General features: G+C 45.3%; 1 protein-coding gene across 1 annotated transcript; it reads right to left on the reverse strand.

Moving 5' to 3' along the window:
* Positions 1–1,126: 1,126 nt before the first annotated feature.
* Positions 1,127–105,809, reverse strand: LOC101938795 (butyrophilin-like protein 9). The gene is made up of 27 exons (XM_065571464.1): positions 105,705–105,809; positions 103,918–104,031; positions 101,462–101,575; positions 95,935–96,013; positions 94,033–94,136; positions 87,899–88,240; positions 84,225–84,509; positions 79,030–79,458; positions 74,546–74,614; positions 67,736–67,756; positions 65,544–65,564; positions 54,646–54,666; positions 48,568–48,633; positions 45,351–45,371; positions 40,546–40,566; positions 39,770–39,790; positions 38,997–39,017; positions 20,595–20,615; positions 20,273–20,293; positions 17,954–17,974; positions 12,935–12,955; positions 11,651–11,671; positions 10,904–10,924; positions 10,237–10,257; positions 5,642–5,662; positions 3,753–3,779; positions 1,127–1,985 (listed from the first exon to the last, which is right to left on the reverse strand). Exons 5-27 carry the CDS (start codon positions 94,100–94,102, stop codon positions 1,468–1,470), a joined length of 2,121 nt encoding a protein of 706 aa, XP_065427536.1. The 5' UTR covers positions 94,103–94,136; positions 95,935–96,013; positions 101,462–101,575; positions 103,918–104,031; positions 105,705–105,809; the 3' UTR covers positions 1,127–1,467.
* Positions 105,810–144,179: the final 38,370 nt, after the last annotated feature.

The following is a 144,179-nucleotide window of genomic DNA, read 5'->3' on the forward strand; positions in this document are numbered from 1 at the left end:
TGCAGTTTTGGGAGGTGTTTTATGGGAGCCCTTTACATCGTTGAGCTGTGTTTGGGCTCTTTTAAGAAGTTAGTTTCTTTATAACTTGCTTGTGAAAAGAAACCCACTACTTTAGACCAGCTTCTTTCAAGTATGCAACCCCATTAAACCCAATGGGTTTGTACAAAAGGCACTAAGGGCTGGTCTACACTGCGAATTTACATTGGCATAGCTGGGTGTCTCAAAATCCATAGCCCTGGGAGATGTGGCTATACTGACCTAACCACCCTCAGTGTAGCCAGTACTAAGTCAATGGAAGAATTCTTCCATCAACCTAGCTACCACCTCTTGGGAAGGTGCATTATTTACTATGCCAATGGGAGAACCCCTCCTGCCAGCAAGGTAGAGTCTACACTGTAGCACTACTGCATCACCGCTCCAGGCCTGCAGCTGCACTGTTTCAAAATGTAGACATGCCTTAAAGCTGTGAATTAGCTAAACTACATTAAACCCCTGTGTGGACACTCTCGTTAAGGGTACGTCAACATTTAAAACACTGACAGGTGGGAGCTATGTCAGCAGGAGAAGCTCTCCCATCGACATAGCACTATCTAAAAAGGGATGTTAAGGTCATTATAACTACCTGGCTCCAGTGTATGGAATTTTCACACCCATGTGAGATAGTTGGATAGACATAGGTCTGTTGTGTAGACCAGACCTCAGAGTTAAATCAGTTTAGCTTAATTCACTTTGAGTGAATTCCCAGAAGAATTCTATCTTAGTGGGAAGTGTCAGAAAGATTGGATAATTTTATGGGGGTGGTGGGTGTGTAAAAATTGTGTCTATAGTGGAAATCTATCTTCAGTCTAAATTTTGTTCCAGCCACTGCAACTTAATACAGCACAATATCATCCCAACATAAGGTTATTAGTGAGATATTCATGTTCTCTCTCTTTTATTATAGAGGAAAATGCTGAAATTAGCAATGAGATCCTTGTTATTTTGCCTCTGAGGTGAAGCTGTCAATAAGGAAAGTGTTAGAGTGGATGGATGGTGTTTTCTTGTTTTTAACATCTGCATCAAATTCCCTCGAAAGACTGTGCTAGTCAAATATTGTATTGGACAAAAGTCAGAAGCAAAAAACAAATAAGAAATGAAAACAATTTATTGCAAAACATGTAAGGAAGACAGCATGACAATGTACATTATAAAACATTTTTTCATCAAAATACATTCATGAAAACCTTGATTTCAGTTACAGCAGTATAAAATCAGCACCAGTGTCATCTTATATTTATTCCCCTTTAGTTTGGGGGAGGGATAGCTCAGTGGTTTGAGCCTTGGCCTGCTAAAGTCAGGGTTGTGAGTTCAATCCTTAAAGGGGCCACTTAGGGATCTGGGGCAAAAATCAGTATTTGGGCCTGCTAATGAAGACAGGGGGCTGGACTCAATGACCTTCCAGTTCTGAGATAGGTATATCGCTATATATTATATTAAACAAATTCTCATTGTTGTTCCTTTGTGGGAATTTTTAAAGAATGGATAAACCTCTCCTGAGAATGAACAATCATTAAATATGAACAACACAGACATGTCAGTTACATTTAAAAAAGTCACCTGCCCATCTTGGTAACTAAGGTAAACTCCAATTTTCTTGGGTTTATTCTGCACTGTGACCCGGGTCCATGGATCTGTTTTTGCCCAATAATCTCTCCCACTCAGACCCAGAACCCAGAATCCCTCTTTAGGGGACAGGGAAAGTTTTCCTTTTTTCTGTATTGACTTTCTGGCCACCCCCACGTCCCAGTCAGTGCTGCTCCCAACATCCACCTCCCAGTAGTGCTTTCCAGAGGAGAATCCTTCAGAGCCCAACACACAGACGGTCGAATCAAACCTCTCTGGATTTGATGGAACTTTTTGAGGTTGGGCTTCATGTGTAAAACTCTTCTTATCCCCAGAAATGGAGAGGTTGGGGTGGGCCGTGACTCCATGAAGAGTGATGTCATCTACAGGAAGAGAGTTTTCTTTTTGAGAACCACTCCTATAATGCCAGTATTAATTGGACTAGGAGGGATATATACACTATGAGCCTTCTCCTGCCACCTCTTTTCATGCAAAGCTCCCACTGATTTCAATGGGAGTTTTGCCTGAGTAAAGACTGCAGGACTTGACCAGTGCTGCACACTTGCCAATTCAATGTTGCATTGAACTCTGTCAGAAATGAGACTTGTGTGATATTTGCACAAAAATAAAGAAGTGATCCAGAATTGTTTCACATTAGTACTCAAATAAGGCCAGATTCTGAGCTCAGTTATACAAGTGTGAATCCAGAGTAACTTCACTTAAACTAATGGCCAGCAAAGTACACCATCGCCATCATAACTGAGAGCTGAATCAGGCCCACTATGTGTCTATTATTATGGGATGTTGTGTGGGACAAATGGCAAAAATATGTTTCCTGTGACAGCTAACTATGATGAGAAGTTCATCATGAAACAGAGAATTGGATTACGAAGAACTCAAACACTGGTCATGTCAACATACCCCTATTACCATCATTGTAAATAAATACAATACACAAATAATAAAACAATTCATTAAAATAAATTTTACCTAATAATTAGACCTGGAATCAGGACCCCTAGGTTCTGTTTCCAGCTCTGCTGCTGACACACCTTGGTCAGGTCACATAAGCTCTCTGTTAGTTGGTTTACTCCTCAGTAAGCTCAATATAGTGCCAACCTAATCAGGTGTTTTATAATTGCTTGTAAAGAGCTCTGAGATGGTCAGCGGAAAACTGCTGTAACAAGCAAATTATTATCTGCACTATCTTCACTGTCAGATAACCATCACCGTGTCCTTCCTCGCCTCAGCATTTTCTTTCATTATAATTATTATAATCAGCAACATCCCAGTCAGTCTCAGTTATCACCAGAGCCAATGATCCCACCACTGTCTTCATCATGGTGCCCTCATAAACCGCATTGACTCGCTCCTGACCATGCCTGTCACCACTGCAGTCCCCGTCATGGTCCCACCACCACTGCATTATGATTCTCGTTGCAGTCCCCATTCCTGCCACCACATCATCTGTGCCTTCACTGTGGCCCAAATCCCAAAGTTCCTCCTTGGGCACTTTTGAAAACCCTGCTCCAAGTAAACACTGAAGCCCAGCTCCTCGAAGGTATTTAGGTGCCTAACTCCCATTGAGATCATTATCTTGAAGGAGTTGGGCCAAAGTGACTGGGGAGCGCAGGTCTGTCAGAGGGTAGCTGGCCCTCTGAAGGGGTCAGGGGCCCAGCCTTCCACTGATGAGCTTCCTCATGCCCCCTTGTGGAGCCTAAGTTCACCTGGGAGTAGTTACCTCACTGAGTAACTGAGGGAAGGGAATTACGCAGGGAAGCACCGGGTATTGATAAAAGGGTGTTTTGGAATATCACACCATCAGTTCTCACTCAGGGAAATCTCTCACTGGGGGCTGATTCTGAACTGACTGTTGTAATTCAGGAGTAATTCCATGCAAGTCAGTGGAGTTACAATGATGTGAAATTGATGTAAATAATGTTAGAATCAGACCTTGAAATTAGTTTAGAAGCCAGGAAGGACCTTAGGAGCTGTGTCTCTGATAAGAACAGGCTGTGTTTCTAGTCTGATTATAGTATCAAACCTGCTGATTTCTTTAATAATGGAATAGATTCTAATATATTGAGGTTCTCACGCTGCATCTATCACCGTAGTATTAGCACCTCTATCCATGTGGTGTGTTCTCTTACCTGAATTGTTCCGAACCCTTCTCCATTCTGAAACAAAAGAAAGAAAACAACTGACATTGAATTAAGAGAGGCATTGACTGCAAATTTCCTCCCTCCAGCAGCAGGGAAGGTCCAGACTGAGGGCAAGTGAGGATGCCAGAAGCATTAGGAGGTGATTCCTTTTACTGGAGTTAATATAGACAAAAATGGCATTTGAATGGTCATTCAATCTCTCTCTCTCTGCACACACATGTGGGCTGTTCTGAGCTAAGATTAGAAACCAGGGCAGGAGTCCTGCTCTGACTGATATCTGTTCTGTCTGTCTTGAACCTCCAGTCAATGAGTCACCTCCCCATGTTACCTGTTCCCATTGGCTGATCTAACTCCCTCATACACATTCCCCTCTCATTCAAACAAAAAATGAACCTTCCCATCCACATACACAGTGTTTCCAACCACCAGAGGCTGTATTCACAGCAACCCAGCTCCTACTACGCAGGACATAGAAAGACAATTCCCTCTAATGTGTGTCTACATTGCAGCTGGGAGGTGTAATACCCAGCATGGGTAGACATATATGTGCCAGCTAGGGTGACCAGATGTCCCAATTTTATAGGGACAGTCCCAATTTTGGGGGCTTTTTCTAATATAGGCACCTATTACCCCCCACCCACATCCCAATTTTTTTTTACTATCTGGTCACCCTAGTGCTAGCGCTGCTTGAGTTGATGCACTAACAATAGCAGAGTGACCACACTGGCTCGGGTTAGCTGCATAAGTACAATTCCACCTGACCCCTGGGTACTATAGAGGTGCGTGGACTCACCCCTGCAACGCCTCCTGCTGGTCTTCTGGGAATTAGCTCATTTCAGCTCTGGAGCACCCTCTGCAGGCTGGTGATCTGCCTGTTCTCTGGCCCCCATGTCCCTCCCTGGACCCCAGTGCCCCTTTAACTGGGGTGCTGCCCCCTGGGGCAGACTGCAGTGTATCAGCCACTCATCACAGGCAAAGGGGTTGGACCAGCTGCCTCAGCCTACCCGTGGCTACCCCTCTGTAGCCCCAGTACCTGTCTGGCCTTACACTAGGCCGCAGTCTGGGGGTTTTACCAGGTGGAACCCTACAGCTCCCTTGCCCTATTCCCCAGCCCTGCTTCCCTCAGGTACACACTCTCTCTCTCTCAGCTTCCAGCAGCCAGGCCCTTCTCTCTCTGAATGCAGAGAGAGAGTGAGACTGTTTCAGCCCAGCAGTCCCTTTATAGGGCCAGCTGAGTCCGTTTGGGGCATGGCCACAGCTGCAGCTGTTTCCCCACTCAGCCTGGGCTTGCGCCCGCCCACCTCCCATTTGTTTCCGATAAGGCCCAGGGCTGGTTCCAACCCTGTCAGGGCTGGAGTGGGTCGCCACCCTACTACAGTACGTATTCAGGCAGCTAGTCTGAGCTGCTACTTGTCTCACTGCACTTACACTGATATTTTTAGCATGCTTGCTCGAGCAGAGCTGACATGTGTCTATCTACTTACACTGGGAATTACACACCCCAGCTGCTGTGCAGATGGACACTAAATCAGTGACACTACAACTGTGTCTACTGAGGTATTTTGGACCCCATATGTGTCTGTCAAGAAGACAGTGGGTCTGTCCCACCCCCACAGGCTGAGACAGACAACAGGGATCAGGCCACATCTCCCATGCTGCCTGGTATGTGTTAGTGGTGCGGGGATCTGCAATGTGTCTGCCTGGAGCGGCTTTATTCCCTTATATAGATGGGGAAGAAAATGAACTGTCAGGATCTTCTTCTCCATCAGAAGCAGCCAGGGAGATGGAGGAGAGATAGGAGAAATGGCCCCTCTCTCCAAATATCCAAGCAATGGGAATGGGGACACCAGCAAGGGTGTACACAGGTCTTCACTCACCTAATTCCTTCTTCATTTCATCTGGAAAACAAAACAAAACAATTATTACAGCCTTTAAAACTCTTGTTAGTGTTTTCCTTGGTACCATGCATCCAAGATTACCCAGTAAATGAATTAAATTGTTCAAAATCCATGATGACTTAAATTTAAAAAGAGAGAGAGAAATTGATAGCCAGACAGCTGGAAGAATTTACTGTGATGATGGTTTATGGTTTGGATGATTAATCTCACAGATATTTATGTGGAATGGGGAAAAGTGTGGAGTTCAAGGGGCTTTGAGATCCAGGTAAGGGACTGCAGGTCTGCAGAGCTATCTGAGCCCTTCTTCCACATAGAGGGAGAGGAATCTCAGATGCGCTACAGAGGATATGGGTGCCCCATTTAGGGGGCGGGGGCACTGTCCTCTCCCAATCCCTGTGCTGAAGATATTGTCTGTTTCATCACCAGTACCAAGGATGTTGATGGCCTCCATGTTGGCCCCAATGCTGAAGAAGTTGAAGGGCTTGGAATAGCAAATGGTATCAATAGTCCTGCTGACTCCTGAGATAGTGCTGAGGTTGGCATGACAAACAAAAAAAGTCCATTGCTGCCACACCTGTGTCTATAGGTGCTGGATTTGACAGCCATCCCCCAGATGCATCCAGAGTCAACAGTATGGTACAGGAAAACTCCTGTCCCAGTACAACCCTGGTTACCATCTGGACATCTCAAGGCTGTCTTTGAGGAGGAAGATGATGAATCCTTCCTTTCCCCAATCTGTCTCATGGGTTCTCTTTCAAGGTAGTTCCCGAGACATAGAGCAACTTCCCTCTTTGAGCGAGAATCAGAGTCCCAGGGTCTGTCCTCTGCCACTTCAGGGGTGGAAGGCAGCTGAGGGTGGTTAGATCCACAGGCGGTGGAGGGTATTGATACCAATACAGGCCTTATGGCTTGCTCCACCAACTGCTGTTTCAGATAAAGTTTACTTGACATCTGTGTTCTCTTTTTAAAAGAACAACAACTCTCTGAAATGTGACCCACTCCTGGGCGGAGCAAAAAGCAAGTGTGTGAGTCACTGATGTGGACAGAGACCCCACATGACGGGCAATGCTGAAGCCCAGAGAACACTGCATAACCCTTGTTGCTGGGCAACACAAAACATGACTAACTATAAAAACTACACTAAATCTAAACTAGACTGTAGGTTCTACCACGAACAACAATTAAAAACTATTTTGAAAGTGAAAAACTCAGCAAAACAGCCTGATGCAGAGCGAAAAAAACCAAAGAGAAAATGTGCACGGGGAGCTCCAACTAAGGCCCCTGGCATCAAGAAGGAACTGAGGGGGTTCGAGGCAGTGCCACCCTTATATAGCCTCTGGAGGGACCAAAAGGAGGTGTTGAGCACATGTGTTGCCCTGATAGGTACTGCTAGGGGAACAATCTCCAGCCCCAGTGCACTGAACACAAACACACCTGAGTGGAATACACGTCTGCAACCACCCCAAACAGAACTAATAGCTACAAAACTAAAGATTCTGTGAACAGGATTGTGTTTTATGGGGACTCTCTCTTTTGGTGAAGGAGAAAATGTGCATTATCCTCACACATACCCAACCCAGCCCCTGGCTCACTCTTTCTCTACATAAAAATCCATGGATCTGAAGAAGGAGCTTTGAATACCAAAAAGGCCTCGTAATGACAGTTCACTTAAAATTTGTATTGATTTCAATGGAAAGTTAGAGTTATGGAAACAGACATCACACACTGAGGTACAGATAAAAAAAATGGTCCTATAAGAAAGAGGCTGAGAACATGGTTTAGTTAGAGCTGGGCAGAAACCAGAATTTCCATTTCATGGAAAATTCCATTATTGTAAAATTAGTTTTTTTCTTCTAAAAAGAACGAAAACAAAGAATTTTGAAATTTCCTCCAAAATGTTCAGGTCAACCAAAATATTCTGTTTTGATAAAATTGAAACATTTTGTTCCCTTTTTGAAATGAAAAAGATCAAAAAATCCATTTCAATGCAGTCAAAAAGGAAAGTTTTGACCTTACTGAAATGCTTCGTTTTTATTTTTCCCCAATTTTCTTTTTTTTGAAACACACATGTTCCGATGAAAAGTTTTTAACAGCTCTTGGTCTAGTAGTGAATACACTGAGCTGGAAGCCAGAATATCTGGGTTGTATTTCCTACTCTAGCAAACATTCCTGTGTGACTATCAGCACTTCTCTCACAGGAGAATTTTCAAGAATCTCCTCTGGGTGCTCTGCATAGGGCATGGATTTCCAGTTGGGGGGTAGCTCCTTTGGAAAGACTATTCTCCTCCCAAACCTGCTTCTTGCTTTTGATGTACTTGAGTTTTCTTTGTTTAGTTTTTAAACCTTCAGCTAGTTGCTCTTCAAAATATTTTTTTGGCCTATCTAATTGTACTTTAATGCTTAACTTGTCAGAGTTTATGCTCCTTTCTATGTTCCTCAGTAGGATTTCACTTCTAATTTTTAATGGATGCCTTTTTGCCTCTAACTGCTGCTTTTACTTTATTGTTTAGCCTTGGTGGCACTTTCTTGGTCTTCCTAATGTGATTTTTTTTTTATTTGGGGTATACATTTTACTTGAGCTTATATTATGGTGTTTTTTAAAAGTTTCTACAGCTTGCAGACATAACACTTTTGGGACTGTACCTTTTAATTTCTGTTTAAATAGTCCAATGATTAACTCATCTTTATCAGTCTTAAGCAACAAAGAGTCCTGTGGCACCTTATAGACTAAAAGAGGTATTGGAGCATAAGGTTTCGTGGGTGAATACCCACTTTGTCAGATGCATGTAATGGAAATTTCCAGAGGCAGGTATAAATATGCAGGCAGGAATCAGTCTAGAGATAATGAGGTTAGTTCAATCAGGGAGGATGAGGCCCTCCTCTAGCAGTTGAGGTGTGAACACAAAGGGAGGAGAAACTGCTTTTGTAGTTGGCTAGCCATTCACAGTCTTTGTTTAATCCTGAGCTGATGGTGTCAAATTTGCAAATGAACTGAAACTCAGCAGTTTCTCTTTGAAGTCTGGTCCTGAAGTTTTTTTGGTGCAGGATGGCTACCTTTAAATCTGCTATTGTGTGGCCAGGGAGGTAGAAGTGTTCTCCTACAGGTTTTTGTATATTGACATTCCTAACGTGTGTCCATTTATCCTTTTACATAGGGACTGTCCAGTTTGGCTGATGTACATAGCAAAGGGGCATTGCTGGCACATGATGGTGTATATAAAATTGGTGGATGTGAAGGTGAATGAACCGGTAATGTTGTAGCTGATCTCGTTAGGTCCTGTGATAGTGTCGCTGATGTAGATATGTGGGCAGAGTTTCCAGCAGAAGTTTCCCATCCAGGCAATGGTCTGCTCTTTCAATATCAAGAGTTACCCCTCGGGGCACTGTATGAAACCACACAGAGATGTTTAAGACTTACCATGATTTGCTGGGTGAAATCTAAAGCAGGACTGGAGCACGCATATAAAAAAGAGTGGGTGCTCAGCACTCATCGGCAGCCCAGCCAATCAACTCCTCCCCTTCAACCCCAGGGCCTCCTTCGCGCCACTTATCAGCTCTTCTGCAGAGTGCAGGAGGTGCTGCGGGGGAGGAGCAGGGGAGAAAAGAGGCAAAACAAACGTCAGGTGCTCTTGGGAGAGGGGGTGCAATGGGGCGGGGAGAAGCAGAGTGGGAGTGGAAAGAGGTGGGGCAGGGATGGGGCCTTGAGGGAAGGGGTATAGTAGGGGCAGGGACTGGAGCAGAGACGAGATCAAGTACTCCCGAGGAAATCAAAAAGTGGGTGCCTCTGCCTACACTGCCCCCACATGATTGGGTAACTGAATCAAACTTCATTCTGAAGTGAAAAAATCAGATTGTTTCTTTTTAAAAAGGAGGAAATAGAAACTTTTGCCTCTACAGAGATTTTTTTGCTTCTTTCTTGGTCCTTTTTCATCCAAAAAGTTTATTTCCACCTGAAATAGACACATTCCCATGGAAAGTTTCTGCCAACACCTTGGTCTCATGGTGAATACACTGTACCGGAAGACAGAATATCTAGGTTCTATTTCCTGCTCTAGGAAACATTCTTGTGTGATTATCAGCATTTCTTTGCAGGGGGATTGTCAAAGAGCCTACACTGGGTGCTCTGCACAGGATGTGAGTCCCCAGTTTGGGGGAAGTTCTATGGGGAAGACATTTCTCCCTCCATCCCTGAGGAACAGGGTGCAGTGTCTGCATGGCCCCGCTACTACAAGGTCAGGCACAGTACTAGAAAGTCGGTCCTGCCACACTCTCCATCCAGAGCTTTTTCATTAAATGGATATGTTCCATTCCTGTAGCGCATGGATATTTTTTTCTCATATGCCCGACTGCCCTTGAACCCCTGCCCCTCTGACTTTTTTTGCAAAGCACTGGTGAGGTCTCAGCTCGATGACATACCACGATTGCAGAGCAATCTACACAGACCTTCCACTTCCCAGATCCACGGGTCACGCAATTATACCGTCCCTTCTGCAGTTGAAATTGTTGGAAGCAATACAGGGCAAACAAAGTTTGGTCAGTGAACTGTAAGTATTGAGTAAAGTAGGCAAACTCACCCATTTGCTCCTGGAGTTCCTCTGCAAAAGAAAAATGGGGAGGAGAAGAAAACAGTTCACTTTATGTCCATGACTTATGAATTGAAGAGGGTGAATGAGATCCTTTCTTTGTTGATTAGCATAAATATTGGCCATGTGTAGTGAGCTAGCTATTATATCCATGGGCTAGCCCCATTCCTATCCCGCTACATAGTAGATAGAGAAGATTATACTCTTGCTTTAATCAATTTAAGAAATAGCTCTATGGCCACAATTAATTAGCAAAAGGTGAGTATGACACACTACGCTTCTCTGCAAATATGGGTTCTGTTATGAAAGGAGCAGTAACACCATTTACGTCATGAGCTGCATTCCATTTGCTGTTTTAATGCAGAGAACTTTGAATGTGTACATTGCCTTTCATACTGTGTCTCTCCAATAGTGTTATGGTTCTTGGAGACTACAGACCAATAGTGGGTGAGTATATTTAAATTTCAACAATGTATGAGCAGCACAGCTCTGAACCAGCAAGTGCTCATATATGTTATTGAAAAAATTAGTCGAGGAATCTGCTCTATCTAAAACTGGAAAGTGGGGTGACATCTAATAAATCAGTGATTTTTCTTTTCATTCTACAAGATTCCAACAAAGCAGTAGAGCACACGGAAGAAAAAGGACACAGACTTACTTATTCTGTTTTCCAAATCTCCTACAAAAGAAAAAATATTTTTAAAGATAACAATAGCAATAACCTTTTGTAATAATACGACCAAGAACAAAGGTAACTAATAGTTAAAATATCAAAAGCTGTATTTATTGGAGAATAGCTGTGAGGGAGCAAGTGATATAATGAAGATCGTAGTGTCTAAGGACTCTCATCATCGTTAATATCGAGGTTCTATTTCCTGCTCTAGCAAACATTCCTGTGTGACTATCAGCACTCCCTTTGCAGGGGGATTGTCAAAGAGCCTGCACTGGGTGGTCTGCACAGGATGTGGGTTCCCAGTTTGGAGGAAGCTCTTTGGGGAAGACATTTCTCCCTCCATCCCTGAGGCACAGGGTGGAGTGTCTGCATGGCCTCAGCTACTACAAGGTCAGGCACAGCAATAGCAACTCCATCCTGCCACACTCCCCATCCAGAGATTTTTCATTCAATGGATATGTTCAGTTCAGTTCAGTTCCTGTAGTGCATGGATGTTTTTTCTCACATATCTGACTGTCCTGGAACCCCTACCCTCTGACTTTCTTTGCAAAGTGATTTCTCGGCTCGATGACATACCACGATTCAAGGGTAATCTACACAGACCCTCCACTACCCAGATGCATGGGGCATGCAATGATAGCTTCCCTTCTGAAGCTGAAGTTGTTGGAACCAAGACAAGGCACACAAAGTTTGGTCAAGGACTTAACTATTGAGTAAAGTAGGCAAACTCACCCATTTGCTTCTGGAGTTGCTCTGCAAAATAAAAATGGGGAGGAGAAGAGAAAAGTTCAGAATATGTCCATTGTCTTATGAACTGAAGAGGGTGAATGAGATCCATTCTTTCTTGATTAGCATAAATATTGGCCCTGCGTAAGTAGCCCTGCTCTGAACCACAAAGTGCTCATATATGTTATTGACAAAATTAGCCGAGGAATCTGCTCTATCGAAAACAGGAAACTGGGGTGACATCTAATAAATCAGTGATTTTTCTTTTCATTCTACAAGACTCCTACAAAGCAGTAGAGCACACGGAAGAAAAAAGACACTTATTCTGTTTTCCAAGTCCCCTAAGGGGTGCAATGGGACTGTGAGAAGCGGAGTGGACGCGGGAAGAGGTGGGGCAGGGGTGGGGTCTTGAGGGAAGGGGTACAGTAGGGGCAGGGCCTGGGGCAGAGAGGTGGTCAAGCACCCCAGAGGAAATCAAAAAGGTGTTGCCTGTGCCTACTCTGCCCCCACATGACTGGGTAACAGAATCGAACCTTAACAGTGTCTCCTTCCTTTTGAAGTGAAAAATCAGAGTGTTCCTTTTTAATACGGAGGAACTAGAAACTTATGACTCTACTGAGGTAGTTCTTTCTTGTTCTTTTTTACATCCAAAACCTTTCTTTCCCCTCATGAAATAGACACATTCCCATAGACAGTTTCTGCCATCACCTTGTTCTCATAGTGAATGCACGGGACCAGAAGACAGAATATCGAGGTTCCATTTCCTGCTCTAGCAAACATTCCTGTGTGACTATCAGCACTCCCTTTGCAGGGGGATTGTCAAAGAGCCTGCACTGGGTGGTCTGCACAGGTTGTGGGTTCCCAGTTTGGGGGAAGCTCTTTGGGGAAGACATTTCTCCCTCCATCCCTGAGGCACAGGGTGGAGTGTCTGCATGGCCTCAGCTACTACAAGGTAAGGCAGAGCACTAGCAACTCCATCCTGCCACACTCCCCATCCAGAGCTTTTCATTCAATGGATATGTTCAGTTCCTATGGGCATGGATGTATTTTCTCACGTGCCCCATTTCCCTTGAACCCCTATCCCTCTGACTTCTTTGCAAAGCGCTGGTGAGATCTCAGCTCGATGACATACCTCAATTCCAGAGTAATCTACACAGACCCTCCACTTCTCAGATACATGGGGCATGCAATGATAGCATCCCTTCTGAAGTTGAAATTGTTAGAACTAATACAGGGCACACAAAGTTTGGTCAGTGGTCAGTAAGAATTGCGTAAAGTAGGCAAACTCACCCATTTGCTGCTGGGGTTGCTCTGCAAAATAAAAATGGGGAGGAGAAGAGAACAGTTCAGAATATGTCCATTGTCTTATGAACTGAAGAGGGTGAATGAGATCCTTTATTTATTGATTAGCATAAATATTGGCTCTGGGTAAGTAGCACTGCTCTGAACCAGCAAGTGCTCATATATGTTATTGACAAAATTAGCCGAGGAATCTGCTCTATCAAAAACTGGAAAGTGGGGTAACATCTAATAAATCATTCTACAAGACTCCTACAAAGCTGTAGAGCACACGGAAGAAAAAAGACACTTATTCAAAGGTAACTAATAGTTAAAATAGTTAAAATATCAAAAGCTGTATTTATTGGAGAATAGCTGTGAGGGAGCAAGTGATACAATGAAGATCGTAGTGTCTAAGGACTCATTAGCATGGGCCAGAGAAGTTGCACAAACAATTCATGTTTACGTTAGAGCAGATCCTTTAGAGAAAGCATTCCAAATTGATGTCAAATTTTACAGTGATGGAGGATGCACCACAACCCCTGATAAATTGTTACAACGCCTAATCACCCTCACTCTTAAAAAAATGTACGGCTTATTTCTAGTCTGATTTTCCTAGTCTCAATTTCCAGCCATTGGATTTTGCTAGACCATTCCCTGCTAGACTAAAGAGCGCATTATCAACTATTTGTTCTCGGTCTACATACATATGGAGTGTAATCAAGTCACTCCTTCTCCTTGGTAAGCTAAATAGACTGAGTTCTTTGAGTCTATCATTATCATACATGTTATCTAATCCTTTAATGATTCTGGTTCTCTTATCAGAACCCTCTCCAGTTTGACAACTTCTTTCTTTAGTTGGGGACATCAGAACTGCACAGCGTATTCCAGCAATAGAGCCAAATACAGAACTAATAAAGCCCACAGGTAAGTGGGGAACATGGAGACCTGGGAGATGGGTCAGAAACGAGAGGGAGTGTGGGCTATATTGGCAGAGAGAAAGGAGGGTCAGGACAAAACTGGGAGGAAAGATCAAACCAGTATCTGAGATGCCTATATACAAATGCGAGAACTATGGGTAATAAGCAGGAAGAACTGGAAGTGCTAATAAATAAATACAACTATGACATTGTTGGCATGACTGAAACTTGGTGGGATAATACACATGATTGGAATGTTGGTGTGGATGGATACAGCTTGCTCAGGAAGGATAGACAGGGGAAAAGGAGAGGAGGTGTTGCTTTATATATTGGACTGAGGTAGAGATGGACATAGGAGACGGAAGTGTTGAGCGTCTCTGGGTTAGGCTAAAAGGGGTAAAAAACAAGGGTGATGTCATGCTAGGAGTCTACTACAGGCCACCTAACCAGGTGGAAGAGATGGATGAGGCTTTTTTAAACAACTAACAAAATCATCCAAAGCCCAAGATTTGGTGGTGATGGGGGACTTCAACTCTCCAGAGATATGTTGGGAAAATAACACAGCGAGGCACAGACTATCCAACAAATTCTTGGACTGCATTGCAGACAACTTTTTATTTCAGAAGGTTGAAAAAGCTACTGGGGGGAAGCTGTTCTAGACTTGATTTTAACAAATAGGGAGGAACTCATTGAGAATTTGAAAGTAGAAGACAGCTTGGGTGAATGTGATCATGAAATCATAGAGTTTGCAATACTAAGGAAGGCAGATTTTGGTAAGCTCTGAGAGCTGATAGGTAAGGTCCCGTGGAAATCAAGACTGAGAGGAAAAACAACTGAGGAGAGTTGGCAGTTTTTCAAGGGGCCACTATTAAGGGCCCAAAAGCAAGCTATTCCGCTGGTTAGGAAAGATAGAAAATGTGGCAAAAGACCACCTTGGCTTAACCATGAGATCTTGCATGATCTAAAAAATACAAAGGAGTCATATAAAAAATGGAAACTAGGAGAGATTACAAAGGATGAATATAGGCATTCAACACAGGAATGCAGGGGCAAGATTAGAAAGGCAAAGGCACAAAATGAGCTCAAACTAGCTACAGGAATAAAGGGAAACAAGAAGACTTTTATTAATACATTAGAAGCAAGAGGAAGACCAAAGACAGGGTAGGCCCACTGCTTAGTGAAGAGGGAAAAACAGTAACAGGAAACTTGGAAATGGCAGAGATCCTTAATGACTTCTTTGTTTCGGTCTTCACCGAGAAGTCTGAAGGAATGCCTATCATAGTGAATGCTAATGGGAAGGGGGTAGGTTTAGCAGCTAAAATAAAAAAAGAACAAGTTAAAAATCACTTAGAAAAGTTAGATGCCTGCAAGTCACCAGGGCCTGATGAAATGCATCCTAGAATACTCAAGGAGCTAAGAGAGGAGGTATCTGAGCCTCTAGCTATTATCTCTGGAAAATCATGGGAGACGAGAGAGATTCCAGAAGACAGGAAAAGGGCAAATATAGTGCCCATCTATAAAAAGGAAACTACTGACCAGTTAGTTTAACTTCTGTGCCAGGGAAGGTAATGGAGCAAGTAATTAAGGAAATCATCTGCAAACACTTGGAAGGTGGTAAGGTGATAGGGAACAGCCAGCATGGATTTGTAAAAAACAAATCATGTCAAACCAATCTGATAGCTTTCTTCGATCAGATAACGAGTCTTGTGGATAAGGGAGAAGCTGTGGATGTGGTATACCTAGACTTTAGTAAGGCATTTGATACGGTCTCGCATGATATTCTTGTCGATAAACTAGGCAAATACAATTTAGATGGAGCTACTATAAGGTGGGTGCATAACTGGCTGGATAATCATACTCAGAGAGTTGTTATTAATAGTTCCCAATCCTGCTGGAAAGGCATAACGAGTGGGGTTCCACAGGGGTCTGTTTTGGGACCGGCTCTGTTCAATATCTTCATTAACGACTTAGATATTGCCATAGAAAGTACGCTTAAGTTTGCGGATGATACCAAACTGGGAGGGATTGCAACTGCTTAGGAGGACAGGCTCATAATTCAAAATGATCTGGACAAATTGGAGAAATGGTCTGAGGTAAACAAGATGAAGTTTAACAAAGACAAATGCAAAGTGCTCCACTTAGGAAGAAAAAATCAGTTTCACACATACAGAATGGGAAGAGACTGTCTAGGAAGGAGTACGGCAGAAAGGGATCTAGGGGTTACAGTGGACCACAAGCTAAATATGAGTCAACAGTGTTATGCTGTTGCAAAAAAATGCAAACATGATTCTGGGATGTATTAACAGGTGTGTTGTGAGCAAGACAGGAGAAGTCATTCTTCCGCTCTACTCTGCTCTGGTTAGGCCTCAGCTGGAGTATTGTGCTCCAGTTCTGGGCACCGCATTTCAAGAAAGATGTGGAGAAATTGGAAAGGGTCCAGCGAAGAGCAACAAGAATGATTAAAGGTCTTGAGAACATGACCTATGAAGGAAGGCTGAAAGAATTGGGTTTGTTTAGTTTGGAAAAGAGAAGACTGAGAGGGGACATGATAGCAGTTTTCAGGTATCTAAAAGGGTGTCATAAGGAGGAGGGAGAAAACTTGTTCACCTTAGCCTCTAAGGATAGAACAAGAAGCAATGGGCTTAAACTGCAGCAAGGGAGGTCTAAGCTGGACATTAGGAAAAAGTTCCTAACTGTCAGGGTGGTTAAATACTGGAATAAATGGCCTAGGGAGGTTGTGGAATCGCCATCTCTGGAGATATTTAAGAGTAGGTTAGATAAATGTCTATCAGGGATGGTCTGGACAGTATTTGGTCCTGATATGCGGGCAGGGGACTGGACTCGATGACGTCTCGAGGTCCCTTCCAGTCCTAGAATCTATGAATCTATGAATCTATAGTCCTCATTAAGATCACCATCATGCCCTCTGACCTTGGGCCCAGCGAAAACTTTCCTATTGAAGGGCTTGTGTGAGCTCCGGTGAAAGGGGAACAGGTTTGCCGAGACAGAAATTGCACTCACCACGAGGCCCCGCCAATGAGCCCCTCCCACTCCAACGAACCGCCTGCTGCCCGCCACTCATCAGCTCTTCTGCAGAGGGCAGGAGGCGCTGTGGGGGAGGAGCGGGGGAAAGAAGAGGCAGAACGAAGGCCTGGCACTCTTGGGAGAGGGGGTGCATTGGGCGGGGAGAAGCAGAGTGGAAGCGGGAAGAGGTGTGGCAGGGGTGGGTTCTTGAGGGAAGGGGTACAGTAGGGGCAGGGCCTGGGGCAGAGAGGTGGTCAAGCACCCCAGAGGAAATCAAAAAGGTGTTGCCTGTGCCTACTCTGCCCCCACATGATTGGGTAACAGAATCGAACCTTAACAGTGTCTCCTTCGTTTTGAAGTGAAAAATCAGTGTTGCTTTTTAATACGGAGGAACTAGAAACTTCTGACTCTACTGAGACAGTTCTTTCTTGTTCTTTTTACATCCAAAACCATTTTTGCCCCTCATGAAATAGACACATTCCCATAGACAGTTTCTCCCATCACCTTGTTCTCATAGTGAATGCACGGGACCAGAAGACAGAATATCGAGGTTTTATTTCCTGCTCTAGCAAACATTCCTGTGTGACTATCAGCACTCCCTTTGCGGGGGGATTGTCAAAGAGCCTGCACTGGGTGGTCTGCACAGGTTGTGGGTTCCCATTTTGGGGGAAGCTCTTTGGGGAAGACATTTCTCCCTCCATCCCTGAGGCACAGGGTGGAGTGTCTGCATGGCCTCAGCTACTACAAGGTCAGGCACAGCACTAGCAACTCCATCCTGCCACACTCCCCATCCAGAGCTTTTCATTCAATGGATACGTTCAGTACCTATGGACATGGATGTATTTTCTCACGTGCCCCATTGCCCTTGAACCCCAATCCCTCTGACTTTCTTTGCAAAGCGCTCGTGAGGTCTCAGCTCGATGACATATCTCGATTCCAGAGTAATCTACACAGGCCCTCCACTTCTCAGATACATGGGGCATGCAATGATAGCATCCCTTCTGAAGTTGAAATTGTTAGAACTAATACAGGGCACACAAAGTTTGGTCAGTGGTCAGTAAGAATTGCGTAAAGTAGGCAAACTCACCCATTTGCTGCTGGGGTTGCTCTGCAAAATAAAAATGGGGAGGAGAAGAGAACAGTTCAGAATATGTCCATTGTCTTATGAACTGAAGATGGTGAATGAGATCCCTTCTTTCTTGATTAGCATAAATATTGGCCCTGCGTAAGTAGCACTGCTCTGAACCAGCAAGTGCTCATACATATTATTGACAAAATTAGCCGAGGAATCTGCTCTATCGAAAACAGGAAAGTGGGGTGACATCTAATAAATCAGTGAATTTTCTTTTCGTTCTACAAGACTCCTACAAAGCAGTAGAGCACACACATGGCCTCAGCTATACAAGGTCAGACACAGGATGTGGGTTTCCAGTTTGGAGGAAGCTCTTTGGGGAAGACATTTCTCCCTCCATCCCTGAGGAACAGGGTGGAGTGTCTGCATGGCCTCAGCTACTACAAGGTCAGGCATAGCACTAGCAACTCCATCCTGCCACACTCCCATCCAGAGCTTTTCATTCAATGGATACGTTCAGTACCTATGGACACGGATGTATTTTCTCACGTGCCCCCTTGCCCTTGAACCCCAATCCCTCTGACTTTCTTTGCAAACCGCTGGTGAGGTCTCAGCTCGATGACATACCTTGATTCCAGAGTAATCTACACAGACCCTCCACTTCTCAGATACATGGGGCATGCAATGATAGCATCCCTTCTGAAGTTGAAACTGTTAGAACTAATACAGGGCACACAAAGTTTGGTCAGTGGTCAGTAAGAATTGCGTAAAGTAGGCAAACTCACCCATTTGCCGCTGGGGTTGCTCTGCAAAATAAAAATGGGGAGAAGAGAACAGTTCAGAATATGTCCATTGTCTCATGAACTGAAGATGGTGAACGAGATCCCTTCTTTCTTGATTAGCATAAATATTGGCCTTGCGTAAGTAGCCCTGCTCAGAACCAGCAAGTGCTCAGATATGTTATTGACAAAATTAGCCGAGGAATCTGCTCTATCGAAAACAGGAAAGTGGGGTGACATCTAATAAATCAGTGAATTTTTTTTTCATTCTACAAGACTCCTACAAAGCAGTAGAACACACACATGGCCTCAGCTATACAAGGTCAGGCACAGGATGTGGGTTCCCAGTTTGGAGGAAGCTCTTTGGGGAAGACATTTCTCCCTCCATCCCTGAGGCACAGGGCGGAGTGTCTGCATGGCCTCAGCTACTACAAGGTCAGGCACAGCACTAGCAACTCCATCCTGCCACATTTCCCATCCAGAGATTTTTCATTCAATGGATATGTTCAGTTCAGATCAGTTCCTGTAGTGCCTGCATGTTTTTTCTCACATGTCTGACTGTCCTGGAACCCCTACCCCTCCGACTTTCTTTGCAAAGTGATTTCTCGGCTCGAAGACATACCACGATTGGAGGGTAATCTGCACAGACCCTCCATTTCCCAGATGCACGGGGCATGCAATGATAGCTTCCCTTCTGAAGCTGAAGTTGTTGGAACCAAGACAAGTCACACAAAGTTTGGTGAGTGAACTTAACTATTGAGTAAAGTAGGCAAACTCACCCATTTGCTTCTGGAGTTGCTCTGCAAAATAAAAATGGGGAGGAGAAGAGAACAGTTCAGAATATGTCCATCGTCTTATGAACTGAAGAGGGTGAATGAGATCCTTTCTTTCTTGATTAGCATAAATATTGGCCCTGCGTAAGTAGCCCTGCTCAGAACCAGCAAGTGCTCATATATGTTATTGACAAAATTAGCTGAGGAATCTGCTCTATCGAAAACTGGAAAGTGGGGTGACATCTAATAAGTCAGTGATTTTTCTTTTCATTCTACAAGACTCCTACAAAGCAGTAGAGCACACACATGGCCTCAGCTATACAAGGTCAGGCACAGGATGTGGGTTCCCAGTTTGGAGGAAGCTCTTTGGGGAAGACATTTCTCCCTCCATCCCTGAGGCACAGGGTGGAGTGTCTGCATGGCCTCAGCTACTACAACGTCAGGCACAGCACTAGCAACTCCATCCTGCCACATTCCCCATCCAGAGATTTTTCATTCAATGGATATGTTCAGTTCAGTTCAGTTCCTGTAGTGCGTGCATGTTTTTTCTCACATGTCTGACTGTCCTGGAACCCCTACCCCTCCGACTTTCTTTGCAAAGTGATTTCTCGGCTCGAAGACATCCCACGATTCGAGGGTAATCTGCACAGACCCTCCATTTCCCAGATGCACGGGGCATGCAATGATAGCTTCCCTTCTGAAGCTGAAGTTGTTGGAACCAAGACATGTCACACAAAGTTTGGTCAGTGGACTTAACTATTGAGTAAAGTAGGCAAACTCACCCATTTGCTTCTGGAGTTGCTCTGCAAAATAAAAATGGGGAGGAGAAGAGAACAGTTCAGAATATGTCCATTGTCTTACGAACTGAAGAGGGTGAATGAGATCCTTTCTTTCTTGATTAGCATAAATATTGGCCCTGCGTAAGTAGCCCTGCTCAGAACCAGCAAGTGCTCATATAAGTTATTGACAAAATTATCCGACGAATCTGCTCTATCCAAAACTGGAAAGTGGGGTGACATCTAATGAATCAGTGATTTTTCTTTTCATTCTACAAGACTCCTACAAAGCAGTAGAGCACACGGAAGAAAAAGGACACAGACTTACTTATTCTGTTTTCCAAGTCCCCTAAAAAAGAAAAAATATTTTTAAAGATAGCAATAGCAATAACCTTTTGTAATAATACGACCAAGAACAAAGGTAACTGATAGTTAAAATATCAAAAGCTGTATTTATTGGAGAATAGCTGTGAGGGAGCAAGTGATACAATGAAGATCGTAGTGTCTAAGGACTCGGTAGCATGGGCCAGAGAAGTTGCACAAACAATTCATGTTTACATTAGAGCAGATCCTTTAGAGAAAGCATTCCAAATTGATGTCAAATTTTACAGTGATGGAGGATCCACCACAACCCCTGATAAATTGTTACAACGGCTAATCACCCTCACTCTTAAAAAAATGTACGGCTTATTTCTAGTCTGATTTTCCTAGTCTCAATTTCCAGCCATTGGATTTTGCTAGACCGTTCTCTGCCAGACTAAAGAGCCCATTATCAACTATTTGTTCTCGGTCTACATACATATGGAGTGTAATCAAGTCACTCCTTCTCCTTGGTAAGCTAAATAGACTGAGTTCTTTGAGTCTATCATTATCATACATGATATCTAATCCTTTAATGATTCTGGTTCTCTTATCAGAACCCTCTCCAGTTTGACAACTTCTTTCTTTAGTTGGGGACATCAGAACTGCACACCGTATTCCAGCAATAGAGCCAAATACAGAACTAATAAAGCCCACAGGTAAGTGGGGAACATGGAGACCTGGGAGATGGGTCGGAAACGAGAGGGAGTGTGGGCTATATTGGCAGAGAGAAAGGAGGGTCAGGACAAAACTGGGAGGAAAGATCAAACCAATATCTGAGATGCCTATATACAAATGCGAGAAGTATGGGTAATAAGCAGGAAGAACTGGAAGTGCTAATAAATAAATACAACTATGACATTGTTGGCATGACTGAAACTTGGTGGGATAATACACATGATTGGAATGTTGGTGTGGATGGATACAGCTTGCTCAGGAAGGATAGACAGAGGAAAAGGGGAGGAGGTGTTGCCTTATATATTAAAAATGTACACACTTGGACTGAGGTAGAGATGGACATAGGAGACGGAAGTGTTGAGAGTCTCTGGGTTAGGCTAAAAGGGGTAAAAAACAAGGGTGATGTCATGCTAGGAGTCTACTACAGGCCACCTAACCAGGTGGAAGAGGTGGATGAGGCTTTTTTTAAACAACTAACAAAATCATCCAAAGCCCAAGATTTGGTGGTGATGGGGGACTTCAACTCTCCAGATATATGTTGGGAAAATAACACAGCGGGGCACAGACTATCCAACAAATTCTTGGACTGCATTGCAGACAACTTTTTATTTCAGAAGGTTGAAAAAGCTACTAGGGGGGAAGCTGTTCTAGACTTGATTTTAACAAATAGGGAGGAACTCATTGAGAATTTGAAAGTAGAAGACAGCTTGGGTGAAAGTGATCATGAAAGCAAGAGGAAGACCAAAGACAGGGTAGGCCCACTGCTTAGTGAAGAGGGAGAAACAGTAACAGGAAACTTGGAAATGGCAGAGATCCTTAATGACTTCTTTGTTTCGGTCTTCACCGAGAAGTCTGAAGGAATGCCTATCATAGTGAATGCTAATGGGAAGGGGGTAGGTTTAGCAGCTAAAATAAAAAAAGAACAAGTTAAAAATCACTTAGAAAAGTTAGATGCCTGCAAGTCACCAGGGCCTGATGAAATGCATCCTAGAATACTCCAGGAGCTAAGAGAGGAGGTATCTGAGCCTCTAGCTATTATCTTTGGAAAATCATGGGAGACGAGAGAGATTCCAGAAGACTGGAAAAGGGCAAATATAGTGCCCATCTGTGGTGGGGCGATTACCCCACACCTAGAGAGACTGGGCTGCAGCAGGCCTAGGCGCCTGCGTAGACGCGCGGCCAATCAGGAGAGGGCTTACTGGGAGCCAATAAGAAGGCAGATTGGAGCCAGCCAATCAGGGTCCGGCTTAGCCATATAAAAGGCTGCCCAGAGCAGGAGCAGTCAGTCTGTCCCAGGCCTTCAGAGGGGAAGGTCTGTCTCCAGAGCTGGGAGGCCAGCACCACGGACAGCGCAGTGCAGGCCAGCCTGAGTGAGTGGGAGAAGGCCCTACTCCATAGCCTGCTAGGCGGCAGGTCTGAGAGGAGAAGGCCTAGCGTAGAGAAGGGCTATTGGGGAAGTGGTCCAGAGGGATAGTCAGAGGAGAAAGGAGAAAGAAGACAGTGAGACTGTCACCCGAGGGCCTCTGGACCGGGACTCAGAGTAGTGGGCGGGCCTGAGTCCCCCCCCCCCTTTTTTCCCCCTTTGTTTGCTGTGCTACCCCACGCACAGCCACGGGCCGCAGGGAGCGGCCGGTCAGAACCACACCAGATCCTAGACTGTGAGGACTGGACTTGAAGGTGTGGGGCTGTTGTTTACCCCCCCCCCCCCGGAAGGGGGTGTGATTGGACAAAGGGACACTGTCGGAGGGCAGTGCTCCGGAAGAGGACGCCGACGTCGGGAGCAACGCAAGTCCGTGCACCCCACAGAGGCGAGACGACAGGCGGAACGCCACCCAAAGAGGGCGCTCTACTGGCGCAAAACTAATTCCCCGAAGCGGCCAGGAGGAGGCGCCACAACGGTGAGCTACCGACCCTGTCACACGTGGTGGAGAATGCGGGCATAGCGGTCCGCCCCTGATACGAGGGGCCAGCGCCAAGACTGCGGACTATTGCCCAGAACAGTGTCTTGCACAGACAGACGGTCGACCCAGATTGTGGGTACAGACCCGGACCCACCAAAGGGGTCCAGAGTGAGGGGATTGAACCGGGAGTAACCCGCTGAACCCCAACATGGAGGCTGAGAAGTTATTAAAATGGCTGCTAGAGAAGCAGCAAGAGCAGTCGGCCCAGCAGCACCAGCAGCAGATGCAAATGCTGCAGCAGATGACCACTCAGCAGCAGCTGCTGATGACTCAGCACCAAGAGAATCAGCAGCAGCTCCTCCGAGAGTTGGCCACCCAGCAGCGGGTGCAGCAGGAGCATTTGGTGCAACAGATGGCCGCACTGTTACGGCCGGCAGGAGGCACCCCTGCCGCCCCCATGGGAACCGGACTGGGGGATACCCCAGGGGCCCTACCGATACGCCTCACCAAGATGGGCCCGAGGATGACCCAGAGGCCTATCTGGTCACATTTGAGCGGGTGGCGACTGCTGCCCGGTGGCCCTCAGAACATTGGGCCACGTTACTAGCCCCTTATTTGACGGGGCAGGCTCAGGCCGCATATCGGAGCCTCGACCCCCGGGAAGCACTCGAGTACGCCCGAGTCAAGGCGGCCATCCTAGACCATACCGGCATTAGCCCAGAGACCTACCGACAGCGTCTCCGTAAAGAACAATATCCTCCGGGGGCCCGACCCCGCGCCGTGGCCCAACGCATCCGGGACCACTGCTGGAGATGGTTGGACCCAGAGGGCCTGACGGGACCCCAGGTGGCGGAGCTGGTAGCCTTAGAGCAGTTCACCCAGATCCTACCCCCGGGAGGGAGGGCCTGGGTGCGACGGCATCGACCGGCCACCCTCTCCGCAGCAGTGGCCTTAATGGAGGATTACTTGTCGGCAGAGGGGGCGGAGGTGCCACCCCGAGCGGCTGGAAGCCTTGGTCGCAAGGGCGGCGCAGAGAAGGTAAACTCTCGTGGGGCGGGAGCCTCCGAACCACTGGCAGGCCACAGCCATGGGCGTCCGAGGCCTCCCAACCCTGAACCCCATCCCAAGTTACTACCGGGGACGACTCGGAGGGAGCGACAGCCCCCGGAGCGAACAGGCCCCCCCGGAGGAGGCACAAGCATGGCCGAGACCCGAGAGAGGTGCTGGGACTGCGGTCAAGAAGGACATTTCCGGCGAGATTGCCCTTTTATGGACTGCAGCTACGGGCAGGCCTGGATGGCCAGACAACGGGCCCGGAAGAGAGGGGCAGGAAAGTTGATAGTCCCGGTCCGGGTGGAAGGGAACCCCACCAATGCCCTCGTAGATTCGGGGTGTAGTCAGACCCTCATACGAGAGGGGCTTGTCCCAAATCTCAATCTTTCGGGGCCCCCGATCTACCTACAGTGTGTGCATGGGGACATCTGCCAGTATCCCACAGCCTGGGTCAAGATGGAAGTAGGCTGCCGAGAGGAGGGTCTCCGGGTAGGAGTGGCCCCCAGGCTAGCCTACCCGGTGGTGTTGGGACGAGATTGGCCCGGCTTCGGAGAGGTCCTCCTGAGATATCAGCCACCCAAGCCCCGACCAGACAGGACTATAGCACCGGGAACGGGGCTGCTTGGGAGCAGGCTAAGGGATGACCCCGGCGAGGGGACCTCCTCGACGGCGGAGACCCCTGCGAGTTGTCCGGTAGACAGACCCCATTCGGTGGAGGACGCCCGGGTAGAGTTAGAGCGCGACGGGGACTTCTTACGTGAGCAACGGGAAGACCCAACCCTAAGCCGAGCCTGGGAACAAGCCACCAACCCTGCTGTTGAGGGGGACGGAACGGTACCGACTCCGCAGGGCCCCCGCTTTGAGGTATGGCAGGACCGCCTGTACCGAATAGCGCAGGAACCCCAGACCCGAGAGACGTTCCGCCAGCTGTTGGTCCCCCGGAGACTGCGAGCCGGCCTCCTCCACTTAGCCCACTCAAACCCTTGGGCCGGACACCTGGGACGCGAGAAGACCCTACAGAGGGTGGCCCGCCGGTTTTTCTGGCCAGGCATCCACCGGGAAGTGGCAGACTTTTGCGCCTCGTGCCCAGAATGCCAGCGAGCCGGACCGAAAGGGGTAGCTCCTGCACCCCTGGTACCCATGCCAGTCGTGGGGGTACCCTTTGAACGGATCGGGATGGACCTCGTCGGCCCCCTTGAGCGAAGCAAGACAGGGAACCGCTTTATACTAGTAGTCGTGGACTACGCCACACGCTATCCCGAAGCCGTTCCTCTAAAGACAGCGACGGCACCGACCATTGCGGGTGAACTGGTAAAGATTTTCGCCCGGGTTGGGATACCCGGTGAAATATTGACGGACCAGGGCACCAATGTGTCCTCCAAGTTAATAGCTGAGCTATGTCGCCTCCTCCACATCCGGACCCTCCGGACATCGGTGTACCACCCGCAGACCGATGGCTTGGTAGAGCGGTTCAATGGTACACTAAAAGCCATGTTGTGGAAGTTTGTGGAGGAGGACCCCTCACATTGGGATACCTTGTTGCCGGCCCTGCTGTTTGCAATAAGAGAGGTACCACAGGCCTCGACGGGGTTCTCGCCCTTCGAGCTCCTATACGGCAGGCAGCCCAGAGGAATACTGGACCTCCTGAAAGAGGAGTGGGAAGCACAGGAAACACGGGTCCTTGGGACCACACAATACGTGCTACAGCTCCGGGAGCGACTCCAAACGTTAGGGGCCTTCGCCCGTGAAAACCTGGAACAGGCCAAGGCAGGTCAGGAGCGCCTCTATAACCGAAGGGCCAGAGGGAGGAAGTTCGCCCCAGGCGATAGGGTGTTGCTGCTGCTGCCCTCGTCCGAGTCGAAACTCCTGGCCAAATGGCAGGGTCCCTACGAAGTGATCCGACGAGTGGGACCAGTCGATTACGAGGTCAGACTACCTGGTCGACGCAAAGAGACCCGTATTTACCATATTAATCTCCTAAAGGCCTGGAAGACCCGGGAAGCCATGTTCATCGGCCCGTCCACCCCAGAGTCGGAACTTGGACCCCTAGCAGGAGATCTTCCCGACCCCGGACCGGCTGTGGTGGGGTCAGGCCTCGACCCCAGACAGAGAGGACAACTGCAACAGATGGTGGAGAAGTTTTCAGATGTCTTATCGGCCCGCCCGGGCCGGACGACCCTAATGAGTCATCATATTGCCACAGACCCCGGGAAGAGAGTGACGGACAACCATCGACCGTTACCCAAGAAAATGTGGGACACCGTCCGGAGGGAGGTGGAGACGATGTTGGAGATGGGAGTGGTAGAAGAATCGACGAGTGAGTGGCGAAGCCCTATCGTCTTAGTACCGAAACCAGATGGGGCGACCCGGTTTTGCATCGACTTCAGAAAGGTCAACGCTATCTCTCGTTTTGATGCTTATCCAATGCCAAGAGTGGATGAACTGTTAGAGCGCCTCGGAGGAGCCAAGTACTTGTCAACTTTAGATTTGACTAAAGGATATTGGCAGATCCCACTGACGCCAAACTCCCGAGCGAAGACGGCCTTCCCTACACCTTTCGGCCTCTTCCAGTTCGTAACCATGCCGTTCGGCTTGCACGGAGCAGCAGCCACATTTCAGCGCCTGATGAACAAGGTCCTCCAACCCCACGACCAATACGCGGCGGCGTACATAGATGATATCGTGGTTTATAGCCTTGACTGGGAGAGTCATTTACACCACCTGGCAGCAGTACTACAAGCCCTCAGAGCGGCCGGCCTAACAGCTAACCCGGCGAAATGTCATTTAGGCCAAGAAGAAGTGACCTACCTGGGATACACGGTAGGAGGGGGGAAACTAACATCCCTGATTAGCAAGGTACAAACCCTCAGAGATGTACCCACCCCTACGACGAAGAAGCAAGTGCGTCAGTTTTTGGGATTAGCTGGGTACTATCGTCATTTTGTACCGGACTTCGCATCTATAGCTGCCCCCCTGTCAGACCTAACGAAGAACTCCCAACCTCGACAGGTACAGTGGACTACGCAATGCGAGCGAGCCTTTAACACACTCAAGGAACGGCTCACTCAAGAACCAGTACTACGACATCCCGACTTCACGAAGGAGTTTATACTACAAACCGACGCTTCGGAAGTCGGCCTAAGCGCAGTACTCTCCCAGGAAGTAGACGGGGAGGAACACCCAGTACTGTATTTAAGTCGGAAGCTGTTCCCCCGAGAAAGACACTTCTCAACAATAGAGAAAGAGGCCCTGGCGGTACGGTGGGCTATCGACGCCCTCCGTTACTATTTGCTAGGGAATAGTTTTAAATTAATCACAGATCACGCCCCTTTGCGATGGATCCACAGCATGAAAGACACGAACGCGAGAATTATGCGGTGGTACCTTGCCCTCCAGCCTTACGACTTCCAGGTGCTCCACCGACCGGGTAAGGCCCATACTAACGCCGATTTCTTCTCTAGGCTAGGGGAGGAGGGTGAAGAATCGGGTCAAGGAGGGGGATCCTTAGCGCAGGGGGTGGTCTGCAAGGGGGCAGTCAAGCTCCCATCCAACTGACGAGGCCCTGAACAGTTAGCCCTGACGGCAGAGGATTCGCCACGCTTGTACGGGGTGTGTCCCAAATGCACAGAGAGTGCGAGAGGAGGGAGCATACCCCAGCCTAGACAGACGGCCGTGGGAGGAGAACCCTTGCGGGAAGCCCCGGCGGAGGACCAGCCCACACTCCTGGGACCGCCGAGGATTGCGATTTCTCCAGGTCGAGAGGGAGCCTCACGGTGGGAGGGACCAGCCGAGGCGGTGGACCACGAGACCCGTGGAGAATCAGGAGACCCGTGGGACACTCTGGCAGCGGAACCGATAGGAGGCAGCTTAAGGGAAGAGACGGACTGGTACGTCGGACCCGGTAAGCCTCAGCGTGTTTCGGTGGGACCCCCCCGCTGAGACGGTGGATAAGCCGGGTTGCCCGTTGGCAAAGACTAATTTCCGGGACTTTGGGGCCAGTAGGCCATAAGGCCCAGTGACAAGGGCTAAGTCTCTAGACTTTGAGCCGGTAAGCCGAGCCGCTGCGGGACAAAGGTCGCTTTCCGTGCTCTAGGCCATTAGGCCGGTTAGGATACCCCCCCCCCCCGGGAGGGTTCTTAAGGGGGAGGGTGTGTGGTGGGGCGATTACCCCACACCTAGAGAGACTGGGCTGCGGCAGGCCTAGGCGCCTGCGTAGACGCGCGGCCAATCAGGAGAGGGCTTACTGGGAGCCAATAAGAAGGCAGATTGGAGCCAGCCAATCAGGGTCCGGCTTAGCCATATAAAAGGCTGCCCAGAGCAGGAGCAGTCAGTCTGTCCCAGGCCTTCAGAGGGGAAGGTCTGTCTCCAGAGCTGGGAGGCCAGCACCACGGACAGCGCAGTGCAGGCCAGCCTGAGTGAGTGGGAGAAGGCCCTACTCCATAGCCTGCTAGGCGGCAGGTCTGAGAGGAGAAGGCCTAGCGTAGAGAAGGGCTATTGGGGAAGTGGTCCAGAGGGATAGTCAGAGGAGAAAGGAGAAAGAAGACAGTGAGACTGTCACCCGAGGGCCTCTGGACCGGGACTCAGAGTAGTGGGCGGGCCTGAGTCCCCCCCCCCTTTTTTCCCCCTTTGTTTGCTGTGCTACCCCACGCACAGCCACGGGCCGCAGGGAGCGGCCGGTCAGAACCACACCAGATCCTAGACTGTGAGAACTGGACTTGAAGGTGTGGGGCTGTTGTTTACCCCCCCCCCCCCGGAAGGGGGTGTGATTGGACAAAGGGACACTGTCGGAGGGCAGTGCTCCGGAAAAGGACGCCGACGTCGGGAGCAACGCAAGTCCGTGCACCCCACAGAGGCGAGACGACAGGCGGAACGCCACCCAAAGAGGGCGCTCTACTGGCGCAAAACTAATTCCCCGAAGCGGCCAGGAGGAGGCGCCACAACGGTGAGCTACCGACCCTGTCACACCATCTATAAAAAGGGAAATAAAAACAAGCCAGGAAACTACAGACGAGTTAGTTTAACTTCTGGAGTTGCTCTGCAAAATAAAAATGGGGAGGAGAAGAGAACAGTTCAGAATATGTCCATTGTCTTACGAACTGAAGAGGGTGAATGAGATCCTTTCTTTCTTGATTAGCATAAATATTGGCCCTGCGTAAGTAGCCCTGCTCAGAACCAGCAAGTGCTCATATAAGTTATTGACAAAATTATCCGACGAATCTGCTCTATCCAAAACTGGAAAGTGGGGTGACATCTAATAAATCAGTGATTTTTCTTTTCATTCTACAAGACTCCTACAAAGCAGTAGAGCACACGGAAGAAAAAGGACACAGACTTACTTATTCTGTTTTCCAAGTCCCCTAAAAAAGAAAAAATATTTTTAAAGATAGCAATAGCAATAACCTTTTGTAATAATACGACCAAGAACAAAGGTAACTGATAGTTAAAATATCAAAAGCTGTATTTATTGGAGAATAGCTGTGAGGGAGCAAGTGATACAATGAAGATCGTAGTGTCTAAGGACTCGGTAGCATGGGCCAGAGAAGTTGCACAAACAATTCATGTTTACATTAGAGCAGATCCTTTAGAGAAAGCATTCCAAATTGATGTCAAATTTTACAGTGATGGAGGATCCACCACAACCCCTGATAAATTGTTACAACGGCTAATCACCCTCACTCTTAAAAAAATGTACGGCTTATTTCTAGTCTGATTTTCCTAGTCTCAATTTCCAGCCATTGGATTTTGCTAGACCGTTCTTTGCCAGACTAAAGAGCCCATTATCAACTATTTGTTTTCGGTCTACATACATATGGAGTGTAATCAAGTCACTCCTTCTCCTTGGTAAGCTAAATAGACTGAGTTCTTTGAGTCTATCATTATCATACATGATATCTAATCCTTTAATGATTCTGGTTCTCTTATCAGAACCCTCTCCAGTTTGACAACTTCTTTCTTTAGTTGGGGACATCAGAACTGCACACCGTATTCCAGCAATAGAGCCAAATACAGAACTAATAAAGCCCACAGGTAAGTGGGGAACATGGAGACCTGGGAGATGGGTCGGAAACGAGAGGGAGTGTGGGCTATATTGGCAGAGAGAAAGGAGGGTCAGGACAAAACTGGGAGGAAAGATCAAACCAATATCTGAGATGCCTATATACAAATGCGAGAAGTATGGGTAATAAGCAGGAAGAACTGGAAGTGCTAATAAATAAATACAACTATGACATTGTTGGCATGACTGAAACTTGGTGGGATAATACACATGATTGGAATGTTGGTGTGGATGGATACAGCTTGCTCAGGAAGGATAGACAGAGGAAAAGGGGAGGAGGTGTTGCCTTATATATTAAAAATGTACACACTTGGACTGAGGTAGAGATGGACATAGGAGACGGAAGTGTTGAGAGTCTCTGGGTTAGGCTAAAAGGGGTAAAAAACAAGGGTGATGTCATGCTAGGAGTCTACTACAGGCCACCTAACCAGGTGGAAGAGGTGGATGAGGCTTTTTTTAAACAACTAACAAAATCATCCAAAGCCCAAGATTTGGTGGTGATGGGGGACTTCAACTCTCCAGATATATGTTGGGAAAATAACACAGCGGGGCACAGACTATCCAACAAATTCTTGGACTGCATTGCAGACAACTTTTTATTTCAGAAGGTTGAAAAAGCTACTAGGGGGGAAGCTGTTCTAGACTTGATTTTAACAAATAGGGAGGAACTCATTGAGAATTTGAAAGTAGAAGACAGCTTGGGTGAAAGTGATCATGAAAGCAAGAGGAAGACCAAAGACAGGGTAGGCCCACTGCTTAGTGAAGAGGGAGAAACAGTAACAGGAAACTTGGAAATGGCAGAGATCCTTAATGACTTCTTTGTTTCGGTCTTCACCGAGAAGTCTGAAGGAATGCCTATCATAGTGAATGCTAATGGGAAGGGGGTAGGTTTAGCAGCTAAAATAAAAAAAGAACAAGTTAAAAATCACTTAGAAAAGTTAGATGCCTGCAAGTCACCAGGGCCTGATGAAATGCATCCTAGAATACTCAAGGAGCTAAGAGAGGAGGTATCTGAGCCTCTAGCTATTATCTTTGGAAAATCATGGGAGACGAGAGAGATTCCAGAAGACTGGAAAAGGGCAAATATAGTGCCCATCTATAAAAAGGGAAATAAAAACAAGCCAGGAAACTACAGACCAGTTAGTTTAACTTCTGTGCCAGGGAAGATAATGGAGCAAGTAATTAAGGAAATCATCTGCAAACACTTGGAAGGTGGTAAGGTGATGGGGAACAGCCAGCATGGATTTGTAAAAAACAAATCATGTCAAACCAATCTGATAGCTTTCTTCGATCAGATAACGAGTCTTGTGGATAAGGGAGAAGCTGTGGATGTGGTATACCTAGACTTTAGTAAGGCATTTGATACGGTCTCGCATGATATTCTTGTCGATAAACTAGGCAAATACAATTTAGATGGGGCTACTATAAGGTGGGTGCATAACTGGCTGGATAACCATACTCAGAGAGTTGTTATTAATAGTTCCCAATCCTGCTGGAAAGGCATAACGAGTGGGGTTCCGCAGGGGTCTGTTTTGGGACCGGCTCTGTTCAATATCTTCATTAACGACTTAGATATTGGCATAGAAAGTAAGCTTATTAAGTTTGCGGATGATACCAAACTGGGAGGGATTGCAACAAAGACAAATGCAAAGTGCTCCACTTAGGAAGAAAAAATCAGTTTCACACATACAGAATGGGAAGAGACTGTCTAGGAAGGAGTATGGCAGAAAGGGATCTAGGGGTTACAGTGGACCACAAGCTAAATATGAGTCAACAGTGTGATGCTGTTGCAAAAAAATGCAAACATGATTCTGGGATGTATTAACAGGTGTGTTGTGAGCAAGACAGGAGAAGTCATTCTTCCGCTCTACTCTGCTCTGGTTAGGCCTCAGCTGGAGTATTGTGCTCCAATTCTGGGCACCGCATTTCAAGAAAGATGTGGAGAAATTGGAAAGGGTCCAGCGAAGAGCAACAAGAATGATTAAAGGTCTTGAGAACATGACCTATGAAGGAAGGCTGAAAGTATTGGGTTTGTTTAGTTTGGAAAAGAGAAGACTGAGGCCTTGGCTACACTTACCCGCAAGTTCGACGGCTGGAAATCGAACTTCTGGGTTCGACTTATCGCGTCTAGTCTGGACGCGATAAGTCGAACCCGGAAGTGCTCGCCGTCGACTGCGGTACTCCAGCTCGCCGAGAGGAGTACCGCGGAGTCGACGGGGGAGCCTGCCTGCCGAGTGTGGACCAAGGTAAGTTTGAACTAATTCGAACTAAGGTACTTCGAACTTCAGCTACGTTATTCACGTAGCTGAAGTTGCGTACCTTAGTTCGAATTAGGGGGGGTAGTGTAGACCAAGCCTGAGAGGGGACATGATAGCAGTTTTCAGGTATCTAAAAGGGTGTCATAAGGAGGAGGGAGAAAACTTGTTCACTTTAGCCTCTAAGGATAGAACAAGAAGCAATGGGCTTAAACTGCAGCAAGGGAGGTCTAAGCTGGACATTAGGAAAAAGTTCCTAACTGTCAGGGTGGTTAAATACTGGAATAAATGGCCTAGGGAGGTTGTGGAATCGCCATCTCTGGAGATATTTAAGAGTAGGTTAGATAAATGTCTATCAGGGATGGTCTGGACAGTATTTGGTCCTGATATGCGGGCAGGGGACTGGACTCGATGATGTCTCGAGGTCCCTTCCAGTCCTAGAATCTATGAATCTATAGTCCTCATTAAGATCACCATCATGCCCTCTGACCTTGGGCCCAGCGAAAACTTTCCTATTGAAGGGCTTGTGTGAGCTCCGGTGAAAGGGGAACAGGTTTGCCGAGACAGAAATTGCACTCACCACGAGGCCCCGCCAATGAGCCCCTCCCACTCCAACGAACCGCCTGCTGCCCGCCACTCATCAGCTCTTCTGCAGAGGGCAGGAGGCGCTGTGGGGGAGGAGCGGGGGAACGAAGAGGCAGAACGAAGGCCTGGCACTCTTGGGAGAGGGGGTGCATTGGGCGGGGAGAAGCAGAGTGGAAGCGGGAAGAGGTGCGGCAGGGGTGGGGTCTTGAGGGAAGGGGTACAGTAGGGGCAGGGCCTGGGGCAGAGAGGTGGTCAAGCACCCCAGAGGAAATCAAAAAGGTGTTGCCTGTGCCTACTCTGCCCCCACATGATTGGGTAACAGAATCGAACCTTAACAGTGTCTCCTTCGTTTTGAAGTGAAAAATCAGAGTGTTGCTTTTTAATACGGAGGAACTAGAAACTTCTGACTCTACTGAGACAGTTCTTTCTTGTTCTTTTTACATCCAAAACCATTTTTGCCCCTCATGAAATAGACACATTCCCATAGACAGTTTCTCCCATCACCTTGTTCTCATAGTGAATGCACGGGACCAGAAGACAGAATATCGAGGTTCTATTTCCTGCTCTAGCAAACATTCCTGTGTGACTATCAGCACTCCCTTTGCGGGGGGATTGTCAAAGAGCCTGCACTGGGTGGTCTGCACAGGTTGTGGGTTCCCAGTTTGGGGGAAGCTCTTTGCGGAAGACATTTCTCCCTCCATCCCTGAGGCACAGGGTGGAGTGTCTGCATGGCCTCAGCTACTACAAGGTCAGGCACAGCACTAGCAACTCCATCCTGCCACACTCCCCATCCAGAGCTTTTCATTCAATGGATACATTCAGTACCTATGGGCACGGATGTATTTTCTCACGTGCCCCATTGCCCTTGAACCCCAATCCCTCTGACTTTCTTTGCAAACCGCTGGTGAGGTCTCAGCTCGATGACATACCTTGATTCCAGAGTAACCTACACAGACCCTCCACTTCTCAGATACATGGGGCATGCAATGATAGCATCCCTTCTGAAGTTGAAACTGTTAGAACTAATACAGGGCACACAAAGTTTGGTCAGTGGTCAGTAAGAATTGCGTAAAGTAGGCAAACTCACCCATTTGCTGCTGGGGATGCTCTGCAAAATAAAAATGGGGAGAAGAGAACAGTTCAGAATATGTCCATTGTCTTATGAAGTGAAGATGGTGAACGAGATCCCTTCTTTCTTGATTAGCATAAATATTGGCCCTGCGTAAGTAGCCCTGCTCAGAACCAGCAAGTGCTCATATATGTTATTGACAAAATTAGCCGAGGAATCTGCTCTATCGAAAACAGGAAAGTGGGGTGACATCTAATAAATCAGTGATTTTTCTTTTCATTCTACAAGACTCCTACAAAGCAGTAGAGCACATGGAAGAAAAAGGACACAGACTTACTTATTCTGTTTTCCAAGTCCCCTAAAAAAGAAAAAATATTTTTAAAGATAGCAATAGCAATAACCTTTTGTAATAATACGACCAAGAACAAAGGTAACTGATAGTTAAAATATCAAAAGCTGTATTTATTGGAGAATAGCTGTGAGGGAGCAAGTGATACAATGAAGATCGTAGTGTCTAAGGACTCGGTAGCATGGGCCAGAGAAGTTGCACAAACAATTCATGTTTACGTTAGAGCAGATCCTTTATAGAAAGCATTCCAAATTGATGTCAAATTTTACAGTGATGGAGGATCCACCACAACCCCTGATAAATTGTTACAACGGCTAATCACCCTCACTCTTAAAAAAATGTACGGCTTATTTCTAGTCTGATTTTCCTAGTCTCAATTTCCAGCCATTGGATTTTGCTAGACCGTTCTCTGCCAGACTAAAGAGCCCATTATCAACTATTTGTTCTCGGTCTACATACATATGGAGTGTAATCAAGTCACTCCTTCTCCTTGGTAAGCTAAATAGACTGAGTTCTTTGAGTCTATCATTATCATACATGATATCTAATCCTTTAATGATTCTGGTTCTCTTATCAGAACCCTCTCCAGTTTGACAACTTCTTTCTTTAGTTGGGGACATCAGAACTGCACACCGTATTCCAGCAATAGAGCCAAATACAGAACTAATAAAGCCCACAGGTAAGTGGGGAACATGGAGACCTGGGAGATGGGTCGGAAACGAGAGGTGAGTGTGGGCTATATTGGCAGAGAGAAAGGAGGGTCAGGACAAAACTGGGAGGAAAGATCAAACCAATATCTGAGATGCCTATATACAAATGCGAGAAGTATGGGTAATAAGCAGGAAGAACTGGAAGTGCTAATAAATAAATACAACTATGACATTGTTGGCATGACTGAAACTTGGTGGGATAATACACATGATTGGAATGTTGGTGTGGATGGATACAGCTTGCTCAGGAAGGATAGACAGAGGAAAAGGGGAGGAGGTGTTGCCTTATATATTAAAAATGTACACACTTGGACTGAGGTAGAGATGGACATAGGAGACGGAAGTGTTGAGAGTCTCTGGGTTAGGCTAAAAGGGGTAAAAAACAAGGGTGATGTCATGCTAGGAGTCTACTACAGGCCACCTAACCAGGTGGAAGAGGTGGATGAGGCTTTTTTTAAACAACTAACAAAATCATCCAAAGCCCAAGATTTGGTGGTGATGGGGGACTTCAACTCTCCAGATATATGTTGGGAAAATAACACAGCGGGGCACAGACTATCCAACAAATTCTTGGACTGCATTGCAGACAACTTTTTATTTCAGAAGGTTGAAAAAGCTACTAGGGGGGAAGCTGTTCTAGACTTGATTTTAACAAATAGGGAGGAACTCATTGAGAATTTGAAAGTAGAAGACAGCTTGGGTGAAAGTGATCATGAAAGCAAGAGGAAGACCAAAGACAGGGTAGGCCCACTGCTTAGTGAAGAGGGAGAAACAGTAACAGGAAACTTGGAAATGGCAGAGATCCTTAATGACTTCTTTGTTTCGGTCTTCACCGAGAAGTCTGAAGGAATGCCTATCATAGTGAATGCTAATGGGAAGGGGGTAGGTTTAGCAGCTAAAATAAAAAAAGAACAAGTTAAAAATCACTTAGAAAAGTTAGATGCCTGCAAGTCACCAGGGCCTGATGAAATGCATCCTAGAATACTCAAGGAGCTAAGAGAGGAGGTATCTGAGCCTCTAGCTATTATCTTTGGAAAATCATGGGAGACGAGAGAGATTCCAGAAGACTGGAAAAGGGCAAATATAGTGCCCATCTATAAAAAGGGAAATAAAAACAAGCCAGGAAACTACAGACCAGTTAGTTTAACTTCTGTGCCAGGGAAGATAATGGAGCAAGTAATTAAGGAAATCATCTGCAAACACTTGGAAGGTGGTAAGGTGATAGGGAACAGCCAGCATGGATTTGTAAAAAACAAATCATGTCAAACCAATCTGATAGCTTTCTTCGATCAGATAACGAGTCTTGTGGATAAGGGAGAAGCTGTGGATGTGGTATACCTAGACTTTAGTAAGGCATTTGATACGGTCTCGCATGATATTCTTGTCGATAAACTAGGCAAATACAATTTAGATGGGGCTACTATAAGGTGGGTGCATAACTGGCTGGATAACCATACTCAGAGAGTTGTTATTAATAGTTCCCAATCCTGCTGGAAAGGCATAACGAGTGGGGTTCCGCAGGGGTCTGTTTTGGGACCGGCTCTGTTCAATATCTTCATTAACGACTTAGATATTGGCATAGAAAGTAAGCTTATTAAGTTTGCGGATGATACCAAACTGGGAGGGATTGCAACTGCTTAGGAGGACAGGCTCATAATTCAAAATGATCTGGACAAATTGGAGAAATGGTCTGAGTTAAACAGGATGAAGTTTAACAAAGACAAATGCAAAGTGCTCCACTTAGGAAGGAACAATCAGTTTCACACATACAGAATGGGAAGAGACTGTCTAGGAAGGAGTACGGCAGAAAGTGATCTAGGGGTTACAGTGGACCACAAGCTAAATATGAGTCAACAGTGTGATGCTGTTGCAAAAAAAAGCAAACATGATTCTGGGATGTATTAACAGGTGTGTTGTGAGCAAGACAGGAGAAGTCATTCTTCCGCTCTACTCTGCTCTGGTTAGGCCTCAGCTGGAGTATTGTGCTCCAGTTCTGGGCACCGCATTTCAAGAAAGATGTGGAGAAATTGGAAAGGGTCCAGCGAAGAGCAACAAGAATGATTAAAGGTCTTGAGAACATGACCTATGAAGGAAGGCTGAAAGAATTGGGTTTGTTTAGTTTGGAAAAGAGAAGACTGAGAGGGGACATGATAGCAGTTTTCAGGTATCTAAAAGGGTGTCATAAGGAGGAGGGAGAAAACTTGTTCACCTTAGCCTCTAAGGATAGAACAAGAAGCAATGGGCTTAAACTGCAGCAAGGGAGGTCTAAGCTGGACATTAGGAAAAAGTTCCTAACTGTCAGGGTGGTTAAATACTGGAATAAATGGCCTAGGGAGGTTGTGGAATCGCCATCTCTGGAGATATTTAAGAGTAGGTTAGATAAATGTCTATCAGGGATGGTCTGGACAGTATTTGGTCCTGATATGCGGGCAGGGGACTGGACTCGATGACGTCTCGAGGTCCCTTCCAGTCCTAGAATCTATGAATCTATGAATCTATAGTCCTCATTAAGATCACCATCATGCCCTCTGACCTTGGGCCCAGCGAAAACTTTCCTATTGAAGGGCTTGTGTGAGCTCCGGTGAAAGGGGAACAGGTTTGCCGAGACAGAAATTGCACTCACCACGAGGCCCCGCCAATGAGCCCCTCCCACTCCAACGAACCGCCTGCTGCCCGCCACTCATCAGCTCTTCTGCAGAGGGCAGGAGGCGCTGTGGGGGAGGAGCGGGGGAAAGAAGAGGCAGAACGAAGGCCTGGCACTCTTGGGAGAGGGGGTGCATTGGGCGGGGAGAAGCAGAGTGGAAGCGGGAAGAGGTGCGGCAGGGGTGGGGTCTTGAGGGAAGGGGTACAGTAGGGGCAGGGCCTGGGGCAGAGAGGTGGTCAAGCACCCCAGAGGAAATCAAAAAGGTGTTGCCTGTGCCTACTCTGCCCCCACATGATTGGGTAACAGAATCGAACCTTAACAGTGTCTCCTTCGTTTTGAAGTGAAAAATCAGAGTGTTGCTTTTTAATACGGAGGAACTAGAAACTTCTGACTCTACTGAGACAGTTCTTTCTTGTTCTTTTTACATCCAAAACCATTTTTGCCCCTCATGAAATAGACACATTCCCATAGACAGTTTCTCCCATCACCTTGTTCTCATAGTGAATGCACGGGACCAGAAGACAGAATATCGAGGTTCTATTTCCTGCTCTAGCAAACATTCCTGTGTGACTATCAGCACTCCCTTTGCGGGGGGATTGTCAAAGAGCCTGCACTGGGTGGTCTGCACAGGTTGTGGGTTCCCAGTTTGGGGGAAGCTCTTTGGGGAAGACATTTCTCCCTCCATCCCTGAGGCACAGGGTGGAGTGTCTGCATGGCCTCAGCTACTACAAGGTCAGGCACAGCACTAGCAACTTCATCCTGCCACACTCCCGATCCAGAGCTTTTCATTCAATGGATACGTTCAGTACCTATGGGCACGGATGTATTTTCTCACGTGCCCCATTGCCCTTGAACCCCAATCCCTCTGACTTTCTTTGCAAACCGCTGGTGAGGTCTCAGCTCGATGACATACCTTGATTCCAGAGTAACCTACACAGACCCTCCACTTCTCAGATACATGGGGCATGCAATGATAGCATCCCTTCTGAAGTTGAAACTGTTAGAACTAATACAGGGCACACAAAGTTTGGTCAGTGGTCAGTAAGAATTGCGTAAAGTAGGCAAACTCACCCATTTGCTGCTGGGGTTGCTCTGCAAAATAAAAATGGGGAGAAGAGAACAGTTCAGAATATGTCCATTGTCTTATGAAGTGAAGATGGTGAACGAGATCCCTTCTTTCTTGATTAGCATAAATATTGGCCCTGCGTAAGTAGCCCTGCTCAGAACCAGCAAGTGCTCATATATGTTATTGACAAAATTAGCCGAGGAATCTGCTCTATCGAAAACAGGAAAGTGGGGTGACATCTAATAAATCAGTGAATTTTTTTTTCATTCTACAAGACTCCTACAAAGCAGTAGAACACACACATGGCCTCAGCTATACAAGGTCAGGCACAGGATGTGGGTTCCCAGTTTGGAGGAAGCTCTTTGGGGAAGACATTTCTCCCTCCATCCCTGAGGCACAGGGCGGAGTGTCTGCATGGCCTCAGCTACTACAAGGTCAGGCACAGCACTAGCAACTCCATCCTGCCACATTCACCATCCAGAGATTTTTCATTCAATGGATATGTTCAGTTCAGTTCAGTTCCTGTAGTGCGTGCATGTTTTTTCTCACATGTCTGACTGTCCTGGAACCCCTACCCCTCCGACTTTCTTTGCAAAGTGATTTCTCGGCTCGAAGACATACCACGATTTGAGGGTAATCTGCACAGACCCTCCATTTCCCAGATGCACGGGGCATGCAATGATAGCTTCCCTTCTGAAGCTGAAGTTGTTGGAACCAAGACAAGTCACACAAAGTTTGGTCAGTGAACTTAACTATTGAGTAAAGTAGGCAAACTCACCCATTTGCTTCTGGAGTTGCTCTGCAAAATAAAAATGGGGAGGAGAAGAGAACAGTTCAGAATATGTCCATTGTCTTATGAACTGAAGAGGGTGAATGAGATCCTTTCTTTCTTGATTAGCATAAATATTGGCCCTGCGTAAGTAGCCCTGCTCAGAACCAGCAAGTGCTCATATATGTTATTGACAAAATTAGCCGAGGAATCTGCTCTATCTAAAACTGGAAAGTGGGGTGACATCTAATAAATCAGTGATTTTTCTTTTCATTCTACAAGACTCTTACAAAGCAGTAGAGCACACACATGGCCTCAGCTATACAAGGTCAGGCACAGGATGTGGGTTCCCAGTTTGGAGGAAGCTCTTTGGGGAAGACATTTCTCCCTCCATCCCTGAGGCACAGGGTGGAGTGTCTGCATGGCCTCAGCTACTACAAGGTCAGGCACAGCACTAGCAACTCCATCCTGCCACATTCCCCATCCAGAGGTTTTTCATTCAATGGATATGTTCAGTTCAGTTCAGTTCCTGTAGTGCGTGCATGTTTTTTCTCACATGTCTGACTGTCCTGGAACCCCTACCCCTCCGACTTTCTTTGCAAAGTGATTTCTCGGCTCGAAGACATCCCACGATTCGAGGGTAATCTGCACAGACGCTCCATTTCCCAGATGCACGGGGCATGCAATGATAGCTTCCCTTCTGAAGCTGAAGTTGTTGGAACCAAGACAAGTCACACAAAGTTTGGTCAGTGGACTTAACTATTGAGTAAAGTAGGCAAACTCACCCATTTGCTTCTGGAGTTGCTCTGCAAAATAAAAATGGGGAGGAGAAGAGAACAGTTCAGAATATGTCCATTGTCTTACGAACTGAAGAGGGTGAATGAGATCCTTTCTTTCTTGATTAGCATAAATATTGGCCCTGCGTAAGTAGCCCTGCTCAGAACCAGCAAGTGCTCATATAAGTTATTGACAAAATTATCCGACGAATCTGCTCTATCCAAAACTGGAAAGTGGGGTGACATCTAATGAATCAGTGATTTTTCTTTTCATTCTACAAGACTCCTACAAAGCAGTAGAGCACACGGAAGAAAAAGGACACAGACTTACTTATTCTGTTTTCCAAGTCCACTAAAAAAGAAAAAATATTTTTAAAGATAGCAATAGCAATAACCTTTTGTAATAATACGACCAAGAACAAAGGTAACTGATAGTTAAAATATCAAAAGCTGTATTTATTGGAGAATAGCTGTGAGGGAGCAAGTGATACAATGAAGATCGTAGTGTCTAAGGACTCGGTAGCATGGGCCAGAGAAGTTGCACAAACAATTCATGTTTACGTTAGAGCAGATCCTTTAGAGAAAGCATTCCAAATTGATGTCAAATTTTACAGTGATGGAGGATCCACCACAACCCCTGATAAATTGTTACAACGGCTAATCACCCTCACTCTTAAAAAAATGTACGGTTTATTTCTAGTCTGATTTTCCTACTCTCAATTTCCAGCCATTGGATTTTGCTAGACCGTTCTCTGCCAGACTAAAGAGCCCATTATCAACTATTTGTTCTCGGTCTACATACATATGGAGTGTAATCAAGTCACTCCTTCTCCTTGGTAAGCTAAATAGACTGAGTTCTTTGAGTCTATCATTATCATACATGATATCTAATCCTTTAATGATTCTGGTTCTCTTATCAGAACCCTCTCCAGTTTGACAACTTCTTTCTTTAGTTGGGGACATCAGAACTGCACACCGTATTCCAGCAATAGAGCCAAATACAGAACTAATAAAGCCCACAGGTAAGTGGGAAACATGGAGACCTGGGAGATGGGTCGGAAACGAGAGGGAGTGTGGGCTATATTGGCAGAGAGAAAGGAGGGTCGGGACAAAACTGGGAGGAAAGATCAAACCAATATCTGAGATGCCTATATACAAATGCGAGAAGTATGGGTAATAAGCAGGAAGAACTGGAAGTGCTAATAAATAAATACAACTATGACATTGTTGGCATGACTGAAACTTGGTGGGATAATACACATGATTGGAATGTTGGTGTGGATGGATACAGCTTGCTCAGGAAGGATAGACAGAGGAAAAGGGGAGGAGGTGTTGCCTTATATATTAAAAATGTACACACTTGGACTGAGGTAGAGATGGACATAGGAGACGGAAGTGTTGAGAGTCTCTGGGTTAGGCTAAAAGGGGTAAAAAACAAGGGTGATGTCATGCTAGGAGTCTACTACAGGCCACCTAACCAGGTGGAAGAGGTGGATGAGGCTTTTTTTAAACAACTAACAAAATCATCCAAAGCCCAAGATTTGGTGGTGATGGGGGACTTCAACTCTCGAGATATATGTTGGGAAAATAACACAGCGGGGCACAGACTATCCAACAAATTCTTGGACTGCATTGCAGACAACTTTTTACAAAGGAGTCATACAAAAAATGGAAACTAGGACAGATTACAAAGGATGAATATAGGCAAACAACACAGGAATGCAGGGGCAAGATTAGAAAGGCAAAGGCACAAAATGAGCTCAAACTAGCTACAGGAATAAAGGGAAACAAGAAGACTTTTATCAATACATTAGACGCAAGAGGAAGACCAAAGACAGGGTAGGCCCACTGCTTAGTGAAGAGGGAGAAACAGTAACAGGAAACTTGGAAATGGCAGAGATCCTTAATGACTTCTTTGTTTCGGTCTTCACCGAGAAGTCTGAAGGAATGCCTATCATAGTGAATGCTAATGGGAAGGGGGTAGGTTTAGCAGCTAAAATAAAAAAAGAACAAGTTAAAAATCACTTAGAAAAGTTAGATGCCTGCAAGTCACCAGGGCCTGATGAAATGCATCCTAGAATACTCAAGGAGCTAAGAGAGGAGGTATCTGAGCCTCTAGCTATTATCTTTGGAAAATCATGGGAGACGAGAGAGATTCCAGAAGACTGGAAAAGGGCAAATATAGTGCCCATCTATAAAAAGGGAAATAAAAACAAGCCAGGAAACTACTGACCAGTTAGTTTAACTTCTGTGCCAGGGAAGATAATGGAGCAAGTAATTAAGGAAATCATCTGCAAAACACTTGGAAGGTGGTAAGGTGATAGGGAACAGCCAGCATGGATTTGTAAAAAACAAATCATGTCAAACCAATCTGATAGCTTTCTTCGATCAGCTAACGAGTCTTGTGGATAAGGGAGAAGCTGTGGATGTGGTATACCTAGACTTTAGTAAGGCATTTGATACGGTCTCGCATGATATTCTTGTCGATAAACTAGGCAAATACAATTTAGATGGGGCTACTATAAGGTGGGTGCATAACTGGCTGGATAACCATACTCAGAGAGTTGTTATTAATAGTTCCCAATCCTGCTGGAAAGGCATAACGAGTGGGGTTCTGCAGGGGTCTGTTTTGGGACCGGCTCTGTTCAATATCTTCATTAACGACTTAGATATTGGCATAGAAAGTACGCTTATTAAGTTTGCGGATGATACCAAACTGGGAGGAATTGCAACTGCTTAGGAGGACAGGCTCATAATTCAAAATGATCTGGACAAATTGGAGAAATGGTCTGAGGTAAACAGGATGAAGTTTAACAAAGACAAATGCAAAGTGCTCCACTTAGGAAGAAAAAATCAGTTTCACACATACAGAATGGGAAGAGACTGTCTAGGAAGGAGTACGGCAGAAAGGGATCTAGGGGTTACAGTGGACCACAAGCTAAATATGAGTCAACAGTGTGATGCTGTTGCAAAAAAAAGCAAACATGATTCTGGGATGTATTAACAGGTGTGTTGTGAGCAAGACAGGAGAAGTCATTCTTCCGCTCTACTCTGCTCTGGTTAGGCCTCAGCTGGAGTATTGTGTTCCAGTTCTGGGCACCGCATTTCAAGAAAGATGTGGAGAAATTGGAAAGGGTCCAGCGAAGAGCAACAAGAATGATTAAAGGTCTTGAGAACATGACCTATGAAGGAAGGCTGAAAGAATTGGGTTTGTTTAGTTTGGAAAAGAGAAGACTGAGAGGGGACATGATAGCAGTTTTCAGGTATCTAAAAGGGTGTCATAAGGAGGAGGGAGAAAACTTGTTCACCTTAGCCTCTAAGGATAGAACAAGAAGCAATGGGCTTAAACTGCAGCAAGGGAGGTCTAAGCTGGACATTAGGAAAAAGTTCCTAACTGTCAGGGTGGTTAAATACTGGAATAAATGGCCTAGGGAGGTTGTGGAATCGCCATCTCTGGAGATATTTAAGAGTAGGTTAGATAAATGTCTATCAGGGATGGTCTGGACAGTATTTGGTCCTGCCATGCGGGCAGGGGACTGGACTCGATGACGTCTCGAGGTCCCTTCCAGTCCTAGAATCTATGAATCTATGAATCTATAGTCCTCATTAAGATCACCATCATGCCCTCTGACCTTGGGCCCAGCGAAAACTTTCCTATTGAAGGGCTTGTGTGAGCTCCGGTGAAAGGGGAACAGGTTTGCCGAGACAGAAATTGCACTCACCACGAGGCACCGCCAATGAGCCCCTCCCACTCCAACGAACCGCCTGCTGCCCGCCACTCATCAGCTCTTCTGCAGAGGGCAGGAGGCGCTGTGGGGGAGGAGCGGGGGAAAGAAGAGGCAGAACGAAGGCCTGGCACTCTTGGGAGAGGGGGTGCATTGGGCGGGGAGAAGCAGAGTGGAAGCGGGAAGAGGTGCGGCAGGGGTGGGGTCTTGAGGGAAGGGGTACAGTAGGGGCAGGGCCTGGGGCAGAGAGGTGGTCAAGCACCCCAGAGGAAATCAAAAAGGTGTTGCCTGTGCCTACTCTGCCCCCACATGATTGGGTAACAGAATCGAACCTTAACAGTGTCTCCTTCGTTTTGAAGTGAAAAATCAGAGTGTTGCTTTTTAATACGGAGGAACTAGAAACATCTGACTCTACTGAGACAATTCTTTCTTGTTCTTTTTACATCCAAAACCATTTTTGCCCCTCATGAAATAGACACATTCCCATAGACAGTTTCTGCCATCACCTGGTTCTCATGGTGAATGCACGGGACCAGAAGACAGAATATCGAGGTTCTATTTCCTGCTCTAGCAAACATTCCTGTGTGACTATCAGCACTCCCTTTGCGGGGGGATTGTCAAAGAGTCTGCACTGGGTGGTCTGCACAGGTTGTGGGTTCCCAGTTTGGGGGAAGCTCTTTGGGGAAGACATTTCTCCCTCCATCCCTGAGGCACAGGGTGGAGTGTCTGCATGGCCTCAGCTACTACAAGGTCAGGCACAGCACTAGCAACTCCATCCTGCCACACTCCCCATCCAGAGCTTTTCATTCAATGGATACGTTCAGTACCTATGGACATGGATGTATTTTCTCACGTGCCCCATTGCCCTTGAACCCCAATCCCTCTGACTTTCTTTGCAAAGCGCTGGTGAGGTCTCAGCTCGATGACATACCTCGATTCCAGAGTAATCTACACAGACCCTCCACTTCTCAGATACATGGGGCATGCAATGATAGCATCCCTTCTGAAGTTGAAATTGTTAGAACTAATACAGGGCACACAAAGTTTGGTCAGTGGTCAGTAAGAATTGCGTAAAGTAGGCAAACTCACCCATTTGCTGCTGGGGTTGCTCTGCAAAATAAAAATGGGGAGAAGAAGAGAACAGTTCAGAATATGTCCATTGTCTTATGAACTGAAGATGTGAATGAGATCCCTTCTTTCTTGATTAGCATAAATATTGGCCCTGCGTAAGTAGCACTGCTCTGAACCAGCAAGTGCTCATATATTTTATTGACAAAATTAGCCGAGGAATCTGCTCTATCGAAAACAGGAAAGTGGGGTGACATCTAATGAATCAGTGATTTTTCTTTTCATTCTACAAGACTCCTACAAAGCAGTAGAGCACACACATGGCCTCAGCTATACAAGGTCAGGCACAGGATGTGGGTTCCCAGTTTGGGGGAAGCTCTTTGGGGAAGACATTTCTCCCTCCATCCCTGAGGCACAGGGTGGAGTGTCTGCATGGCCTCAGCTACTACAAGGTCAGGCACAGCACTAGCAACTCCATCCTGCCACACTCCCCATCCAGAGATTTTTTCATTCAATGGATACGTTCAGTTTCTGTAGCGCGTGGATGTTTTTTCTCACATGTCTGACTGTCCTTGAATCCCTACCACAACTAATTAGCAAAAGGTGAATATGACACACTACGCTCCTCTGTTAATATGGGTTCTGCTATGAAAGTAGCAGTAACACCAGTTACATCATGTGCTTCATTCCATTTGCTATTTCAATGCAGAGACCTTTCTATATGTACATTGCCTTTCGTACTGTTTCTCAGAATGAGTGTTATGGTTCTTGGAGAACACAAACCTGTAGTGGGTGAATCTTTTAAAATGTCAACAACGTATAAGCAGCACTGCTCAAAACCAGCAAGAGCTCATATATGTTATTGACAAAACTTACCAAGTAATCTGCTCTATGAAAAACAAGAAAGTGGGGTGACATCTAATAACTCAATTATTTTTCTATTCATTCTATAGTGCAGTGAGTTCACGGAAGAAAAAGGACACAGACTTACTTATTCTCTTGCTCAAATCTCCTAAAAAAGAAAAAAATATATTTAAATATAACAATAAGAATAACCTTTTGTAATAATACGACCTAGAACAAAGCTAACTAATAATTAACATATCAAAAGGTGTATTTATTGGAGAATAGCAGTGAGCGAGCAAGTGATACAATGAATCTCGTAGTGTCTAAGGACTCTCATCATCTTTAACATGGGCCAGAGAACTTACACAAATAAATCATTTTTACATTAGAACAGATCCTTTAGAAAATGCATTCCATCTTGATTTCAGAAATTTCCAGTGATGGAGGACCCACCACAACCTCTCAGAATTTGTTATAATGTTTAATCACCCTCACAGTTAAAAATGTACAGTTTATTTCTAGTCTGACTTTCCTAGTCTCAATTCCCAGCCATTTTATTTTGCTAGGCCATTCTCTGCTAGATTAAAGAGCCCATTATCACATATTTGTTGTCTATCTACATACATGTAGATTGTAATCAAGTCACCTCTTCTCTTTGGTAAGGTAAATCGATTGAGCTCTTTGATTCTATCACTTTAACACCTTATCTAATCCTTTAATCATTATTGTGCTCTTCTCTGAACCCTGTCCAGTTTGACAATTTTTTCTTCAGTTGGGGAGACCAGAACTGCACAAAGTTTTCCAGAAAGAGAACCAAATACAGACCTAATATATCCTCTATAGTCCTCCTCATTTAGATCATCATTATTCCCTCTGACCTGGGCCCCAGTGAACACTTTCCTACTGAAGAGCTTGTATGAGCTCCAGTGAAAGGGGTCCAGCTTTGCTGAGATAGAAATGCAGTCAGCAGCAGGCCCCTCCAATCAGCTCCTCCTCCTCCACCACAGTACCTCCTGCCCACCACTGATCAGCTCTTCTGCAGATGGCAGGAGGTGCTGCTGGTGAGGAGCTGGGAAAGGAATGTGTGGAACGAGGGCGGGGTATTCTTCGTAGATGCAGAGTGAGAACGGGAAGAGGCGGGGCAGGGATGCGTCCTTGGGGGGAGGTGTATAGTAGGGGCAACTTGTTGATAAACGATGTTGTGAAGGCCAAAAATATAATGGGGATCTATCTATCTATCTATCTATCTATCTATATAGATCATGGAGGATAGATTAGATAGGTAGCTTATGTCGATAGCTTTGTGTGTCACTGCCTACTTCTGTGAAGTACTGAGCATCCTCAATTCATATTTGGCCAAATCCATAAATCTTATTCAGGTGTAAGTCATGTAAAAGTCTCAAAAGTGTAGATAGTTCTCAGAAACCATCTGCTCAATGTGCATCAGCAGTAAAAAACGCTAACAGAATGTTAGGAACCATTCGGAAAGAGATAGATAATAAGACAGAAAATAATATCATGCCACCATATAATTCCATGGTGCGCCCACAACTTGAATACCGTGTGCAGTCCTGGACACCCCATCTAAAAAAATATATATATGTTAGAATTGGGAAAAGTACAGAGAAGGGCAAAAAAAATGATTAAGGGTATGGAAGAGCTCCCATATGAGAAGAGATTTAAAAGACTAGGACTGTTCACCTTGGAAAAGCGATGATAAATGGGGAATATGACAGAGATCTATGAAATCATGAATGCTGTGGAGGAAGAGAAAAGGGAAATATAATTTACCCATTTGCATAACACAAGAATTTGGGGTTACTGGATTAAATTAATAGGTTTTAAAAAAATAAACAAACAAACAAACAAAAGGAAGTACTTTTCACAAAACTCACAGTCAACCCGTGGAACTCATTGCTAGGGGATATTAAAATTCACTAATTGTATTTTAAACATCTTGAACATCATAAATTAGCCACCTTCAGTGAGGTTCATGTGGACAAATATTTGGATCCAGTACTTTTGCTATCAGTAAATTTGACCAACATTGTGTTCTCTCTGTTGCTGTCAGTCAGCTTCTCCAGTGTTTCTTTCAAGCAAAATTAACCTCATTCACTTGCAATATGACAGTTTTTTCATTCATTCCAAGACCAAAAGGGACCATTGTGATCATCTAGTCTGATCACCTCTAGAACACAGGCCAGAGAACTGCCCCAAAATAATACCTAGAGCAAAGGTTTTTTAAAAAAACACATCCAATCTTGATTTAGAAATTGCCAGGGTTGGAGACACCACCACAAGACATGGTAAATTGCTTCAATGGTTAATCACCCTTCATATTAAAAATGTACACCTTATGCAAATTAAACAAAAGAAAATTAAGTTAACTTACTTTTGCATTTTACTAGAAAAAGGATGACGATCACATCAATACACAGCAATAAACAGATTAAGGCACCTATGGAAAGACAGAACATGTTACTATCACCACCATGTAGCCTCAGACATGGGAGGTATTTCTAAGTGTTACAGTTTTGGACCTAAACAATGATGGACTTTTGATGGGGTATGAACAATGATGGGATATGAACAGATGTCCCTGACAGGAGGTGTGGACTCTACCAAAGGGCCCCCAGTCTGGCTTAACCTGTTCCTCCCCACTGTTCAAAGACAGAGCTAAATAGGCTCCATTAAGAGTATTTTGTTATTTTAAGTGCTCAATAAGAGCTGAAATCACCTGTGTTGGGACAGCATTACTGCCCAGCCTGCTAAGAGCTAAAAGTCACTAAGAGTGGACTCTCAAGAGACTGACCTGCAGAGGTCACAGCAGAGAGGCAGGAGGCAGAAGGTGACAGGTGAGTGGAACAAGTGGGGGAGGAATAACGACTGGTAGGGCGGCCAGCAGGGGAGAAACCGCAGCTGGCAGGGAGGGCAGTAGGGAGTAACAGCGACTGGTGGGGGCAGCCAGCCAGAGCAAGTGCTCAGATGGAGGAGCAAGCAAGATGCCTTCTTCTCCAGATGGGAAGTGAACTCACACAGATGCACCTCTGAACCCTGGGTCCTCACCAAGGGCAATCACTGTGCGTAAGGTATGGTTAAGGAGCAGTGAGGGCACAGAAAAGGAAGTTTTGGTTGTAGAACTCAAGAACAGGAGGCAGAAGACTCTGCCCCCACACTCTGCGGTGCGTGTCCTACTCATAGTTTTATCTTTATCAAACCAGCTTGTGGCATTTTCCCGAATTAATGTTGGGTGACTTCCCTCCTTTCATTAAAAGTTTCTTTCCTACACTCAGACTCTGTGTTTGCGAATGGGGAAGTATTGCCTCTCAGAGGCACCCTGGGGTATCATTTCCCCACGTTACTGGGTGACGGTGCAAGCCAGTTTGTGTTGTATTGTTGAAAAGAAACCTCTAGATATTGAACACAGCCCTGACTGCTGCTGGCTCCACCTGGCAGAAGGGTTACAATCGAATAAATATTAGCCATGTTGGTGATCTCCTCTTCCTGCTGAGTGTCTCTTACATGGTCCGGTGAGCCTCAGCCAAACTAAACCCTTCCACACTAAGGTTTTCTCCCCCACAAAAGAGGAGGGTTCAGTTGACTACAGTGCTGTCGCCCTTCACCAAGATGTAACAAAGCCCTTTAGCTGGTCCTGGGATCCATACAACTGCAAATGCTGGAAAGACTGGTGTGGGGGTAGTGGGGATAATGCACATTGCTCCCCTCCCTACCCCCTCTGATTGAACAGACAGGACAATATCGCACATCTTTAACCTTTAACAGGTAGCTACATTTCTGCCTGGCCCTTACACAATGAAAGTTTCAGTCATTATCACTGAACATTTCTTTCATTTTCAGCGAATGACTGCTGCCTAGTCATTCGCTCCCTAGTCTGTAGCAGTGCATGGGATTCTTCCATCCTAAGTGCAGGACTCTGCACTTGTCCTTGTTGAACCTCATCAGGTTTCTTTTGACCCAATCCTCTAATTTGTCTAGATCCCTCTGTATCCTATCCCTACCCTCCAGCGTATCTACCACTCCTCCCAGTTTAGTGTCATCTGCAAACTTGCTGAGAGTGCAGTCCACGCCATCCTCCAGATCATTAATGAATATATTGAACAAAACCGGCCCCAGGACTGACCCTTGGGGCACTCTGCTTAAAACCGGCTGCCAACTAGACATGGAGCCATTGATCACTACCCATTGAGCCTGACGATCTAGCCAATTTTCTATCCACCTTATAGTCCATTCATCCAGCCCATACTTCTTTAACTTGCCAGCAAGTGGGGTTTAGTGTGTGACTGGGGAGTGCCAGCCCCGCAGAGACCAGCAATCAAGAGGAAGAAAACCAACCCAGGGGCAGCTACCTAGAGCCAGCTGGGAGCTCCCCAAGACTCCAGATCAGGGAGCCAGGAGAGGGCCTAAAAGGTGTTTGTGAGAAAGGGCCCTGAAGAGGGATGGGTAGAGGGATAGGGAGGAAGGATAGATATGGAATCGAGTATCCGTTGCTGATAAATTCCAGTGCCCACTTGTCTGAGGTGATATTCCACCATGTTGGGCAGAATGGGGTCATATGGTCAGCAAACTGATGGATAGTTTCTGATGGTGGCAGCACGTGGTCTAGGTGGAGGTGTCTCGGGGACTCGACCAAGTTCTCTTAACTGCAGTTTTGAGGTAGGTGGGTGAGATGTAGATGATAGTGGAGGGGCTCTCTGCGTTTAGAAGGAGGTCTCTGTTATCTCCATGGCAGGTCATAGTGTCATTAAGCTAGAAAGAAAGCCAGAGGTCAAGAGCTTGGGGTAGGCTGATATCTACCTGATCTTTTCTTCCGTGTTGTGTATAAATGCTGAGTGATCTCAATGTTGCTTTTAAATCTTTTAGGGAATGGAGGAATTCATCAAACCATCTGGCAAATAGTTTGAAGCTTTTGAATGGCAGATCCTCTACTGCGTTCTACACTTCCTTCAGGAATCCCAACAGGTGTAGACATGAACTCCATCTCATGACCATGGACTTTGCTATTGACAAAGCCTCATAATAGGAAATTCTGAATTATAGAGTTGCCGTTGAGAGATCTATCCTCTTCCAGTCTTTATCACTAGGGGTCATTTTGGAGTAATGTTGTCTCACCCTTTCATTCACCACATTGACCACCAGAGATTTTGGTGTGGGATGTGACAATAAGAAGTCCCTGTGGCATAAGCAGATGTTGGGGGGTTGGGGTTGGCATCACTGCGTGGTCCAGTGAAGACAATGAGAAGTTTGTTGGAGGTGAATGTTCGTCCTCTAGTCTCTCCTCCTGCTCCTCGAAGGTTCAGGAGGTCTGGATACAGACAAAGATGGGGAATGTCTAGGTCTCTCCCTCTGACTAACCAGAGTGCCAATCTCTCTGTCTCAAGCCTTTGTCAGTGTCTATCTAATGCCGCACAATCAACCCCTCCTCAGTTCCTTCTCTACCACCTGGTTCATAAATTGAACTAAGAAGGAAAGGGGAGAAGGGTAGGAGTGGAGCACCCACTGAGTCACCATCTTGAACGGCCTCAGTTACTACATAGAGTGAGTAATCTTCTCTTCTTAGAGGAGTGTCCCTGTGGGTGGTCCACTTCAGGTGATTGTCAAGCAGTGTCCCACGGTGGATGGAAGGCGCTTTGGAGTTGCGTGAGTAATTGACAACAATACAGTAAGTCTATCAATGCGTCCAATCTTGAGCTTTGATCTCTCACCTAATTTTTTGTAAATGTGTTTGCAGATGCCCAGGTGACCACTTTACATATGTCCTTGATTGATAAGAGAAAGGCTACATTGATAATGACCTGGTTGAGTCCTGGTGGGAGTTGTATATCCTCCTGTTGTGCCAAACGTGGATGCATCCAGAAATCCATTTACACAGTCACTGCTTGAAAATGGTGAAACCTTTAGATACTTCTAAAGTTGAAATAAAAAGTCTTGGTGACTATCTTCAGGACTCGGTTCTCTGAAGATAGAACGCTAGTGAGTTTCTGATGTCCAGAGTATATACTATTTAATCCTGTTTTCTCCCATGAGGTTTAGAGAAGAACGAGGGAAGATGGATTGGTTGGTTCAATTGGAAAGAAGAGGATATAGCGCCAAAAATTTACTTTGATGTCAAATATTTGTTCCTGATGTATTTAATTATAGAGTGTGATCAAGTCACCCCTTTTCTTTGTTTAGCAAAATAGATTGAGTTCCTGGACTCTATCAAAACAAAATATGTTTTCTAATCTTTTAATCATTTCCCTGATTCTTCTCTGAACCATCTCCTATTAATCACCTTCCTTCATCAATTGGGGACACCAGAACTGGACATAGTATTCCAATGGCAGAGTCAAAGACAGACCTAATATAACCTTCAGAGTCCTACTTAAGATCATCCCGATGCCCTCTGGCCTACTGCCTACCCAACCTAGTGAGGGGGAAGGATAGCTCAGTGGTTTGAACATTGGCCCCCTAAACAGAGGGTTGTCAGCTCAATCCTTGAGAGGGCCATTTAGGGATCTGGGCAAGAATCTGTCTGGATATTGGTCCTGCTTTGAGCAGGGGGTTGGACTAGATGACCTCCTGAGGTCCCTTCCAACCCTGATAATCTATGTTTCTATGAACCCATTCCTACTGAAGGGGTTTTGTGAGCTTCAAGGAAAAGGGTACAGCCATTCTGAGAAAGAAATTGCACCTGTTCAGATCACAGACAATGTATGTCTGACTGGCCCAGTCACGAATGGTGAGTGGGTGCTTGAATGATATCACCCTGGTGAACGGTAGGTGGGATTGTATATAAAGGGGTTAACAGCTCTTCCTGGAGATCTCAGGCATGCAGGGGGACAGCACCCTGCTGACAGGGGCATCAAGGAAACTCTTCTGGCAGAAAGGCATGAGACCTGGCAAATGGCAGACTCTTAGGCTTTGTGGTTGTTCCGGCATGCTCTGCATTCTGCCGTGTGAGGGGAGAACCCCTCTCATTGGTGCGGGATGCAATTAAAGGCCCCTGAAGTTTCCAGCAGAAGTTTCCAATCCAAGGGGATGCTCTGGCCTTTCAATATCAAGTGTTCCCCCTCAGGGAACTGTATGAAACCCCACAGAGATGTTGAAGACTTACCATGATTTCCTGGGTGCAATCTAGAGCTACCTGCTATTTCCCTGATAAAATCCCCCTCTGTGTGATCACCTTAGATATCAAAGCAAACTCATTCTTGCCGTCCTGCCATTGTTTGCAAAATGAGATACAGCCTCAAATATCACCTATTTTTCTTTTTTTCTGAAAATTGGGTTAATGAACAATTCTTTCCTCTCAACAGCTCCATGGGGCCGACTTCATTAGTGCTCTAGGGCTGGAGCACCGATGGAAGAAAAGAGTGGGTGCTCAGCACTCACCAGCAGACCCCGCCAATCAGCTCCTCCCCCTCCACCCCAGCGCCTCATGCCCGACACTGATCAGATCTTCTGCAGAGGGCAGCAGGTGATGCGGAGGAAGAGCTGGGGAAGGAAGAGGCAGAACGAAGGTGGGGCACTCTTCGCAGAGGGGGTGGAACAGGGCAGGAAGAGGCAGAATGGGAGCAGGAAGAGGTGGGGCAGGGGTGGGGCCTTGAGGCAAGGGGTTTAGTAGGGACAGGGCCTAGGGCAGAGAGGTGGTCAAGCACCCCCGAGGAAATCAAAAAGTTGGTGCCTGTGCCTACACTGCCCCCACATGATTGGGTAACTGAATCGAACCTTAACAATGTCTCCTTCATTTTGAAGTGAAAAATCAAAATGTTGCTTTTCAATACGGAGGAAACAGAAACTGTTGACTCTACTGAGATGCTTTTGCTTCTTTCTTGTTCTTTTCTTGATCCAAAACCTTTTTTCGTCATGAAATAGACACATTCCCATGGACAGTTTCTGCCAATGCCTTGCTCTGATAGTGAATACATGGACAGGAAGACAGAATATCGAGGTTCTATTTCCTGCTCTAGCAAACGATCCTGTGTGGCTATCAGCACTTCCTTTGCAGGGGGACAGTCAAAGAGCCTGCAGTGGGTGCTCTGCACACGATGTGGGTTCCCAGTTTGGGGAAGGTATTTGGGGAGGACAATTCTCCCTCCATTCTGTCCCAGGCACAGGGTGGGTGTCTGCATGACCTCAGCTACTACAAGGTCAGGCACAGCACTAGCAACTCGGTCCTGCCAAACTCCCCATTCAGAGCTTTTTCATTCAATGGATACGTTCAGTTCCTGTAGCGTGTGGATGTTTTTTCTCACATGCCCAACTGTCCTTGAACTCCTACCCCTCTGACTTCCTTTACAAAGTGCTGGTGAGGTAATCTAATCAAAGTAATCTACACAGATGCTCTACTTTCCAGATGCATGGGGCGTGTAATGATAGCATCCCTTCTGCAGTTGAAATAGTAGGAAACCATACAGGGCACACAAAGTTTGGTCAGTCAACTGTAAGAATGGAATAAAGTAGGCAAACTCACCCATATGCTTCTGGAGTTCCTCTGCAAAAGAAAAAAGGGGAGGAGAAGAAAACAGTTCATTGTATGTCCATTGACTTATGAATTGAAGAAGGTGAATGAAATCCTTTCATTGTTGATTAGCATAAATATTGACCATGCGTAATGAGCTAGCTATTCAATCCGTGGGCTACCCCATTCCTCTCCTGCTACGTAGTAGATAGAGAAGATTATATTATTGCTTTAATAAATTTAAGAAACAGCTCCATGGCACAACTATTTAGCAAAAGGTGAATATGACACACTACACTACTCTTCTAATATGGGATCTGCTATGAAAGGAGCAGTAACACCATTTACATCATGTGCTGCATTCCATTTGCTATTTCAGTGCAGAGTCCTTTCAATATGTACATTGCCTTTCGTACTGTGTCTCGGAATGAGTGTTATGGTTCTTGGAGAACACAAACCTGTAGTGGGTGAGTCTTTTAAAATGTCAACAACATATAAGCAGCACTGCTCAGAACCAGCAAGTGCTCATATGTGTTATTGACAAAATTAGCCAAGTAATCTCCTCTTTCAAAAAGAGGAGTAGAGCACATGGAAGAAAATAGACACAGACTACTTATTGTCTATTCCAAGTCTCTTAAAAAAGAAAAAAACATATATTTAAAGATAACAGTGGCACCTTTTATAATAGTATGGCCAAGAACAAGGGTAACTAATAGTTAAAATAACAAAAGCGGTATTTATTGAATAATATCGGTGAGGGAGCAAGTGACACAATGAGATGCCTGCCACTGTCTAAGGCCGGAAGGAAGAACACTCATCATCTATAACATGGGCCAGAGAACTTCCCCCAAACAATTCATGTTTGCATTAGTGCAGATCCTTTAGACAAAACATACAATCTTGATCTGAAAAATTTCCAGTGATGGAGGATCCACTACAGCCCCTGGTAAATTGTTACAATGGCTAATCACCCTTGATCTTAAAAATGTACACCTTATTTCTAGTCTGACTTGCCTAGTTTCAAATTCTAGCCATTGGATTTTGCTAGACCATTCTCTGCTAGACTAAAGAGCCCATTATCAAATATTTATTCTCTATCTACATACTTATAGAGTGTAATCAAGTCACCCCTTTTCTTTGGTAAGCTAAATAGATTGAGTTCTTTGAGTCTGTCACTATAACACATGTTATCTAATCCTTTAATCATTCTGGTGCTCTTCTATGAACCCTGTTCAGTTTCATAGAAACATAGAATATCAGGGTTAGAAGGGACCTCAGGAGGTCATCTAGTCCAACCCTCTGCTCAAAGCAGGACCACTCCAGACAGATTTTTGGCTCCAGATCCCTAAATGGCCCCCTCCAGGATTGAACTGGTAACCCTGGGTTTAGCAGGCCAATGCTCAAACCACTGAGCTATTCCCTCCCCCCCAATTTTTTTTTAAATAATAAATGGAGAGATACCTATCTCATAGAAGTGGAAGGGACCCCCAAAAGTTCATTGAGTCTAGCCCCCTGCCTTCACTAGCAGGACCAAGTATGATTTTGCCCTAATCCCTAAGTGGCCCTCTCAAGGATTGAACTCACAACCCTTGGTTTAGCAAGTCAATGCTCAAACCACTGAGCTATCCCTCCCCCTTCCTTCTTCAGTTGGGGACACCGGAACTGCCCACAGTATTCCAGCAACAGAGCCAAATACAGAGTTAATATAACCCCTATAGTCCTCATTAAGATCATCCCCATGCCCTCTGGTTTGGGGCCTAGCAAACACTTTCCTATTGAAGGGAGTGTGTGAGCTCCAGTCAAAGGGGTACAGATTTGCTGAGACAGAAATTGCACCTATTCCCATTACAGACCTTGTGTGTGGGATAGGCCTAGCTGTGTGTCAGGAAAGGTGAGTGGGTTGCTAAACTGCACCGCCCTGTGGAGCTCTGGGTGGGATTGTGCCTCAAGAGATGAACAGCTCCTCCTGGAGATTCCAGGCATGGAGGGGGACAGCACCCTCAGCACCCTGGTGCCAGGGGCAGGGAAGGCACAGGATCACTGAGCATTATGTCTGGTTTCCAGCACCCATTTTAGCTTTGCTGTGATTCCAGGATGTTCTGCACTCTCCTGTGTGAGGGGAGAGCCCTCCTCATCAGGAGAGGTAACAGTGAAGTACAGTGAAGGCCCCTGAAGTTCCCAGCACTAATTTACCATCTAAGGGGATGTTCTTGCACTTCACTATGAAGAGTTCCCCCTTGGGGCAGGGTATTAAACCCCACAGAGCGGTTTAAGTCCTACAGAAAGTTGCTTGGTGCAATCTAGAGCAAGCTGCTAAACATTTCCCTGATAAAACTCCACCATGTTTGATCATCTGAGAAATCAAATCAAACTCACTATTGTAATCCAGCTATTGCTTTGCAATATTGTATTAGTAGGAGCATGCCAACAGATCGAGGGAAGTTATTATTCCTCTCTACTCAGCACTGGTGAGGCCACACCTGGAGTATTGTGTCCAGTTTTGGGCCCCACACTAGAAGAAGGATGTGGAAAAATTGGAAAGAGTGCAGTGGAGGGCAATAAAAATGATTAGAGTGCTGGAGCACATAATTTATGATTAGAGGCTGAGGGAACTGGGATTATTTAGTCTGCAGATGGGAAGAGTGAGGGGGGATTTGATAGCAGCCTTCAACTACCTGAAAGGGGGTTCCAAAGAGGATGGAGCTAGGCTGTTCTCAATGGGAGCAGATGACAAAACAAGAAGCAATGGTCTCAAGTTGCAGTGGGGGAGGTCTAGGTTGGATATTAGGAAACTTTTCACTAGGAGAGTGGTGAAGCACTGGAATGGGTTACCTAAGGAGATGGTAGAATCCCCATCCTTAGAGGTTTTTAAGGCCAGGCTTGACAAAGCCCTGGCTGAGAGGATTTAGTTGGTGTTAGTCCTGCTTTGAACAGGGGATAGGACCAGATGGCCTCCTGATGTCTCTTCCAACCCTAATAGTCTATGATTCCAAAAGGACATACACCTCCACGTGTCACATATTTGTCTTAAGAACATAAGAATGGCCATACTTGGTTACACAAAAGGTCCATCTAGCCAGGAGCCTGTTGTCTGACAATGGCCAATGCCAGGTGCCACAGAGGAAATGAACAGAACAGGTAATCATCATCAAGTGATCCATCCCGTCGCCCATTCCCAGGTTCTGGCAAACAGAGGCTAGGGATACCATCCCTGCCCATCCTGGCTAATAGCCATTTATGGACTTTTTCTCCATGAATGTATCCAGTTGTTTTTTGAACCCTCTGATAGTCTTGGCCTTCACAATGGCCTCTGGCAAGGAGTTCCACAGGTTGACTGGGCATTGTATGAATAAATGCATCCTTTTGTTTGTTTTGAACCTGGTGCCTATTAATTTCATTTCCTGACCCCTAGTTCTTTTGTTATGAGAAGGAGTAAATAACACTTCCTTATTTACTTTCTCCATACCAGTCATGAGTTTATAGACCTCAATAATATTCCTCCTTAGCTGTCTCTTTTCCAAGCTGAAAAGTCCCAGTCTTATTAATCTCTCCTCATATGGAAGCTGTTCCATACCCTAATAATTTTTGTTGCCCTTTACTGAAACTTTTCCAGGTCCAATATATCTTTTTTGAGATGGGGAGACCACATCTGCATGCAGTATTCAAGATATAGGCGTACCATGGATTTATATAGAGGCAAGATGATATTTTCTGTCTTATCTATCCCTTTCTTAATGATTCCCAACATTCTGTTCGCATTTTTGACTGCTGCTGCACATTGAGTGGATGTTTTCAGAGAACTATCCACAATGACTCCAAGATCTCTTTCTTGAGTGGTAACAGCTAATTTAGACCCCACCATTTTATATGTATAGTTGGGATTATGTTTTTCAATGTGCATTACTTTGCATTGATCAACACTGAATTTCATCTGCCATTTTGTTTCCCAGTCACCCAGCTTTGAGAGATCCTTTTGTAGCTCTTTGCAGTCTGCCTGGGATTTAATTATCTTGAGTAGTTTTGTATCATCTGCAAATTTTGCCACCTCACTGTTTACCCCTTTTTCCAGATCATTTATGAATATGCTGAATACGACTGGTCCTTGTACAAACCCCTGGGGTCAGGGCGTATCCAGGTTCTAACATCAGGGGGAGTGAACACATTAAAAAAAGGCGCCACCCAACATATCAAATTACTAATTACATACTTTTAAATTTGTTATATATATTTATTTGTACTTAAAATAAAAACAAAAGAATGATCCAGCCACAGAAGGGTTTGCACAGCTGGCATTTCACAGGAGAACTTTAGATTATACTTAGAGGTATACTTTAGATTCTAGAAAGTAAATAACAGAATACAGTAGTTTATAACTGTCACAGATTTAAAAAAAATACTGGCCATTTTTTCCAGTTACTAATTTCATTTTAAAATCAATCAATGAAATGCACTTTATTTATAATAGATCGTAATACTAAAGCCACCAAAAATGCATGACAAATACAAGTTTTATGAGAATTGGTGAGCAAAGATCTCATAGCTCTTCGCCGTTGGACAAAGCACTAGTTTCCCTAAAAGTAGCTTTATTCATGGGGTTTTTTCTTAAACAAAAGACATCCCTATGACACAGGTTGGCAGTCTAACATTTTTGAAACACTGAGTACTGAAAGTTAGGGTTTCTAACCAATTTAAGCTGTTCATACACACACACACACACCAACCAACAACAAAAAACAAACCTCTTCCTGCTTTCCTATCACCAGTTCTGTTACTACAGGAATGAAATCTAGACATCCCGTAAAATAGCTAGATCCACATTGTTCTTCAAACCTCAGATCAGAGAAATGCAGCTTTGCATTTGAGATACTATATGCACTGCTTGCATCTACACTGACATCAGGAGAGGAGAAGAGGACAAGACTGTCCCTAGCATATATAATTAAAAAAAAAAGGCGAGACACACCCACCCACTGTTAATGCAATAAGAAGGGAGAACTGTAGCTGGGCCAAGAGAGAAGATGCAGTGAAACCCTCCTGTACCCACAACTGATGTCTGAAAAGCATCAGTCACTCTGCAGATCAAAGAAAGAAAAAGCAGCCAGTATTCAGACAGATAGGGTCCTTATGACCTATATAGGAGAAGTGCACTTTCTAAGTAAACTGTAGCAGTTTCCCAAAAGAGTTTTCTTATGGACTTATTTATTAAGCAAAAATTAAGATTAGGAGTTTGATTTAAATTATGTACATTTTCAGTTTTAGTTAACCGTGGAACTATTGCAGCTACTTTTATTTTACTCCTGCCTTCATAAAAAGCTACAGAGTTATAACAGATAATTACAAAGACTAAAGTACATGCTTTAATATAATTAGGACCGGGCCACCCAAGATGAAAACTACACCATGGAAGAGTCCTACAACCAGTTATTTGAGGCCAATCCCTTTATCAATGGACTCCTCAACCAAAATGAGAGGAAGGAGAAGAGTACACCGTCTAACTTTTGACAATAATTCAAGGTCAGCCAGCCACCAAGAAGACCAGCACCATTCATATTCTGGTTTTGGATAAAACACCTGATATTGCCTACATATTAGAAACCATCCTCCCTCCAAGCCTACACCCCACTACACCCTTTAGCAATAAAGTAACCATCAAACAAGTTCTAAATCAGTAGTTTTTCTTCCCAATTTAGTTTTAACAAAAAAAGCTGCAACATAAGTAGCTATGGGAGATAACAGTGCAACTACTAGGTATTGGTGGGGGAAAAGTGTGCTAGAAATGTCCTGGATTTACTGGTCTGTTAAGTGTTATTGCTTTTAATATGGTAATAGAAACACTGTAATAGAGTATTAATGTCTCAATGTACTGTAGCTTGTTTTAACTTACCGTAATACTAGAAGTGTTGCATGTGAAGCTCTCTCAAAAGCTGATACTACAGCAGTGATATTGCCAAGCCAGCATGCGTAGGGCTGCGGGTGGGGAAGGGGAGTGCATCTAGGTATAAGTAACAGCTGCGGGCGGGCGGGTGGGAGGCGTCCCATCAGGGGCCATTGGAGACCTTTGCTGCTAGCAGTCGCAGATCAGCTACATGCCATCGTGGGCTGCCCCTCCATCCCATCTCCTCCATAAAATGTTCTTGAAGTCAGTTAGGGTTTTGCTCCCAGTACTCCCCTTGGGAGGCTGGTCTAGAACTTCACTCCTCTGATAGTTAGAAACTGTTTAATTTCAAGCCTAAACTTGTTGATGGCCAGTTTCTATTCATTTGTTCTTGTGTCCACATGGGCGCTTAAGTTAAATAATTCCTCCCTCCTCAGTGGTTAGTGGGCCCACTTTTTCTTTCCTTTTATTTATATGGCTATAGAACCTTTCACTATTGGCTTTAATTCCCTTTGCAAGGTCCAACTTCGCTTGGCTTTTGGCAGTTCTCACTGTATTCCTACACTTTCTGACCTTTCCTTGCTCATTCCTCCCATCGTCCATTCCTTGTAGGCGTTCTCCAATCACCTATTTGAGATGCTTGCTCATCCAGCTTGGTCTGCAACCCTTCCCTACGAATATTTCCTCCTTGCTTGGGATGTAGGCTTCAGAGAGCTTCTGCTGCTTTGATTTAAAGTAATTCTGAGCCACCTTCACTTTCAGATCCTTGAGTTCTTCAGTCCAGTCTGCTTGGTGCTTCCCTAACTAATTCCCTTCGTTTTTAAAAGTTTGCCCCTTTGAAATCAAGGCCCCTAGTTGCAGAGCTCTTTTTATTTATCCTTCCATTTAATTTAAACAGAATTAGCTCATGATCACTCGAGCCAAGGTTGTCCCCTACAACCAGCTCTTCTCTGAGGTCCTCACTGCTCACCAAAGCCAAATCTAAATGACTCCACCTCTTGTTGGTTCAGCGCCTATTTGGTAAAGAAAGCTGTGGCATCCAGGAAAATCTGGGCCCTTCTATTATTAGTATCACTTGTCCTCCACTCTGTATCTGGGAAGTTAAAGTCTCCCACAATCACACAATTCTGAGCAGTATTTTATGTAGTTAAAAGCATTACAAAGGTTTCTCTCCCTCTCCATATACAGATCAAATCCTGGGGGCTTTAGCACATGCCAGTCACTAGCCCAGGGGAACTCCCTCTGGTAGCTTACTTCCTCCAACTGATTTTGGCCCAGACTCTGTCTTATCCATTCCATTACTTCTCATTTCTGTACAGTCTGCCTCCTCATCAATACACATTGCTATTCCAGTGCATAATTCTCATCTTCGCCCTGTCTTTCACAAACAGCCCCTCAGCCTCGGTGCTGCCTCCCTTGTTTGCAGCTCCCCCTCTTCCACTCCTTCCTGCCCAAGCTGTTTCTGTGAAGCCTTCCAGCAATGACCTTGGTTCTGCTCCACCTCAGGCTCGGATCAGCCTCTCTGGCTGAACTCTAAAGGTACATCTACACTGCATGATTCCCAGGCCGAGCAGACGGACTCATGCTCGCTTAGCTTGAGCTAACAGCTGCAGACATTTGGCGTGGGCAGCAGTTCGGGCTAGCGCCCCTGTTTGCCCACTGGGATCCAAGCTCAGGTGGCTAGGCAGAACTACACCATCCACAGAACTGTTCTTAATGCTTGATCAGCTTGAGCTAACTAACACGAGTCTCCCCGCTGCAGTGGCTAGATGCTCCCTACACTTCTTGGCGCAGAGACCTGCCTCTAGCCCACCAGCTCTGTTGGTTACAAAGAGGTTGGGGGTTCAGTGTGTGCCCCCCCCCAAGTATTTAGCTCAAGGCTTGATTCTGCTAACTGGCAAATATCACAAGGCGAGTGGTACAACTCAATTTGTATTATTTTATAATTTCAACAGATAAATTGATTTAAAAAAAGCTTACAATAAGTTTTCATGGTTGTGCAAAATGATAGGGGAAAAATTCTTAAAACCATTTTTATCTTCACAGTTGCAGGAAATTGTGGGTGGGTCAGACAATATTTATTTAACAGTCGGTGCTGACATTCAACAAGTGAAAGCTTCATAAACCGTTAAAACACCCGTTGGCAACATCACCTGTCAAAGTATACAAAATGTCAAGAGCCTTAAATCAAACTCTGAGAAGTTATCAAGCTACGTTGCCTGTCAGTTTCAGTTATCAGCAGTGGGGTGGGGTTAGTCAGTTTGTGCATGTGTGATGAAATCTACGATTACTGACATTTACCGATTTGAGAAAAAAAATCTAATTTTTCCAAACCTCCTCATGAGCAAGAGCCTAGAAGCATTATGGACAAACATCTCTAGGAAGCTGGTTTTCCTATTGGCCAGAAAGCCAGAGTCCAGCCCAGCCCAAAGACCAGGTTTAAAATTACTGCTGGGAGAAAACGTGTCTGGCAACATTTTTATACAGTAGAGTGCCACCCCTCCCTCCCTGGGCTGTGGTTGCTGCAAACTCTCACATGTCCTCCCTCAGCGCTGATAAGTAGAACCGTTGGTGAGCAGCATGAGCGGAGGCAGAAATACCCTGTGTGATGGATAAAGTCAGAGAAACTGGGGGAAGGAAAGAGAAGGCTGTTGCTTTGCAGAGAGGTTTATTGCAAGGTGTGGGTGAACACAGAGCTGTGCGTGATGGATTGAGCCTGGGTTCTAAGCTCAGAGCCCTAGGAAGACTGTAGGAAAGTTTGTCTAACACCTAGGGTTAAGGAGATCTGCCTGGAGCCTCCGGGATCTGCCGGGAGCCTCCTCCTCCCCGGGGAGCCCAGCAACCAGCCGACGCTTCCTGCTGCAGCCCCGGAGCCAGCAAGCAGGGCTGGGGAGGCAGGGGGGCGGTGCGGAGCCCAGAGCAAGCCAGTGGCCTCACGCAAAACCCGTCTCCGGACTCAGAGTCCGGAGCCCAGTACTGGCTGCGCACAAAGGCGCAGCTTTTGGAAAATTTCCTCAGGGGAAGCAGCTGCTCCCCCTGCTTCCCCTCAGCTACGCTACTGCCTGGGGTACAGCACTGTTTACCCCTCTCCATTCTGAAAACTGACTATTTATTCCTACCCTTTGTTTCCTATCTTTTAACCAGTTACCAATCCATGAGAGAACCTTCCCTCTTATACCACGACTGCTTACTTTGCTTAAAGCCTTTGGTGTGGGACCTTGTCAAAGGCTTTCTGAAAAGCTAAATATACTATATCCACTGGATCGCCCTTGTCCACATGCTTGTTGACTCCCTCAAAAAATCTAGAAGATTGGTGAGGAATGATTTCCCTTTACAAAAAACATGTTGACTATTTCCCAACAAATTATGCTCATCTATGTGTCTGACAATTGTGTTCTTTGCTATAGTTTCAACCAGTTTACCCAGTACTGAAGTCAGGCCTGTAATGGAGAGGGTCACCTGTGGAGTCCTTTTTTAAAAACTGGCATCACATTAGCTATCCTCCAGTCATTTGGTACAGAAATTGATTTAAATGATAAGCTACAGATGACAGTTAGTAGTCCTGCAATTTCACATTTGAGTTCCTTCAGAACTCTTGGATGAATACTATCTGGTCCTGGTGACTTATTACTGTTTAGTTTATCAATTTCTTCCAAAACCTCCTCTAATGACACCTCAATCTGGGACAGTTTCTCAGATCTGTCACCCAGAAAGCATGGCTCAGGTTTGGGAATCTCCCTCACATCCTCAACAGTGAAGACCGATGTAAAGAGTTCATTTAATTTCTCCACAATGGCCTTATTGTCTTTGAGTGCTCTTCAAATTATTTTTTGGCCTTCCTAATTATATTTTTACACTTCATTTGCCAGAGATTATGCTCCTTTCTATTTTTCTCACTAGGATTTAACTTCAATTTTTTAAAGGATGCCTTTTTGTCTCTCACTGCTTCTTTTACTTTGTTGTTTAGTCATGGTGGGTGTTTTTTGGTTCTCTTATTATGTTTTTTTAATTTGGGGTATACATTAAAGTTGAGCCTCTATTATGATGTCTTTAAAAAGTTTCCATGCAGCTTGCAGGGATTTTACTTTTGGACTATAACCTTTAATTTTTAACTAACTTCCTCATTTTTGTGTAGTTCCCCTTTCTGAAATTAAATGCTACAGTGTGGGGCCCCTGTGGTGTTTTCCCATCACAGTGATGTTAAATTTAATTATATTATGGTCATTATTACCAAGCAGTCCAGATATATTCACCTATTGGACCTGATCCTGTGCTCCACTTCGGACTCCATCAACAATTGCCTCTCCTCTTGTGGGTTCCAGGACTAGCTGCTCCAAGAAGCAGTCATTTAAGGTGTCAAGAAACTTTATCTCTGCATCCTATCCTTAGGTGATATGTACACAGTCAATATGGGGATAGTTGAAACCCCGCATTATTATTGAGTTTTTTTATTTTAATAGCCTCTCTAATCTCCCTGAGCATTTCACAGTCACTATCACCATGCTGGTCAGATGGTTGATAATATATCCCTACTTCTATATTCTTATTATTAAAGTGTGGAATTACTATCCATAGAGATTCTATGGTACAGTTTGTTCATTTAAGATTTTTACTTCATTTGATTCTATGCTTTCTTTCACATATAGTGCCAGTCCCCCACCAGCACGACCTGTTCTGTCCTTCCGATATATTTTGTACCCTTGTATTACTATGTCCCATTGATTATCCTCATTCCACCAAGTTTCTATGCCTATTATATCAATATCCTCATTTAATACGAGGCACTCGTCTTTGTTGTTGCTTAACAATGGGTGAATGTACATTTTTTTCCTCTGATCAGCCCCAGTCTGACACCAGAGCCCTGACCAGCCAGATATACAACCTGCCAGTAAAAAATACCCAGATTCTCCTCACTCACAATTGCAAAACTCACTGACCTCCCACTTACTGCAAAAGGAGAAAGGTCCTGACCTCCACTTCTCTGAATGGGGAAATCACTGACCCTTCCCATTCCAAACTGCAGAAGCCAACTTACCCTTTTCCTCCTTGAGTTGGGCTGCAAAAGAAAAACAAAAGGAACACTTTTCAATATATGTATTTTATTGCTTTCAAATTAGGGGCTCAGTACGGTTCCCAGTGTAGCCAATGGAAAACGACACTGAATTTAATGAAGGAAGGCTCATGTCTTGGAATAAGTGATGCTCATTTTTTCTGACACCACCACTCTGCCCCCACGTGATTGTGTACTTAAATGGAACCTTAACAATTTCTTCATGTATTTGTTCTGTGAAAGAGGCACAGGGTCAGCACATGTTATATGAAGGGGCACATGTTATATGAAGGGGTTACATTTTTCTCATGTATCTGAGTGTAAAGGACATAAAGTCAGTGCAAACTTACTCATTTGCTTCTGAACATGAAATGTTACAATGATTTCAAAAGGCTTATTTTTCAAACCAAGAAAAAATTGTTCTTTATTTTTTCTGATAAAAGTTTCATGACATTATCATGTACGTCACACTAAGTATGCAGGGGTCGGGAGCAATTGGGAAAAGTAGAATCAAAGAGGTGGGTTTTGAATGTAGCTGGGAAACCTGAGAGGTTTGGATCATTCTGGATTTGTGCAGGATTGAGTTCTGTAGTCTGAATCCAGCTTCCATGCAGTTTAACGTTCTATCTCACAAGCATCTCCCTATTGGCTCACAATGTCCAGGCTCCAGTGGAGCATAGGTGTCAGTGAGGGTCATTGTCTCAAAAAATAAATAAACAGTCATTTCAAAATGAAAAAATCGAAATGTTCCATTTTAACAAGATGGAAACAAAAAGTTTTGACTTCACTGAAACACAATGTTTCTTTCTTTTTCTCCCTCCTCTACTCCTTCCTCCCCCCTGTAGTAGAGAGAGAGAGCCTGGAGCCTGGGGCTTGGAACAAGCCCTGAGGCCTGAAACAGAGACTGTGAACCAAGTCAGGCCATGTATTAAAGCAGATATTTACAAGTTCACTGTCCAGTACATGAACTTGTCAAAGTTGTTGCTCGTGTGCTAGGCACAAAATATGTATGTAAACACATTCCACCTACTACAAACACATCCCAATTTAATATAAGATAAGGTGGTTTCAGACAACAATGAATGGGGATGTTTTGTTCAAGATACCAGGAAGAAGGGGAGATACAAATCAGATGTCACAAAACATGTAAGTTGTTTGTCCCAATTGTTTGTCCCAGTCTATTAGTGTCAGGGTACCTCGCCTTAACCCTTTGTGTAGCCCGGGGAACAGCAGAAATTCCCGCTGTTGACTGAGCTGCTCCTTGCCACTGGACACTCATGTGTTAGTGAACCTGTAACCATGGAGCCAGGGTGCTAAGACTGTGCCTTCAGGGCAATAAACATGGCCGAGTGCCTTTGTCACTGAACAATGCCTGTGATCTTTCTTTATGGTTAACACTGAGGTATGCTGAATTAGCAGGCATCTGTTAGTGCTCCTAACACCAGAGCTCCATGGACAGAAGCACTGAGCAGCCTGAACAGCGTTACTGAGGCAACAACATTACACCCTTCAGCACTTAACAACAACCCTATAAATATTTTTTTAAATCAAAATACACATGTTCCCATGGAAAGTTTCTGAAAATCCCTTCATCTGGTACTGAATACACTGGGCCAGAGAACAGACTATCTGGGTTTTATGTCCTTCTCTGGGGCAAACATTCCTGTATGACTATCACCACTTCCTTTGCAGGGGGATTGTCAAAGAGCCTCCTCTGTGTTCTGCACAGGATGTGGGTTACCAGTTTGGAGGAATCTTTCTGGGGAAGACATTTCTCCTCCCATCCCTGAGGCAGCAGGTGGGGTGTCAGCATGGCCTCAGCTACAGCCCAGGCCCAGCTTTAGCAACTCCTGCTGCACTCCATATTCAGAGTTTTGTCCTACAGGAGATATGTTCAGTTCCTGGAGCTCATACATGTTTTTGCTCATTCCTGACTCCTTCAAACTCTCCTGTTCGGACCTTCTTTGAAAAGTGCTGCTAAAGTCTCAGCTCTATGAGAGAGTCTATGATTGCAGAGCCTATGATTCCAGAGTCCCCTATATGAACCCTCCTCTTCCCAGTCCCAAGAACCATGCAATGTGAGAATCCCTGCTGCAGTCAGGGCTGTTAGAACCCATAAAGGGCATGCAAAGTTGGGTTTGTGGACTGTAGGTATTCAGTAAAATAGGCAAACTCACCGGTTTCCTCCTGGAGTTTCTCTGCAAAAGAAAAGTAGGGACAAAAAGAAAACAGTTCAGCATATGTCCATGCAGTTAAAAATTGAAGAGGGTGAATGAGATCATTTCTCTCTCCTTTCTGAGTAGCATAAATTTCAGCCGTAGTTAATGAAGGGCATAGACTATTCATAAACTCTTCAATCTGTGGGCTAGTCCCATGCCCTTCCCCCTAGGTAGTAGAAAGACAAGTTTCCCCCAAGGATCTGTACTGGGACCAGGGGATCTGTAAAAAGTGGTAAACTTGGTAAAAAGGGTACAGTGAGGTGGTAAACTTTGCAGATGATACTAAATTGGTCATAACAGTTACATCCAAAGCAGATTATGAAGAGTTACAAAGGGGGAGGAACAGCAGCTGGTAGGGAGGTCAGCGGGGGAGGAACAGTGGCTGGCAGGGAGGCCAGTAGGGAGGAACAGTGACAGGTGGGGCAGCCTGTGAACTCACACAGATGCATCTCTGAAACCTGGGTCCTCACTGACCAAGGACAACCACTGTGAGTGGTGTATGGTGAAGAAGCAGAGAGGGGCACAGAAAAGGAACTTTTGGTTGTAGAAATCAAGAACATGAGGCTGCCAGAGACGAGGGAGGCCAGGAAACTGCTCTGGAAAAGAGCATCCTTGTATACAAAGCCCAAGACTCATGAGCATGAGACCTCATTTCCCATCAGTCTTCGGCTCTGTGGAAATTTCTGTCTGCTTTACTCTCTGCTTTGTGAGGTGAAAACTCTCCAGATACCAAGGAAACATCCCTGGGAGAGGGTCCTGGACCTTCCAGCAGAGGTTTCCCATAAGAGGGGATGATTGGACCCTTCAGTAGAAATTATTCTCCTTGGCAGAAAGAAGGTATTTATCCTACAGTTGTTATAGAAAGTTGTGTTGTGGAAGCTAGAGCTCACTGCTAAACACTGCCATAATGAAACCTCACTCTGTCTGATTGGCTCTGCAATCAAAGCAACTTCACCCTTGCCTTCCTGCCATTGTTTTGCAAAGGCAGACACTTCTCAATGTGTCACCTTTTTGTTTTTGTTTTTTCTTCAAATTGGTTTAACAAACACATCTTTTCTCTGAGAAGTCCTGTTCTGAAATCCTCACCCTGACCAAGGAGAGACACAACCTTCCAGTGAAAAAGTCCAAACTGTCTTGAATTGCAATGGCAAATATGTACCTTCCTCCCCCTTGCTGCAAAAGCTCAAAGGTCCTGATCCCCAACTCAGTTGAAAGGACCCTGCCTACCACACTTCCCTCACTGGGGAAATGTCAGGCCCTTCCCCCTTCAAACTGCAGCCATCAGAGAAAACTTATGTTTGTTGTCCCCTGGTTGATCTGGGGGAAAAAAAACATAAGAATGGCCCTCCTTGTCAGACCAAAGGTCCATCCAGCCCAGTATCCTGTCTACTGACAGTGGCCAATGCCAGGTGCCCTAGAGGGAGTGAACCTAACAGGTAATGATCAAGTGATCTCTCTCCTGCCATCCATCTCCACCCTCTGACAAACAGAGGCTAGGGACACCATTCCTTACCCATCCTGGCTAATAGCCATTAATGGACTTAACCTCCATGAATTTATCTAGTTCTCTTTTAAACCCTGTTATAGTCCTAGCATTCAAAATCTCCTCAGGTAAGGAGTTCAACAGGTTGACTGTGTGCTGGGGGTTTTATTTGTTTTACACCTGCTGCCCATTAATTTCATTTGGTGGCCTTTAGTTCTTATATTATGGGAACAAGTAAATAACTTTTCCTTATTCACTTTCTCCACATCACACATGATTTTATATATCTCTATCATATCCCCCCTTAGTCTCCTCTTTTCCAAGCTGAAAAGTCCTAGCCTCTTTAATCTCTCCTCATATGGGACCCTTTCCAAACCCCTAATCATTTTAGTTGCCCTTCTCTGAATCTTTTCTAATGCCAGTATATCTTTTTTGAGCTGAGAAAATCACATCTGTACTCAGTATTCAAGATGCAGGCATACCATGGATTTATATAAGGGCACTATACTAATCTCTGTTTTATTCTCTATCCCTTTTTTAATGAATCCTAACATGCTGTTTGCTTTTTTGACTGCCACTGCACACTGCATGGATGTCTTCAGAGAACTATCCACAATGACTCCAAGATCTCTTTCCTGACTTGTTGTAGCTAAATTAGCCCACATCGTATTGTATGTATAGTTGGGGTTATTTTTTCCAATGTGCATTACTTTACATTTATCCACATTAAATTTCATTTGCCATTTTGTTGCCCATCACTTAGTTTTGTGAGATCTTTTTGAAGTTCTTCACAGTCTGCTTTGGTCTTAACTATCTTGAGCAGTTTAGTATCATCGGCAAACTTTGCCACGTCACGGTTTACCCTTTTCTCCAGATCATTTATGAATAAGTTGAATAGGATTGGTTCTAGGACTGACCCTTGGGGAACACCACTAGTTCCCTCTCTCCATTCTGAAAATTTACCATTTATTCTTACCCTTTGTTCCTTGTCTTTTAACTAGTTCTCAATCCATGAAAGGATCTTCCCTTTTATTCCATGACAATTTAATTTACATAAGAGCCTTTGGTGAGGGACCTTGTCAAAGGCTTTCTGGAAATCTAAGTACACTATGTCCACTGGATCCCCCTTGTCCACTTGTTTATCAACCACTTTAGGTCTGGGATAGCTCAGTAGTTTGAGCAGTGGGCTGTTGACTCCAGGCTGGTGAGTTCAATCCCTGAGGGGGCCATTTAGGGACCTGGGGCAAAAATCTAATATCTTACTAAAACATGATTTCCCTTTACAAAAACCATGTTGACTTTTGCCCAACAAGTTATGTTTATAGATTCATAGATTCTAGGACTGGAAGGGACCTCAAGAGGTCATCGAATCCAGTCCCCTGCCCGCATGGCAGGACCAAATACTGTCTAGACCATCCCTGATAGACATTTATCTAACCTACTCTTAAATATCTCCAGAGATGGAGATTCCACAACCTCCCTAGGCAATTTATTCCAGTGTTTAACCACCCTGACAGTTAGGAACTTTTTCCTAATGTCCAACCTAGACCTCCCTTGCTGCAGTTTAAGCCCATTGCTTCTTGTTCCATCCTGAGAGGCTAAGACGAACAAGTTTTCTCCCTCCTCCTTATGACACCCTTTAGATACCTGAAAACTGCTATCATGTCCCCTCTCAGTCTTCTCTTTTTCAAACTAAACAAACCCAATTCTTTCAGCCTTCCTTCATAGGTCATGTTCTCAAGACCTTTAATCATTCTTGTTGCTGTTCTCTGGACCCTTTCCAATTTCTCCACATCTTTCTTGAAATGCGGTGCTCAGAACTGGACACAATACTCCAGCTGAGACCTAACCAGAGCAGAGTAGAGTGGAGGAACGACTTCTCGTGTCTTGCTCACAACACACCTGTTAATACATCCCAGAATCATGTTTGCTTTTTTTGCAAAAGCATCACACCGTTGGCTCATATTTAGCTTGTGGTCCACTATGACCCCTAGATCCCTTTCTGCCATACTCCTTCCTAGACAGTCTCTTCCCATTCTGTGTGTGTGAAACTGATTTTTTCTTCCTAAGTGGAGCACTTTGCATTTGTCTTTGTTAAACTTCATCCTGTTTAACTCAGACCATTTCTCCAATGCGTCTCCATGTTCTCCTATGCGTCTGACAATTTTATTCTTTACCATTGTTTCAACTAATTTGCCCGGTACTGGTGTTAGACTTACCGGTCTGTAATTGTCAGGATCACTTCTAGAGCCCTTTTTAAATATTGGCATTACATTAGCTATCTTCCAGTCATTGGGTACAAAAGCCTATTTAAAGGACAGGTTACAAACCATAGTTAATAGTTCCTCAATTTCACATTGGGGTTCTTTCAGAACTCTTGGGTGAATGCCATCTGGTCCCGGTGACTAGTTACTGTTAAGTATATCAATTAATTCCAAAACCTCCTCTAGTGACACTTCGATCTGTGCAAATTCCTTAGATTTGTCACCTACAAAGGACAGCTCAGGTTTGGGAATCTCCCTAACATCCTCAGCCGTGAAGACTGAAGCAAAGAGTTCATTTAGTTTCTCCCCAATGACTTTATCATCTTTAAGAGCTCCTTTTGTATCTCGATCGTCCAGGGGCCCCACTGGTTGTTTAGCAGGCTTCCTGCTTCTGATGTACTTAAAAAACATTTTGTTATTACCTTTTGAGTTTTTAGCTAGCAATTCTTCAGACTCCTCTTTGGCTTTTCTTATTACATTTTTACACTTAATTTGGCAGTGTTTATGCGCCTTTCTATTTACCTCACTAGGATTTGACTTCCACTTTTTAAAAGATGCCTTTTTATCTCTCACAGCTTCTTTTACATGGTTGTTACATGGTGGCTCATTTTTAATTATTTTACTGTGTTTCTTAATTTGGGGTATACATTTAAGTTGGGCCTCTATTATGGTGTCTTTGAAACGTTTCCATGCAGCTTGCAGGGATTTCACTGTACCTTTTAATTTCTGTTTAACTAATCTCCTAATTTTTGCACAGTTCTGCTTTCTGAAATTAAATGCCACAATGTTGGGCTGTTCAGGTGTTCTTCCCACCACAGGAATGTTAAATGTTATTATATTATGGTCACTATTTCCAAGCGGTCCTGTTACAGTTACCTCTTGGACCAGATCCAGTGCTCCACTCAGGATTAAATTGAGAATTGCCTCTCCCCTTGTGGGTTCCGGTACCAGCTGCTCCAAGAAGCAGTCATTTAAAGTATCGAGAAATATTGTCTCGCATTTCGTCCTGAGGTGACATGTACCCAGTCAATATGGGGATAATTGAAATCCCCCACTATTATTGAGTTATTTATTTTGATAGCCTCTCTAATCTCCCTTAGCATTTCATCCTCACTATCACTGTCCTGGTCAGGTGGTTGATCATAAATCCCTATTGTTATATTCTTATTGGAGCATGGAATTATTATCCATAGAGATTCTATGGAACATGTGGATTCATATAAGATTTTTACTGCATTTGATACTACATTTTCTTTCACATATAGTGCCACTCCCCACCCCACACGACCTGTTCTGTCCTTCCGATATATTTTGTACCCCGGAATGATTGTGTCCCATTGATTGTCCTCACTCCACCAGGTTTCTGTGATGCCTATTATATCAATATCCTCCTTTAACACGAGGCACTCTAGTTCACCCATCTTATTATTTAGACTTCTAGCATTTGAGTACAAGCACTTAAAAAACTTGTCACTGTTTATTTGTCTGCCCTTTTCTGATGTGTCAGATTCCTTTTTATGTGAATGTTTCTTGTCTGATGTGGCCCCTACTTTATCCTCTTCCATCCTCTCCTCCTGACTAAAACCTAGAGAATCTCTATCAATAGACTTTCCTCTAAGAGAAGTCTCTGTCCAATCCATATGCTCCGCTGCAGCAATCGGCTTTCCCCCATCTCTGAAAAACTGCTCTGCAACCTTCTCAATGTTAAGTGCCAGCAGTCTGGATTCACTTTGGTTTAGGTGGAGCCCATCCTTCCTGTATAGGCTCCCCCTATCCCAATAGTTTCCCCAGTTCCTAATAAATCTAAACCCCTCCTCTCTACACCATCGTCTCATCCACGCATTGAGATTCTGAAGCTCTGCGTGCCTACCTGGCCCTGCGCATGGAACTGGAAGCATTTCTGAGAATGCCACCATAGAGGTCCTGGATTTCAGTCTCTTTCCTGGCAGCCTAAATTTGGCTTCTAGGACATCTCTCCTACCCCTCCCTATTTCATTGGTACCTACATGTACCACGACCACTGGCTCCACCCCAGCACTACACAGAAATCTATCTAGATGCCTCGAGAGATCCGCAAACTGTGCACCAGGCAGGCAAGTCACCATGCGGTTCTCCCGGTGATCACAAACCCAGCTATCTATGTTTCTAATGATCAAATCTCCCATTACTAACACCTGCCTTTTCCTAATGACTGAAGTTGCCTCCCCCAGAGAGGTAACCTCAGTGCGAGAGGATACCCCAACATCATCAGGAAGGAGGGTCCCAACTATGGGAAGGTTTCCCTCTGCTCTCATTGACTGCTCTCATTCCTGAGCCTTTCATCCTCCTTAATAACGCAGGGGCTGTCCAACTGGAGGTGGGACAAATCTACGGTGTCCCGGAAAGCCTCATCAACATACCTCTCTGCCTCCCTTAGCTCCTCCAGTTCCCCCACCATGGCCTCCAAAGCCCGCACTTGGTCTCTGAGGGCCAGGAGCTCCTTGCACTGAAAGCACACATATGCCACCCGCCCACAGAGCAGGTAATCATATATGCTGCACTTGGCACAATAAACTGGATAGCCCCCAATCTGCTGCTGGGCTTCTGCTTGCATTCTCCCCTACAGCTACCTAGGTTAATGATAGGGTTATTGTTTAAATCATGAAGTTTTGATTATAGTTTAAGTTAAAGGTTTTAAAGAATTGCAAGTGTACTTTGCCCCCTTCCCACTCCCCTTCCAAACTCCCTCTCGAAACTCCCTATTAGTGGCCCCTATTCGCAAAGCTCCCTGGTCACTTGCTCACTGCTTTATAAAGCCCTGGCCTTCCTGATAGCCCCGCCCTCTGACTAAGGCTAATGAAGAGAGGCTTCTAGATTTCAAACCTTGGTTAGAAGCTCACAGCTTCCAACTGCTGGCTACAGCACACGGTCCTTTAAACAAACAAACAAACAAACAAACAAACAAACAGACAGACAAGCACAAGCTCAGCACACAGCAAGTAACCCCTGAAACACAAACACACACTACAGACAGACACTTACCCCAAGGGTCCTGTATTTGCTCCTCCTTCACCTGGAGAACTCCCTCTCGAAATTCCCTGTTAGCAGCCCCTGTTCTCAAAGACACAAACACGTTTCATTATATTCACTGTATGATCTGATGAGGAGCCAAATCCTGCTCCTTCTCATGTAAATCTTTTCATTGATTTTATTGGGAGAAAAACTGGGCCCTTGATTACGTAATTATAATTCTCTGGCAAGAGCACAACTTGATATACCTTCAAATGTTTGATTGTAAAGTTCATGTTTTCCCCTTGGTTTTGTCCTATGAAACAGACACAAGGATTTGCACATGTGATTCTGTCCCAGAAGAGAGAGGCCTCAAGGAAGACACAGGAAACCTCTCCCTCATACATGTTATAGTGATACAAAATCAGTGCAGGACCAGATCCAAATTCACTGAAGTCAATGGGAGACTTTCCATTCACTTCAGTGGATTCTGAATCAGTCACTTGACACCAGATTCACAGAAGACCGTAGCCATCTCAAGGTGCCTAAATCCAGCATTGAGGCATCACTGACATTCTCAAACCCAAATCTCAACTACCAACTAACCCCGTAGGTGACCGAAGTCCGCATGGTGTCTACATTTCTCTGGTCAGCAGGCACAAAGCCAACTAAATCCTGATGCAGCTCCACAGCTAATGAGCAGCTCAGAGGTCTCACTCACGTGTAACCCCCAGTGGCTGCAAACTGGTATTCACAAAATAGGCGTCTCCCTGTCTATCCTGCCAGGGGGCCTGATCTCATAGCCTTAGTTAGAGGTGGCAAACAGGCTCAGGTCTGCACACAATACCCAATAGCCCAATTACAAAGGGATCTGACACAGCTGGGTGAGTAGGCAACAAATTGGCAGATGAAATTCAAGGTTGATAAATGAAAAGTAATGAACATTGGAAAACATAATCCCAAATACACATACAAACTGGTGGGGTTTAAATTAGCTGTTTCAACTCAAGAAAGAGATCTTGGTGTCATTGTGGATAGTTCTCAGAAAACATCCACTCAATGTGCAGTGGCAGTAAAAACAGCCAACAGAATGTTAGGAATCATTAGGCAAGGAATAGATAATAATAAGAAAATATCATAATGCCACTATATAAATCTATGGTACTTCCACATCTTGAATACTGTTTGCAGTTCTGGTCACCCTATCTCAAAAAAAGATATATTAGAATTGGAAGAAGTAGACAGAAGGGCAACAAAAAATGATTAGAGGTACAGAACAGCTTCCGTATGAGGAGAGATTAAGAAGACTTGGACTGTTCAGCTTAGAAAAGAGACGACTAAGGTGGGATACGATAGAAGTCTATAAAATCATGAATTGCTGAAGAAAGTAAATAAGGAAGCATTATTTACCCTTTCACATAACACAATAAACAGGGGTCACCCAATGAAATTAATAGGCAGTGGGTTTAAAACAAACAAAAGAAAGTACTGCTTCCCAGAATGCACAGTCAACCTGTGAACTCGTTGCCAAAGTATGCTGTAAAGGCCAAAAATATAATGGGGTTCAAAAAAAAAAAAAAAAAAAAGAGATAAGTTTATGGAAGATAGCTCTTTCAATGGTTATTAGCCAAGATGGTCAGGGATGCAAGCCAGTGCACTTGGTGTCCGTAAGCCTCTGACTATCAGAAGCTGGGACTGGATGTCGGGAATGGATCATTAGATAAACTGCCCTGTTCTGTTCATTCCCTCTGATGTATCAGGCACCGGCCACTGTCACAAGACAGGATACTGGGCTGGATGGATTATTGTTCTGACACAATATGGCCGTTCTTATGTTGCTTCGCTGGTTCAGGGGTGAAAGTGAGCCAATACGGGCCGGTACTCCATAAGAACCTACACCGACCCATACCCAGCCCACATTAAAGTGTAGCACTTTAATGTCCCTGCCCCTTTTGCCTCCCCTGTTGGCAGCCCTGCCAGTAGGATCCGTACCGGCAGGGCCGCCGACAGGGGGTGGGGGAATCCTCAAAGCACTGCCGCGGCAAAGGACCACTTTAACATTGCTGCTCCTTCCCCCCGTCGGCGGTCCGTACCAGCAGGGCCACCGACAGGGGAGGCAAAAGGGGCAGGAACATTAAATTATTGTGTTGTTCAGGTGCTGGGTTATATTTCTTGTAAATAGATAAGTAGCATTAGTCATTTTCCAAAGAGACAGCATCTGTATGTCCCAAGAACAGAGCACTGAAATAAAGAACCCAGGACCCAGTGCATGCCAGGAGGGAAGACAAGCCACTCGATTAGCAAGCTGCACATAGGAGGCTTAAGCCACAAGGCGGGGGAAAGGGAGGGGAAGGAGACTACATGAAATACAATGTTGGCATTTCCCTCAGAGAGCTATCTCTGCAGCATGGGGGACTGAAGGAGCCTCTAACTCCTGTGTGGCACAACAAAATTGGCTGGGAGTCAGGGACTGCAGGGGATGGGGAATTCCCAGGGCCGGTGCAACCACTAGGCAAACTAGGCGGCTGCCTAGGGCTCCAAGTGGTTGGGGGTGGACAAAAGTGTGCTCCGGGGTGGTGGTGGAGTGGAGGTGAGCTGGGGCAGGGGGGCACGGGTAGGGCTGCCTGCAGCAAGTAAGGGGGGGGCAGCACACAGGGGAACCACTCCCCACCCCAGCTCACCTCTGCTCCACCTCCTCCCCGAGCATACCGCCCCGCTCTGCTTCTCTCCCTCCCAGGCTTGCGGCGCCAAACAGCTGATTGGCACCGCAAGCCTGGGAGGTGGGAGAAATGGAGCAGCAATGGCGTGCGCGGGGAAGAGGTGGAGCACAGGTGAGCTGGGTTGGGGAGCTGCCGCACGGCTCCCTGGGCCGGGGGAGAGCTGCCGTGGAGGGGGTGGGGAGCCTCAGGGCAGAGGGGGGGTGGGAAGCTGGCGCAGGGGAGGCGCCTTAGGGCAGAGGGGGGATGAGGAGCTGTCACGGGCGGGGGGGGAGCTGCTGCGGGGGGACACCTCAGGGCGGAGATGGGGTGGGGAGCTGCCATGGGGAGGGGAGCTGGGGAGGGCGCAAGGTGGAAGTTTCGCCTAGGGCGCGAAACATCCTTGCACTGGCCCTGGGAATTCCCCTGCTGCCAGTGACAGGTTTCATTCTGAACCCAGGCTGCAATCAAGTGGAGGTACTCCTCCCTTTTAAGGGAGCTGGGAGCTCTAGCAAAATGAAAAAAACACCCACATATTTTCTACACTAGGTGTTAAGTCAGTATAACTACGTCGCTCAGGGGTGTGGATTTTCAATACCCCTGTGTGACATTGTTATACTGATGTAGATCTGTAGTGTAGACCTAATCTAAGTTTCCTGGAAAGTTAATGGGACTTAGTCTTCAAAGTATCTAAGGACTTTTCTCCATGGGGACACTCAGGAAAGTAATTCTGGATCAACTTTTAAAATGGATTAGTTAAACCACAGTAAACACATGTGGACATTCTTATTCAGAATTAAAGAGGCCTTAATTTGATTTAGCTTAGTTCACAAATCAAATTCAGGCAACTTAAAATCTGAATAAGGCTGTCCACACAGGGGGTTAATGAAATTTAACTAATCCACTTTACATTCAAACTTCAGTTAATTCAAATTAATTTTCCAGAGTTTTTCTGTGTAGACAACAACTCAGTAACTTTTGAAAATGGGAGTCAAGATCCCAAATCATTTTGCCACTTTTGAAAATTTTATCCTTATGGAATAAAAAGTATTTTTTTCAACCTAAGTGTGGAAAGAAAAACATCTGTTCTCTGTTGTAAACAAATTGTTGCCCCGAAGAGGGAGGGATAGCTCAGTGGTTTGAGCATTGGCCTGCTAAACCCAGGGTTGTGAGTTCAATCCTTGAGGGGGCCATTTAGGGATCTGGGGCAAAATCAGTACTTGGTCCTGCTAGTGAAGGCAGGGGGCTGGACTCGATGACCTTTCAAGGTCCCTTCCAGTTCTAGGAGATGGGATATCTCCATTAATTATAATAACTATCACAAAGTTCTAGAGGTCCCTTCCAGCCCCACATTTCTTTGATTCTATGTCATTATGGCTCAAGGTTCTCCTGTTCTTAGGATGCTAACAAACTCTGTTGTAAAATTAAGAATGCTTCAAAAGGGCTTATTAAAAAGTAGTTTAAATTACATTCTAACATCACTTTAATTTTTAGAAAATAGATTTAATAATACAGCTTCAAGAATTGGTATTTTAAAAGCAAATAAAGGGGAGAGTGATTATTATTGGTATCCCTTCTAACAACAGAGAGTCTGAAATCACTTCTGAAATCAGGAAACTGATCTCACAGTGACATGCATTAGACCATCTAATAGCTATCCAATGGAAGAAGTGGAAACTCCATTATTTGGGAGTTTTAAAACAATAATAGATAAAGCAATAAAATGTGCTGTGGAAAAGAGACAAGCCTGCGCTGGCTCCTGGGGAGACAGAATAATAGAGTTTGATAAATCTGCTTTCTCCAATTCTAGGCCTTTCTTACCTATAACTAAGACATCAATGATGATCTCTCTGTGAAATGAGTTGGCTGTGGCAGAACATACATATTTCCCTTCATCTTCCTCCTGAATATTGTTCAGTTTCAGAGAAATATTTCCTTTCCCAAACTCCTTTCCTTTAAAAACTTCTGCCTTTTTTTCATATTTCTTCCTGAGCCATTCCCTGCTGTTGACTCCATTTGGAGACAAATAACCCATTGAGCATTTGTCATCTTGTGGATAAGAATTAACCAGGGGGCTGCTTTCATCATAGATGTAGAGATAGATTGTCTTATCCTTCCCAGGTCCAACTTTCCTCCATTGCAGCTCCATGCTTGGGGGCAGATGTTTTGTAATCAGCCGGCAGGGAAGAATGGCATTTTCTCCAATTACAGCGGTAATGATGTCATGTTCTGCCTCCACATCAAAGAAACCTGAAAAATGTTCAGGGAGTTATAATTGAACCAGCACATAATGACTCATATTAATGTGTAAGAGAGAGTGAATAAAAAGACGACAGCCCTAATTCTCCTCTTATGTATAATCTTTTTATAATAGTGTAAATTCAATAGCTTCAGGGGATTCACTCCTAATATACACAGAGATAAGTAAAAAAACAATCAGAGCTATACTATCTTTTACCTCTGTGGTGATCTCAAAAATAATATTTGAAAAAAAATGCCGAGTGGTACAGGTCTTCACTATGCTGCAGCAAAGGCTTGTCTACACTGTGGGGTAATGCGCACTACGGGAGAGTGATTAATAAAATGCACCAATGTGTTGTGCATTAATTGGTCTGTGTAGACCTTGACAATGCACACTAAAAGTTCCCTAGTGTGCTTTCCTGAATTACTGTTAACATACAAACATAAGAACGGTCATACTGGGTCAGAGCAAAAGTCCATCAAGCCCAGTATCCTGTCCTCTGACAGCAGCCAATGACAGGTGCCCCAAAGGGAATGAACAGACAGGTTCTCATCAAATGATCCATACTCTGTCACCCAATCCCAGCTTCTGGCAAACAGAGGCTAGGGACACCATTCCTGCCCATCCTGGCTAATAGCCATTGATGGACCTATCCTCCATGAATTTATCTATCTCCCTTTTGAACCCCATTATAGTATTTGTCTTCACAATACTCTCTGGCAAGGAGTTCCAGAGGTTGACAGTGCGTTGCGCAAAAAAATACTTGTGGTTGTTTTAAACATGCTACCTATTACTTTCATTTGGTAGCCCCTTGTTTTTGTATTATGAAAAGGAGTAAATAACACTTCCTTATTTACTTTCTCTATACCAGTCATAATTTTACAGACCTCTATCATATCCCCCCTTAGTCACCTCTTTTCCAAGCTGAAGAGTCCCAGTCTTATTAATCTCTCCTCATATGGAAGCTGTTCCATATCCCTAATCATTTTTGTTGCCCCTTTTCTGAAACTTTTCCAATTCCAATATATCTTTTTTGAAATGGGGCGACCAAGTCTGCACGCAGTATTCAAGGTGTGGGGGTAACATGGATTTATATAGAGGCAAAATGATATTATCTATCTTATTATGTATCTCTTTCTTGATGATTTCCAACATTCTGTTCGCTTTTTTGACTGCCGCTGCATATTGAGTGGATGATTTCAGAGAACTATCCACAATGAAAAGGGGAATGCAGTGGACGTGTTATTCCTTGATTTTAGCAAAGCTTTTGATACGGTCATCCACAGTATTCTGGCCAGCAAATTAAAGAAGTATGGGCTGGATGAATGGACTATAAGGTGGATAGAAAACAGTCTAGTTGGCAGCCGGTATCAAGAGAAGTACTCCAAGGGTCAGTCCTGGGGCTGGTTTTGTTTAATATCTTCATTAATGATCTCGAAGATGGCATGGATTGTACCCTCAGCAAATTTGCAGATGAACCTAAATTAGGAGGGGTGGTAGATATGCTGGAGGGTAGGGATAGGATACAGAGGGACCTAGACAAATTAGAGGATTGGGCCAAAAGAGAAAGGTTCAACACAGACAAGTGCAGAGACCTGCACTTACGATGGAAGAATCCCATGCACTGCTACAGACTAGGAACCAAACGGCTAGGCAGCAGTTCTGTAGAAAAGGACCTAGGGGTTACAGTGGACGAGAAGCTGGATATGAGTCAACAGTGTGCCCTTGTTCCCAAGAAGGCTAATGGCATTTAGGGATGTATAAGTAGGGGCATTGCCCGCAGATTGAGGACGTGATCATTCCCCTCTATTAAACATTGGAGAGGCCTCATCTGGAGTACTGTGTCCAGTTTTGGGCCCCATACTACAAGAAGGATGCACATGACTTATGAGGCAAGGCTGAGGGAACTAGTATTGTTTAGTTTGCAGAAGAATGGGGGGACGGGGATTTGATAGCTGCTTTCAACTATCTGAAAGGGGGTTCCCAAAAGGATGGATCTAGACTGTTCTTAGTGGTAGCACATGACAGAACAAGGAGTAATGGTCTCAAGTTGCAGTGGGAGAGGTTTAAGTTGGATATTAGGAAAAACATTTTCACTAGGAGGGTGGTGAAGCACTGGAATGGGTTACCTAGGGAGGTGGTGGAATCTCCTTCCTTAGAAGTTTTTAAGGTCAGGCTTGACAAAGCCCCCGCTGGGATGATTTAGTTGGGGATTGGTCCTGCTTTGAGCAGGGAGTTGGACTAGATCACCTCCTGATGTCCCTTCCAAACCTGATATTCTATGATTCTATGAATGACTCCAAGATCTCTTTCTTGAGTGGTAACAGCTAATTTAGACCCCATCATTGTATATGTACAGTTAAGATTATGTTTTCCAATGTGCATTACTTTGCATTTATCAACATTAAATTTCATCTGCCATTTTGTTGCCCAGTCACCCAGTTTTGAGAGATGCTTTTGTAGCTCTTCGCAGTCTGCCTGGGACTTCACTATCTTGAGTAGTTTTGTATCATCTGCAAATTTTGCCACCTCACTGTTTACTCCTTTTTCCCAGATCATTTATGAATATATTAAATAGGACCGGGGCCAGTACAGATCCCTGGGGGACACCACCTCTCTCCATTCTGAAAACTGACGATTTATTCATACAATTTCTTTCCTATCTTTTAACCAGTTACCAATCCATGAGAGAACCTTCCCTCTTATCCCATGACTGCTTATTTTGCTTGAGGGCCTTTGGTGAGGGACCTTGTCAAAGGCTTTCTGAAAATTTAAATATACTATATCCACTGGATCGCCTTTGTTTGCTTGTTGACCCCCTCAAGGAATTCTAGTAGATTGGTGAGGCATCATTTCCCTTTATAAAAAACACATTGACTATTTCCCAAGAAATTATGTTCATCTATGTGTCTGACAATTTTGTTCTTGACGATTGTTTCAACCAATTTGCCCAGTACTGAAGTGAGGCTTACAGGCCTGTGATTGCTAGGGTCACTGCTGGAGATTGGCATTGTATTAGCTATCCTCCAGTCATTTGGTACAGAAGCTGATTTAAATGATAGGCTACAGATGACAGTTCGTAGTCATGCAATTTCACATTTGAGTTCCTTCAGAACTCTTGTGTGAATACCATCAGGTCATGGAGACTTATTACTGTTTAGTTTACCAATTTGTTCCAAAACATCCTCTAATGACACCTCAATCTGGGACAGTTTCTCAGATCTGTCACCCAAAAAGCATGGCTCAGGTTTGGGATTCTCCCTCACATCCTCAACAGTGAAGACCGATGCAAAGAATTCATTTAATTCTTCCGCAATGACCTTATCGTCCTTAAGTGATCCTTTAGCATCTCGATTGTCCTTTGGCCCCACTGGTTGTTCAACAGGCTTTCTGCTTCTGATGTACTTAAAAATGTTTTTGCTATTACATTTGAGTCTTTGGCTAGCTGTTCTTCAAATTCTTTTTTGGTCTTTCTAATTGTATTTTTACACTTCATTTGCCCGAGTTTATGCTCCTTTCTATTTTCCTCATTAGCATTTATCTTCCACTTTTTAAATGATGCCTTTTTGCCTCCCACTGCTTCTTTTACTTTGTTGTTTAGCCATGGTGGTTCTTTTTTGTTTCTCTTACTATGTTTTTTAATTTGGGGTATACATTTAAGTTGAGCTTCTATTATGGTGTCTTTAAAAAGTTTCCATGCAGCTTTCAGGGATTTTACATTTGGTACTGTACCTTTTAATTTCTGTTTCACTAACCTCCTCACTTTTGTGTAGTTTCCCTTTCTGAAATTTAATGCTACAGTGTTAGGCCACTGTGGAGTTTTCGCCACCACAGGGATGTTAAATTTAATTATATTATGGTCACTATTACCAAGCGGTCCAGCTATATTCACCTCTTGGATCTGATCCTGTGCTCCACTTCTGACTAAATCAAGAATTGCCTCTCCTCTTGTGGGTTCCAGGACCAGCTGCTCTAAGAAGCAATCATTTAAGGTGTCAATAAACTTTATCTCAGCATCCCTTCCTGAGGTGATATGTACCCAGTCAATATGGGGATAGTTGAAATCCACCATTATTATTGAGTTTTTTATTTTAATAGCCCTTCTAATCTCCCTGAGCATTTCACAGTCACTATCACCATCCTGGTTAGGTGGTTGATAATATATCCCTACTGCTATATTCTTATTATTAGAGCATGGAATTACTATCCATAGAGATTCTATGGAACAGTTTGGTTCATTTAAGCTTTTTACTTCATTTGGTGCTAGGCTTTCTTTCACATATAATGCCACTCCCCCACCAGCACAACCTGTTCTGTCCTTCTGATATATTTTATACCCTGGTATTACTGTGTCCCATTAATTTTCCTCATTGCACCAGATTTCTGTGATGCCTATTATTTCAATATCCTCATTTAATACGAGGCACTCTAGTTCACCCATCTTACTATTTAGACCTTTTTAATTTTAAGTGCCAGCAATCTGGTTCCATATTGATTTAGGTTCTGGTTTGGTTTTGGCTTATCATATTATTTGTTTCAAACAATAATATGGTAAAAGAGACCTGGGAAACTTTAGTGAGCACCAGCTCAGGTCTACATGGACTAATTAATATGCAACCCTTTAATGCACTTTAGAAATCACACCCCACTAATGTGTATTTGTGCTCCCTGTAGGCAAGCCTTGAATGGCATGGTTGGCCAGAGGCAGGTGTGTTTAGTCTTATTTTGTAAGTAAGAGCAGGAATATTTGCTTTGACGGTACAACATCTCTTACCAGAAATTGCAATAACTTTTTTGCGGTGCCTCTTCAGCAAGGGGTTTATTATAATGCACGAGATAGTGTCAGAAGCAGTATCTGCTACCCTGAGTGTACTCTTGATTTGATACAGATCTGTGACATCTTTTTGGATTCTTGTTTCAGCCATAGCAGTTATGTTTTGTTCTGTGCTGTCAGTCCAGCGTACTTCAGGTTGTGGGTACCACCCTTGGGACGTACATCTCAGAGTGATTGAATTATTCTGCTGATGTTCTGTAGTTAGGCGAGGTGCAGATCCAAAACCTAGAGTGAAAACCAATTTAAAAAAATGTTAAACAGGCTCAAGAACTAGCTAACAAGCCAAACAAAGAGTGCTAATGATCATAGAATCATAGAATCATAGAATATCAGAGTTGGAAGGGACCTCAAGAGGTCATCTAGTCCAACCCCCTGCTCAAAGCAGGACCAATTCCCAGCTAAATCATCCCAGCCAGGGCTTTGTCAAGCCGGGCCTTAAAAACCTCCAAGGAAGGAGATTCCACCACCTCCCTAGGTAACGCATTACAGTGTTTCACCACCCTCCTAGTGAAATAGTTTTTCCTGATATCCAACCTGGACCTCCCCCACTGCAACTTGAGACCATTGCTCCTTGTTCTATCATCTGCCACCACTGAGAACAGCCGAGCTCCATCCTCTTTGGAACCCCCCTTCAGGTAGTTGAAGGCTGCTATCAAATCCCCCCCTCATTCTTCTCTTCTGGAGACTAAACAATCCCAGTTCCCTCAGCCTCTCCTCATAAGTCATGTGCTCCAGATCCCTAATCATTTTTGTTGCCCTCCGCTGGACTCTTTCCAATTTCTCCACATCCTTTTTGTATTGTGGGGCCCAAAACTGGACACAGTATTCCAGATGAGGCCTCACCAATGTCGAATAAAGGGGAACGATCACGTTCCTCGATCTGCTGGCAATGCCCCTACTTATACAGCCCAAAATGCCGTTAGCCTTCTTGGCAACAAGGGCACACTGTTGACTCATATCCAGCTTCTCGTCCACTGTGACCCCTAGGTCCTTTTCTGCAGAACTGCTACCTAGCCATTCGGTCCTTAGTCTGTAGCAGTGCATGGGATTCTTCCGTCCTAAGTGCAGGTCTCTGCACTTGTCCTTGTTGAACCTCATCAGGTTTTTTTCGGCCCAATCCTCTAATTTGTCTAGGTCCCTCTGTATCCGATCCCTACCCTCTAGTGTATCTACCATGCCTCCTAGTTTAGTGTCATCTGCAAACTTGCTGAGAGTGCAGTCCACACCATCCTCCAGATCATTAATAAAGATATTAAACAAAACCGGCCCCAGGACCGACCCTTGGGGCACTCCGCTTGAAACCGGCTGCCAACTAGACATGGAGCCATTGATCACTACCTGTTGAGCCTGACGATCTAGCCAGCTTTCTATCCACCTTACAGTCCATTCATCCAGCCCATACTTCTTTAACTTGGCGGCAAGAATACTGTGGGAGACCGTATCAAAAGCTTTGCTAAAGTCAAGGAATAACACATCCACTGCTTTCCCCTCATCCACAGAGCCAGTTATCTCATCATAGAAGGCAATTAGGTTAGTCAGGCACATTCCCCTTCGTGAATCCATGCTGACTGTTCCTGATCACTTTCCTCTCCTCTAAATGTTTCATAATTGATTCCTTGAGGACCTGCTCCATGATTTTTCCAGGGACTGAGGTGAGGCTGACTGGCATGTAGTTCCCCGGATCCTCCTTCTTCCCTTTTTTAAAGATGGGCACTACATTAGCCTTTTTCCAGTCATCTGGGACCTCCCCTGATCGCCATGAGTTTTCAAAAATAATGGCTAATGGCTCTGCAATCTCACCCGCCATCTCCTTTAGCACCCTCGGATGCAGCGCATCCGGCCCCATGGACTTGTGCACGTCTAGTTTTTCTAAATAGTCCCGAACCACTTCTTTCTCCACAGAGGGTTGGTCACCTTCTCCCCATGCTGTACTGCCCAGTGCAGCAATCTGGGAGCTGACCTTGTGCGTGAAGACAGAGGCAAAAAAATCATTGAGTACATTAGCTTTTTCCACACCCTCGGTCACTAGGTTGCCTCCCTCATTCAGTAAGGGGCCCACACTTTCCTTGATTTTCTTCTTGTTGCTAACATACCTGAAGAAACCCTTCTTGTTACTCTTAACATCTCTTGCTAACTGCAACTCCAAGTGTGATTTGGCCTTCCTGATTTCACTCCTGCACGCCTGAGCAATATTTTTATACTCCTCCCTGGTCATTTGTCCAATCTTCCACTTTTTGTAAGCTTCTTTTTTGCGTTTAAGGTCAGCAAGGATTTCACTGTTTAGCCAAGCTGGTCGCCTGCCATATTTACTATTCTTTCTACACATCGGGATGGTTTGTTCCTGCAACCTCAATAAGGATTCTTTAAAATACAGCCAGCTCTCCTGGACCCCTTTGCCCTTCATGTTATTCTCCCAGGGGATCCTGCCCATCTGTTCCCTGAGGGAGTCAAAGTCTGCTTTTCTGAAGTCCAGGGTCCGAATGATCACCGCTATCATTACAGTTGCCATGTCCTATTGAATCTACACTGAACTATAATTTTGCATTTCCAAGTATCTTAAATTCATATAGAGCGATGTCCACCTCAAAAGATCACCAAACACTTCACCAGCTGATCCCAAACTGTATGTAGACATGACTTCGTCGTATGTATGTGACAGCTTCACTTTTGGGATGGCAGCAGGTTAGTCGGGAAACAGTATTTTCAGAAAAGGGGAGATCCACCTTTGTGCGGTCCATATTTTGGGCACATTCAGGGGCCCCGCTAGGTCCCAATGTAAGTCAGACCAGCATTAGGGCTATTCTAACTTACACTTTGTTTCCCATCGTCCCCTATGAGGCCTTGGAAGCAGAGCATAGCCAAAGCACAGTGTGCTCCAGCCATACCCCTACCAGCCCTTAGCCTGCTACCTCTCTCCCACAACTCTGACACGCCCCTTACACCACGTCCGGAAGCAAGACCACTACAGAGCCCTTACATGAGCTGTACACTGGCCAAGGAGACCTTTCTCTGTACAAGGGGTAATGTCAGCAGTTCATTTCCATGTAAAAGGGCCTTAGTGTAACTGAGAATCAGGCGCAGTGTGTACAAACCAGAGGTGGGCAGTGACCTCAATGTTCCACAGGACTCTAACGTACTGCCTGGGTGCATGTGTGTGTGTGACGGGAGGAAATGGCCCAGCATTGCCCCTGCGCTTTAGTCATTTTATTGCTGTTGTACAACAGCAGCACACACAAGTCAGAGGGATGAGGATTGATGTTGACACCAGCAAAAAGCCAGAGAAAAATGTACATGATGTATCCATGTTGTGTGCCTCCACTGTGTATAATTTGCATATACTATGTGAGATGGACACCAAACTGCTGAAGCTTCTCTGACTCCCAGTCCAGTACTTCTCTCCTCTTCTTTCCCAGTCCATCACTTCCTCTGCCACCTCCCATAACATTGCACACACGTGGGTGTTTCTCCTTCCCCTGCCAGCTGCAAACCCCTCCCTGTTGGGAGGAAAGGATTCAATGGAAATACAGCTGCTACACACAGTGCAAGGCAATGGAGAATCAGCACCACATTGTTCCCTGCCAGCAACACTTTTGTATCACCATCTCCATGCTTACCTGGAACAGTCACCTGGGCGATAGCTTCTTGATAGACACCATCGCTTGTCACCGCACACACATACTTCCCACTATCTTTTACTTGCACTGGAAAGAGCTTCACACTAATGACTCCATTCCCATATTGTCCTTTGATCCTGTGCCAGTCCCCAGCCTGGCCCAGCTCAGTCCCTTTTACTGTGCTATTGTAAAAATATAACGTCGTATTTTTGTTCCTTTCCAATTTGTACCAATGCACTTGAATGTTTGCAGGGACTTGGCCTATGAGATGGCAGGACAATGTCACAGCTTGTCCAACCAAGACAACTTCAGGAGCAACATGCACAGTGACAGTAAAATCACCTGCAAGAAAGGAAACAAATCATGATCACTGATTTTCTTCAAAAGCTTGAAATTGGTGTAGACAGAACAAAAGAAAAACTAGATGCAATTTCTAAGACACAACAACAGTGCTATGTTTCCTGGGAGAAACTCACCCCATCTAACCTAATTACCCCCCTTCAGAATGGAGAGAGTGTTTCAGCTCCTCGCTGATAGCTCAGCTATGCACAGATTTGAGCATGAGGTGGTGCAGATTGACCTTCTCAGGGGTTGGTGCAGGATGCATAGTCCCTCCTGAAGTTCCAGGCAGAGAAGGAGCTTGGACCATCATTAAAGGTGTTACAGTGTGTTCCCCTTTTAGGGGCTGGCCAGCATGGGGAGGTGGACAGCAGAGCGAAGGCTAGACTTGGCCGAATTCAATCTTTAAAAAAAATACTTTGATGGATAATATCAGTCTATTTTTAATCATTTTTTCTGTTTTTAATCTACTGAAATTTTCAAGAGTTTTGCAGACTTATGGGTTTTACAAACTTTTTTATTTGTATCAATTTAAATTTTCACAGTTGCAGGAAATTACGGAGGGGCACACAATGGGGGTGGGTCAGACAATTAAAGTTTATAAGCATTAAAACACAAACTGTCGACTGCATTTATAAAAATTTTAGCATTAAGTCAAACTAATTTCTTACTTTGCATCTCTGAATATTTTAATTAGCAGTGATCGAAATATTTTTCAACAGTTTGTTTCTGTACAGTGAAATTGACATTTTATCGATATTTACTGATAAAAATCTAAGCCTAGTTATTGCCCTGTTTTCTGCCCAGCCCTTTTGTGTGGCTTATGCCTCTGTAAGAAGTAGGAGGGAGGAGTCCCTGAGCATAGGAAAAGCAATTGTGGTCTCCATGGTGACACCCAGCCTGTAGAGTTTTATTGGGAAAACTCCCCCAGCCAGCCCGGCTGAGTTAGCCTTTCTGCTCCCTAGGGAAACTCACCCCTTTTCAAATGCTCTAAGTCAACCTAAGTTACGCTAGTTACATTACATAGCTTATGTAACTTACATCCATGTAATTTATATCAACTTAACATGGTTCTCTCCCATTGATATAGTTTCTGCTTCTCATTCAGGTGGATTAATTAAGTCTACCAGAAAGCACTCGCCTATCGACTTATCACTTCTTCACCAGACCCATTAAATCAATGCCACTGCATAGATCACAGGGGTGCCGATTCAGCCCATAGTGTAATCAAGGCCTCAGTCACCACATGGCACCACTGCTCTGGGTGCTGGTTCAGGGCTGCCTCCTGCTGTCAGTATGTCTGAGCCCTAGGGTGGGAGGCTACAGTTAGGATTTTGGTAGAGTTGTTGTAATCTGCACCTTGAGACTTCCCCACCCTCCTTTGTGGTGAGGGGAAATCCTGGGACCAGAAGCAGCCTCACTCCTGCCAGCAGCAATCATCACCCCCTCTGCAGTGACTGAGGAGGCCAGATCCATCTCTGACCCTGAGGATCATTCACAGAGTGCACCATCTTTAATTAGATAGTCAGGGAGATTGTTTGTGAGATCCCCCAACTGCCTGAACTGTGTCCTCAAACCAGGGGGTAAGGGTGTGGAGATTTCACTACCTGCTGCCCATTAAACCTGTGGAGGGACTTACTGCCTTTTCCCACATATGAGTAGTTTGGGTGGCACTGAGCCCAGTTAGCCAAATTGTTAACTGCTGCTGCACAGAAGATATTGTGGTCACAGGCCATCAAGGGCTCCTACAAAGTACACAGACTAACAGAATACTAAATTTTATGTTTGCTATATTGGGTCATGTGATTGGAGAAATTCATTGGTATTATCTGTGTGTGCACAGGTGACCCTAAGAGTAAGGTTTTACCCTGTTATGTAATTTGTGTTATTTCTTGGGAGTCTCCAATTATCTGCCATGCAGGTGAGGGTTATCCTGGGTTAGAATGTCCATTTGGCAAATAATTCCAACTGACTGATATATTTGAAAACGTTACTTTCTGCTTGGGGAAATTTGTGGGCAGATAATGAGAGGGCAATCATCAAATATAGTGAAATATGCACTCAGCCCTAATTATCACTAACAACCTAAGAAAGAAATTCCAATTCATAAAAGTAATGCAACATTAGCATGTGTAATGCAATCTAATAACGGTTGGAAATTTTTTTCCCTTCCATGAAGAGTTTTCATTTTATTCTTTTTTTGTTAAACCAAAACCCATTTTTTATAACAAGAGTCAGCAGGGTTGGGTTTTTTTAATTTTTTTTTCTTCCTGAAAAAAATGGGATTTTGAGGTTTCTAATGAAACTTCAGAAAAATTTGATGGGGGCAGACACTTTCTACACAAAAAATAATTCAGTCAGACCCCCAATTTTCTACTAAAATAGTTCTGATGGACAATATTTTGACCAGCCTTCATACAATGTGAGTGATTTGGAGCTTTTGGCCAAAATATTCAAAATAGGGAACTAAAGAGAGACTCTTACATAGAAGTCAGATAGTTTTATTTAGGTATGTAAATATGGCTGAAATTAATCCAAAATTTTATAACAATTGGACACTGTGATGAGCTCTTCAGGTTTTGAGGGTGGTGTGTGTGTGTGTGAGAGAGAGAGAGAGCGGGTGTGGTGCGGGGGAGAGAGAGAAAAATACATTGGTGGTGGCAACAGTGGTTGTAGCCATTCTCTGATCTAAGGATACGTCTACACTACCTCCCGGATCGGTGGGTAGCAATCGATCTATGAGGGATCGATTTATCGTGTCTAATGTAGATGCAATAAATCGATCCCCGATCGCTCTCCCGTTGACTGCTGAACTCCAATGGCATATTGGGCTGCATTGCCAGCAGATCGAGGGATTATTCCCCTCTATTCGGCACTGGTGAGGCCACATCTGGAGTACTGTGTCCAGTTTTGGGCCCTCCACTACAGAAGGGAAGTGGACAAACTGGAAAGAGTCCAGCGGAGGGCAACGAAAATGATTAGGGGGCTGGGGCACATGACTTATGAGGAGAGGCTGAGGGGACTGGGCTTATTTAGTCTGCAGAAGAGAAGAGTGAGGGGGGATTTGATAGCAGCCTTCAGCTACCGGAAGGGTGGGATGTTTTGGTGAACGTGATTTAAGATAAAAGCCAGTGGAAACAATGGGAAATAATCTTCCTCTTTCCAGAAGCAGATGCACTTCACTCTGCCTGAACAAAGAAGAAGGTTCAAGTGTTGCTCTCATTTACACCTGTACAACATCCGTGAAGCTAATAAGGGGCTAATGGGGTTAACAGAGGGCAGAATTTGCTCTGGATATTTTCACTGCACTGAATGTGCTCCACAAAGAGAGAGACTGAGCTCCAGCCAAAGCCCCAGTCACTGCACCTTTACATAGTGTGTCTCAGCCTGAACAACCCCATCACTCTTCACAAACTTTAAAAGAAAAAAAATCAACCAAAAAATGGACAAATATCACTGTTCTTTGTCGTTAATAGATGACTGCCATACTAACAGTGGCATAGTTCAGCAAAATGGCACATGAAGGACTCATTTTGTGTAGCAACTAATGAGTGCAACTGCCACCAACTGCTCAGCGATAAATATGTTATGTTAATAAGATGGCAAGGAAAGAAAGAAAATATATGGAATTGCCACAGGACTCTATTTGCAGGAAAATGACAGTAACCAGCTGCACCTGTCAATAGATTACACTAGGGTTACAGGGTCCTTTACCTGTTCCAGTCCTCTCCTGGAGCCGTCTCCTTCCTGGGCCCAAAAGAGCCCGTGTATCTCATGTATCTCTTTATTATGAATTTTAAGTTCACACATGAAGAGAAAACTATTCCATCATAACATTTGCTATTCTCAGCCTTTGGTTTTCTGAATTTGCTTTTGTATCTCTTAAATAATATCCAGAAGACAGCCCTGGTACCATAGTCTCATCCAGTGAGGGAGATGAGGGGGTCAAGAACATAAAATGACACTAACTGACAGCAACTACTAATTATAACAGCACATTCAAAGATGGAACAAGCTGAGAGTCCCACCATCGAGCCTGCACAGTAAGAAGGGACTGAAGGATGCTTGGAGTGGCTCCACCCTTTATCCCCCGGCTCAGAGCATGAGGGACACCGGGACACAGGTGAGGTCCCCTCTACTGGTACCATTAGCAAAAACTCTCTGGAACTGGCACATGAGAAACACACCTAATGTAATGGGCATAGGCAATTACTCAAAGCAGAACAAAAATGACTTATCACAATGGAATCAAGTCTGACAGTCCAAAAAGATGAGAAAAAGAGTAAGCAAAAATATCTCCTTTTTCAGCTGATGTTTTTTGTTTATTTCTGTTTCAGCCACAACATTTTGGTAATTAAATTTACAACAAAAATTGAAATTTTCTGTGGAAACAATTGGCTCCATTAGTGAATGAGTTATTCTAACCAGGCTTAACTCTATTTAGCTCAGTAGCTCTGAAAGTTCATAGGGCACTGTGGAGTGGGTCTCTGCCAACAATTAAAACTTCCCTGTGTGGAAAGCAGGGAAGCAGACTGTGGTGTGGGAAAACACAGGTGCCTAACCTCTAAATTATTATGAAACTCCTCTGTGCCGTATTCCCAGTTTATAGCAAAATTGCCCTTCTGCTTTTGCCCTGACACCTGGGCTGCTCCAAGCCAGAGCAGAAAGTCTCCCCATGGACGGCAGCCCCAGAACATTTCATGGTGACAACTGAAACCTCAGCAGTCAGGAGCAAACATTTCTCACTGAGAATGATCGTGCATGGTGGGATGGACAGCAGAGCTAGGGTTAGACACACACACACACACATATATAATCAGTGATTATTTTAAAGCATTTTTCTATGTTTATTGAAATTTTCAGAGTTTTGCAGAATTATGCAGTTTAGACTTTTTAAAAAATTTGTATCAATTTAAAATTTCAGAGTTTCAGGAAATTTGAGGGGAGACATACAGAGACAATTATTTAATGTCTGTAGATTCTGGGATTCAAAAAGTGAAAGCATCTAATCATGAAAACAAAAATTATCAAGAGCATATGTTGAAATGTTAGCCTTAAATCAAACTCTAAGAAATCCTCAAGCCCCATTTTTGTTACTTTATCTCTCTGAGTATTTTGATTAGCAGCAATGGAAATATTTTCTCGTCAGTTTGTGTTGATACAGTGAAATCAACCTTTATCAACATTTACCAATACCAATAAAAATCAAATCCTTCCAAGCTTAGTTATGGTTCTGCTTTCTGCCTAACACTTTTGGGTGGCTTGTGCATCTGGAAGAAGTAGGAGAGAGTAGTCCCTGAATGCAGGAAAAGCAATTGTACCTGGCCCTTGGCAATCTTTCTGGTACTTTGGAATAGTAACAATCATTCTGTTAGTTTAGGCTTCTCTTAACAATAACCACTGGTAGGGTAAATGTCCCATCTAAGCAGCAGTGTCACTGTGCTTTCATCCTGAAACACGGCTCTCTGTACTTTTCAGCAGCTTGAGGAGGGTGACTAATGACTTGTGTTCAGACAAGGAGCTTGGATGGTCATTCCCCTCTTCCCCAGCTAGTGAAGCAGGGTCACTGAGATTTTACACACATCTGAGATCATGTAAAAACAGCCGAAGTGATAGACAGGCTCCAGAACACAGTGATGTTATTCCCACCACAATGCCATTAGATCTCCCAAATTTTGTTTGGATTTCCCTCTTTATATTGCATCATCATTTCCTTACACATATTTAGATAGGCAGCAATGGATATGTGTATATTTATTATCTAATCAGTAATTAATAAAAAATGGTGTTCTTACCCCAATACCATTTCATGATGAAAAGCAATGGAAAGCTGATGGTGGAGACTACTTTGATTACTAGCTGCATTGTGAAGTGATTGCAATATAATTCATCCAACTCTCTGCCAATGGAAATTGAAAACATCACAAACTGTAGCATGAGTGTACACACAACTAGAGCTGGTCAGGAATTCTTCTACAATGTGACTGTATCCGAAAATGCTTATTCATCAAAACCAAACAGCACTCCTGGCCAGGGGAGTCTGGACTTCTGTATCAGAGGACTCCCCAAACTTTGGGGGAGTTCCCATACAGCCAAAGGACTCTCTAGGACTTGGGGCAGCCAGCTGCTCTATTTCATTTTGGGAAACCTGAATCAAAACCATTTGATTTTAAATAAATATTTTTTCAGAATTTCCTTTATGTGAGAAATTTCAAACTTTCCAGTTTGTTTTCTGAATCAAAATTAAAACTTTCAAAATTTCAGAACTTATAGATTCATAGATTCTAGGACTGGAAGGGACCTCGAGAGGTCATCGAGTCCAGTCCCCTGCCCGCATGGCAGGACCAAATACTGTCTAGACCATCCCTTACAACAGAATGGAAATTTTGAATTTTGACCAGCTCTATACAAAACTGCATTCATTTTACATGGCAACTTCTACTTTCCTGAAAAACAAAACACTAAGAAAAAATTACCCTTTGTGGAAGTAGGCTGAGGGAAGACAAGGTAATTCCGGTGATATTTAGTTAACCCTAGACACTTTCACCTGTCAGTGGCTGCATGAATAAAATGCAGACCAAGCTGTGGGTGACGTAAACTCAGCACATTCTGGCCTATGTGAAATGTGCTGATTTTTCCAGCTAAGTTTCTAATAGCAAAATGTTCTGACTAAAAAAGTGAAACAAACCACACACAAAAACAAATTAGTACTAATCTCCTCCTTTGCTGGACGGGGCTTGTGTAGGGTTACCATACATCCGGATTTTTCCGGACATGTCCGGATTTTTGGTCCTCAAATCCCCGTCCGGGAGGAATATCCAAAAAGCTGAACATGTCCAGGAAAATAGGGAGGCATGGTAAGGGGACCACCTCCTCCCCAGGCTCCAACTTTCCTGGTTCCCGCCGCTCTCCCCAGCGCAGCAGCAGCCGGAGCCCGGGAGGAGGCAGCTGCAAGCTCGGATGCTTCCACCGGCCAGCACTGCTCGGACGGAACCGGGGCCCGAGCCAAGCCGGGACGGAGCCTCTGGGACCTGGGCTGGGGGTGCTCGGCCGCCGGCCGGCGTCAATCTGCCAGGGCTGGGGCCGGGACGGAGCCGCTCGGCCGGGGCCAGTGGGGCCGGTGACCCGGGGCCTGAGCTGAGCTGGAGTCACTAGGGCCGGGGCTGGGGGTGCTCGGCCGGGGCCGGGGCCAGCGCTCCAGGGCCCGAGCCGAGCTGGATCAGAGGCGCCGGGACCAGAGCCTCTTGGCCAACCACCGGAGGGAGCCGTTCGGCTGGGGGTCCTGCTGCCTGCCTGCCTGCCTGTTTCAGGCTTCCCGTGAATCAAACAGGGAAGGGGGAGGAGCAGGGGGGTGGAACGTTCAGGGAAGGGGGCGGAGTTGGGGCGGGGACTTTGAAGAAGGGGTGGAGTTGGGGCAGGGGCGGGGAAGGGGCAGAGTTGGGGCAGGGCCGAGACGCCTTGGAGTGTCCTCTTTTTCCAGGACCGCAATATGGTGACCCTATGCTTGTGTAGAGTAGACATCACATGGCATTCACCATTGTGGTCTGTAGCACAAGACTGATGAATTTTGTGCTTTTTTTATTATTATTATTTCTGTGGCAGATGTTATGAAGGAATTTATTCTCCGCTGATCTTGAATGAGAACTTTTCACTAACAGAAAAATTATTTAAAAGAAAAAATTCAAATTCTAACTCACGATACATTGTCTTGTAAATTCACTGTATTTCTTTTCCAGCAATGCTGATTCAACTGCTACTCAGATGACAGTCACACACCTTGTAAAATAGAGACCAACATAGGAGAAGTAAGTACTTAATGTCTCTGTGAGTGAGCCTTGAAGAATGTAGTAACAATTAATGTACAGCTACTGCAGTATTTTTCTTCCTGGAGGGCTTCACAAACATAACAAACGCAAATATCAATTACTTCCTTTTACAAAGTTGCTAGAAAAGGAATTTAACACTTCATTCATAGAATATCAGGGTTGGAAGGGATCTCAGAAGGTCATCTAGTCCAACCCCCTGCTCAAAGTAGGCCCAATCCCCAGATTCTTAAATGGTCCCCTTAAGGCTTGAACTCATAACCCCCATTTTAACTAGCCAATGCTCAAACCACTGAGCTATCCCTCCCCTGCAAATGCTGCATGCTACCTTTAAACTCTGCTACTGTGTAATTCTAACTCACAATATACATCCTATTATTTGTTTAAAACCTGCTCGCTATTAATTTCATTTGGTGACCCCCCTAGTTCTTGTGTTATAAGAAGTAGTAAACAACACTTCCTTATCTACTTTCTCTACACCAGTCATGATTTTATAGACCTCAATCATATCTCCCCTTAGCCGTCATTTTTCCAAGCAGAAAAGCCTCAGTCTTATTCTCCTCATACGGAAGCCGTTCCATACCCCTAATAATTGTTGGTTTCAGAGTAGCAGCCGTGTTAGTCTGTATCCGCAAAAAGAAGAACAGGAGTACTTGTGGCACCTTAGAGACTAACAAATTTATTAGAGCATAAGCTTTCGTGGACTACAGCCCACTTCTTCGGATGCATATAGAATGGAACATATATTGAGGAGATATATATATACACACATACAGAGAGCATAAACAGGTGGGAGTTGTCTTACCAACTCTGAGAGACCAATTAATTAAGAGAAAAAAAAACTTTTGAAGTGATAATCAAGCTAGCCCAGTACAGACAGTTAAGAAGTGTGAGAATACTTACAAGGGGAGATAGATTCAATGTTTGTAATGGCTCAGCCATTCCCAGTCCTTATTCAAACCGGAGTTGATTGTGTCTAGTTTGCATATCAATTCTAGCTCAGCAGTCTCTCGTTGGAGTCTGTTTTTGAAGTTTTTCTGTTGTAATATAGCCACCCGCAGGTCTGTCACTGAATGACCAGACAGGTTAAAGTGTTCTCCCACTGGTTTTTGAGTATTTTGATTCCTGATGTCAGATTTGTGTCCATTAATTCTTTTGCGTAGAGACTGTCTGGTTTGGCCAATGCACATGGCAGAGATGGCAGACAACTCCCACCTGTTTATGCTCTCTGTATGTGTGTATATATATCTCCTCAATATATGTTCCATTCTATATGCATCCGAAGAAGTGGGCTGTAGTCCACGAAAGCTTATGCTCTAATAAATTTGTTAGTCTCTAAGGTGCCACAAGTACTCCTGTTCTTCTTTTTAATAATTGTTGCCCTTTTCTGAACCTTTCCCAATTCCAATACATCTTTTTTGAGATGGGGCAACTACATCTGCACACGGTATTCAAGATGTGGGTATACCATGGATTTATATAGAGGCAAGATGATATTTTCTGTCGTATTACCTATCCCTTTCTTAATTATTCCCAGCATTCTGTTCACTTTTTTGACTGCCACTGCATATTGAGTGGATGTTTTCAGGGAACTATCCACAATAACTCCCAGATCTCTTTCTTGAGTGGTAACAGCTACATTAGACCCCATCATTTTATAGATATAGTTGGGATTATGCTTTGTAATCTGCATTACTTTGCATTTATCAACATTAAATTTCAAATAGGATGAAATTCAAAAAGGACATGTGTAAAGTACTCCATTTAGGCAGGAACAATCAGTTGCACACATACAAAATGAGAAATGGCTGCCTAGGAAGGATTACTGAGAAAAGGGATCTGGGGATCATAGCAGATCAAAAGCTAAATATGAGTGTAACGCTCTTGCAAAAAAAGTGAGCGTTCTTCTGGGATGTATTAGCAGGAATGTTATAAGCAAGACATGAGAAATAATTCTTCTGCTCTACTCCATGCTGATTAGGCCTCAACTGGAGTATTGTGTCCAGTTCTGAGAGGCACATTTCAGGAAAGATGTGGACAAATTAGAGAAAGTCCAGAGAAGAACAACAGAAATGACTAAAAGTCTAGAAAACTTGACCTATGAGGGAAGATTTTAAAAAATTGGGGTTGTTTAGTCTGGAGAAGAGAAGACTGAGAGGAGACAGGATAAATGTTTTCAAGTATGTAAAAGGTTGTTACAAGGAGGAGGAAAAATTGTTTTTCTTAACCTCTGAGTTCAGGACAAGAAGCAATGGGCCTAAATTGCAGCATGGGAGGTTTAGGTTGGACATTAGGAAAAACTTCCTAACTGTCAGGGTGCTTAAGCACTGGAACAGGTTAGACAAACCCTGTCAGGTATAGTCTATATAATACTTAGTCCTGCTGTGAGTGAGGGGACTTGACTAGATGACCTCTCAAGGTCCCTTCCAGTTCTATGATTCTATTATTAGATTTTTCGATGTTTTCCTATATCTTGTTTGAAGTTTATAAATGTGAGCTAATTAGCTTGCAGATGCCTAAATTCTGCTCCTTTCTCACAATGCTTCCTTACGGCATTCCATTGATTCAGGCATCCAAAGGGGATAATATCATTTGGATGGAACTTGTGGTGTAATAATATTTTTATTATTATACTCATTTCTCTTTGACGCTTGTAACCCCAAATAATAAACTACCGGTGAACTGTTTAAATAGTTAATTGCATTATGCTAATGAATCCAACTAGTTACCTATGTATGCGTAGGAAACAGATTACCTTCAGAGCAACAGTATACATTATCTATTCTTCATCCCAGAAAGGGTCTGCTGTGATGATGGCTTGCTGCAACTATAAAGAAAGCTTTGGACCCGATCCTTTTTATCTGAGATTTGCTTAAACTTTGTCAGGGGAAGTCTAAGCCCACAAGACTGAGATCTCTAGGTTACTCTGGACTCACCCTGGGATTCTCATGGAAGAATTTGAACAAACTCTGCACATGGACTGCCTACTGACCTATAACCTTTTAAATTGATTTCAGAAAGACCTTTACAAATCAGCAGCTTCACTATCCCTGCTCTGAAACCGACCTATGACCTATGACTTTACCTCATATCTATATGCATGTCTTTTAACCACAGTAATTCTTTCATTTTCCTTTTATTAATAAATCTTAGATTTAGTTAATAAGAATTGGCTGTAAGCGTGTATTTTGGTGAGATCTGAAATATTTATTGATCTGGTGGGCAATGTGTCCAGATTTTGGGATTGGTAGAACTTTAGATATGGTGAATAAAATTTTTAGTAATCCTGCACTGTACTAGACTTGGCTGTGTGGATAGGAGCCAGTAGCTGCAGTGTTTAAAGGAGACTGTGTTTTGTCTTGTTAATCACCAGTGCGATAATACAGAGGCTGTTTTGTTACTGGAATTTAAGTATAGAGAAAACCAGCAGTTTGGGGGATTGTCTGCCCTATTGCTTGCAGTTTGTCATGAATATACATTCTCAGTGTGGCTGCTGCAGGCACCACAGTCAAATATAGGAGTTCATAAACATGAGATTTTTCATGGGAAAATATTTTTTTATATTATTATTTTTCAATGGAGCACTGCGAATGCACCCTAAGGACACAAATGAACAACCCAGGAACAGCACTCTTAGAAAGTGTCAGAATTTTAAGGAAGTCAAAGAATGAGTTCATATGGATATCTAAAATGCCGGAATTCTGCAGACTCTTTAACAAAACTCTGGACTACCAAACCTACACAGTTGGTTCATAGTCAGGATTTATCGGTGATTCATACGATAAATTTTTGACAGTAGTTTTCTTCTTTTTATGCTTAAAGGGCTTGTAAGTTGTGAAAGCTGTTTGTTTTTGATTTTTGTTTTTGTTTTTTTAAATCCCCATGATATAATATTGAGTGATAATAATGTGGTTTTGTTTTATTTCATTTCAAATTCAAATCTTTTTCACCGCTGAATGCAATAGATTAACTGAATGATGTCCATGGTTTGTTTGCTGATTATTTTTTTTCTGATTTTTTTTCCCCACACTCTAGAACTTTACAAAACTTCTCCAGTCTTGGAAGAAATAGAAGAAAAAAGGAAAGAAATGAAAAGGAGAAAAGGGTCAGGAAATGGGGAGAAACAAAAACTCAAAAAAGCAAAAACTGAATGTTGAGGTCCGTGAAACCCTGAAGTGAATCAAGGTTTTCTATTAAAAGTGAAAAAAGTTATTTAATTTCATTCTGAATTTTTTCCATGAAAAATTGAAACATTTCACATTAAATTTATTTGTTCAAAATTTCTCAGAGGAAAAATTTGAGGATTTTAACCAGCTCTGATATTGTCATTTTTAAAACTTTCTTATATACATTTTATAATCCACCTGTCCCCAAATAGCGGATGGGTTTTTTTCTTTGTTTGTTGGTTTTGTTTGTTTTCCTTTTTCATAGAATATCAGGGTTGGAAGGGACCTCAGGAGGTTATCTAGTCCAACCCCCTGCTCAAAGCAGGACCAATCCCCAACTAAATCATCCCAGCCAGGGCTTTGTCAAGCCTGACCTTAAAAACCTCGAAGGAAGGAGATACCACCACCTCCCTAGGTAACCCATTCCAGTGCTTCACCACCCTCCTAGTGAAAAAGTTTTTCCTAATATCCAACCTAAACCTCCCCCACTGCAACTTGAGATGATTAATACTTCTTCTGTCGTCTGCTACCACTGAGAACAGTCTAGATCCATCCTCTTTGGAACCCCCTTTCAGGTAGTTGAAAGCAGCTATCAAATCCCTCCTCATTCTTCTCTTCTGCAGACTAAACAATCCCAGTTCCCTCAACCTCTCCTCATAAGTCATGTCCTCCAGCCCCCTAAACATTTTTGTTGCCCTCCACTTGACTCTTTCCAATTTTTCCACATCCTTCTTGTAGTGTGGGGCCCAAAACTGGACACAGTACTCCAGATGAGGCCTCACCAATCTTGAATAGAGGGGAATGATGACATCCCTCAATCTGCTGGCAATTATGCATTCTTCACTTGAAGTAACACCAGTTATACGCGAATTATGCACAAGGCCCCTTTTCCCCTCTTTCTCTTCTTTTCACCAACTGACCCCCAGTTGCCTACCCATCACACGTACACACAGTATCCTAGTATATTGTACATCAAGATATACTTTCCTATATATATTGCTCAGTGAAGAGGGAGAAACAATAACGGGTGCTTAATGACTTCTTTGTTTCCCTCTTCACCAAGAAATTAAAAATTACTTAGAAAAGTTACATGTCTGCAAGTCACCAGCGCCTGATGAAATGCAAGAAGTAACTTTTAAAAATCCCAAACCTACAGTAAATATAAGACATTTATCTTAGAAATCACTTCCCGGGATTATAAATTACGTTCACACACAGCAAGTTTGTGTACTCACCTCAGAATTCTCTCTGCAGACACAAAGAAGCCCGCCAAAATCCATTGGACTGTAAAAGCAGGTGAGGGCAAAGAGCAAATGTTTAAACAAGCACTCAGGAAACAAGGGTGGGGCCTGGAAGTGAATGAAAGAAAAATTCTGTGAGTTTCCGTGTGTGTGTGTGTAGTTTGTATCCTATTCCATCCAGGTAGGAGTTTTATTGCCAAAATCCACAGACCCCAAGATCTCTACATTGGCAAAGAACACATTAAAATTACTTAGAAAATTTACATGTCTGCAAGCCACCAGGCCCTGATGAAATGCATCCTAGAATACTCAAAGAGCTGATAGAGGAGGTTTCTGAGCCTTTAGCTATCATCTTTGAAAAGTCATGGAAGTCAGGAGAGATACCAGAAGACTGGAAAAGGGCAAATATAGTGTCCATCTATAAAAAGAGAAATAAGAACGACCCGGGAAACTACCAACCAGTCAGTTTAACTTCTGTGCCAGGGAAGATAATGGACCAAGTAATTAAGGAATTCATCTGCAAACATCTGGAAGATAATAAGGTGATAGGTAACAGCCAGCATGGATTTGTAAAGAACAATTCATGTCCAACCAATCTGTTAGCTTTCTTTGATAGGATATCAAGCCTTGTTGATAAGGGAGAAGCGGTGGACATGGTATACCTAGATTTTAGTAAAGCATTTGATATGGTTTCACATGACCTTCTTATCAATAAACTAGGGAAATACAACCTAGATGGGGCTACTATAAGGGGGGTGCATAACTGGCTGGATAAACATCCCCAGATAGTAATTATTAATGGTTCACAATCATGCTGGAAGGGTATAGCAAGTGGGGTTCCACAGGGGTCTGTTTTAGGACATGGTCTGTTCAATATCTTCCTCAACAATTTAGATGTTGGCCTAGAGAGTATGATTATTAAATTTGCAAATGATACCAAGCTGAAGGGGTTGCAAGTGCTTTGGAGGACAGGGTCATAATTCAAAATGATCTGGAGAAACTAGAGAAATGGTCTGAGGTAAATAGGATGAAGTTTAATAAGGACAAATGCAAAGTACTCCACTTGGGAAGAGACAATCAGTTTCTCACATACAGAATGGGAAGTGATTATCTAGGAAGGAGTACTGCAGAAAGAGATCTAGGAGTCATAGTGGACCACAAGCTAAATATGAGTCAACAGTGTGACACTGTTTCACAAAAAGCAAACCTGATTCTGGGATGCATTAACAGGAGTGTTGTGAGCAAGACACGAGAGGCCATTCTACCGCTCAACTCTGCATTGATTAGGCCTCAATTGGAGGCACCACATTTCAAGAAAGATGTGGAAAAATTGGAGAAGGTCCAGAGAAGATCAACAAAAATGATAAAAGGCCTAGAAAACATGAGCTATGAGGGAAGACTGAAAGAATTGGGCTTGTTTAATTTAGAAAAGAGAAGACTGAAGCGGGACATAACAGTTTTCAAGTCTATAAAAGGGTGTTACAAGGAGGAGGGAGAAAAATTGTTCTCCTTGGCCTCTGAGGATAGGAAAAGAAGCAATGGGCTTAAATTGCAGCAAGGGAGATTTAGGCTAAACAGTAGGAAAAACTTCCTAACTGTCAGGGGTGGTGAAACACTGGAATAAAGTACCAAGGGAGGTTGTGGAATCCCCATCACTGGAGATATTTAAGAGCAGGTTGGATAGACATCTATCAGCGATGATCTAGATGGTGCTTAGTCCTGCTGTGAGGGCAGGGGACTGGACTTGATGATCTCTCAAGGTCCCTTTCAGTTCTAGTTTTTTTATGATTTCTATGATCTGATACTCAAACTATTGTTAAAAATAAAAGTATTTTTTGTATTCAAAAGCTCTAAAGACACATGTCTAGTTCTCTCATCTCCACAGCTCTGTCAGAGCAAATTTCTGCCTTAAAGCTCTAACAAGAAAAGGTGAGCGTTTTTGGTTACAACTTGCCTCTTTTGAAAAAAAACCATAATAAAATAAAATACACCCAAAATGAAGTGCTTACCTCTCCTTAGCATTACAACACTGAACTCTACATTATGTGACAAGGTCACATAATATAGTATATTATATATTATATATTATATATTATATATTATATATATTATATAATATAATATAGAGCTATAGTGTCTATAGCTCTCTTCTACACATTCAGCAAGATACAGTTAATACAGATCAATCTTAGTCCAATCTCTGTATTTGCACAAAACTCCTTCTGATCATTTGCCACTGTTTTGTGAATGAATTGCATTTTTTCCCCATCTTCAGTTATAAAACATCCCTGTGATGCATCTAAACTTTAACTTCAGTCATTCCAATTACTCCAGAAACAAGAAGTAACTTTTAAAAATCCAAAATCTATAGTAAATATAAGAAATTTATTTTAGAAATCACTTCCCTGGATTATAAATTACATTCACACACAGCAAATTTGTGTACTCACCTCAGAATTCTCTCTGCAGACACAAATAAGCCCGCCAAAATCCGTTGGATTGTAAAAGCAGGTGAGGGCAAAGAGCAAATGTATAAACAAGCACTCAGGAAACGTGGGAGGGGCCTGGAGGAGAATGAAAGAAAAATGGTGTGTGTTTCTGTGTGTATGTGTGTGTGTGGTTTGTATCCTACCCTGTCCAGGTAGGACTTTTATTCCCAGAATCCACAGGCTCCAAGATATCTACATTGGTGTACGTTACTACAGAAAGTGCAGGGCAATGATGAATTGTCTCAATGCACAATCTCCCCCATAAGGATAAAGACTAATGAGCCCTCGAGGTGGCTAAGCCTTGGTTTTCCAACCATGGAAATATCCCAACATAGAGGGGCACTTTCACAGAGCTCAGGGCAGATGTTGAAGTGGCAGTATCCCTCCATATGGAGACTTCAGCCTGGCATCCACAATGGTAGTCTGCTCACTGAGGAGCCTGTGTTGTGTTTCCCTATTACAGGGCTGGGCTTATCAATTAAGTCCCCAGGTAACACTTTCCCCTGTCCCTAGCATCTGTTTCTGGTGGTTGGTCCATTCAAATAGCAGCCCCTCTTCCAGCAGATACTAACTCAGACCTCCAGGAAAGTCACCTTTGAAGTCCACCCCTTTCCCAGGTGACAGATTCCAACAAAATATAGATGTCTAACGTCCCCCCAAAAAGAGCCTCCAGCCCACTCCCGGCCTCCATAGGCCTTACACCCTTTGCTCAGGGTTTTTAGTGCCTTTATCCCCCTTATCTTTGGGGGGGTCTGAGGGTCATGCCACCCTCTTGGGTGACTGGTAGAGGATCCTGCATCCTCCCTCTCCTTCAAGTTCCAAACCAGGGCCCAACAAGTGGCAGTGAGATCAAGGAGTGCCCTAAGGCTGCCTCCTGGTCCACTTCCTGCCACTTACTTTCCCAGTCCCGGGTGCAGTGGAAGTGTCACAACCAATCCAGCAGAAGATGGAATGAAGAGTTCCCTAATCCTTAAAGACAAGCTAGTCACTCCTCTGGGGCTGATGTAGCTGCTGTTTTCCGCTTCCTTCCTCTCAGCGGGGACTCCTGTTATACACTTACTCAGGAGTTCTTGGGATAAGTTTGTCCTATCCTCTCTGCTGCCTTCTCCTAACCCCCCCACCCCACCACTCAGCTGTCTGGCTCTTTTTCAAACTCCCCCTCCATCTACAACTGGTTCTGTTGGTACGATGGAGCAGGGCCACCTGAGTCCAGAAGTGCTCCTTAACCCATCTGTCCTAGTGTGGGGTTTCTACTGGAATGTTTAGTTGAAATTTCTTGAGTTTGACAGAAGCATAATAGTACTCAAAATGTGTGTCTCCCAGCTCCACATCCTGCAGGCTGACACCCTGTTACATGCACATCTGCAAATTCATATATTTCAAGGCCAGATGGCACTGTTGAGATCATCTAGTCTGACCTGCATAACAGGACAGAGAACCTCTCCCAGTCATTTCTGCATCAAGTTGATAACTTCTGGTTGAACTGTAGCATCTCTTTGAAAAAGACATGCAGTCCTTCTGATCATTTGCCACTGTTTTGTGAACGAATTGCATTTTTTCCCCCAACTTCAGTTATAAAAACATCCCTGTGATGCATCTAAACCTTAACTTCAGTCATTCCAATTACTCCAGAAACAAGAAGTAACTTTTAAAAATCCAAAATCTACAGTAAATATAAGAAACTTATTTTAGAAATCACTTCCCTGGATTATAAATTACATTCACACACAGCAAATTTGTGTACTCACCTCAGAATTCTCTCTGCAGACACAAATAAGCCCGCCAAAATCCGTTGGACTGTAAAAGCAGGTGAGGGCAAAGAGCAAATGTATAAACAAGCACTCAGGAAACATGGGAGGCCCTGGAGGAGAATGAAAGAAAGTGGTGTGTGTGGGTGTGTTTGTGTGTGTGGGTGTGTATTGTATCCTACCCCACCCAGGTAGGACTTTTATTCCCAGAATCCGCAGGCCCCAAAATCTGTACATTGGCTTCCCAAAAAAAAGAACAAGTTAAAAATTACTTAGAAAAGTTACATGTCTGCAAGCCACCAGGCCCTGAAGAAATGCATCCTAAAATACTCAAAGAACAGATAGAGGAGGTATCTGAGCCTTTAGCTATCATCTTTTAAAAGTCATGGAAGTCAGGAGAGATACCAGAAGACTGGAAAAGGGCAAATATAGTGTCCATCTATAAAAAGGGAAATAAGAATGATCCAGGAAACTACCAACCAGTAAGTTTTACTTCTGTGCCAGGGATGATAATGGAGCAAGTAATTAAGGAATTAATCTGCAAACAACTGGAAGATGGCTGTATTTTAAAGAATCCTTATTGAGGTTACAGGAACAAACCATCCCGATGTGTAGAAAGAATAGTAAATATGGCAGGCGACCAGCTTGGCTAAACAGTGAAATCCTTGCTGATCTTAAACGCAAAAAAGAAGCTTACAAGAAGTGGAAGATTGGACAAATGACCAGGGAGGAGTATAAAAATATTGCTCAGGCGTGCAGGAGTGAAATCAGGAAGGCCAAATCACACTTGGAGTTGCAGTTAGCAAGAGATGTTAAGAGTAACAAGAAGGGTTTCTTCAGGTATGTTAGCAACAAGAAGAAAATCAAGGAAAGTGTGGGCCCCTTACTGAATAAGGGAGGCAACCTAGTGACCGAGGATGTGGAAAAAGCTAATGTACTCAATGATTTTTTTGCCTCTGTCTTCACGCACAAGGTCAGCTCCCAGATTGCTGCACTGGGCAGTACAGCATGGGGAGAAGGTGACCAACCCTCTGTGGAGAAAGAAGTGGTTCGAGACTATTTAGAAAAACTGGACGTGCACAAGTCCATGGGGCCGGATGCGCTGCATCCGAGGGTGCTAAAGGAGTTGGCGGGTGATATTGTAGAGCCATTAGCCATTATTTTTGAAAACTCATGGCGATCGGGGGAGGTCCCAGATGACTGGAAAAAGGCTAATGTAGTGCCCATCTTTAAAAAAGGGAAGAAGGAGGATCCGGGGAACTACAGGCCAGTCAGCCTCACCTCAGTCCCTGGAAAAATCATGGAGCAGGTCCTCAAGGAATCAATTATGAAACATTTAGAGGAGAGGAAAGTGATCAGGAACAGTCAGCATGGATTCACGAAGGGGAAGTCGTGCCTGACTAACCTAATTGCCTTCTATGATGAGATAACTGGCTCTGTGGATGAGGGGAAAGCAGTGGATGTGTTATTCCTTGACTTTAGCAAAGCTTTTGATACGGTCTCCCACAGTATTCTTGCCGCCAAGTTAAAGAAGTATGGGCTGGATGAATGGACTGTAAGGTGGATAGAAAGCTGGCTAGATCGTCGGGCTCAACAGGTAGTGATCAATGGCTCCATGTCTAGTTGGCAGCCGGTTTCAAGCGGAGTGCCCCAAGGGTCGGTCCTGGGGCCGGTTTTGTTTAATAGCTTTATTAATGATCTGGAGGATGGTGTGGACTGCACTCTCAGCAAGTTTGCAGATGACACTAAACTAGGAGGCGTGGTAGATACACTAGAGGGTAGGGATCGGATACAGAGGGACCTAGACAAATTAGAGGATTGGTCCGAAAAAAACCTGATGAGGTTCAACAAGGACAAGTGCAGAGTCCTGCACTTAGGAGGGAAGAATCCCATGCACTGCTACAGACTAGGGACCGAATGGCTAGGTAGCAGTTCTGCAGAAAAGGACCTAGGGGTCACAGTGGACGAGAAGCTGGATATGAGTCAACAGTGTGCTCTTGTTGCCAAGAAGGCTAACGGCATTTTGGGCTGTATAAGTAGGGGCATTGCCAGCAGATCGAGGAACGTGATCGTTCCCCTTTATTCGACATTGGTGAGGCCTCATCTGGAATACTGTGTCCAGTTTTGGTCCCCACACTACAAGAAGGATGTGGAAAAATTGGAAAGAGTCCAGCGGAGGGCAACAAAAATGATTAGGGGTCTGGAGCACATGACTTATGAGGAGAGGCTGAGGGAACTGGGATTGTTTAGTCTCCAGAAGAGAAGAATGAGGGGGGATTTGATAGCAGCCTTCAACTACCTGAAGGGGGGTTCCAAAGAGGATGGAGCTCGGCTGTTCTCAGTGGTGGCAGACGACAGAACAAGGAGCAATGGTCTCAAGTTGCAGTGGGGGAGGTCCAGGTTGGATATCAGGAAAAACTATTTCACTAGGAGGGTGGTGAAACACTGTAATGCGTTACCTAGGGAGGTGGTGGAGTCTCCTTCCTTGGAGGTTTTTAAGGCCCGGCTTGACAAAGCCCTGGCTGGGATGATTTAGCTGGGAATTGGTCCTGCTTTGAGCAGGAGGTTGGACTAGATGACCTCTTGAGGTCCCTTCCAACTCTGATATTCTATGAAGATAATAAGGTGATAGGTAACAGCCAGCATGGATTTGTAAAGAACAAATCATGTCCAACCAATATGATAGCTTTCTTTGAAAGGATATCAAGCCTGTGGATAAGGGAGAAGTGGTGGACATGGTATACCTAGATTTTAGTAAAGCGTTCAATATGGTTTCACATGACCTTCTTATCAATAAACTAGGGAAATACAACCTAGATGGGGCTACTATAAGGTGGGTGCATAACTGGCTGGATAAACGTCTTCAGATAGTAGTTATTAATGGTTCACAATCATGCTGGAAGGGCATAGCAAGTGGGGATCCGCAGGGGTCTGTTTTGGGACATGGTCTGTTCAATATCTTCCTCAACGATTTAGATGCTGGCCTAGAGAGTATTAAATTTGCTGATGATACCAAGCTGGAGGGGTTGCAAGTGCTTTGGAGGATAGAGCTATAATTCAAAACAAACCCTCCTTCCCCAGTGCCGCCCCGCCAAAACAGCGGTATTGAACCTTGGTAATATCCTATAGCAAGCCCCTAAGGTAGTATAATTTGTAATCAATTGCCCCGTTGAATGAATGAGGTGTGACTGAGGAAGGCATGGAAGGCAGCAGCTCCAGACGGCTGCAACCCTTGGAGAGGGGATGGGAGCCAGACCAGATCAGTAGAACAGGTCAGCCACCCACTCGTAGCTCATCTCCTCAGCCCCCCATGCCCCGCTTGCCTCCTCAGCCCCCCTCCCCCACTGCCTGCCCGCTCGCCTCTCACCCACCCCCCTGCCACTGCCTCCCCGCTTGCCTCCTCAGCCCCCCTCCCCTGCTGCCGGCTCACCTGCCCACCGCTCGCCTCTCACCCACTCCCCTGTCACTGCCTGCCCGTTCTTCTCCTCAGCCCTCCTCCCCCACTGCCAGATCACCTGCCCCCCCGCCAATGCCCGCCCGCTCGCCTCCTCAGACCCCCACTCCCCCCGCTCACCTTCTCAGTCCCCCCCCCGGCTCGCATACTCAACCCCTGCCACTGCTTGCCTGCTTGCCTCCTCAGTCTCCCACCCCCTGGCCAGTGATGAGCTACCAAAATCTTAACAACTGGTTGCCTTCTCACCTCACAAGAGGGTCATGGCAACTCCTGCCCCATCCAACCTCCCATGTTCCTTTACGTCCCCCTGGGACCCCTGCTCCATCCACCCCCTTCCCTTCCCCTGACTGCCCCCCGCCACCCCGTCCAACCCCTCCTCTCATTCCTGATGGCTCCCCCGGGACCCTTGCCCCCATCCAACCACCCCTTCTCCCTGTCCCCTGCTCGCCCCTGGAACCTCTGCCCCTGACTGCCCCCCGCCACCCCATCCACCCTCCCACTCCTTCCTGACGGCCCCCCTATGACCCTTGACCCCATTCAACCCCCCTGTTCCCCCCCCTCTGACCACCCCGACCCCTATCCATCCCCCCACCCTGACCACCCCCCCGAACTCTCCTGCCCCCTATCCAAGCCCCCCACTCCCTGTCCCCATCCAACCCCCCCACTCCCTGCCCCCTTATCGCGCTGCCTGGAGGTGGCTGGCGGCACGACAGCTAGGCTGCTTGGCTGGAGCCGGGCCACACCGCCGCTGCGCAGCACCTGGAGCACCGGGTCAGGCCGCGCTCACAGTCTCCCCTCACTTCCCACAAATCAGCTGTTCACACAGGAAGCCTGGGAGGGCTGACGCAACTGTGAAAAAATGGGACGGGGTGGGGAATAATAGGCGCCTATCAAAGAAAAAGCCCCCCAAAATGGGACTGTCCCTTTAAAAATGGGACATCTGGTCACCCTATAGGTTGTTCAGACACAGATTCTTCTGTCTCCTTGGTGAAGGCTCTCAATCAGGGCCCGTTGAACCACTAGGTGAACTAGGTAGTGGCCTAGGGCGGCAAGTGGTTGGCGGCGCCCAGGGCTGTCCTTAGGCATAGGCAGCTGCGTAAGGCACCTGAAAATTTGGAGCACCACTGGGTCTTAGTGTCCACCCTACTGGTTTTCCTATCCCTGTTCTGACCCTTCCTGCAGGCTCTGAGTCTTCCTGGGAAGGGGAACTAGTAGTTAAAAGAGAAAAAGTCTCCAGCCTGCCAGACCTATTAGCACAACACTGAAACTGTTAAAGAGCCATTCAAGGGGTAATGAAGCTATCTGACAGGCATGTGCCAACCCCCAGGTATCTACTGTCAGTTTCTGAATGTACTGACAAATACAGTTGTGCATGATTGTAATATTTACTCAGAACATGTCAGTCTACAGGACCTTAGTTTTAAATTTGCTTTAAAAATATTTCATTAGTGAATTAGTGAAGATTATGAAAATCACATCTCTAAAAAATCCTTGCATAGATTTTTAGATGTACAATCGTCTTTAGCCTTAAATGCTTGGATCTTCAGCCATATGGTTTTTTAAGTAAATTCTTCAAAAAACCACCCTTATCTAAAATACACATTTTAATTACTATAGTAAAAAAACCTTACTTCCAAAGTCTTCCTGTTCTTTCTGTCCATCCATTTCTCCCTTCATGCTCTCTCCCCTCCCCTATTGAAGGAAGCAATAGCCCTTTGCTTCCAGATAGCTGGACAAAGAGTTTCCCTTTCTTTACTTCTAACTATCTCATGAATTACTTTTAAGCAAAATCAGTATCTTAGTAAGATATAAAATCCTTTGTTATGCCTAAAATCTTTGGAAACATATTTTTTAAAATTGGTGAAATTTCATAAACATGTGTATTGTTATGGAGATCACACACAGTAAATTAGTGTTCCCTTTTTTCTAAAATCAATGAACATTGTTGTGAACATACTAAACCTCTGTGACTGATTAATTTAAAATAATGTCTGTTTCAATGAGTTAAATATGTAGTAATCTGGAATGATTACTTTATGAAGGCTTAAGAGTACATTTAAAATATAAAATCAGCTTAGAAATACTGATTAAGAAAATGTAAAACAGAGAAGATCTGCATCATGTATTCCATAATATTTAATGTTGTATTCAGCAAGACAGCTGACTCACCCTTACTACAAAGGTTTTGCAAATAAATGTCTGACAAACTTCAGGGCATATCAAAAAACCTGTGACTGACATTTTTTATTCTCATAGAATCATAGAATATCAGGGTTGGAAGGGACCTCAGGAGGTATCTAGTCCAACCCCCTGCTCAAAGCAGGACCAATCCCCAACTAAATCATCCCAGACAGGGCTTTGTCAAGCCTGACCTTAAAAACCTCTAAAGAAGGAGATTCCACCACCTCCCTAGGTAACTCATTCCAGTGCTTCAAAGTTTAGTGCTTTTAATTAGGTACCTTCTGCACGTCCATTCTGTGTGAGGGAGAGAGTACACGGATCTCTGTGGGGAACTGTGACTCTCCACCACCTGGAGGCGGGCCAGGCATCTTGTTATTCTTTCTAACTTGTCTCGCCACCGCTGCCCCTGCTCCCGCCCCCGCCGGGCTGCAAGCTCAGGCTGCCATAGGGTATAGGGGCACCAGTTTAATAATACTGCATAGGGCCCCATAAATCCTAAGAATGGCCATGGGGGCGCCAAAAAGTGGTGCCCTGGCTAGGCAGGGAAGACCCGCCTTCCAGAGGCACTGGAGATCCAGAGCGTCGGCTTGCAAGGCAGTGAGCCCCAACCATGGAGGAGCTGGCACGGCGCAGGGGGGCAGGAGCCCTGCAAAGGCGGTGGCACCGCTAGCAGGGAGCAGCCGCACCGCCTGCCTCTCCTGCCCAGGCTGCAGCCTGGCTCCTGCAGGCTGCAGCAGATGCATGAGGGCAGAGGCCCCCGGTCACCCCCCAGTTCCCCCCTCACCACGCTTGGACTCTGTGGCTCCTGGGCACGTGAGCCGCCGCCAGGCGCAGGGCCCTGAGCCTGCTCCGGGAGGGGCAGCGGTGGCAGCGGCTCACAATCCTGGGAGCTGTAGAGCCCGAGTGCATCAATGGGGAAGCCGGGGGGGCGCACCGGGGCCTCTGCCCACATGCATCTGCTGCAGGAGCCCCCAGAAGGCAGCTTCTCCCTGCCGAGTTGCTGCAGCGGCCCAAGTCTGGCAAAGCCAGTGAGTGGACATGGGGTGGGGCCACCAGGGTGCTGTGCACCCTCCAGGGGAGTTCAGGGGGTGGGGAGGGGGGAACCTGGTCTGGGGAGCAGCCCCTGGGCATGGCTGGCCCCTGAGGTCTATAAAGGCTCATTGGGATTTGCCCCTCAATGAACCGATGTTACGGGGGGGCACAAGGTGGAAGTTTCACCTAGAGCGCAAAATATCCTTGCTCCGGCCCTTCACTGCACTCTGTGTCAAAGAAGAGGCAGAGGAGGGTAGGGGATAGAAGCAATGGGGACCACACAAATAAATCTGATGTCCTGTGCAGACTCGTGTTCTCTCTTAAGATATCCCTAAATGGAAACATAATTTAATCATGGATTCCAAAGCCTCTGCTGGGCACAATCCAAAGTGGATGCAAAGCACTGGAGGAAAAGGTTTCTGAAAAGCCAACTTTGCTGTTTATCCAAGAGTTCAGAGTATGGGCTGTATGGCTTGTGCTGAAGCCCATGGTCTTTAGCAACTTCACAAATAGAAATCAGTGTCCCTCTGTCCATTTCACCGCAGGCAGGCAGGTGGGGATGGAGGGGTTCAAACACCACTTGGATCAATGCTCTCCATCCTGGCTCAGGCTTTGTCTGGTTTCCTTCATCCCCCTCCCAAATCCTGGTAGCTTATTCTGGGAAGTTTCTCAGGCAGCATGGCCTTTCAGGAGAACTGGGAGTGCAAACCTGCTAGGGCTTCCATAATAGCCAGGTCCCTACCAAATTCAGGGCTCACTTTAACTAATTTAAAAACCCTCTGGCCTTGAAATTGACCAATGTCACAATTTCAGATGTTTCCGTCTGACATTTCATGGTATTGTAACCATTGTTTTATTCTCTGTTTCCTGGACTCCTTGTTAGGCCCAAGAAAATGGAGTATAGAACAGGTTGTTTGGCCAGCTTAGCTAAAGTTAGGCTAACAGTAGTTGCTGGGCCATTCCTGTCTCTCTGTGAAACCTGAGGACATGCTTGCTTGAGCTGCAGAGAACGAGATAAGCGGGGGGGGCACATTCTTGTACCAGATGTGCTAGGAACAGTTTGTTTGGACATATGGAGACTTGCAGTCTCCACTCCCTGTTTCTGTTCTTCATCTGTTCTTAACTCCCTCCTCTCTCCTAGTTTCTGGTGCATGACAACAAAGCTGATAAGAAGTTGCTAAGGCATCACAAATTGTTTGTAGTGTCAAAGAAGATAAATATGCATGAATATTAAAAGCTTTCTAACTAATAAAGGGGGGTTGAGTTGTTTTAACTATGACGCGACGGAACTGTCTATATAACCCTACTAGTTGTTAAAACCGTGGCAACTGGTTGTCATTCTGGAAGGTGCCTTTTAGTGAATTACAAGCAATTGGGCTTAATATGGTGCTAAGTGTGTGAAATTTCATGGCCCATGAAATAGAGGCCAGATTAGGAGATCATATTGTTTCACAACCGACGCCTCTATGAAAAACTCAATGTGGGGTGAGGAACAGACTCTGCTGTTCTACTGGGTAGCCTGCTTGCTCCCTGTCACGGAGTGTGGGGGGACACAAGGCCCTGCACCCCCGGCTTCCTGCGATTCACTATGACTCTCAGCCAGCCAGTAAAGCCAGTAAAGCAGAATGAATCTGTAAACTCGGGGGTGGTACCGTTGGACTGGAGAATAGCTATGTGGTTCCTATTTTCAAGAAGGAGAAAAAAAGTGACCCGGGTAACTACAGGCCTGTTAGTTTAACATCTGTAATATGCAAGGTCTTAGAAAAAATTTTGAAGGAGAAAGCAGTTAAGGACCTTGAGGTCAATGGCAATTGGGACAAATTACAACACGGTTTTACGAAAGGTAGATCATGCCAAACCAACCTGATCTCCTTCTTTGAGAAAGTAACAGATTTTTTAGATAAAGGAAATGCGGTGGATCTAATATACCTCGATTTCAGTAAAGTGTTTGATACGGTACCGCATGAGGAATTATTGGTTAAATTGGAAAAGATGGGGATCGATATGAAAATCCAGAGGTGGATAAAAAACTGGTTAAAGGGGAGACTGCAGGGGGTCGTACTGAAAGGTGAACTGTCAGGTTGGAGGGAGGTTACCAGTGGAGTTCCTCAAGGTTCAGTTTTGGGTCCGATTTTATTTAATCTATTTATTACTGACCTCGGAACCGAATGTAGGAGTGGGCTGATAAAGTTTGCGGATGACACAAAGTTGGGAGGTATTGCCAATTCGGAGAAGGATCAGGATATCCTGCAGGGAGATTTGGATGACCTTGTAAACTGGAGTAATAGTAATAGGATGAAATTTAATAGTGAGAAGTGTAAGGTGATATATTTAGGGATGACTAACAAGAATTTTAGTTATAAGCTGAGGACGCATTGGTTGGAAGTAACGGAAGAGGAGAAGGACCTCGGAGTCCTGGTTGATCGCAGGATGACTATGAGTCAGCAATGTGACATGGCCATGAAAAAAGCTAATGCGGTCCTGGGATGCATTAGGCGAGGTATTTCTAGTAGGGATAAGGAGGTGCTGGTTCCATTATACAAGGCATTGGTGAGACCTCATTTGGAGTACTGTGTGCAGTTCTGGTCTCCCATGTTTAAAAAGGATGAATACAAACTGGAACGGGTACAGAGAAGGGCCACTAGGATGATCCGAGGAATGGAAAACCTGTCATATGAAAGGAGACTTGAGGAGCTCGGTTTGTTTACCTTAACCAAAAGAAGGCTGAGGGGGGATATGATTGCTCTCTTTAAATATATCAGAGGGATAAATACCAGGGAGGGAGAGGAATTATTTCAGCTCAGTACTAATGTGGACACGAGAACAAATGGATATAAACTGGCCGTCGGGAAGTTTAGGCTTGAAATTAGACGAAGGTTTCTAACCATCAGAGGGATGAAGTTCTGGAACAGCCTTCTGAGGGAAACAGTGGGGGCGAAAGACCTTTCTGGCTTTAAGATTAAGCTTGATAAGTTTATGGAGGGGATGGTTTGATGGGATAACGTGATTTTAGTCAATAGGTCAATAACGTGCCATCGCTGGTAATTAGTAACAATGATCAATGATGGGATATTAAAAGTTACTACAGAGAACTTTTTTCCAGAGGGTCTGGCTGGAGAATCTTACTCGCATGCTTGGGGTTCAGCTGATCGCCATATTTGGGGTCGGGAAGGAATTTTCCTCCAGGGTAGATTGGCAGAGGCCCTGGAGGTTTTTCGCTTTCTTCCGCAGCATGGGGCAGGGATCGCTTGCTGGAGGATTCTCTGCGTCTTGAAGTCTTTAAATCATGATTTGGGGACTTCAACAGCTGAGTCAAGCTATTCCAGGAGTGGGTGGGTCAGCTTTTGTGGCCTGCATCATGCGGGAGGTCAGACTAGATGATCATAATGGTCCCTCCTGACCTTAAAGTCTATGAGAAGGTTTATTTAGACGACAGGAATACAGTCCAAGACAGGTCTTGCAGGCACAGACAACAGGACCCCTCTCAGTTAGGTCCATCTTGGGCTCCCAGGGCGCCCCAGCCCCCTTGGGAGGTCAGAGCCACGTCTGCCTCCCAGCCATCTCTCCAGCCAGCTCCTGAAACTCCTCCTTCAGTGACCCCTCCCACAGCCTTTGTTCAGTTTCCCGGGCAAAGGTGTCACCTGGTCTCTAACCCCTTCCTGGGTTCTCATGTTACGTCAGTCTCCCATCCACCAATGCAGACTATCCTAGCCACACTCCCCTATCAGCATTCAAAGACCGAACTGAGCGGGGTCACTGTAGCCAGTGACCCAGGGAAGTTCGAACCTACCCCCGTTCCCGTGGATGCCCCAGCATCCCTCCCATTCCTTGGTGAGAATTACACCAGGCCCCTCCAGTTTCATGCCCCCCCCTTAGGTCGGGGGTGCTCGATGACACTCGTAGTTCGCATGTGGGAAGGTTTATGCGGCCTGTGCCCTTTTCCCACCCCAATACCCCTGGGGTTCCAACTGGGCTGGGGTCTTCTCCCAGTGTTCCAGTCTGGAGGTCGGTAATTCGGGCTCTCTTGGTTCAGAGCCCCCCTTTTAACCTTGGCCACCCTCTGGAAAGGGTCCTCTATGCTGGGCAAGGGTTCTAAAGCCGTTTTCCCCTTGTCCCGGGCCTTCCTCCCCCTCTGACAGGGGTCACAGGATCGGCAGTACTGTCAGACAGTAACAAAGACCCCAGGCCAGTAAAAGCTCTGTAGCAGCCTCTGCTGGGTATGCCAGGTTCCCTGGTGCCCTGAGAGGGGAATGTCATGGGCCTGGTACAGCAGCTGGCAGCGATACTTCTGGGGTACCACCAGCTGCCTCCTGATCCCTACGACTGCATTTTCCCTGGGGGAGCCCATTCTCGGTACAGGAACCCCTTCTCCCACAGGAACCTTTTCCGATCACCTCTCCCCATGGTCTGTACCGCACTGAGGTCCCAGGTCCCTTATCTTCCGCAAGGAGGGATCTTTCTTCAACTCGGCCTGGAACTCAGCAACTGGGACAGGGATGGCCACCTGTTCTCTCTCGCTGGCTGGGTCTGAAGCCGCAGCATCCCTGAGCCGTGTCCCTGGGTGTTCCCTCCCAACCAGGTTAGGGTCCTGCGCCTCAGGCAAGACACCCTCCCCAAGGTCAGGGTGCAGTGCCCCTCGCCAGCTCTGACTACGGGTGACAACCAGGGCACCCTGGGGGTTGCTTGGCCAGTCCTCCAGGTCCCCCCCCATCAACACCTCAGTGGGCAAATATGAGTCTACCCCCACGTCCTTGGGGCCCTCCTTGGCCCCCCACTTCCTGTGTACCCTCGCCATGGGCACTTTGACTGGGGTCCCGCCCACCCCCATCAGGGTCAGGTAAGTGTTGGGCACCACCTGATCTGGGGCCACCACCTCGGGCCGGGCCAGCGTCACCTCTGCGCCCGTATCCCAGTATCCATTGACCTTCCTCCCTTCCACCTCCAGGAGATCAAGGTACTCTCTCCGGAGGGACAGCCCCGCGCCCACCATATAAACCAAAAACCCTGAGTCTGGAGCATCCAGCCCCCCAGAGAAGCTGGCCTGGGGCCCTCCTCTCTCCTGAGCCATTGGGAAGCTGTCAGCCCCCCTTGCCTGGGCCATCTTCCCCTCGTCCGGCTGGGTCTCTACCCAATCAACCCTCTGTGGGTTGGATTCGCTCAGTCTGTCCCTGAGCCTGAGGCACTGGGCCCGTATGTGGCCTCTTTGGCCACAGTGATAGCAGCCCATGTCCCGTGGATCCCCTCGAGCGGGTCAAATGGACCTGACGCTGGATGTTCCCCTTTGGTGGGCATTCTCCATATTTCCCCGCTGGGAGGTCCCATAGTGACCCCCTCTCTGCGTTGTGGTGGGACTATTCCTTTGGGACTCCTCCCTGTTATCCCCTGACCGACTCTTTACAAACTAATCGACCAGCCGCCCTGCATGTCGCGGGTTCTCTGGCTTTTTGTCCCTCAACCACAGCCTCAGGTCGGATGGGTACCGCTCATACAATTGCTCCAGTACCAGCAGTTTAACCAGGTCCTCCTTCATATGGGCCCCATCTGCCCACTTGCTGGCGTATCCCTTCATGTGGATGGCTAGTTGCAGATATGAAATCTCAGGGGTTTTATCCTGACTCCAGAACCTTTCCCGGTACATCTCAGGAGTCAGCTCAAACTCACGTAGCAGGGCCTTTTTGAATAGTTTGTAGTCCCCTTTCTCCGCCTCTTCCAGTTGGTGGTACAATGCCACGGCTTTGAGGTCCAGTAAGGGGGTGAGAACCCGGAGTCTGTCCACAGGATCAACCTGGTGCAGCTCGCAGGCCATCTCAAAGGCATCCAGGAAGTCATCCATGTCCTCCCCCTCCTTACGTGGGGCCAGGATGCACTTATCAAAGATCCGTGCAGTCCTGGGTCCCCCCTTGCTCACCGCAGCCGGGGGTTCGCTGCCCCTCAGCCTCGCTAGCTCCAGTTCATGATGCCTCTGTCTCTCTTCCTCCTCCCGTTCATGCTGTCTCTGTTGTTCACGATCCCCCAGCTCTCTCAGTTTTAGCTCTTTCTCCCATTCCAGCCGCTTCTGCTCCACGGATGCCGCGCGTCTCAGGGAGGATCCTCTGCTGGCTGACGAGCTTCACCAGGAGGATCCCCTGCTGGCTGGGGGGGTCACGGTGCCCTCGGTATTTGCTGGGCTCCTCCCCACCCTTCCCCTAGGCATAGGAAGGAGGGGTCTCGGGAAGCCCTCAGCAGCCGGCTGACCACTCCCACATGGGACAGACACTGGTGCCTGCGCTGCATTTGCCAGGCTGCTTCCCTCAGAGACAGGAATCAGTTCATTCGAGTGATCTCCCTCCTCCAGCTGGGCAATGAGCTGTTCTTTGGTGAGCTTCCCACTGTGCAGCCCCCTCTGCTTGCACAGCTCCACCAGGTCGCTCTTAAGCTGCTTGGCATACATCTTCCTGTTGGTCACTCACAGGCCTGGGTGCTCACCGCTCCCCAGTTTCCAAGGAGAACCCCTAGTGTGCCAGTCCTTCTCGAGGTCACCACCTCCCTGGCGATCCCCTGGGAGACCCTGTTACTGCAAAAGTCCTTCTCGCTGGTCACACACTCCCAGGGGTGAACCGCCCCCTGAAACCGTCTCTCTCTGACTCTTCAGCATGCCTGGTCCCCGTCAATCCCCCTTCGTTTTACTGCTCCCCAGTCACTTACTGCAGAAAGCACCATCCACGGAGTACAGTAGATCCCGCTTCTGCCACCAGTTGTCATGGAGTGTGGGGAGACACAAGGCCCTGCACCCCCGGCTTCCTGCGATTCACCATGACTCTCAGCCAGCCAGTAAAGCAGAAGGTTTATTTAGACAATAGGAATACAGTCCAAGACAGGTCTTTGAGGCACAGACAACAGGACCCCCCTCAGTTAGGTCCATCTTGGGCTCCCAGGGTGCCCCAGCCCCCTTGGGAGGTCAGAGCCCCGTCTGCCTCCCAGCCATCTCCCCAGCCAGCTCCTGAAACTCCTCCTTCAGTGACCCCTCCCACAGCCTTTGTTCAGTTTCCCGGGCAAAGGTGTCACCTGGTCTCTAACCCCTTCCTGGGTTCTCATGTTACGTCAGTCTCCCATCCCCCAATGAAGACTATCCTAGCCACTCTCCCCTGTCAGCATTCAAAGACCACAATAAGAACAGTCCCAGTTCGTCACACCTCCCAGAATCAATAATGACCAAGTGGGGAGATCTGGGAGTGCAGCTCAAACATCCAGCTGGGCTGGCCAGGGACAGATATCAGGCCTGCACGGGAAAGTTGAGTGTGGCAGTGACTTCACAAAGGCATTTGGTAGGAACTCAGCCTATTGGGCAAAGATGATGAGGTGGCTGTGACCTCACAGAGCTCCCTTGACAACAGCCAGGCAGGGCAGGGATGCAGGGTAGGGGGAACCTCAGAGACCCCTGAAGCCTTGCTGAAGCAAGCCTCCATCTTGCGGTCTCTCTGTGAGGACCAAGAGAGGATTGGTGTGGAGGAAATTCTCTGTGAGTTTTTTCATTTCTGTGTGGATTTTGTTGAAATAAGTCATCATCTGTGTAGAAGGTAAGAAAAAAATATAGGCTCTATATACAAGATGGGGGACTCTATCCTGGGAAGCAGCAACCCTGAAAAATACTTGGGGTCATGGGGGATAATCAGCTGACCATGAGCTCCCAGTGGGACGCTATGGCCAAAGAGGCAAATGTGACCCATTGGAGCCATACATAACAGAATCTCAGGTAGAAATAGAGAGGTTCCATATTTGTGTACTGGGCACTGGTGCAACCACTCCTGGAAAATTGTGTCCACTTCTGGTGTCCACAGTTTGAGACAGGTGCTGAGAAATTGCACAGGGTTCACAGAAAAGCCACATGAATAATGAAAGGATTAGAAAACATGCATTGTGCTGACAGACTTCAGGACCTCAATCGAAGAGAAGGTTAAGCTGTGAGCCTAAGGGAACAAATATTTACTAATGGACTCTCCGCTTTAGCAGATAAAGGTTATGAGCCGACAATGGCTGCAAGCTGAAGCCTAGACCAATTCACACTAGAAATAAAGCGAGCATTTTTAACGTCAGGGTTTGGAGCAATTCATCGAGGGTTGTGCTGGATTCCCCACAACTGGCCTTTTTAAAAAAATCAAGATTGGGTGGTTTTCTAAAAAATCCGCTCTAATTCCTACAGGAATTATTTTGAGGGAAATTCCATGGCCGATGTGAAACAGTAAGTCAGACCAGAGTGGTTCTTTCTGGGCTTGGAATTTATGAATCTGTGACTGGCTGGGGGCATTTGAAATCTGTCCCTTTTTGCTTCCCTCTTCTTCCTTCCCTCTTGTCTCATCTTCTCTTTTCTCCATTTCTTTCTGCTGCTCTTCTTCCGGGGAAGGGTGGGGCTGTGCTCCAGCTATCATAGTCGGAGGCCCTCACAAAGAGGTGGGGCTGGAATTGTGCGCTGATGGTGATCTCCACTATACTGATCTCCTGTGGTGACTAGTGCTGGCTTTTGCCCGTCTGTTGAGGATGCTCATCCTCCAGGCCTGAGAGTCTCCACACTGATTGGCCAAGTGTGGGGCTAGTGCTGAGTTAATAGGGAGGAGACTCGGGCACTCTTGGCTGAGTGCAGTGAGGCCTAAGGCTCAATTCAATGACATTTCTTTGTCTGTCTGTAAGGCCACAATTTTTGAAGGCTCCATCCAATTGATTCCAAAATTTCAGGGAATTTCTAGGCCATCAGTGGGAAGAACCTTGTTGATTTTGGTGACAATTGGAAAATAACACCGCCAGAAAAGCCTGATTCCTACATTGTGCCTGTTACATTGGTGCTGTAAGCTGAAGGGCATTGTGACTTTAGAGTTAATTCAGCCAGTCAGTGCTAACTCTCCACAGGTGATTTGCATAAGTCAGTAAATGAACCTGCAGGTTTCAGTGGGAGCGATGCCCAAGGCAGGCCACAGGCTTCGGGTTTATGCTCAGGGTTCGTGGAGTCAGTGAGTGACAGATGGCTGAGTTACCTATGGTGTCACAATGTTACTGCTCGGGTTCCTCTGCCCGCAGCACCTCCTGGGCAGTGACTGTCAAGGGGAAGCCTTTGTAGTTTTGAAACTTATAAACCAGGAAGTGCAGAAGAGGAATGGCTTAGACAATTTGGCAATAAAATGTAGGTTTTGTGGCAATATCCTGTAAAATTAATACTGGTTCAGGGACGGTGACAGCATTCCTGCCCCTTCTACCACCTCTTAGCTGGGCCAACATAAAAGAGACTAATTAGAGTTTCGGATACTTGTTTGTTTAAGACTGAGAAAATAAGGCACAACAAATTACTGATATGATTAATTTTTCTGCCTCCTGTCCTTGAATAGAATACAAGCAGTTTATGATACTCCCGAATGAAGTAGTTCTTCTAAAATCAAAGTGAATATCAATCAATGGCTTTTTCAAAACAAAAAACCCCCCCAAAGGGATTTTTTTTTTAATGTAAACTGGATTTTTGAAATGTAAATTTAAAAACAGTTTTTGTTTTTTTCAACAAGCTGTCAGGTATAAAATGTGAAACAATGACAAGCTATATTAAGGCCTAGAGTTGCTCTAGCCTATTAAACTAACTTAAATTAAATAAATATATGAAGAAGTCCATGTTTGCTGCCAAGTTTCAGAGGACATCAAACCACTGAACTGTCGGAAGTCATTGTCTAAGCACCTGGGGGTCCAGAAGTTGTTGAAATAGCCAGATTTTGGCAGCAATAGTCTCTTCTGCAGGTGCAGAAAGAATATTTTCTTCATTAAAATTTAAGAAACTGATTGGGAGTTGGAAAAGGATGAAGGCTTCTTTTCCTCTTGTAATATATGAATAAACGCTAGAGAGGAGGAAATGTGAGCTACTACTTCTAAAATCTGGAAGGACGTTTATGACCAGGAACAATCAGTTCAATGCACAAACTAGAGATACTTCTTTACCTCAGTTTGTTTGAAATAATAATAAAAAAAAGTTTCAGTCCACCTTTTTGTTCTTATGTATCCTGCAACATCAGCATGTTTTAATGGTTACCTATTCATAGAATCATAGAAGACTAGGGTTGGAAGAGACCTCAGGAGGTCATCTAGTCCACCCTACCTGCTCAAAGCAGGACCAACCCCACCTTAATCATCCCAGCTAGGGCTTTGTCAAGCTGACCTTTGAAAACTTGTAAGGATGGAGTTTCCACCACCTCCCTAGGTAACCCATTCCAGTGCTTCACCACCCTCCTAGTGAAAAAGTTTTTCCTAATATCCAATCTAAGCCTTCCACAGTGCAACTTGAGACCATTGCTCCATGTTGTGTTATCGGCCGTGTTGTGTCTGGGGGTGTGGGCCTCTGAGGATAGATTGAGACCCTCATTGGCTAGAACCACCCAGTGAGCCAGTAACAAATTCCAGTCCTATTACCGTCCAAGCTTCCGTAATCCAAGGAACACCTGATGGCTGCAGGAGACAGAGGAGTGCTGAGAAGGTCTAACTCATGATTGCCAACACAGAGATATGTTATTGGCTTTGGATGGGGGACAAGTAGCAAATCCGTCAGTCACTACAACAGGTCACACTTGGAGCCAGGGAGACTGGGAATAGAGTCCCAGTGGCACTTCCCAGCTCTGGAAGGGAGTGTTCCTCTAGTGGTTAGTTCAGGAGCCTGGACAAAGGACTCCTGAGCTCTGTCTCCGGCTCTATCCCTGAATCTCAGTGCAACCCTGAGGCAGCGGCTTCTCCTGCCAAGGCCTCTGTTTCCATCAGTGGGGCTGGGGTTGTTTCCATCAGTGGGGCTAGGGACACTCCCCTGTCAATAAAACATCGTCTTGTTTTCACAGCCACTTTTGATCTTCTGGCTTCTACCCCCTGTCCTGCTGGCAGGGCATTGTGCAGCACCCTTTCCAGCCCACCTGGGTGCGGGAGATCAAGGAGGAGGGTAAAGGAAGGACCAACACCAAGCATCTGCCATCCAGTTCCATCCCATCTAGAGCAAGTAAATGGAGTTCTCCAGAGCCATCCCCAGTGTGGTGGAAATATCCCACCAATAGGGATTCCAGCCCATCCCTTGTCAGAGTTTGTTCCCCAAGTTGAAGGTTCCTGTGCTCTGGGGTGGGATGTGTGGGGAGGAGAAATTGCCTCAGCAGAGGGGACGTGGGCAGGGGAGCAGGCAGGCCCGTTAATGAGAGGCTGCTTTGAAGCCAGACTAATGGCTGCTCCCCAATCAGTTCCAGGATGGAGCAGCTGAAGCGGATGCTGAGGAGGAAGGCCGGGCAGGTGGCTCCAGAGCCGGAGGGAATTAGCGGCTGACTTTCCCAGGAGGAGAGCGGTCCCTCTGTCCCCGTGGGCAGGGAAGAGGCTTGTGGCCAGGCTAAATGGAGGAGCTTCCTGGCATTCTGGAGGAGGAGGAAGACACCAGCTCCCATAGCTGACCCTGAGGCAACTTCTGGGCCCAAATGGAGGTGGCCCCGGGTACAGCTATGGAGGAGAGACCCAGGAGAGGGCAGGAGCTGGGCAAGGCAGCTCTGGGCCTTCCTTGACAGAAAGCTGAGGAGCCAGGAGCTGCGCCCCAGGCCCCAGCAGGAGCCATCCACCACCCTGGCTACTAAGGAGCCCCCTGCCAGCCCCACCCTCACCACTGAGGAGCCCCCTGCCAGCCCCACCCTGGCCACTGAGGAGCCCCCCGCCAGCCCAGAGCAGGAGATGGGCGACATTGTGTCTGGTGCTCTGGTGCTGGTGCTCGTACATCTCTAAATGCACAGAGATGGTGGAATGCTGTGCTGCAGGAAGGAGCGCACAAGAGACATAACAGGCAGGCAGGAGAAAAGGTGAGAGGAAATAACAGAAAGCAACAGGAGCTGCAGGGAGATAGAGGAGGAGGAGCCTCTTATGTACCTCTCTAGCACCCCCAGGAGCCTGGACTGATTATCACCAGCTTCTCAGGGAGCTTCCTCTTTCCTGCTGCTTCCCTGAACCCGCTTGAGGAGAACAGGCAGTCAACTGAAACAGTAGGAGCCAGTTAGGCCCTTCAGAGGCTGATATCTTCCCTCACTCAGACCCTGCTACCAGCCTGCTTATTTGTCCCCTTCAACTGAGTGTTGAGAGTCACTGTAGCTGGCACAGAACAGCAGTCCTGAGCAAAAGAAGAAAACGCCCCTTTGGGAAAAGCAAGCAAAGGAAACTTTACTAGCCAAGCAAGAAGGAGCTCTCCTGAGATACATAGACACATACGTTCATGGTGAGCCTTCCAGCCCCAGTGAGGATGTGAGTGGTGAGGAGTTGCCTGATCTTCCAGTTAGTCAGAGTGCAGATGACCTGGCAGCTACTGCAGCATCCATATCTCCATCTCAAATGTATGTAACCATGCACATTCCTGAAGAAAAGTGTAGATCAGAGAAGAGTGTTGTGGAGGCGCAAGAAACAGCTACTGCTGAGTTTAGTTCCTTCATTCTAGATGATCTAGGACTGTGGACCCACTTGAGCAGTAGACTGAGGGACTTCCTTGTACTACATGGGTCACAGCAAGTGAAAAAGTTCATGTTCTCCAAAGACAATGAAAATAGAAGTTTCCATCCAACACATTCCTGGTGTGAAATCCCCAATGGTGACAAAGTGGAGAGGCCATGGCTTATGTACTCAAACACCCAGAATGCTGCATACTGTTTTTGTTGCAAACTCTTCCAGTCTAATGTTCCAGCCACATTGGGTTCTACAGGAACAAAGGATTGGAAAAATCTGGCTAGAAATCTGGCATGCCATGAGAAGGCAGGAAATCACCAGAGAGCATTTCATAGGTGGAAAGAACTTGAGATGAGACAAAAGTTAAAGGCCACCATAGATGATCAGCATCAAGAGAAGATTGCATCAGAGTTCTGAAAAGGCTCATTGTCACTGTGAGAGTGCTTGCTACCCAAAACCTAGCACTGTGTGGCACTTCAGATCATCTGCATGTGCCAAACAATGGAAACTTCCTTGAAATTGTGCAGCTGATGGCTGAATTTGACGCTGTACTCCTGGAGCATCTAAAAAGAGTCACCACCCAAGAAATGGACATACCCCACAACCTTGGAAAAACAATTCAAAATGATATCATACAGTTAGTAGCAACAAAAGACAAACAGAAGATTGTGGCAGATCTGAAGTCAGCAAGATATTACTCTGTTATTTTTGACTGCACACCTGAGATCAGCCATATGGAACAAATGACTTTAATGGTGCGTGTTGTAACAACAAGAGAACCTAGTGAAAATGTCCCTGCAATGGTGACTGTCACAGAGTAATTTCTAGAATTTATTGACATTGATGATACTACAGGAGCTGGTATGACAAATATGCTTCTTAAAAAGCTGGAAGAAATGGGAATTGTGGTCACTGACATGAGAGGTCAGGGCTACAATAATGGTGGCAACATGAGAGGAAAGAACAGAGGAGCGCAGAAACAGATCAAAGAGTTAAACCCTTGAGCTTTTTTTGTCCCATGCAGTTCTCTTTCATTGAACTTGGTGGTCAGTGATGCAGCATCAGCTTCTAGTGAAGCTGCTGAATTTTTTAATAAAAGAATAAGAGTACTTGTGGCACCTTAGAGACTAAGGCCTGGTCTACACTAGCAGGTTATGTCGAATTTAGCAGAGCTAAATCGAATTAACTCTGCACCCGTCCACACAACACAGCTATTTAGTTCGACATAGAGGTCTCCTAAATTCGACTTCTGTACTCCTCCCCAACGAGGGGAGTAGCGCTAAATTCGACATGGCCATGTCGAATTAGGGTAGGTGTGGATGGAAATCGACGCTAATAGCTCCGGGAGCTATCCCACAGTGCACCACTCTGTTGATGCTCTGGACAGCAGTCCGAGCTCGGATGCTCTGACCAGACACACAGGAAAATCCCCGGGAAAATTTTAATTCCTTTTCCTGTCTGGGCAGTTTGAATCTCATTTCCTGTTTGGACATCGTGGCGAGCTCAGCTGCACTGGCAATGATGCAGAGCTCTCCAGCAGAGATGGCCATGCAATCTCAGAATAGAAAGAGGGCTCCGGCATGGACTGATTGTGAAGTCTTGGATCTGATCGCTTTGTGGGGCGATGAGTCCGTGCTTTCGGAGCTGCGATCGAAAAGACAGAATGCAAAGATCTACGAGAAGATCTCCAAAGCCATGACAGAGAGAGGATACAGCCGGAATGCAACGCAGTGCCGCGTGAAAATCAAGGAGCTGAGACAAGGCTACCAGAAGACCAAAGAGGCAAACGGACGCTCCGGATCCCATCCCCAGACATGCCGTTTCTACGAGGCACTGCATTCCATCCTAGGTGCGGCTGCCACCACTACCCCACCACTGACCGTGGACTCTGAGGATGGGATATTGTCCACGCCCACTTCCTCTGAGATGGTAGTGGACGGGGAAGATGAGGAAGGAGATGTGGAGGACGAGGCAGTCGACAGCGCTTACAACGCTGATTTCCCAGACAGCCAGGATCTCTTCATCACCCTCACAGAGATCCCGTACCAACCGTCCCCAGGTGTTAACTCGGACCCAGAATCAGGGGAAGGATCAACCGGTAAGTGGTTTAAACATGTAAACATTTATTTTGAAAAGAATATTAATATTAACTGTGGCTTTTTCATGATTAGATTGTCCTAGGCACTTAAAGTTCTAGTCTTTGGCAGTGCAACTGCTGCTAAAAAATCTAACAATGTCCGGTATATCTTGATTGGTTTGCCCTAGGCGCTCTACTGTTTAGCCCTTGCCAGTGCAGCTACAGTAAAATTCGGTCAATATGTCCGGGGATAGAGCAGAAATCCTCATGGGACATCTCCATGAAGCTCTCCTGGAGGTAATTGGAAAGCCTTTGCATGAGGTTCCTTGGGAGAGCGGCCTTGTTGTGTCCTCCGTAGTATGAAACGTTTCCGTGCCAGGCTACCATCAAGTACTCCGGTATCATTGCCTTGCACAGCATGGCGGCATACGGCCCTGGTCTTTGCAGGCTTTCCCGAAGCATGTGTTCTTTGTCGCTGTCTGAAATACACATCAGAGTGATGTCGCTCATGGTGACCTGCTTTGAATTAGGGGAATGTTAGTATTGGGACTGCTTCCCTGTTCCTTTACAGAACTGTAACCGCCGGTTTACAGCCATGCGGTGGAGGCGGTAGAGGGGCAGCATAGAGGGATCTTTCCCGGGGACAGCCGCGAGGGGGTGGGACAGGGGCAGAGTTCATGCTTGCCGGATTGCTGGCAGCAGGAACTGGCCAACGCTAGGAGCATTGCTTTGAACGTGAAAGTAGGGCAGTGCTATTATTAAAGTTTTAAGCTGCCCCAAGTCTATGGCTTACCATGTCAGCCCGCTACCCAAATTCCGCTGTGATGTTCCGATTCTGTGATCTGCACTGCAAGACCCCAGGGACTGAATGCAAAGGCCGAAAATTCGACCTTGTCCTGAGTGCGCATGTGATAGGTGCTGTGAATGGTCTTTTTCACAGAGAAAGACTATTTTCTTTGTTCACCCAAAAATTTATCTTTCTGAGGAATTCACTCCCTTTTTTCCCATCCCACAGCTGTGGCTGTCTCCCGACCTACCCTGTCATCAGATTCCCAGAGGCTGTCGCAGATTAGGCGTAGAAAGAAAAGGACACGGGACGACATGTTCTCAGAACTTATGGGCTGCTCCCGAGCCGAGGAAACCCTGCAGAGTCAGTGGAGGGAGAAATGTCCCAATACCAGCGAGCACGCAGCGAACGGGAGGAGAGGTGGCGGCAGGAAGACCGGCAGGCGACTCAAACACTGCTTGGACTAATGAGGGAGCAAACGGACACGCTCCAGCACCTTGTGGATGTTCTGCAGGACCGGAGGCAGGAGGACAGAGCCCCGCTGCAGTCTATCTGTAACCACCGTCCCCCGCCACAAAGTCCCATACCCCCCTCACCAAAAGTACCAAGAAGGAGGGGCTGCAGAGCCCGTGAAAACTGTCACTCTACCCCTGCAGACTGCTCAAGTGGCAGAAGGCTGTCATTCCCCAAAATTTGATAAGTCCTTTCCTTCCCGCATCACCCAAGCCCCCATCCCAGTTTCATCCCCTAACTGTCCATTTGCTAATAAAAAATACGTTTCTGTTAATTGCTGTTTCCATCATGTTTTTTTAGAGGACAGTCTGTTTTAAGGGGGGGAAAGGTGGTTGGTACAGACACGGGGGCAGGTTCAGCAGCAGGTCACACACACAGTGCAGTCACTAGGCACCCTGGTCAGCCTGGGAGGTGGTTTTCATTGTCTGGGGGGGGGTATGTGACTTTGTGGCGGGGGAGGGCGGTTACAGATCTTATGCAGCGGTCCTTATCCTGGATCACAGAGCCACGCAGCAGGGAATCTGTAACCGTCCTCCCCGTGCCACAAAGTCACATAGCCCCCCCACACAGAGTCCCGAACAGGAGGGGTGGCAGGCTCCGTTCAAACAATCAGTCCACAAGTGCGGACCACTGTAGAAGCAGGAGCCTGGCATTCCTCGAGTTTAGAAGCGTCCTTTGCATCAGTTCACTACACCCGCTCCCCACCACAGTCTGCGTCCCAGTTTCAACACTTTACCGCGAAAACAGTAATAAAGAAAACATTGTTCATTAACAAATTTTCAGTGATTTTATTTTTAAACGTGGGTTGGAAGGGGGTGAACGGGGTGAACGGGGTATGAAACTGGAGAGGATAGTGAACAGTCACTGGGTAAAGAAACGGGGGCAGGTTCAGCTTCTCTGTAAACCAACAAAATTGTCACAGGTTACCCTGCTCATTCAGGAACCTAGCTTTCAAAGCCTCCCGGATGCACAGCGCGTCCCACTGGGCTCCTCTAATCGCACGGCTGTCTGGCTGGGCGTAATCAGCAGCCAGGCTATTTGCCTCAACCTCCCACCCCGCCATAAAGGTCTCCCCCTTGCTCTCACAGAGATTGTGGAGCACACAGCAAGCTGCAATAACAATGGGGATATTGGTTTCGCTGAGATCGGAGCGAGTCAGTAAGCTTCTCCATCTCCCCTTGAGATGTCTAAAAGCACACTCCACCACCATTCTGCACTTGCTCAGACGGTAGTTGAAGAGTTCCTTTTCACTGTCCAGGGTGCCTGTATAGGGCTTCATGAGCCATGGCATTAGCGGGTAGGCTGGGTCCCCGAGGATCACTATAGGCATCTCCACATCCCCAACAGTTATTTTGTGGTCCGGGAAGTAAGTACCTTCCTGCAGCCGTCTAAACAGACCAGAGTTCCTGAAAACATGAGCGTCATGAACCTTGCCTGGCCATCCAACGTAGATGTTGGTAAAACGTCCCCTGTGGTCCACCAGTGCTTGCAGCACCATGGAAAAGTAGCCCTTTAGATTAATGTACTGACTGGCCTGGTGGTCCGGTCCCAGGATAGGGATGTGAGTTCCATCTATAGCCCCACCGCAGTTTGGGAATCCCATCGCTGCGAAGCCATCTATGATCACCTCCACGTTTCCCAGGGTCACTACCTTTGACAGCAGTACATCAACGATTGCCTTGGCTACTTGCATCACAACAACCCCCACGGTAGATTTGCCCACGCCAAAGTGGTTCGCGAATGACCGGTAACTGTCTGGCGTGGCAAGTTTCCAGAAGGCTATGGCCACTCGCTTCTGGACAGTCAGGGCTGCTCGCATCCAGGTGTCCTTGCGCTTCAGGGCAGGGGACAGCAACTCACAAAGTTCAAGGAAAGTTCCCTTCCGCATGCGAAAGTTTCTCAGCCACTGGGATTCTTCCCAGACCTGCAGCACTATGCGGTCCCACCAGTCAGTGCTTGTTTCACGTGCCCAGAATCGCCGTTCCACAGCATCAACATGACCCATTGCCACCATGATGTCCACGGCGCGGGGTCCCGTGCTTTGTGACAGGTCTGTGCCACTCTCAGACTTCATGTCCTCATCGCGCTGCCGTAGCCTCCTCGCCCGATTTCTCAGCATCTGCCTCTGGAAAAGGTGGCTGATAAGGTGCGAGGTGTTGACAACGGCCATAACTGCAGCGATGGTTGCAGCGGGCTCCATGCTCGCAGTGCTGTGGTGTCCGCGCTGCCACTCAGCAGAAAAGTGCGCGAACTGATTGCCCGCCGGCGCTTTCAGGGAGGGAGGGCAGGAGTGACGGTTGGATGACGACAGTTACCCAAAACCACCCTCGACACATTTTTCCCCCCAGCAGGCATTAGGGGCTTGACCCAGAATTCCAATGGGCAGCGGGGACTGCGGGAACTGTGGGATAGCTGCCCACAGTGCACCGCTTCCAATGTCGACTCTTGCCCCGTTAGTGTGGACTCACACAGTCGAATTACTGTCCCTAGTGTGGAAACACACGTTCGACTTTGTAATATCGATTCCACATATTCGATTTAAGTGACATCGAAGTACTCTCATAGTGTAGACATACCCTAACACATTTATTTGTGCATAAGCTTATGTGGGCTACAGCCCACTTCATCGGATGAACAGAATGGAACATATAATAAGGAGCTACATACACATACAGAGAGCATGAAAAGGTGGCAGTTGTCCTACCCACTCTAAGAGGCTAATTAATTAAGATGAGCTATAATCAGCAGGAGAAAAAAAACTTTTGAAGTGATAATCAAGATAGCCCATTTCAGACACTTTGACAACAAGGTGGGAGGATACTTAACATGGGGAAATAGATTCAATGTGTGTAATGGATCAGCCATTCCCAGGCTCTCTTCAAAACTGAGTTGATGGTGCCTAATTTGTATGTTAATTCAAGTTCAGCAGTTTCTCCTTGGAGTCTGTTTTTGAAACTTTTCTGTTGCAATATTGCCACCTTTAAGTCTGTTATTGAGTGACCCGAGAGGTTGAAATGTTCTCCTACAGGTTTTTGAATGTGTGACAGACACAGACCAGTTGGGTACAGGAGTCTGGTAGAGGGCAAATATTCTGGTCACTGGATGAGTAGTTTTCTGTTCCCTGAGTGACCAGAGCAGGGGCTGCACTAGAATAATCAGGAACCTGCTAGAACCAGTTAAGGCAGGCAGGCTAATTAGGACACCTGGAGCCAATTAAGAAGAAGCTGCTAGAGTCAATTAAAGCAGGCTAATCAGGGCACCTGGGTTTTAAAAGGAGCTCACTTCAGTTTGTGGTGCGAGTGTGAGGAGCTGGGAGCAAGGAGTTGAGAGTGCCTCCTGCTGGAGGACTGAGAAGCAGAAGCCTTATCAGACACCAAGTGGAAGGTCCTGTGGTAAGAATGAGGAAGGTGTTTGGAGGAGGCCATGGGGAAGTAGCCCAGGGAGTTGTAGATGTCATGCAGCTGTTACAGGAAGTACTATAGACAGCTGCACTGCACAGGGCCCTGGGCTGGATCTTGGAGTAGAGGGCGGGCCTGGGTTCCCCCCAAACCTCCCAATTGACCTGGACTGTCGGTTCTTCCAGAGGGGAAGGTCTCTGGGCTGTTCCCCAACCCACATGGTGAATCTCTGAGGCAAGAAAATCCACCAATAAGTGCAGGACCCACCAAGATAGAGGAGGAACTTTATCACAAATGTTATGATTCCTGATGTCAGATTTGTGTCCATTTAATTCTTTTTCGTAGAGACTGTCTGGTTTGGCCAATGTACATGGTAGAGGGGCATTCCTGGCACATGATGGCATATATCACATTGGTAGATGTGCGGGTGAATGGTGTGGCTGATGTGATTAGGACCTATGATGGTGTCACTTGAATAGATATGTGGACAGAGTTGGCATCGGGCTTTGTTGCAAGGATAGGTTCCTGGGTTAGTGTTTTTGTTCTGTGGTATGTGGTTGCTGGTGAATATTTGCTTCAGGTTGGGGGGCTGTCTGTAAGCGAGGACAGGTCTGTCTCCCAATATCTGTGAGAGTGAGGGATCATCTTTCAGGATAGGTTGTAGATCTTTGATGATGCAACTGTGGCTGGCAGTTGGAAGCTGTGAGCTTCAAAGGAAGGTCTGAAATCTAGAAGCCTCTGGTAAGTGGCTGAGCCTTAATCAGTGGGTGGGGCATTCACATAGGCCAGGGCTTTATAAAGCAGTGCACAAGCGACCAGGGAGCTCTTGCAACCAGGGGCTGCTAACAGGGAGTTTCGCAAGGGAGTTTGGAAGGGGAGTGGGAAGGGAGCAGGGGTCCTTTTATTCCCCTTAAAACCTATAAACCAAATTACATTCAAAACCTTTTGCTCAAACAACTCTTTAATTCACTAGGAGACAATACAGGTAGAAGCCCAGCTGCAGAGTGGGGGCTATCCAGTTTATTGCACTGAGTGCAGAATGTATGATTACCTGCCCTGTGGGCGGGTGGCGTATGCGTGCATTCGGTGCAAGGAGCTCCTGGCCCTCAGAGACCACATACGGACTTTGGAGGCCAGGGTAGCGGAACTGGAGGAGCTAAGGGAGGCAGAGAGGTATGTTGATGAGGCTTTCTGGGACACTGTAGAATTGTCCCACCTCCGGTAAGACAGCCCCTGTGCTGTTGAGGAGGATGAAAGGCCCAGGGAAGCAGAGCAGTCAACGGGAGCAGAGGGAAACCTTCCCATAGTTGGGACCCTCCTTCCAGATGGTGCTGGGGTTACCTCTCGCACTGAGGTTGCCTCTCCTGGGGAGGGAACTCCAGTTGCTAGAAAAAGGCAGGTGTTAGTAATGGGGGAATCGATCATTAGAAACATAGATAGCTGGGTTTGTGATGGTCGGGAGAACCGCATGGTGACTTGCCTGCCTGGTGCGAAGGTTGTGGATCTCTCGAGGCATCTAGACAGACTTATGTGTAGTGCTGGGGAGGAGCTGGTGGTCGTGGTACATGTAGGTACCAATGACATAGGGAAGGGTAGGAGAGATGTCCTGGAGGCCAAATTTAGGCTGCTAGGGAAGAGACTGAAATCCAGGACCTCTATGGTGGCATTATCAGAAATGCTCCCAGTTCCACGCGCAGGGCCAGGTAGGCAGGCAGAGCTTCAGAGTCTCAAAGCGTGGATGAGACGATGGTGTAGAGAGGAGGGGTTTACATTCATTAGGAACTGGGGAAACTTTTGGGATGGGGGGAGCCTATAGAGGAGAGATGGGCTCCACCTAAACCAAAGTGGAACCAGACTGCTGGCACTAAACATTAAAAAGGTTGTAGAGCAGTTTTTAAACTAGGAGATGGGGGAAAGTCAACTGCTGCAGAGGAGCATATGGATTGGACAGACTTCTCTTAGGGGACAGTCTAATGATAGAGAATCTCCAGGTTATAGTCGGGAGCAGAGGATGGAGGAGGATAATCTAAGGGCCAGATCAGATGATAGATTCTTTTTTATGTGAATGTTTAACACATCAGGAAAGGGCAGACAAATAAACAGTTACAAGTTTTTAAAGTGCTTGTACACAAATGCTAGAAGTTTAAATAATAAGATGGGTGAACTAGAGTTCCTTGTTATAAAGGAGGATATTGATATAATAGGCATCACAGAAACCTGGTGGACTGAGAGCAATCAATGGGACACAATCATTCCGGGGTACAAAATATATCGGAAGGACAGAACAGGTTGTGCAGGGGAGGGACTATATGTGAAAGAAAATGTAGAATCAAATGAAGAAAAAATCTTAAGTGAATCCACATGTTCCATAGAATCTCTATGGATAGAAATTTCATGTTCTAATAAAAATATAACATTAAGGATCTATTATAGACCACCTGACCAGGACAGTGATAGTGATGATGAAATGCTAAGGGAAATTAGAGGCTGTCAAAATTAAGAACCCAATAATAGTGGGGGATTTCAATTATCCCCATATTGACTGGGAACATTTCACTTCAGGATGAAATGCAGAGATAAAATTTCTCGATACTTTAAATGACTGCTTCATGGAGCAGCTGGTATGGGAACCCACAAGGGGAGAGGCAACTCTAGATTTAGTCCTGAGTGGAGCACAGGAGCTAGTCCAAGAAGTAACTATAACAGGACCACTTGGAAATAGTGACCATAATAAAATAGCATTCAACATCCCTGTGGTGGGAAGAACATCTCAACAGCCCAACACTGTGGCATTTAATTTCAAAAGGGGGAACTATGCAAAAATGAGGGGGTTAGTTTAACAGAAGTTAAAAAGTACAGTGACTAAAGTGAAATCCCTGCAAGCTGCATGGATGCTTTTTAAAGACACCATAATAGAGGCCCAACTTCAATGTATACCCCAAATTAAGAAACACAGTAAAAGAACTAAAAAAGAGCCAGCGTGGCTTAACAACCATGTAAAAGAAGCAGTGAGAGATAAAAAGACCTCCTTTAAAAAGAGGAAGTCAAATCCTAGTGAGGCAAATAGAAAGGAGCATAAACGCTGCCAAATTAAGTGCAAGAATGTAATAAGAAAAGCCAAAGAGGAGTTTGAAGAACGGCTAGCCAAAAACTCCAAAGGTAATAACAAAATGTTTTTTAAGTATATCAGAAGCAGGAAGCCTGCTAAATAACCAGTGGGGCCCCTTGATGACCGAGATACAAAAGGAGCGCTTAAAGACAATAAAGTCATTGTGGAGAAACTAAATGGATTCTTTGCTTCAGTCTTCACAGCTGAGGATGTTAGGGAGATTCCCAAACCTGAGCCGGCTTTTGTAGGTAACAAATCTGAGGAACTGTCACAGATTGAATTGTCACTAGAGGAGGTTTTGGAATTAATTGATAAACTTAACATTAACAAGTCACCGGGACCAGACGGCATTCACCTAAGAGTTCTGAAAGAACTCAAATGTGAAGTTGCGGAACTATTAACTAAGATTTGTAACCTGTCCTTTAAATCGGCTTCTGTACCCAATGACTGGAAGTTAGCTAATGTAATGCCAATATTTAAAAGGGGCTCTAAAGGTGATCCCGGCAATTACAGACCGGTAAGTCTAACGTCGGTACCGGGCAAATTAGTCAAAACAATAGTTAAGAATAAAATTGTCCGACACATAGAAAAACATAAACTGTTGAGCAATGGTCAACATAGTTTCCGTAAAGGGAAATCATGTTTTACTAATCTATTAGAGTTCTTTGAAGAGGTCAGCAAACATGTGGACAAGGGGGATCCAGTGGACATCGTGTACTTAGATTTCCAGAAAGCCTTTGACAAGGTCCCTCACCAAAGGCAATTAAGTAAAGTAAGTTGTCATGGGATAAAAGGGAAAGTCCTTTCATGGATTGAGAACCGGTTAAAAGACCGGGAACAAAGGGTAGGAATTAATGGTAAATTCTCAGAATAACTAGTGGTGTTCTGGAGAAAGGGGTAAACAGTGAGGTGGCAAAGTTTGCAGATGATACTAAACTGCTCAAGATAGTTAAGACCAAAGCAGACTGTGATGAACTTCAAAAAGATCTCACAAAACTAAGTGATTGGACAACAAAATGGCAAATGAAATTTAATGTGGATAAATGTAAAGTAATGCACAGTGGAAAAAATAACCCTAACTATACATACAATATGATGGGGGCTAATTTAGCTACAACAAGTCAGGAAAAAGATCTTGGAGTCATCATGGATAGTTCTCTGAAGATGTCCGCGCAGTGTGCAGAGGCAGTCAAAAAAGCAAACAGGATGTTAGGGATCATTAAAAAGGGGATAGAGAATAAGACTGAGAATGTATTATTGCTCTTATATAAATCGATGGTACGCCCACATCTCGAATACTGCGTAAAGATGTGATCTCCTCATCTAAAAAAAGATATACTGGCACTAGAAAAGGTTCAGAAAAGGGCAAATAAAATGATTAGGGGTTTGGAATGGGTCCCATATGAGGAGAGATTAAAGAGGCTAGGACTCTTCAGCTTGGAAAAGAGGAGACTAAGGGGGGATATGACAGAGGTATATAAAATCATGAGTGATGCGGAGAAAGTGGATAAGGAAAAGTTATTTACTTATTCCCATAATACAAGAACTAGGGGTCACCAAATGAAATTAATAGGCAGCAGGTTTAAAACAAATACAAGGAAGTTCTTCTTCATGCAGCACACAGTCAACTTGTGGAACTCCTTACCTGAGGAGGTTGTGAAGACTAGGACTATAACAGCGTTTAAAAGAGAACTGGATAAATTCATGGTGGTTAAATCCATTAATGGATATTTTCCAGGATGGGTAAGGAATGGTGTCCCTACCCTCTGTTTGTCAGAGGATGGAGATGGATGGCAGGAGAGAGATCACTTATGCGCTGGAGAGGTTTTAGTTGGGGGCTGAAAGTGATGGCTAGTGGCGTTGTGTTATTTTCTTTGTTGGGCCTGTCCTGTAGTAGGCGACTTCTGAGTACTCTTCTGGCTCTGTCAGTCTGTTTATTCACTTCAGCAGGTGGGTACTGTAGTTTTAAGAATCCTTGATAACGATCTTGTAGGTGTTTGTCTCTCTCTGAGGGATTGTAGCAGATGCGGTTGTATCTTAGAGCTTGGCTGTAGACAATGGATCATGTGGTGTGTCCTGGATGGAAGCTGGAGGCATGTAGGTAAGTATAGCGGTCAGTAGGTTTCCAGTATAGGGTGGTGTTTATGTGTTCATTGCTTATTAACACAGTAGTGTCAAGGAAATGGACCACTTGTGTGGATTTGTCTAGGCTGAGGTTGATGGTGGGACGGAATTGTTGAAATCATGATAGAATTCCTCAAGGGCTTCTTTTCCATGGGTCCAGATGATGAAGATGTCATCAGTGTAGCACAAGTAGAGTAGGGGAATTAGGGGATGAGAGCTAAGGAAGCGTTGTTCTAAGTCAGCCATAAAAATGTTGGCATACTGTGGGGCCATGCGGGTCCCCATAGCAGTGCCACTGACTTTAAAGTATATATTGTCCCCAAATGTGAAATATATAGTTGTGGGTGAGGACAAAGTCACAAAGTTCAGCCACCAGGTTTGCCGTGACATTATCAGGGATACTGTTTCTGATAGCTTGTAGTCCATCTTTGTGTGGGATGTTGGTGTAGAGGGCTTCTACATCCATAGTGGCCAGGATGGTGTTTTCCAGAAGATTACCAATGGATTGTAGTTTCCTCAGGAAGTCAGTGGTGTCTTGAAGATAGCTGGGAGTGCTGGTAGCGTAGGGCCTGAGGAGAGAGTCCACATATCCAGACAATCCTGCCATTAGGGTGCCAATACCTGATATAATGGGACTTCCAGGATTTCCACTTTTATGGATCTTGGGTAGCAAATAGAATGCCCCTGGTCGGGGTTCTTGGCATGTGTCTGTGTAGATTTGTTGCTGTGCTTTTTCAGGGAGTCTCTTGAGCAGATGGTATAGCTTCTTTCAGTAATCCTCAGTGGGATCAGAGGATAATGACCTGTAGAATGTGGTGTTAGAGAGCTGTCTAGCAGCCTCTTGGTCATATTCCAACTTATTCATCATGACGACAGCACCTGCTTTGTCAGCCTTTTTGATTATGATATCAGAGTTGTTCCTGAGACTGTTAATGGCTGAGGTTATGGGGCAAGTGATGCTGCTTTTCCACAATTTTAGCCTGTGCATGTCAAGGGAAGCCATCTATGTAGAAGTCCACTCTGTTGTTTCGACCTTCAGGATAAGTCCACGCAGAATCCCCCTTTTATTTTATTTTTTTGTAGTGCTGGTAGGGAGCCTGATTCTGCTGATATTTTAATTTCACTTATCTGTTTAGCCCCACAGACTCAGTGGAATGCCTCACATGAATAAAATTCAGGAATATGTGCAGTTTTGTGGGACTGCTGCCTTAGACAGTAGTAGAATCCGTGGATCTCCATTATACCTGGGAACAATAACATGGTTAGGAGGAATGCATAGTTTGCATCACACTCTCTGGTTACTGATTGACAGTTTCCCCCACCGAAATACTCCTCCGTGTTTTTAAATAATCGGCTACCAGGTAGTACACATTATGCACATACTTTCATTGAGAAAATATTGCAAAAATGGAGCTTCCAAATGTGTCCCTTCTGGACACTACAGCCATGCAGACTAAATCCAGTAGCTTCTTGTTCTTTGGCTGCTGAAAAATCATCACATGTACACTTCTAATGATCAGACTTAAAGTGTGTAGCCGGGGGTGAATATTTCTGAGACAATTAACAACAATGAACATATTTTTAGAAACATATATTTATAATGATAAATCTATACATAGAATATTTTTCTTATCTTTTGACCTGTCTTTATAGAGATAAGAAACTGCCTGTAAACCAGTGTCATTGTATGTCAATATCTTCAATGCATCTCTTTCCTCACCCTGTGTCACAATAGTGATTGCCAAATCATATCATTGTTAATTGTACTTAGCTCATGTCACACATTCCAGTTTGTGAAATTATGGGGATGGCTTGGTTCTCATTCATAACACCCTGGCAATGTAAAAGGTAAAACGTAGTGAACGTCTAGTATGATCATCAGGTATGTATGTGTGGTATGTTTTTTGTGGCCAAAGATCAAGAAAAAGAGTGTGTGTGTGTGTGTGTACATAGTCATACACATGACATACATACACACATATCATTTATTGCTTTACCCGTTCTTTGATTTTGGCCAACTAGCATGTCAGTCAGTCGGCATTCAGAAAAATATTACAAATAAAATGATTAATGTGCAGTTCTACAGAAGGTAGCAAGGAAGAAGGACTGGATATCTTTCATCAAATGCATCCAAGCAGAGAACAATAGGTCATTCAGGGCTTGATCCTGCATGAATCGGAGCATTCTTGCCTCGGTCCAGCAGAACATTTAAGCAGGTGCATAACTGTTCATAGAATCATAGAAACATAGGACCTGAAGAGGTCATCTAGTCCATTCCCCAGCACTTCTAAACCTTTCATCATTTTTATTGCTCTCCTCTGAGATGTCTCCAATGTAGCTCCATCTTTCCTGAAGTGGAGCACCCAGAATTTTAAGCATGTTGATTTCAATGGGGCTTCTTACATTCTTTAAGTTGCTTAAAGTTAAGCATGTGCTTATAAGTTTCTTTGGATTGGGGATAACATGCTCAGTACTTTGCTGGTCCTAACTCTTCTTCTGGATGAGCTGAGAATTGATAAATGTCTGAAGACCCTAAGAGTGCTGTTGAGCAGAACTACAAAGAAACTGGAGGGATTTGACAGCTTTATATGGCATATTGTATGGATGTGGATGCTTAAGGGATACAAAACATCATTAGAGATCAGGGCAAGATGGGGGAATGGCTGATTATTCCACACCTAAATATTGAACGTTATGAAACCTTCTTTTGAAACATCTGATAGTAGCCAGTATCAGAGACAAGACACTAGATGGAGCTCAGGTCTGAGCCAAAATGGCAATTTCTGTGTGTTTATTCAGTGTTTCATAAAAAGACCGGTGGATCCAAATGCTTCTGCAGACCAAATTTGAACCAGAGGTCAGCTAGTTACATTATACCAAATTTCTACTAAGCTATTTCCTACCCCCACTTTTAAAGGAAGTGCAGGACTGATGACCATAAATAAATTTTTAATGCTAAAGAGCTTTCCTGCCTGTTCACAGATCTCAGATCCTAAAAAACATTATCTATCTATCTGAAAGCGAAAAGTGCTCTCAAAAGAGGCTGTAGAATCCCCCTCTATATAATTCAAGGAAAGATGGAGTTAAAAACATCAGAGAAAAAAGACTACTGTAAACACATTCTACATAATGTTCAGTAGAGCACCTGAGCTGACAATATCAATGAAAGCCCATTCGATTCACAGAAATTATTTATTTTCTTTGGACTCAGCCATTGTAGGCACTGGCTCTGCTCGGCAAAGGAGCGATGTTCTAGAAAGTGTTAATGAACATGCATTCCAACATGCCGTGCTCGCACAACCAAACCTCCACATGGCACTCAGCTGAGTCTTACAGTGTGCCTTGAAAACTCAGAGTTTCCACATGTGTACCCATGGAAATGACCTCCAAGTTTAGAACATTCCTCAGTGAGATTGCTCGACCATCACTCCCCACATATTTAATCTTGGCCTCATTGAAGTCTATGGCAAAATTCCCATTAGTTTCAATGGCCCAGGATTTCCTCCTAAGTGTAATATCTGCTGCAATTGAGTGGACAGCTGCATTTGGCAGTAGCTGTGCTTGGGCTGAGTTACTCATGGTAGAGGTCCGCTCCAAAAGGTATGGACTATAAGAGACAATTCATGTGAAAGACACAGAACAATCTCCTTTCTGTTCCCACATGGCTGCATTATAGATTCAAATAATAAGCAAGTTGACTTCTGCAAATCTCTGCCTTGGGCAAGGTGTTCTGAAAAGAGCTATTTCCTGATGTAACTAACAACAGGAGATTTCAGTTCTATTGTAATGGAGATGTCCTCTTTCTTGATTTCAAAGTACAAGATGGAAGTGTGTTTATGTTTGGCATAGCATCATTTGGGAGAGGATCCCTGTAGCACCTTTGAGCACTGATCATCAGGACAAGCACGGGCAGACTCATTAAAATACACCACATTTCTCTAGGGCACAGGGGATAATCAGATGTAGATGCATTATCTTGAAAAATTGAGAAAAAGTTTTTGCCACTGGAGGGATATGAGCTCTGTGGCTGACGCAGAACCCAGCCCTTACCTCCCCAACCCAGCACCTGCTATAGGAGTCAGGTTGGAGCAATCCAGAGGAAGGACAGGGTGTGGCCAGACTGCATTATTTTGAGGTTATACTGTGCTGGTGTAATGACCCGGAGTAGATTTAACATCATTCCCGTCATTGATTCCCAAGAGGCTGTAACAGTGTGGTGGAGAGCATGACTTGGTCCCTGGCATGCAGCATCTGCTCCAGCTATGGTACCTGTCATGTTCCATCCTGTTTGCCAGAACAGGATTCTACTTGCAATGTATTATGCTGGTTTTCCAATTTATTTGAATTCTGAGAGCATGACCTTCACAGCTGAATTAAATGTGATTTAGGGATGGTTCTGAACTGCCAACTTCTGACCAGATTGGAGTCTAGAACTTGAAGTACCAGGAAAGCTGTTGGGTGCACTCATTCAGGGTTCCTGTTTGGCCCTGGTTGTAGAGCTGTCTCCTCAAACCCCACTCCTCCCCTGCTCATGGCCTCCTCCCAAGTTCCCCCTCGTGGTCTGAGTGGTCCTGCAGCACCCTGCCATCCATCTCTCCCTCCTCTGGGCTCCACAACTGCACTCACAACAGATCAGTCTTGCCGACCCTTCCAGCTGGGTTTTATTTATTTTCCAAGCAACAAACCAAAAGGAGAAGAACAGCATACAGCAATTTTGTTGCTGGCCTTAGTCTCTGTTCTCTTGGTCTTTCCTCCAAGGTTATTGCCAAACTTTCTGTCTCTAGCCATCCTTGCTGCTCCTTCCTTTCTCTGCAGCTCCTGCAACTCTCTCAGCCACTTCCTCTTCTGTGCCCTGCTGATCAGTAAACACATCAGCTGATCCCTGTTCAGGTGGGCCTTCTTAGCCGCAAGGATTTGCTGAGCTCAGGCCTCCAGTCCTCATAATGCCAAGCCACCCCATGATAGGGCTATTTACAGGGACAGGCCATAATAAAAAAAACTAGTCCTTTTCTATATCACCTCCCTCCCTCTCTGTTTTACCAGTACAGCTAGCACCAATACCATGTGTGTTTTTTTCTCCCATTCCATTCTCCGTGTGTTTATATATTGCTCCTTCTGCATAAAACATCCTCACCACACAAGTTCCCCAATCCACCACCCTTTCTTTAATAATAATAATTCATAATAAATACATGACTATTCATTAAAAGAAAGAAATTCCTAGTTCTTACATATCCTGCTTTCTTTGTATGTGTCAGTCTTCCTTAGATCATAGGGTCTTTGTATTAGGGATGTCCTTACTTTTTCTGTCTTGTAAAGCACACACTATTGACACTGAACAGATAAATAATGGATACATCACACAAAAAAAGAATATCCTTTGCAATAAAGATTGTTCTCATCAGTAAAGTAAGCTGTAAAAATTAGGAAATGCACAAAGGACTAAAAGGCTGCAAAGTGAAGCACTCTCAAGTTAGGAAATACCAGAATGAGCATTGCCTAGGCAACATTAACTCTGCAATAAATGAGGCAGGGATCCTACAGGCAACAGACTCCTTCAGTGCACAGCCCCAAAGAAGAAAATCCTGTGCACTGAATAAGGAAGGGGTCCTGTTGGAAAAAAAATAATAATATGGGATCATGTAATTAAAATCTGCATCATCATGCAAATACACGAGAGGACTGAATTAAGGGTGCCAGGGCAACACCTATTTGGACATTTGCTAACCTGAGAATGCTTAACTTTTTAAAATTTAATTTTAATCCTTTTTAAAACATTGACTTTGTATTTCCTAATTATTTTATTGATGAAAGCAAACTTAAGTAATGTTAAATGAAGGATTTTTTGTTTATTTCCTCTGTTTTTTTAATAGAAAGAAAATATTTTATATATGTGCTGTTTAAACAATGAAGCTTTCACTCGTGTTGTTTCAGTATATATTTTATTGCGATTCTTATCTTTGTGAAAATCCCAGTTTTACCACTCAATGCTGTGTTGATCAGAGTTTTGAAAGTAATTAAATTAAACTGTATTAAAAGAAAACTTATTTTATGCAACTTCAGTTTCAGTGCAGTTCTAAGCTATAACTCTGAATGTGCAAGAAACAGATAAACAATATCCAAGAAAAAGAGATGGAATTTTTCATCTTATTTTCACCTAGCCCTTACTAAGGAAAGTAGCAAACAACTGTCGTTTGAAAAGAAACACTGCACCGTATCACAGTACAAACTAAAATGAGCACAACAGGAGGCTGCCCTGGTTATCCAAATCTGGCCCTGTTTCATTACAAACTTCCTTTCTGTGATGATGTCCTGTTAATAAGGGGGGAATCAGTTGTCAAAGGTAGCTGTTGCCATGGCAGCCAGATTGCTAGTCATTTTCCCCAAGTATGCAAATAAACTGGAGGGAGGGAGTGCTGAGTGGCGGATTATCTCTGATGTCACAATGCTACTGCTCAGGCAACACCAGTGGACAGCAAATGTGTGATGTGTATTTGTGGGGGTTTGAGGGGCGTGGATAGGCTTTCCTAATGTTCCCGTTTTCACAAATTTCCTAAAGAAGCTGTTGCCGGCCCTGAGAGCCCTGTTGCCCGGTGTGTGCCGCACCAATAGACACACCAGGGTGGAGAAGTAAACCAAGTTTATTCAAGATTTCGAAAAGGCACTCAGGAGATCAGCATGTCTCAAATCATAATCGCAGCAAATACAAGCAAGTTTTCCCTTTTATATTCCAAGCTGTTTTGAGTAAGCCTTTTGTTCTGGTTTTTCCCTGCTATCCCTCCCGTCCCGAGCAGTTACAACAGGTACACATTGTGGCATGTTAGAAAAGTTCCCGTCCGCCTGTTTATCTTTGGCCTTCACAGACCCGTGCGCACGCAGTCTTCCCCCCTTCTTTCCCCCGTTCTTATCACTACATTTGCTAGTGTTAGCGAAACTGCAGCTGTCTGCTAGAAAAAAGCTGCCCATTACATATTCTGCTTCAGGATGTAGGTTGTTAGCATGGAGGCGTGGTAAATACACTAGAGGGTAGGGATCGGATACAGAGGGACCTAGACAAATTAGAGGATTGGGCCAAAAAAAACCTGATGAGGTTCAACAAGGACAAGGCAGAGTCCTGCACTTAGGACGGAAGAATCCCATGCACTGCTACAGACTAGGGACCGAATGGCTAGGTAGCAGTTCTGCAGAAAAGGACCTAGGGGTCACAGTGGACGAGAAGCTGGATATGAGTCAACAGTGTGCTCTTGTTGCCAAGAAGGCTAACGGCATTTTGGGCTGTATAAGTAGGGGCATTGCCAGCAGATCGAGGAACGTGATCGTTCCCCTTTATTCGACATTGGTGAGGCCTCA

This window comes from Chrysemys picta, chromosome 17, assembly GCF_011386835.1.
Source record: "Chrysemys picta bellii isolate R12L10 chromosome 17, ASM1138683v2, whole genome shotgun sequence".
NCBI lineage: Eukaryota > Metazoa > Chordata > Testudines > Emydidae > Chrysemys > Chrysemys picta.

Coding starts and splice junctions, on each gene's coding strand:
- LOC101938795 (XM_065571464.1), bottom strand. CDS start 94,102: ATGCAGCTAGTAATCAAAGTAGTCTCCACCATCAGCTTTCCATTGCTT. Junction 74,615..79,029: donor CATTGATGTCTTAGTTATAG/GTAAGAAAGGCC, acceptor CTTTGAGAACAG/GGGCTGCTAACAGGGAATTT. Junction 10,258..10,903: donor AGATTTGGAAAACAGAATAA/GTAAGTCTGTGT, acceptor TTTCTTTTGCAG/AGGAACTCCAGGAGCAAATG.